Source organism: Chionomys nivalis, chromosome 7, assembly GCF_950005125.1.
Source record: "Chionomys nivalis chromosome 7, mChiNiv1.1, whole genome shotgun sequence".
NCBI lineage: Eukaryota > Metazoa > Chordata > Mammalia > Rodentia > Cricetidae > Chionomys > Chionomys nivalis.
In genome coordinates, this window is record NC_080092.1 from 26477750 (window position 1) to 26621928 (window position 144179).

Consider the following 144179-nt stretch of genomic DNA (forward strand, 5'->3'; position numbering starts at 1 on the left):
TTCTTTTTAAAGACGAACCCTGGCAAGGCATGCTAGCACATAGCTATATGCCCAGCACTTGGGAGGCCGAGGCAGGAGGATGATCCTGGACAGATAACAAGACCTATCTAAAGAAAGAAACAAACCAAACGAACCCCCTGCAAAGAAGTGAACCCCGAGATCTAAGGCTCTGGAGTCTATGAACAACTTGAAGTTCTTTTTTTTTTTTGGTCTGTATATTTAGATTTCCTAAATTTCAAATATCCATGTAGACAACTAAATAAGGAAAACCTCTCCGCACAGCTGCCGTTTGCTGAATGCTCACCGAGTGTCTGGCATGGTGTTTGCTGTTCCGCCCTCACCGTATCCTTCGGTCTCCTCAGGGCTAAAAGTACGCACCATTGTTTATTGTCCATTTCTCATAGTAAATTAAGTTGAGGTTAGATTGGTGACATAAACTGCTGAACATGACAAGCTGCTGAGTGGCAGAGATGGGATTTGATCCTGGCTCTGGAGGGAGATCTGTCAATCCAGCTTGCCAGGTTGCTTGCTTCATTACTCTGATCGGCAGATTTACTCTGACGCACGTCTGAGTGGTGACAAATGGACCTACAGCATTCGGGTGGTCAGAGGGTGTGGAGTGACGTGACTTTGTACTAGGCTGGAGTCCAGGTCACAGACGACCTGTCCATCCCCAGAGCTCTGGTAAACTGCCCTCCCTGGGCCAGCACACAGTAAGGGATGTGGAGAGGCCAGCGTCATGCTGGCTTGGCTCGAGGCTGATCTGGAGCCCAGTACTCTCTAGGGGGTGCTAGCTACTACTTGGCCATGTTCACTCTGGAAGGAGGCAGGCAGCTGCCACCACTCTGCACGCACCCCCCCCCCAACGTCTGGGTGACCTCCAGATACCAGACACTGATGAACTAACTGTATCCAAGCAGCACAGGAAATGCCTTTGGTGCCTGTGGTTTCAGATTTCCAAGATCCAAATTTAAAACCTGAATCTGTCCAGACATTTGCATGTCCGTGTTGATGCCGGGGACCTCAGTGAACCTTGGTACTTCCTGGTGGGCTGTAGGAGCGTGCCTGTTTGTGAGATGGGAAAGGAGGTCAGAGATAGCAAGGCAAAGTGCCTGAGGCCCCGCAGAGCCAGGGCTTGACCCCAGGTCCGGCTGGGCCAAATTGCTTTCATTCTACAAGACCTGCAAGACCTGCGAGGTTCCGGGGTGACCCGGACAGGCCCAGGGAAGGAACTAAGGGAGGAGGAAGCTGAGAAGGCCAGGCTATGTCCTCTCCATGGGTTCTTACTCTCTTCTCTCAGGATCCTGTAGAACAATCACTTGAAGGAAGATTTGTGCTGCTAATAAAATGTGTTTGGAGGACCCAAGTTATTTCTTCTTCCCTGGGAATAATAAGGCTTATCCCCTGCTTCTATGTAGGAACAAGAAGAAGCGGTTGGGAGGATGTCCTCAGTTGCAGCATGATAACACACAGTCCTGGAGACACAAGCAAAATAAATGGGTTCTTGTAACTTTGGTGACACTTTGACAAATTCTTTTAAAAAAATGTTGCTGTTGCATTTTAATGTGTGTGTGTGTGTGTGTGTGTGTGTGTGTGTGTACATGTGCCACACACCACAGTGCCTTAGAGGAGGTCAGAGGATAACTTGGCCAGATTCAGTCCCCTAATTTCACCACGTGGGTCCCAGAGATCCAATTCAGGTTGTCAGGCTTGGCAGTGAACACCCTTACCTGCTCAACCATCTATCTAGGCGACCCTTGCCAAATTCATAACCTCAGTCATCCATCTGTAGAAACAAGGACTTGGCTGAGATAATTCTAGTTCAGCTTAGGACACCTGTGCATTTAGGATTAACTCATGACATCCTAGATGGAGGATTCAAAATTGCTTGATTTTTTTTTTTTTTTTAAATTTTGGTGTGTGTATTTGTGTACATACTTTTTGGGATGGTATTGTCTATAGTTTCTGTGGTATTGACTCCTGCAAGTTGTCCTCGGGCCCCCACACCTGCTGTGGTACCTGTCCACCCTTACAGCGAAATAAAATAATAAATACGATAATGGTAATAGCAACAGTATCACCTATAATGATAACTTAACCCTTTTCCCCCTTTGTCTGCCCCAAAAGAAAGGACCTAGAATTTGATCACACATGAAGGAAGAGGAAATGCAAGGCTCTCCTTGTCTCTCTCCCCACAAATTACTCAAAGTCACACACGAGAAATGATTTTTAATATCTGACTTGGTTTCCAACCCCATTAAAGTGCCAACATTGACCAGAGAACACGGAGGGGCTTGAGAGGTACAAAGTCAAGAGACGAACAATAAAACCTGACTTCGCCAGGGCTCACACACACTCTGCCCCCACGCGCAGGCGGGCAGGCCCCCCACAACGCACCCATGCAGCCCACACGTACACCGCACAGACACACGCACGTGTACCCACAGATAAATACGTATAGAGGGGACTCTTAATATATATATATACAGAGAGAAAAGAGAGAGAGACTTAAGTCCCGGCCGGCCAGCGTCAGGGGGCCCCCAGGCTTTCAGCATGCTCAGCCCAGCTCTCCGCTGTACCTGGCACCCATGCCCCTGCCAGAAAAGCAGCTGCCCCTCTCCCCGCCCCCCTCCCCCTTGTCCCCTTGAGACCCTGTGTCTACCCGGGGCTGACACTTTTCCCCCACGCCCTCCCTCCCCCCACGATGGTGTCCTCCCCAGGGGTGTGTGTGTGGGGGTGGGAAGGAAAGGGACCCTAATAGTGCCCGGGCGCCAGGGGCATGTTGCTCTTGAAGCCCGGCTGCCCATTAACCAGATCGGTCGTGGCGTCGCAGGCCCCGTTGCTGGCGTCGCCTTCGGTGCCGGGGCTCTCTGGCTCGCCCAGGAGCTTGAAGGTGAAAAGGGGCCCGGAGTCGAGGCGGCTGCGACGGCCCTGAGGCTCTGGCAGGCTGAGCAGCGCCCCGGGTTTCCACTCGGGGAAGGCGCACAGCTCCACTGGTGGCTGCGCTCCACGACCCAGGTAGCCCGGACTGGGCGAAGCCGAGGGCAGGGTCCTCTGGCTGCCACTCATGCAGCTGCCGCTGTCGTCCAGAGAGTCCTTCCGCGACTGCGAACGCTCCAGCGATCCGCCGCGTGTCCACGGCCGATAGGTGTAGGCGCAGCCGCCCAGACGGCGGCGCCGGCGACGCCGGCGGCCACCGCGGCACTGGCACCCAAGGATACGCACGAAGGCGCGCTTGAACTCCTTGCTGGAGCACGGGTAGATGATGGGGTTGAGGCAGCTGTTGAAGTAGCCCAGCCAGAATACCACCTTGAACACGGCGTCCGGGGGCTTTAGGGTGGAGAACAGGGAACCTACAGGAGTGCAGACAGAAAGACAGCGGTTGGTCAGTACACTCTCTTCTCCGCCGCTCTCCTAAACTCTGCTTGGTGGCAGTTTCCCCCACATCCATGTTCTATTCCAGGTGATTTTCTATCCCTGCAAGCTAGCTTTTTCCATTTTTAAATAAACGAATTTATTGGGGGTGGGGCAGGTGATCATTGGTTGAGAGGACTTGATGCTTTGTCACAAAGGCCAGCGTTTGAATGCCAGCACCCACACGGAGAACTCTCCAAATTCCGGATGCCCTCTTCTGGCCTCTGGGAACACTACACACATGCTCATATGTACTCACACAGATACACACATAGACACACATTAAAAAAAAAGAGCTTGGTGGTGGTGGCACACACCTTTAATCCCAGCACTCTGGAGGCAGAGGCAGGCAGATCTCTTTGAGTTTGAGGCCAATCTGGTCTACAAGGCGAGTTCCAAGACAACCATGGCAGTTACACAGAGAAACTCTATCTTAGAACAAAACAAAACACGAATAAACAAACGAAAGATAAGTCAGGTGTGGAGGAGTACACTTTTAATTCCAGCACTTGGGAGACAGAGGCAAGTGGAGCTCTGTGAGTTCAAGGCTAGCCTAACTCCCTAGTGAGTTTCAGGTTTACAAAAAAAAAAATAAAAAATAAAAAATAAAAGAAATAAGAAAGAAAGATGAATAAATTCCAGCTAATAACTTCTCTTCTGTCTATGAAACCTCTCCTGATTTAGGTAAACAGATTCTATAGTCCCAGCTGTTAGGTTTCACAGTTCAGTGCTTATTCCTTCTACCCACACGATCTTAGCAATCTCTTGTGATGGCACACCTCATTTGGTCCAGGCTGCCTATGCCAGGGGCTTTACCTATATTATTTAATCTTTCTCAAAAACTTAGGGAATATGTACCGATTTGTTCCCATGGTAAATAGGAGCCATGTTAAAAACCCCAAAACAAAAGCAAAAGAAGACAACATAAAAGACTTTTAGAAAATTTTGGAATGAAGGAAAATGACATAGTATTTCAAAAGGATAATCCACAAGGCAAGAATAGAAGCTATTTATATTCTTTCAAGCAGCTAAAACGTTTATATTAAGAATATAAGAAACTCTCTAACATGGAAAAAGAGCGGAAGAGGTCTTGTGTCCAAGGCCTCAGGTTCAGTTCCAAGGACTGCAAAGAAAATGAGGGAATAGCCTTCCTCATTGTCTGCTAGGGGACTGTCAGCATTCGGGCATCTGTACTGGCCTGACCTTGGAGTAACATCCTCAGCTGTGGTCACTAAGAGCACCTCCTGTGCACATTCACTATGTTCCTTTTAAAAGAACCCTGCTCACCTCCCATCTCTCTCTCTGTCTGTCTCTGTCTCCATCTGTCTGTCCCACCCACATTCTCTCTCCTCTTCTGCTACTCCTGTCCCCAGAGGCTGGTCTCCCCTCTCCCTCCCCCCTTTTCTATGCATTTTCCCCGAATAAAACCTCCGCTACCTGATCTCTGTCGCATGATATCTTTCTCTCTCTCTCTCCCCACTTTTTAAAAATTACAACAGAGACAGCTCAGTGGGTAAATTTGGTTGCCACTAAGCCAGGCAATATGAGTTCGGTTCCTGGAACGAATATGGTGAAAAGAAGCAACTGGTTCCTGCAGTTTGGCCTCTGATGCCCACATCTGCACCATCTCAAATAAATGTTAAAAATAAATAAATAAATAAATAAATAAATCTATATGTTGGGTTATGCCTGTAGTCCCAGTGCTCAGGAGGCTGAGGCAGGAGGATTGCTGGAAATTTGAGGTCATCCCAGAATGCATATTTCTAGGACAGCTTGGGCTTCTGAGTCAGGCTTGTCTGCAGTGCAAAATGAGATTCTGTCTAAAAACAAACAAACAATCATAAAAAACAAAAAAAAATCAGCAACAAAAATACCCACCCACCCAACCAACTAACCAGCCAAAGGTGCAAAACCAAACAGTTCCCCAACACAAAAGCAAGACCAAATAAGAAACCCAGAAGAAGAAAGGGTTCCCAGCAGCAGTGCACTCGAAGGAAAAAAAATAGGTCGAGAAAGCAGATAATTCACACGGATGCAGACAAGATGCTCCAAGTATCAGGCTGAAAGTAGAAGCCACAAAGCGAGAAAACATGTCTTCTTAGATGATAGAAAACATTAGGAAGCTGCCAAGTAAGGCTGTGGGGACATGAGGAGCTCCCGATGTTGACTGCTAACAGGACAGGTTGTGTAGACATCTGGGAGTAGATACTGGCATTATTTGGTTCAACTAAGTGTGAACACACTTCGAGCTGGGACAGGTTACAGCACTCGAAGAATTTCACATCGGACCATAAGGTGGCACATAGGAGGAGGATGCCTTTGATAGTGTTGTTCATGGTGACAGAGAATAGGAGAGAACCCGGGGAAAAGAAGGGAGGCATACGTAAACCTGGATAATGTGTAGCGCTGATGACTCACGGTGGCATACCTTACAGCAATATGGAAACAATCTAAATACACTATTCTTCACGGGAAAAAGTGTAAAACAGGGTGAGATTTATGAATAATTTTGTTCAAGTAATTCACCAAACAACCATATGTCTTGGAGAAACATTTTTAAATTAAGAAACACATCGCAGAACCATACGAAACACGTAGTGTTTGCCTGGGGGTAGAGGCAGAAGGACATGGAATAGGAAATGGGGATAAAAGGAAAAAAATCAATAAAATAAGAGCGCTCGGCATAGACTGATGGTGAAGCAATGCTGCGACCCACAAACACGGCCAGCTTACCCTCCGAATTTGAGACCCTACATCATTTTATGGCAATGCCAAATTAAAAATAGCCTCATTAAATATGAGACAACGGAGACCTGGAGTGGGTAAGTGGTTTGCTCCTGGTTACACAGCACGTCTGTAATTTAGCAGGCACTGAAACTAAGTTCTATCTGAATACAAAATATGTTTTTAAATAAAAAGATGCAATCATTAGCACTCCTTTTAGAGAAAGAGGAGTTATAAAAAGAGCAAAGAGAAGATGAATATTTTAAAAATAAGCAAAAAACCTTATAACGCAGAAAAGTCACATTTAAACAACATTATTTTTGAGACAGGATCCAGGTATGTAGCAGGCTGGATTCAAACGTGGAATCCTCTTTGCGATCCGTTTTCAGGTTCTCCTGTTGTATTTACTCATTTATGTATTTAAAGCAACAGGACTGTAATTTACAGAACGTAAATTACTCTCAACCCGTTACTCCACCATGCAGCCTGTGGCATACAGACTTCCGTGTTTTGTCTTATGTGCCCTGACCTACTGTGAGCCTAACTTTTGGGTAACCGTGAAATCTAACTTGATGGATGGATAGGGTACTTCCAAGTGGTGTGAATACTTTCAGGATCCCTGCCCTTGGGCTGGTGAGTTGCCTCGGTGGGTAAAGGTGTTTGTTGCTAAGTTTAACACCCTGACTTTCTTCTTCAGGTTTCCCATGGGTGAAGGAGGGAACCAACTCCTGAAAGTTGACTGCTGGCTTCCACTTGCATACTATGCATCCCTACCCGAACAAACAAAAGTAAATAAAATGCATTTGAAAAGAATCTCCCTCTTTGTTCTTGGTTTGTGCTTACATTCTTCTCTGGGGACACTTCATCTTCTTTGTCATTTGAGGTCTGTCTTACTGTTCTGGGGAGTTCCACCTTGTCTGTTTCTATTTAGCAGCCCGTGGTAGTGGTTGTTGTGGGATTGGCTGGGCTATTGAAACAGGACTAAGCTAGCCTTGAGTTTATTCCTAGAAAGAGTACTATGCATAACAGATCTTGCCTTTAAACACGGAAACATGGGAGCGGGTTGCTACTTGTGGAGCTGAGACGGATAAGGGATGCTGCTTCATGTTCTGATTCTGACAAATTACACCAAAAGCCTTGTGTCCTATCACTTAATCCAAAGATACTGCTTTGGATTGAGGCACTGTGCAGAAGGTCCCTCCCGAAATGTAGCTTGTAGTGAGTGAACCCACAGTGTCCTGTGATGGGAGTGAGCTGTACATCTTAGGCTATGAGCTTCTTTCCATAGCAGAGTCTGAGGGTCTAGGAAACAGGTCTTAAGAAAAAAGAGGGAAACGAATGAGAGCCTTATGCACTACCATGGGAGGAACGGGCTGATAAGCACAAAGACAGACAGCCTGCTCCTTCACACGGGGACGAATGGGAACCAGCATGGTGGCTATGGACACAATGTGACCAAAGGTGGGACGGATTCCAGAGCAAGACAGCCCATTTGCTGGGCATAAACGTGTAACTTTGCCAGGTGTCAAACCTGTTGAAGATGACGGTGAGTTGAGTAACTACACAAATCACAATAGCTAGTGCGCATCCAGGCTACCATCTGCACTGTGTGTTGTGTTCAAGGCCTGTGCTAAACTTCCTTACAAAATGACCTCCTGTGGCCATGGCCTTGCAAAGTCTAGGTGGAGGGCTGATGACAGTTTTCCTCATGGGAATCTGTAGCGATACGTTGTTCACTCCTGTGAGTAGAAGGTACTCTTGGCTCTCAGACAGTTCGGGCAGAATAAGAGGTGACTGAATGCAGAATTCAAATGACCTGGCCCGGTGTTAGGAGGTGACTGTGGGACTTTGGAAGTGTTAATCAGTTCCCTCAGTTTCTCGTCTACAAAATGGGAACAGTAACTTCTCACAGAATTTTTAGAGTACGTGTGTGAAACTATCTATCTATGTACATGGGGCGTGGTGGCGTATGTCTAAACTTCCAGCACCTGAGTGGAGGTGGGAGGATTAGGAACTCAATGTCACTGTCAACTACATATTCAGTTCCAAGGTCAGCCTGGGCCACAAGAATCTCTGTTTCAAAAAACAAAACCAAAACAGAAATGAAAAAAATAAGGAAGAAGTAAATGAGAAAAGAGAAAGGAAGAAAATACCCAGGTTAAACCCTTCACAAATGATCTGGCACCTTAAAAATAATAACAAAAGGTGAGTTTTTGAAAGATGCATGGGGGGAGGGTGAAAATGAAACACACACACACACACAGACACACACACACATGTTCCTCTGTATCAGCATGAGTGTGGTTCGAGTACCATCTTCCTTTATAAAAATTCACAGCTGCTCAAGATGCTTTCGTAAAATGCTGCAAGATTTGCCTGTGACCCCCTTGCTGTCTCCCTTGCATCATCCTCAGGTGACTGATAAGAAATCCACTGTTTATAATACCCAGTACAATACAAACGACACACAAGTGGCTGTTACACTACAGTGTTTAGGGAATAGCAAGAAAAAAATGTCTGTACATCTTGAGTACAGTTGCAGTTTCTACCCTCAAATATATAGGCAAATTATTTATTTATTTAATTTTGTGTTAGGTGGGCACACATCATGGAGTGGGTAGAGCTCTCATGAGACATCTTCGGGGAGTTATAGTTATTTCCTTCTTCCGTGTGGATCTGGGGTGCTGAACTCAGGTCATCAGACTTGGTGACAAGCTCCTTTACCCACTGAACCAAGATGGTTAACCTCTTGGGTGTAGAGCTAGAGGATACAGAGGACCAACACCTTCTGTCCAGCCTTCAGGCCACCAGGAACTTCGCTCAGATCCTCCCTGGTCAAGTCAGAGTGACATCTTTGTTCTGCACCCCACGGAACACACCAGCGCGGATCTCATTTCACCATTTCATTGCTAGTTTGTTGATATTGCCAAGCCGTGCCCCGGGCTTGGCTGAGTCCTTGTTCACTACCCAGACTGTCAATTCCTTCTGGATAGGAAGCATTAATTTTACTCTCCCTGTAGATTTCTATATTTTACTATAAAATGATAGTGCTGAGTTAAAGATTACCTGTTACAAAAAAAATCTATAAAGGAATAAAAATTCTTTCTGCAGTCAAGTATAGAGAACCAGAGTTAACAGCTGTGCTTTTCTTCTGGGATTTTTTTTTTTAAAACTAGAGGTCACAGTATGTGTACCTTTTCCTAAATTACTTTGCTCAGATCTTTCCCCTTGCCTGGGTCTACACAGCTATGTCACCCCTTCCAATGCCACATCATACTCTGATCTGGATGCATAGTAATTTATTTTATATGCTCCCTAATGCCAGTCAAGCAGGTGATTGATTTCCAATAGCTACCCATTGCCAACCTCAGCGATAAAAAGCCTCAGGCATTCACTTTCCCCGCGCTTTGTTTGTAGGCTAAACTCCCCTGTGAGGCATAGCTGGGGCAACTGTGCTTTAGGCACTGACAGCTAGCCGGATTGGCTATCGCCCTTATGGTCTTTCTGGCCTTATTTGTGTTCTGTTTTATTTTCTCTTCCTTCAGACCTTAGTGTGATACCACCCTGCTCTCTAATAAACACTTCTGAGACAGGGTGGTGTTCACTCTTCGACTCTGGCTGTCTTCCAACTTTCTAGGCAGCATATAGACCAGCTTTAAATTCAAGATCCTCAATCTTCACAGTGGAGACTTAGAAGCATTTGTCAGCATGCGTGAGTCCTTCAGCGATGCCATTTATTGTTTGTTATTTTTTTTTTATTTAAAGATAGACTCCCTGTAGCTCAAGCTCGGTTACATAACTGAGGGTGACCTTGAACTCCGGATCCTCCTCTGCTTACCTTCCCAGTGCTGGGGTCACAGGCATGTGCCACCGCACTCAGCATCCTCGGAGATTTCTGATGGGTTGGGATGGAATTTGTTTGTGGGTAGAACCCTGAATATCCTGCCTGCAGCCATGTGACCAGGCAAGTTTCATATGGTCCTTAAGAACCTCAGGTTCTCATCAGTCACTGGGAGTGAGTAGCAGCAACTACATCCGGTGTTGTTTAGGATTAAGCAATATGCAGTTTGCTGAGTCTGTAGAAGAGCTCTGTGAACCAAGTCTCTGCCCCCAATCAACTCCAAAGTCATAGACATTTACCACATAGTAATTATTCCTGTACCAGTGGGCCAGGGAATGTCATAAAAAAATACTTGGTACCTGTGATTGAAAACTTTACATATTATTTTGGGTTAATTACTTTCCCATCTGGGGCCTCAGTTTCCCTTCTTTGACTTAGCTTGGGCCGAGTACTCTGCATCCTTGAAGTTCAGTGCCTGTGAAGTCACATACAGTTCCTTGTGGGGTTAGGGGATGGGGATGGACTTCCCTTGGCCCGCCACACGGGGGCACTGTGAGTCAGGGACTGTCGGTGCCCCGTACAGATTCCAGGAATAGTTTGGCTTCTTCGCTGAAGCTCTCCACCCCCAAGTCCCACTCCCCACCTCCACCCCAACACATTGGAGGATTAAGGCTCTACTTGCTGGACCAACCCATGCCCTGGTAGGAGCCAGAAAGCCACAGTTAACTGGAGAAGGTGCTAAGCCTCTTTGGCATGAAAGAAGACGGACCATGTCGGTCTTTCCCCCTGGGCACCCAAACAGATCCTTTCTTGGAACAGGCTGCCAGGAGACAGGAGTAAACGCAACAGGAAAAGTGGGTTCCTGGAAGGCCGGTGATCTGTTCTGGGCGGCAGGCTGCAGCGGGCTCTTTGGCAATGTCACTAACTCGATGTGAACATGGCTTGTATCTGAGCCTGGCTCTGTTTCTCCAGCTAGTGAAACAGTACCAGTGCTTCTGCCCCTGCTCCTTAGATTTCCGGGCCTTGGCAAGTCTCCTTCTGTGTGCCTGTTAAGGGACGAGAGTGACTCATTCAAGGTCACTCAGCCTGGTGGAGAGCAAATAGCCGTTAGGACCTAATGTAGACTGGACTCAACACATGTTTATGGAGGGGTGGAGTTGGGGAAAGCCATAGGTAAGCAGATCTTCATTCTTAGGAACTGAGTGTGGGAGAGGCAGGCGCCTTGAGAGTGTCGGGCTCAGATGCTTGGAAAAATGAGAGCTTTTTTTTTTCTTCAGGGATGAAGTGACTTGATCTTTGCTGAAGGCTGGGCATGCTAAAACTCTCCATACATTCTCATGGCTGTTGTGAGCACACTGTCACTCAGCTTCTGCTCTGCTATGGACACCAGTGGGGCTGCCTCCAGGAAGGGGACAGTGGCCGCTGTCCAAAGGCAAGGGCTCTCACTGTAATGCCTTTTCTCATTTGTGCCCAAGGTGAGGTCCACACGGTCTCTGAGCTGCTGGAACTGCATGAAACCTTCTTGTATTTTTTTTTTGCCTCAGAAAACATCTGTTTTGCTGTTGTGGTTGTAAATTGACCAGGAATCCTCCAAAGGCTGAGACTCCTGACCTTAAGACTTGCCTTACTAGTGTCCTTCTGGGCCACCATTTACTTCATACTTTTCTTTAAATTCATGCACATTCGGTAACTAATCTATTGAATCCAAGGTGGAGGGGAAGGAGGTTGGAGAAGAAGGAGAAGGTAGGAAGATGAATTAAAACAAATTGTATAAAATTTCCATAATGAAACCTATTTCTTTGTGGGATAATTAAAAATATATTGTCTAATAGATGCATCCAAAAGCTATGTTTGTAAATCATTACTTTAATGAACATAAATTCATAAACTAGGCTCTTGTGTGTGTCGTATATGGTGTATGTACATCACTGTGAATGTACACTAGGCTATCTGGTGCCCTGCTTGATCACTTTCTACCTCATTCCACCAAGACAGCATTTCTCTCTGAACCCAGGATGAGGCTGGTGACCAGCAAGCCGCAGCAGTCCTCTTGTCTCTGCCAAACCCTTCAAGGGGTGGGATTACAGGTATTTGGGACCATGGTCTGACTTTTTACATGGCTGCTGGGGATTCGAACTTAGGTCTTCATTCTTGCACAGCAAGTGCTCTTACCCACTGAACCATCTCCCAAGCCCAGAACTCGAGGTCCTTCAGAAAGGAATCAAGGGTTTCAAGAGAAGCTTTTATTACTAGTTGAAAACTTGTGTTATTTGCTATGAATGAAAAGCTGTGGTTAAGAAAATAAAACTGAAACACAATACTCTCAGTATCTTTTGGACTGTTCCATACTGACAGGCCTCGGGCCTGCTCTCTCTCCCTCAGAAAAGAGAGGTTAGTACAAATGAAATGACTTGACATTTTGATGCTAAAGTACGAGGGACCTAAAGTATTGAAAGATGTGACCCGAGAATCCCTTTCTCCTTCAGGAGCTCAGTCCCTGGCACACAGTAGATGCTATGTAAATATTTGATCAGCAACTGAATATGGAATTCAGAGGTTCTTGCCCCATTTAGCGCTGTCATTTGAAGCTATCGCATAGGCCACTCATACACGTATCAGATTTGATTTGACCAGCAACTGAGGTAGCCCTGGGAAGCACTGTGCTGGCGGCCCCATGGCACCACACTGGTTTACTTGGAGCCTTGGGATCATACTTCTTAAGCAGATCTAAAGAGACAGCCTCTGTGAAAGGGCTGAGGGGCTGAGACCTCGCCACTTGCCTGAGGCATTTCTATCATTTCTCTCTACCTTCTACCAATGGGGTGATGGGAGGAGGAGGTAAGGCTTGGGTGAGGGGGGATAAAGTGGGGGAACAGATGGTGTTGTAAGCCCACCTACGTCAATTGGTGCCTAAGAGTCTCTGAGTGACGTAGGGCGATTGTGAAGTCTAAGGATCAAAGGCTAGCACCCAACCCGACCTTACGGAGAGAAGAGTGTGTTGTCTGGACAAGTTCCAAAGAGATCATCTTGAAATGTCTATCCCACAACTCTGAAGAGTAAACACTGAGCAATGCTCTCAACCTGTTGTGAGTGAGCACTCATCGCAGCCACCGTGCATGCTTGTAGAATAATAGCTACGATTTAACAAAATGCTTTCTTAGCACTTAGTGCTAGGCTAAATGCAGGGCCACTTTTTGCCATTGTGGCAGTTAGTTTTAGTTGTCAGCTTGGTGCAGTCTGGAAGAGAGCCTCGGTGAAGGGTTGTCTAGAACAGGCGGGGCTATGAGCGCACCTGTGCGGGATTGTTTTAATCACATTAGTTGAGATAGGCCCGCTGTGGGTGTCATAGTTCCCTTGGTAGGGGCTTCTGAACTGTGCAAGAGTTTGATGTGGGAGGGTCTTCTGTTTTGTGTTGATTTCATTGGTTAATAAAGAGACTGCCTTGGCCATTTGATAGGCTAGCCCTTAGGTGGGTGGAGTAGACAGAACAGAATGCTGGGAGGAAGAGGGAAGTGAGGCAATCGCCATGCCTCTCCTCTCTGGGTCAGTCGCCACCATGAAGCTAGCCACCAGGTCAGACATGCTGAATCTTTTCCGGTAAGCCACCACCTCATGGTGCTACACAGATTACTAAATATGGGTTAAAGCAAGATGTGAGAATTAGTAAGAGGCTAGAACTAATGGGCCAGGCAGTGTTTAAATGAATACAATTTGTGTGTTGATATTTCGGGTGTAAAGCTAGCCGTGTGGGAGCCAGGTGGGACAAAAAGCAGACCTGCTCGCCCCATCACTACAAGTGTTCAGCTGAGCATAGGCGTGCAGGTGTTCACTCTCCCTCTGCTCTCTCTGTGGGTGTGGGTAGCTGCTTCACGTTCCTGCTGCTTTGACTTCTTGCAGTGATGCACTGTAGCCCGGAACTGTGAACTGAAACAACCCCCCTTCCCACTAAGATACTTTGGTCAACATATTTTATCACAGCAACAGAATAAAAAGCTAGGATAGATACCCCGTTTTATCATCCCTATTCATAGGAGAGCCCCACTCATCAGGTCATGTGTGTCCTCCAGCCTGCATTTCTGGTCTATAGACTATGATTACTCTGTGCTGATGCAGAGAAGCCCAGATTCGACAAATAAGTTCCCAGAGGTCATGGAGCAGGTGGGAAGTAGAGTTCAGAATTTGAGTCTTTGAATTCAGGCAACCCTGAACAATATCTCTTACCCACCAGAGCAGTAGAGAGGAAACAGAATATATGTGCTGATTGATATACAGACTGGAAGGATGGACAATGAACATCTATCAACACCGCTTACCCCCAGGTGGGAGGAATTATGGGTGAATTTTCCTTTTGGTGCTTTTTGGTGTTTTCCAATCCCCACCTCCACACAAACCAATTATATAATCAGTTAAAACCCAGTTAATGTCACTTAAAGACTAAAAAATCCAAGCAAACCAGAAGATATTATGCTTAATCACATCCTTGTTATGCATTAGCCAATTTTTAAAATTACTTATTTTATGTCATTCCCATGACAGCATGATGAGCAAAGCAGGATTGTCCCTGTATTTGATGAAGCCGCAGTGGCACGGATAGAATGCTCCACCAAGGCCCCTACAGGTAAGGGGCAGAGACCTAGAAAGGAAACCTCTGTTCGTCCCCAGTGTGGACTCTGCCCTGCTGACCTTATGCTCTCACCGTGGGGACAAATGGAGACTCTTTTTATTCCTCACACACTCCTTGCTGCACATACCCAAAGGCCTTCACCTAACACTGGTGTGAGGACCAGGCCAGTGAGCATGCTTGCAGACTGCTAGAGGGAGTTCCCAGAGTTTGCAGCCTTGTTCATCGGGTGTCCAGAGCATCAATATCGAGCCGGGTGGTTCGCGGCATCCCTCAAGGTTTGGCATTCCAAGGCTCTGGATTATAAACTCGGATTTGACTTATTTCCCAGTTATCGCCAGGCAAACCCATGATCTCAGGGGAACCAGTGGGAGGTGAAATCATTTTGATTAACTTGGAAATTGAGTGGGGACTTATTTTTATTTTCCTCCCCATGCTCTTATTAGCAGTATTTGCTTAAACCTTCAGCCAAGCTGCGTCTCCCCAGCTGAAACAGTTTGGCCCAATAAAAAACCAGAAAAAATATAAAACACTTGCTAATTCGTTCAGTGTTGGCTCTGTAAAAGGAAGCCTTCCTGGATTTGGAAACTCCCTTCGAGGTTTTTCATTTGCTGTTTAACCCTGAAACAAGATCACAAACTCGCCTGACAAATAGTACAACGTTGGGGCCAACAGACCCACGTGAAGTTTGAAAACAAACTGGAAATGAGAGTCAGCAGATTAGCTGTTTACAATTACTGGTTCCTAGAGGAATCATCAAATAGCATGTTTACAGATGGCCTCTATGCGTCCTCCAGGTGACTCAGCCTTTCACTGATGAGGAAGACACAGAGGGGTAAGTGATCAGCAAGGTCCCATGTCCAGGAAGGGATGGGCTAGGACTGAAAACCCATCTCTGCTGCCCGAGTTCTTGTCCATTAATAGATAATAAGAGAAGCACACTCCTGTTCATGCCCTTAAACACCGGGTGCCCCACCCCCATCTAAGGTTTCTTATCACCCAGAACATTCCAAGTGCCTTTTCTGTACCTAAAATGTGTCCCCTGTCACTCTTTATCTTGCATTTCAATTATTTGGTCTACGCCTCATCTCCGATTAGACCATGAACTTCTAGGAAAGAGAGTTTAGGTTTGACTCCTCTCTCTGTCCAGAGCCTAGCATTGGGCCTAGCAGGTTATGACAGGCACGTAACTAACATACATTACACAAATAATAGCAGAGGTAAAAATAATAAAATAGGCACACGTGAATAGCCAGTCAAAGTGAAACGTCTGGGTAAATAATATCTAGGCATGTGTAATATTTAATATCTGGGCTGGGGAGATGGTGGACATGTGTTAGCTATGTAATATCTGGGCTGGGGAGATGGTAGGCATGTGTTAGAATGTAATATCTGGGCTGGGGAGGCAGTTAGGCATGTGTTAGATATGTAGTATCTGGGCTTGGGAGACAGCTTAGTAGCTAGAATGCTTGTACAATTGTGAGGATGGGAGTTCTGATCCCTAAACCCACATACATGCTGGGTGGGCCTTGTGATCTGCCTAGGTGAAGGAGAGAGGGTGTATTTAGAGCAAACTGGCTACTGAGACTAGCCAGGAGTGAGCTATGGACTTGATTAAGATACATCATCTCAACAAGTAAGGCAGAAAAGCAATGGAAGATAATTCCCAGCACCAACCATATGTCTCTACATGTCCTTGTACACACACATATGCATGCCTGCCCATACACATGTGTGCCCATGACCATATGAAACACATACATACATACATACAGGCAGGCAGACAAAGAAGGACAGGGACAGACAGACAGACAGGACGAGACAGACAGATGGGCACACACACACACACACACACACACACCTGTGTGCTCGCGCACACACATACACACATTCACGTGCGTGTGTGGGAGTAAAAAGAAACACAGCATCTCTGATCCAGAGCATCAGATCTACTTCTGCACAGGACTCTGAGGTGAGAGGTGTCATCCCACACCACACTGTTGGGCTTACTTATTTGAATCCTGAGCGAGAGTTTACACGTGCACCCCACTGTGGCGACTGAAGATCAGCTCCAGGCGTTACTCACAGGAGTTATCTACTTAGTCTTTTGAGATGAGATCTCTCACTGAAACCTGCTTTTAGGCTAGACTGCCCGGCCAGCAAATTCCAGGGGTCCTTCTCTCTCTGCCTCCCCAGCAGGCACATGCTACCACGCTTGACTTTTTAATGTGGGTGCTAGGAATCAAGCTAAGGTTCTTACACTTGCATGGCAAGCGCTTTACTGACTGAGACATTCCTTTGCGCCCCTTTATTTCATTTTCAGACGGAATCTTGTGTGGCCCAGGCTGGATTTAACTCTATCTGTAAACAACAACAAATTAAAGAAGAACATGAAACTGGGAGAAGATTGGGTGGGAGGTGGCTGGAGGAGGTTGAAGGGAGGTAACAGTGGATAGATATGATCAATATATATTGCATAAATGTATAAAATTGACAGATAATTAAAAAAACCCTGTCTCACCACCAGCAACAACAACACACCCCCTTCAATACGTAGCTGAAGACCACCTTGAACTTTGATCCCTCTTCTTCCACCTCCTGAGTACTGACTAGGATTATAGCTAGGCAGACCACACCTGTTTATGCGTGCTAAGAGAGAACCAGGTTTTTCATGCATACCAGCTAAGTACTCTCCCAACTGGGCTACAGCCCCAGGCACACAAATTTATTTTTAAAATTTGTTTTCTTGCATCTCTTGGTACTCAGGGAAAAGCATGGGATTGGCTCCCTCGTCCTCAGTTCTCTTGTGGCTCCAATAGTTAGTAGGATAAAGTTCAAGCTGCTGGGGCTGGAATTTAAGACCCATTGAACTTGGCTGCAATAAGCTGAGCTGCAGCAACACAGGCTGGTTTTTCTGGCCCCTTTTCTACTAGCGCTCGCTGTCCACCGGCCTGGGGTGGATCTCCCTTCCTCCCCCTCCTTTCCAGACCTGGCTCAGTATCCTCCTTCTTACAACCTCTTTTCTCTGGGGTGTGAAAACAGAAGAAGGAACAAGCACACAGAGAAGCTCTCCTAAGATCTGGGTGGTGCTGGCAGCAGTCAGGCAGGAGGGATGGGCTCTGTCGTCTCAATTTACATTGGTACACATTGAGGCCTTGTGCAGATGGGACTCATCTAATATCACAAACAGCTCCTAAGGGATAGAACTAGGACTCAAACTGGAGTATCTCTGGGCACAAAGTTGGACTAGCTTCCATAACACACAATAATTGTTTCTCTACTTTAGGACATTTCTGAGATAAGGGAAAGCCAGCATTGTTTACTTATGTCTTTTTAATGGTGTGTTCGTTATGTATTTTTCTTTAGCTATGAAAACTTGTGCGTGTATCTAGAAGCCAAGCGTTCTGTGGATTCTTTTCAGCTGGCAGCAGTGGTTAAGCAGATAGCATCACATCATACAGTTTCAGGTACCCACAGGCTCTCCTCTTTGATTACCCAGGAAGCGCTGAGCCCCTGGATTAAGACTATCTGCTGTTTCTGCATGTGGGCGTGTACCCTTGAGTGCAAGTGCTCTTGGAGGCCAGAGGCATCGGATGCCCTGGAACTAGAGTTACAGAGCCTCATGAGCCACTATGTATGCGCTGGGAATTGAACCTGGGTTCTCTGGTAGAGCAACAGATGCTCTTAAACACCAAGACATCTATCTGATGGAGGAGGGTCATTTGTCTATGTGTTACTTTCATTGGTTAATAAAGAAACTTGATGGAAGAGGGTCATCTTTCTATCTGTTGCTTTCATTGGTTAATTAATAAAGAAACTGCTTGGCCTTTGATAGGACAGAAAATTAGGTAGGCAGAGAAAACAAAACAGAATGCTGGGAGAAAGAAAGCTGAGTCACTCAGTCACCATGATTCTCCCACTCCAGACAGACGCAGGTTAAGATCTTTCCTGGTAAGCCAGCTCGTGGTGCTACACAGAATATTAGAAATGGGTTAGATCAATATGTAAGAGCTAGCCAATAAGAGGTTAAAACTAATGGGTCAAGCAGTGCTTAAAAGAATACAGTTTCCGTGTAATTATTTCAGGGCATAAGCTAGCCAGGTGGCCGGGAGCTGGGGCTGCAGGAACACAGCCCACCACTCCCACTACAGAAACTGCCTTGGCCCTTTGATAGGACAGAAAATTAGGTAGGCGGAGTAAACAGAACAGAATGCTGGGTAGAAGGCAGTGAGGCAGACGCCATGGAGCCAGCCACCAGGTCAGACGTGCTGAATCTTTCCCAGTAATCCACCACCCTGTGGTGCTACACAGATTATTAGAAATGGGTTAATCAAGATGTGAGAATTAGCCAATAAGAGGCTGAAACTAATGGATCAGGCAGTGGTTAAATGAATACAATTTGTGTGTTTTTATTTCGGGTGTAAAGCTAGCCATGTGGGAGCTGGGCAGCAGGAAGAGGCTTGCTTGCCTCGTCACTACATCTGTCTAGTCCCGTCTTTCTGATCTTTTGAGACATGATCTTGCTCTATAGCTCCAGGATGTCTTGGCTGTTACTACACAGCCCATGTTGTCCCTGAACTAATGGCAGTTTGCCTGCCTTAGCTTCCTGAGTGCCGGAGTCACAGGCAAGCACCACCACATCTGTCTTCCTTCCTCTTCTTTACTTAACTTTACTCTTTTTTACTTTACCCAGCTCAGTTCTCACCTCTGCCTTGAGACCTTCTGTGACTGCTCCAGGCAACTTCTCATTTCTCACCAAACAGAGCCCATAGTGCACAGGTCAATATAAGAGTCTATTATTTAAAGGTGGTGCCACCGATATCTTTAGACATCACACAAACTCTTTATAGATGGGGTCTAGGTTTCACACTGCTAGCATGGGGTTGGACATACAGTCAACACCTATTAATTAGCTGTCGATTAATCGATGGAACTGAGATCCACCTGATGGCATCAGCCCAAAGAGAGGAGTAGAGAAATCTTCCACACCACTGAAGATTCTATGCTTTGACCTCATGGGAAATAGTGATTTTTCCCTATAGAAGGTTTTCACAAACTGAGCATTAGTGAGATTTGTGGGAAGGCAGCCACAAAACTTTATAAAGGGACATAAAAAGAAGACATGTATAAATGGAGAGACATAGCTTGCTTTTGTACAGAAAGAAGTTACTATCCAACATAAATCTGTTTCTTTCCAGAATCCTATGAAAGTAAAAAAAAAACCTTATTAAAATTCCACAATTTTTTGGGGGGGAGGTAGTGTTTTTTTTTTTAATCCAAAATCAAACATAAGCATAATTATGAAATATAGAAGGATAATTATGAGAAAATGTTCAGGAAATTTGAAAAAAGTGAAGAGGAATTATGGGATGAATATGGGAGAAATGAGTTATCTCATCTCTGTGTATATGATCTCTGTTATAAAGTATTAGGGCAGGAAATACAGGAAAGGGTAGAGAGATTCATAAAGTTATATAGTTTAGATAAAGAACCAAATGCTCATGAAATTTTATGTGTCATTTCAGTGCTTTCAGGAAAAACAAGTTATCTGTAAATGATGTTGAGGAAGTTAAAGGAATGAGGTTGCATCCTTAATTCATCCATTTCTTTTTTTTTTTTTTTCAAGACACGGTTTCTCTGTGTAGCCATGGCTCCCATGAAACTGACTTTGTAGACCAGGCTGGCCTCAAACTCACAGAGATCCTCCTGCCTCTGCTTCCTGAGTGCTGGGATTAAAGGTGTGCGCCACTACTCCTGGCTTTTTAATCTACTTCTTATACAAAAATAGACTTGTAACAATTCAAGATTTTAAATATTCAAAAACTCCATTCAAATATTAGAGGAGAGCTGGGCCTCGTGGCACAGATCTGTAATATTGGGCACGTAGGAGCTTGAGGGAGTAGGAGTAGGGTCACAAGTTGAAGGTGTACCTAAGCGTTTACCTATGGAGCAAGTCCAACTTCCCGTCTAGGCAACTTAGTGAGACCCTGTCTTAAAAAGAAAAACAACAACAAAAGAACAAGTCTTCATAGGACTGGAGATGTAACTCAGAGGCGGAGTGCTTGCCTGCTTGCATAGGGTTCAGTCCTCAGTATTGGGGAAAAAAAGAAGAAGAATATACACAAATATTTTTATGGGTTTGATAAAAGGAATACTTTAAGGTGTGGCAGAATTTTAGGACTGGTAAGGAAGAAATATAGACAAATTTGTTGAGATATGTCTGTAAGGCCACAGATTTTATTTATTTATTTACTCATTTTGGGGGACAAGACATGGCCTTGAACTTTCTACATAGCCAAGGATGGCTTTGAACTTCTGATCTCCCTGCTTCCATCTCTCTGATGCCTAGATTATAGGCATGCATGACCACATAGGGTTTAAGTGGCACTGAACCAGGACTTCATGCTTGCTAGGCAAACACTCGACCACCTGAACTAAGACTCTATACCAAAAACTGCAATCTTTCAAAGCAAAGACGTAAGAAGAATTGAAAGAAATATTAATTTTGTTTTTGTTTTGAGATTCTTTGGTTGAACCCAGAACCTTGGGAATGTGAGGTAAATACTGTGCGACTGAGCTACATCTCCAGTCTAAGAGAATAAAAGGAAGGGCATCTCTGATACAGAAAAGCTTTCTTTGAAATCATCCAGAGAAAAACAATTAAGTAGAAAACCAAGCAAATCAGATGGTTAAAAAAATAAGGTAAGGACAGTGGTCAGCTAAGGACTTGGTGAAAAGTAAAATTCTTCTACAAATAAACAATGCAAAATAAAAACAAGAACATATTTGAGAGCTAATGGTTGAGATGAGAGCTTAAAAGTGCTACGGGGGTTGGAGAGATGACTAGCAGATCAGAGCATTTACCGTTCTTGCAGGGGACCAGAACCACAACGTGACTCACAATCAGCTGAAACTCCATTTCCAGGGAATCTAATATCCTCTTCTGGACTCATTAGGCACATACATATACACATGCATGCATGCATGCGCGTGCGTGCTCACACACACACACACACACAAACACACAATCTTAGATGGAAAAAGTGCTCATGTTCTGTTTGCCAAGAGGAGACATTTTTGTGTGCTTCAGTGGAGGGTGTGAGTGAGGGGTGGAACGTGGTATTACCTAATACGATCAAAATGAACATGGTTTTTTTATTTATGTGTGACATCCAGGAACTTGCCCTTTAGAAGTGTTCTTGAAAGAGAGCAAGATGAAAAGAGTAGGGAACCAAAGCAGTGCTCCCCCAAACTGAGAAATAACCTACATTGCCAACAATAGGGGATCGTAAAATAAACCATGCGGCGTTCATGCCGCGAAAAGCCATATAGTTACTAAAATGGTAAGTTTAGTCTGTGGTGACTTATGTAATAGGATCAGAAAGGAAAAGGTAGCAGGTTTCAGGAGATCATGACTACAGTCTAATTTTGAAAGGATTTATCTGTTTTATTTTATGTGTGTGAAGGTTTTGTCTGCATGTATGTGTGTGCGCCGTATGCATGCCTGCTGCTCACTGAGGCCGGAAACTGGCATTGGAACCCCTGGAACTGGAGTGACAGAGGGTGCAAGCAGTCATGTGGGTGCTAGGAACGGAACTCAGATCCTCTGTGAGAAGAACCCATCCTCTTCATGGCTGAGTTCTCTCTCCGGAGCTGGAGCAATCGGATTTTTATAAAAACTCTTTCTTTCTGGGTAGACTGTTATATTAATAGCAAAAACAGAATGGATAAAGACTGAATTGTTGACAGTGTGTATTTCTGAAGGATGGGATGTATGAAAAAAAATTTCACTTTGCATCTATTTTTTTTTGTAATAAACAAATTCTGCTTGGATGGAGGGTGTATGGGAGAGGTAGGTTGGAAATATAGGGCCAGGGGGACATCTACACAGAAAGATCGGGTGGACACTGTGGCCTGGCCTTTCCAGCCCAAGCATATAGGGTATGAGGCAAGGAACCGATGAACTCTCAGGGTCTCTCCTCCCTCTGACCCTAAGCCTTGTGCTCACAATTTTGAAATGGGCCTGAAGCTAGAGGAAAAAGTACCCGGCTCTCTTTGGCCTGAGTTTCCCTGAGCCCAGAACAAATAGGCCACCCAGTGCTTGATTCTTCCTCCAAGGTGGTAGATGAGCGCGTCGTGGACTGAAAGGCCTAGGTGTCTCAGATGAAAGGCTCTGTGACAGAACAGGGACAATTACTGGCCTTGGGGAGCCAGATGGGAAACCAGGCAGATTGGGCCACTTAGGCCATTAGACGCCACAAGATTCCTTTCATCGTGTCTCCCTGTCGCTGTTGGCTCATTTGAGTTTTCTTTCTGACTCATCCCTTTGTTCCATCCTTTGGTTGGTGGGGATCAAACTCTTCCTAGCTCCAGACCAGTCTTCCATGTTTAGCTTGGCCCTGGACCCCCGGATGGCTCTGCACATCTCCCTTCCACTTGTTTGGTCCCATCTGGGACACAGTGTTCCCTCAGAGGCTATGTCTGGGGATCGTGCTGTCTTTGTCATCCGGAGCCCTCGGTGTTCCTTGACTGCACGATGAGTGACGCCCGTCCCCAGCTCCAGGGTATCCTGCCTTCTTACTGGAACCCCCTTTTGCCTTTCTTGTGTCCTGAGAGCCAAGCACGCTGCCTGGCATTGTGAAATTTTATATGACGAAGTGACTGTTCTTTGCTGTGTGACTGGCAGTTACTCTCCAGATTCTAGAAAACATGGAGTTCATCCTGGCTCTTAGGCTACGTCTGTGAGCATGCCCTAAAATGACCCTGGGTGCTGTGTCAGTCAGACAGGAGCAAGAAACTCCACAGAGGCATGGCTGGGGAATATTAAGAATGCATGGTGCATCTCAAAAAACTAGAAAAATCAGTTTTTGAAAATTTTTTTTTTAATCATAAATGATCAGAATCATACGCGGTGTCTTATGCTGCAATTCCATTAGTCTTGGGTCAGAAGCAAGCAGGTGGACTTCTGAGGTCTAGGTTAGCAGGAGCACTTAGCGAGACTCTGCCTCAAATGTAGGAAGAGATGGAGGGATGGAGAGACGGTTCATCTGGGAAGAGCACTCGCGGCTCTTGCAAAGGACCTAGATTCTGTTTCCAGCACCCACTTGGTGACTCACAACCACTGTAAATTCACTTCCAAGGGACACAGCATATCTGGCATCCATGGGTACCAGGCATGTGTGCAGTGCATGAAATATACTATAGCAAAAATGTTAATATCTATAAAATAAAAATAATAAACCATAAAAATATGTAAGAGAAAGGAGAGAGAAATGACCAATTTAGTGTTTGAGATGCTACCTATGCTCACCCCAATTTAGAGATTATGTAATGTATAACTGTATCAAAATATCACATGGTATTCCATTACTATGTACTTTATGTTTTTATGGATCATTGAAAAAATTCAATAAAAAAACAAAAACCTGGAATTCCTGCCCTTTATCACAGCTAAAACCATCTCAAAGAAGGGGAGTGTTCCGGAGGGAAGGGCCTGGAAAACAATTCCTTCTCGGTTCATAGACACGCTGTAGGATAGATACAGAGATGGGTCGGGGTTGGCTGTGGCCGCGTGGGAAGACTGAGAATTCTGAATGTATTCTATTTGTCCCTGTATCATTTATTCACGTGCCACTGCCACTCAGGCATCACCAGGGGGCGCTCTTCTCGAAAGGTAGGTGAGATGCCGCCTAGTCATTTCTCTACAGTCCTTCCAATTCAAAGCCCTCCCTTGGAATGTCTGGGTTCCTGGGGGATGTCTGACCGCAGCCTGCCTCCTGCCTCCTGTTTTCCAGACCCTTGATGATCCCCCTGCTTTCCTCCCAGGTGGCAATGGTCCCATGACAGAGAACAACCTCTCACACAATGTGTAGTTATGAGTCCTGAACTTCATGGCTGACAATCATAACCTCCACTGTGATGGAATGTAGACCTAGGGCCTTTGGGGATTCAGCCTTGAGGGTGGAATCCACAAAAAGAAAAGAAATATCTAATAAATGGGACTCTAGAGGGCAGGGAAGTACTTGCTTAGCATGTCTAATAGCCTGGCTCCCATTCCCAACACAACGAAAAGTTAGGGTCTCCAGAGTGCTCTTATTCTCTCTCCTCCGTGTGAGGATGCAACAGTCGACCTGAAATCTGGAAGGGGCCATCAAAAGAAACACATTGTGCTGATTAGAAAAAGAAAAAGAGAAAGAAAAGACACAGGCTGGGGGAGATGGCTCAGCAGTTAAGAATGCTTGTTGCTTTTGCACAGGACCCAGGTTCAGTTCCCAGTACCCATATGGTGGCTCCCAATCTTCTGTATCTTTACTTCCAAGAGATCGAATGTCCTCTTCTGACCTCCACAGGCACCAGGCATGCATGCGACATACATACATATATACATACAAGCAGCCAAACACTCATACAATAAAATTAATAACTAAATAGAGAAACAGAAACCCATCTGTACTAAAAATAGAGCAACCTGACGGTTCTAGCCTATGGCTCTTTCTTGGAGCAGCCTGAACTGACTAAGACCCCAAACCTGCAGAGAAGATGCTGGACTCCCTGACCCATTCCTGATGCATCTCTGTTCTTTTGGTGGCTCTGAGAGACCTCAATTATTGTTATTTTTGAGACAGGGTTACATGTAGCCCAGGCTGGCCTCAAACTCCCTGGGTGGCTAAGGATGGCCTTGAACTCCTGATCTTCCTGCCTCTACCCCTAGAAGCCCTGAGATTCTACTCATAAATGGGCTTTTTGAATGCAGGGTTTTAGATTGTCCCCGTCAACAGGAAGTTCTCAGGCTTTGCTCCACTTCGCAGTGAGCCTCAATCGAAGATCTCCTAGTGCCTGAAGCTGGCAGAGCATTTAATCAAGCAGATTAATATTGATCCTGGAATCAAGAAAATTTCACTGATTATTTTGTTCAGCATTCTCAAGCTTAGGAGGTGAGTACAATAATTCTGTGCCGTTTGAATGTTAGCAGCAGCAGCAACAACAACAACAACAGAAAGCAGCAGTTCAGTCATTAAGCAAGTTGTTCAAAACTGCACAGTGGTAAAAATGAGATTCAGTTCTAGGCCTGACCGCGAAACTCCTGGTCTCCCTTCTACCCCTGACTTTTATAACTTAGAGACTTGTATGCTCAATGAGGCATTGGGTATGGGGGTGTCTGGAAGAAAACCAGGGGTTCTGGTTACACATAGGGAAGGAGAGACTTGTAGGGGATTGGTTGGGAAGGAGGCATTGTTGGAAATCATTGCTTTAAGAAAAAGTTCCACCTTTGAGAGGACAGACCAGAATGGAAGAGTACTCCCTTTACTCATGGAGATGCGGGAGCTACGGAGTGAATGCATTTCAGGAAAGCCTATAGTAGGAACGCTATTTAGCTCCTGAGAGGAGTCCAGCTTCCTGATTTCAGAGGTAGGGAGCAGGTGCCGACTCTCACTGTGGTTAGAAATGGACTTGGCCTTTGTGATGGCTCATGTTAACCAACTTGACAGGGCTTAGAATCACTGGGGAAACCGGCCTTTGGCCATTGCTGTGAGGGATTATCTAGTTATATATTAACTGGTGGGAGGACCTGCCCTAACTGGGGGCAACATTACTGTTGGATTCTGGACTGAATAAAATGGAGAAAGCATCGGCATCCGTCACTCTGCTTCCTGACTGCGGATGTGGAGGGACCGGGGGATGTGGAGGGACCGGGGGATGTGGAGGGACCGAGGGATGTGGAGGGACCGGGAGATGTGGAGGGACGGAGGGATGTGGAGGGACCGGGGGATGTGGAGGGACCGGGGGATGTGGAGGGACCGGGGGATGTGGAGGGACCGGGGGATGTGGAGGGACGGAGGGATGTGGAGGGAACCGGAGGGACGGGGGGATGCGGAGGGACGGAGGGATATGGATGAACCGAGGGATGTGGAGGGAACCGGAGGGACGGGGGGATGTGGAGGGACCGGGGGATGTGGAGGGACCGGGGGATGTGGAGGGACCGGGGGATGTGGAGGGACCGGGGGATGTGGAGGGACCGGGGGATGTGGAGGGAACCGGAGGGACGGGGGGATGTGGAGGGACTGGGGGATGTGGAAGGACTGAGGGATGTGGAGGGAAAGAGCTGCCTCAAGGTCCTGGTGTCTTCTGGGTCATCACCAACTGCCCTGGAGCCGAGAGCCCAAACAAATCTCTCCTCCCTTCCCTTGCTCCTGTCACGTGTTTTGCCACAGCAATGAGATGAGTGACTGATATGGTCTTTATGATGTGAAGATGGCGGTCTGATATAAACAACAACAAAACAACAGCAAAATCAGCTACCCTTAACTGATAGCAGGCAGGTGGCAGGGGCTTACTAACACCTACGGCACATTATCCTGTTCAGTACCCAGAGGTTAGATGTAGGAGCTACTGTTAATTGCCTCTCATTTTACAGGTTATTTTCTTTGTCAGTTTGTTTATAGAATGGGGGTTTGAACTTAGGGCTTCATAGTGCTAGGTAGTGGCACCTCCCTCTTAGCTAGATATATATACCCCCAGCCCTATTTTCCCCTCTTATTTTGAGACAAGGTCTCACCAGATTGTCCTGGCTGCTCTCAAATTTGCAACCGTCAAGCCTCAGCTTCCCAGCTAGCAGGGATCACAGTTCCAGGTCACCAGACGCAGCACACTTCACAGATGTTAAAGCTGAGGTTTAGTAGGGAAGCAGTATCTCAGAGCCCACTGTGAGTTCTGTTACTATCTTCTATGGTGTTATTCATATGCAAATACCAAGCTATCAGGTTCCCTAAAGAAGTTCTAAAAAGGAGTGAAAATTGGTGCAAACACCGTGGAAACCAGTGTGGAGCTTCCTCAATAGGAATAGAAATAGGTGAATTATATGACTGAGCTATACCTGTCTGGGGCATAAACCCAAAGGACTCTATTTTCTGACACAGAGATGCATGCTCAGCCGTGTTCATAGCCATTTTCACAATATCTCGGACAGGGAAACAGCCTAGATGCCCATCAGCTGGTAACTGAAATGTGCTCTTTACATACAGTGAAATCATATTCAGCAGTGTAGGAAATTTTTAGGTTAATGGATAGAAGTAGAAAACATTATATGGACTGAGACATTGCATGCTCTCGTTCATGGGAGGATCCTAGTGTGGAATCTTTAGATTTGTGTGTTTACCTTGGAGTATGTGATGAATCAAAGGAAATAATAAAAGGGCCACCGGTAGAGATGAGGAAGAAAGAGCTTAAGGGAGGGGCGTGGTAGAACACTCCTGATATGGAGGGAGAAGGACAATAATGGGGAGGGAGGTTTATGTGGAAAGAGGGATGAGAGGCTAGGGTAGAGGAAGGGACCAGGGGAAGGATAACTCACCCTAAGGATGCCTGAAAAAGCCAAATGGAAACCTCCTATTTTAGAAGCTCACCCTCCCTTCCCCTCTCCACAAATTCATATTTGCATAAAAAAGACAGAGGCTAATACTCCTTCCAGAGACATAGGATGTCAAACAAAAAGCCCAGCGTCAGATGTGGGAGACCTCCCCTTGAGTTCTTGGTCAGGAGTGTCTTGGAGATCCTCCGGACAATACAGTCTGAAACCACTGCTCTTGGTTGTCCCCTGGAACTTTATGGTAAAACTCTATTGTGAACGACACCGCACACTTTGAGCACAGAGAAAACAAAGCATTTGGGAGGTAGAGGCAGGAGGATCAGGAGTTAGAGGCAAGCTTAGGCTACATGACCTTATCTCAAACCAAACAAAATGCAGAGCAGAATTCAAAGGAAATGCATGAAGAGAAGGGGGGGGGGAACCATGTCAGGATATGAGTACATTAACTTTCAGATGACCTTTTCTCTCAGGCAAATTGGGAGAAACTGTTAAGAAATGAAAAATCATCTTTCCCTTTGTCTGGACCTCACAGACCAAAGCTCATAAGAAGGTGGAAGGAGAAGGGATCTTAAGTCAGAGATCTTCCTGAGATTATATACAGATGGGCAGCACCATGGGAGCCAGAGGCTAGCAGAAGGCGTGTCTGGAGAACGGAGGAAGTGAAGAAAGATGAAAACACAGAAATAAGCAAGTGTTAAAAGGAACCCCAAATCCTTATTTCTGTCATCTCATATTTTTGACTATGATGAAAGGATTTTGTGTATGATAATACCCCAATGGTGGCTGTGATTGGGTGGTTGGGCCAGCACAGTTTGGATTCTAGTCTGAGAAATTGCTATATTCTTTTTTTTTTTTTTTTTTTTTTTTTTTTCTTTTATTTATTTTTTATTCTTTTTTAATTAAAATTTCCACCTGCTCCCCGTCTCCCACCTCCCTCCCCTCCTCCCAAACACTGCCCCCTCCCCCCACTCCCCTCCCCCCATCCCCACTCCTCTTCTCCTCCCCCCACACCATTCCCCCTCCCTCTCGACACTGAAGAGCAGTCCAAATTCTCTGCCCTGCGGGAAGATGAAGGTCTTCTATCTACGTCCAGGAAGGTGAGCTTCCAAACAGGCTAAGCTCCCACAAAGCCAGTTCATGTATTAGGATTGAAACCTAGTGCCATTGTCCTTGGCTTCTCATCAGTCCTCATTGACCGCCATGCTCAGAGAGTCCGGAATCAACCCATGCTTATTCAGTCCCAGACCAGCTGGCCTTGGTGGGCTCCCAATAAATCAGTTCCACTGTCACAGTGGGTGGGTGCATCCCTCGTGGTCCTGATTTTTTGCTCTTGTTCTCCCTCCTTCTGCTCCTCATTTGGACCTTAAGAGCTCAGACCGTTGCTCCAAATTAAGAATCTGTCTCTACCTCGATCCATCGCCAGATGAAGGTTCTAAGGTGATATGCAAGACATTCATCAGTATAGGATAGGGTCACTTCAGGCTCCCTCTCCCTAGTTGCCCAAGGTACCCGCTGGGGACATACTCCTGGACACCTGCAAACCCCTCTAGAGTCAAGTCTCTTGCCAACCCTAAGATGGCTCCCTTAGATAGGACATATACTTCGCTGCTCCCGCATCCATCCCTCCTATATCCCAACCATCCCAATCCCCCGAGCTCCTCCCATCCTCCCCTTCTCATATTTCTCATCCCATTTCCCCTTTGCCCCATGCCACCTCACCCGCAAGTTCCCAGTTTTTGCCCTGCAATCTTGTCTACTTCCCCCTCTCCATGCGGATGACTATATGATTTTCTTTGGGTTCACTTTCTTATTTAACTTCTATAGGATCACACATTATATGCTTAATGTCTTTTATTTATGGCTAGAAACCGATTATGAGTGAGTACATCCCATGTTCCTCTTTTTGGGTCTGGGATACCTCACTCAGGATAGTGTTTTCTATTTCCATCCATTTGCACGCAAAATTCGAGAAGTCATTGTTTTTTACTGCTGAGTAGTACTCTAATATGTATATATTCCACACTTTCTTCATCCATTCCTCCATTGAAGGGCATCTAGGTTGTTTCCAGGTTTTGGCTATTACAAACAATGCTGCTATGAACATAGTTGAACAGATACTTTTGTCATTTGATGTGGCATCTCTTGGGTATATTCCCAATAGTGGTATTACTGGATCTTGGGGTAGGTTGATCCCAAATTTCCTGAGAAATCGCCACACTGATTTCCAAAGTGGTTGCACAAGTTTGCATTCCCACCAGCAATGAATGAGTGTGCCTCTTTCTCCACAACCTCTCCAGCAAAGGCTATCATTGGTGTTTTTGATTTTAGCCATTCTGACAGGTGTAAGATGGTATCTCAAAGTTGTTTTAATTTGCATTTCCCTTATCGCTAAGGAGGTTGAGCATGACCTTAGGTGTCTTTTGGCCATTTGAATTTCTTCTGTTGAGAATTCTCTGTTCAGATCAGTGCCCCATTTTTTTATTGGGTTCATTAGCATTTTAAAGTTTAGTTTCTTGAGTTCTTTATATATTTTGGTGATCAGACCTTTGTCTGTTGCAGGGTTGGTGAAGATCTTCTCCCAGTCAGTGGGTTGCCTTTTTGTCTTAGTGACAGTGTCCTTTGCTTTACAGAAGCTACTCAGTTTCAGGAGGTCCCATTTATTCAATGTTGCCCTTAATGTCTGTGCTGCTGGGGATAAACGTAGGAAGTGATCTCCTGTACCCATATGTTGTAGAGTACTTCCAACTTTTTCTTCTATCAGGTTCAGTGTGTTCAGACTAATATTGAGGTCTTTAATCCATTTGGACTTGAGTTTTGTGCATGGTGATAGATATGGATCTATTTTCATTCTTCTACACGTTGACAACCAGTTCTGCCAACACCATTTGTTGAAGATGCTCTCTTTTTTCCATTGAATACTTTTAGCTCCTTTATCAAAAATTAGGTGTTCATAAGTTTGTGGGTTAAACTCAGGGTCTTCTACTCGGTTCCATTGATCGACTTCTCTGTTTTTATGCCAATACCAAGCTGTTTTCAATACTGAGGCTCTGTAATAGAGTTTGAGGTCAGGGATGGTAATGCCTCCAGACGATCCTTTATTATATAAGATTGTTTTGGCTATCCTGGGTTTTTTGTTTCTCCATATAAAGTTGATTATTGTCCTCTCAAGATCTGTGAAGAATTTTGATGGGATTTTAATGGGGATTGCATTGAATCTATAAATTGCCCTTGGTAGAATTGCCATTTTTACTATGTTGATCCTCCCTATCCAAGAGCAAGGGAGATCCTTCCATTTTCTGGTATCCTCCTCAATTTCTTTCTTCATTGACTTAAAGTTCTTGTCAAATAGATCCTTTACTTCCTTGGTTAGGGTTACCCCAAGATATTTTATGCTATTTGTGGCTATCGTGAAGGGTGATGCTTCTCTGATTTCCATCTCTGCTTCCTTGTCCTTTGTGTATAGGAGGGCAACTGATTTTTTGGAATTGATCTTGTATCCTGCAACGCTACTAAAGGTGTTTATCAGCTGAAGGAGTTCTTTGCTGGAGTTTTTGGGGTCGCTTATGTACACTATCATATCGTCTGCAAATAATGAAAGTTTAACTTCTTCCTTTCCGATTTGAATCCCTTTGATCCCCTTATGTTGTCTTATTGCTATTGCTAGAATTTCAAGCACTATATTAAAGAGGTATGGAGAGAGTGGACAACCTTGTCGTGTTCCTGATTTTAGTGGAATAGCTTTGAGTTTCTCTCCATTTAATTTGATGTTAGCTGACGGCTTGCTATAAATAGCTTTTATTATATTTAGGAACGACCCTTGTATTCCTAATCTCTCTAAGACCTTTATCATAAAGGGATGTTGAATTTTGTCAAATGCTTTTTCCGCATCTAATGAAATGATCATATGGTTTTTTTCTTTCAGATTATTTATATGATGGATTACATTGATAGATTTTCGTATGTTGAACCAGCCCTGCATCTCTGGGATGAAGCCTACTTGATCATAATGGATAATTTTTCTAATGTGTTCTTGGATTCGGTTTGCCAGTATTTTATTGAGTATTTTTGCGTCGATGTTCATGAGTGAGATTGGCCTGTAGTTCTCTTTCTTGGTTGTGTCTTTGTGTGGTTTTGGTATTAGAGTAACTTCAGCTTCATAAAAGGAATTTGGCAATGACTTCTCTGTTTCAATATTGTGAAATACATTAAGGAGTATAGGTATTAGGTCTTCTTGGAAGTTCTGGTAGAATTCTGCATTAAAGCCGTCTGGACCTGGGCTTTTTTTGGTGGGAAGGTTTTTTATAACAACTTCTAATTCTTCGCGACTAACAGGTCTATTTAGATTGTTCACCTGGTCCTGGTTTAACTTTGGTATATGGTATTTATCTAAAAAAGTGTCCATTTCTTTTACATTTTCCAATTTTGTGGCATACAGGTTTTTGTAGTAAGATCTAATGATTCTCTGAATTTCGTCTGTGTCTGTGGTTATGTCTCCCTTTTCGTTTCTGATTTTGTTAATTTGCGTATTCTCTCTCCGCCGTTTGATTAGTTTGGATAGGGGTTTATCAATCTTATTGATTTTCTCCAAGAACCAGCTTTTTGTTTCATTGATTCTTTGGATTGTTTTCTGTGTTTCTATTTTGTTGATTTCAGCCCTCAATTTGATTATTTCCAGTCTTCTACTTCTCCTAGGTGAGTCTGCTTCTTTTCTTTCTAAAGCTTTAAGGTGGGCTATTAGGTCTCCAATGTGTGCTTTCTCCGTTTTCTTTATGTGGGCACTTAATGCTATGAACTTTCCTCTTAGCACTGCTTTCATAGTGTCCCATAGGTTTGAGTATGTTGAGTCTTCGTTTTCATTGAATTCAAGAAAGACTTTAATTTCTTTCTTTATTTCTTCCTTGATCCAGGTGTGGTTCAGTAGTTGACTGTCCAATTTCCATGAGTTCATAGGCTTTCTGGGGATAGCATTGTTGTTGAATTCTAACTTTAATCCATGGTGATCTGATAAGACACAGGTGGTTACCGATATTTTTTTGTAACTGTGTAAGTTTGCTTTGTTACCGAGTATGTGGTCTATTTTCGAGAAGGTTCCATGAGCTGCAGAGAAGAAGGTATATTCTTTCTTATTTGAGTGGAATGTTCTATAGATGTCTGTTAAGTCCATTTGATTCATTACCTCCCTTAATCCTCTTATTTCTCTGTTAGGTTTCTGTCTGATTGACCTGTCCATTGGTGAGAGAGGAGTGTTGAAATCTCCTACTATTAGTGTGTGTGGTTTGATGACTGCCTTGAGTTTTAGTAACGTTTCTTTTACATAAGTGGGTGCTTTTATATTAGGGGCATAGATATTCAGGATTGAGACTTCATCCTGGTGAATTGTTCCTGTTATGAGTAAAAAATGTCCATCTCCATCTCTTTTGATTGATTTTAGTTTGAAGTCAACTTTCTTAGAAATTAGTATGGCCACACCTGCTTGTTTCTTAGGTCCGTTTGCTTGATAAACCTTTTCCCAGCCCTTTACTTTGAGTAGATGTCTGTCTTTGTGGTTGAGGTGTGTTTCTTGTAAGCAACAGAATGTTGGATCCTGTTTTCGTATCCAATCTCTTAGCCTGTGCCTCTTTATAGGTGAGTTGAGTCCATTGATATTAAGTGATATTAATGACCAGTGGTTGTTAACTCCGGTCATTTTTCCTTTCTTTCTTTCTTTCTCTTGGTAGTAGAGTTTGTGTGTTTCCCTTCTTCAAGTTGTGTTGGTGAAGGGTCATTAGATGTCTGAGTTATTGTGGGCATTGTTGGACTCCTTGGTTTGTGATTTTCCTTCAATTACTTTCTGAAGGGCTGGATTTGTGGCTACGTATTGTTTAAATTTGTTTTTATCCTGGAAAATTTTGTTTTCTCCATTTATAGTGAACGAAAGCTTGGCTGGGTATAGTAGTCTGGGCTTGCATCCATGGTCTCGTAGTTTCTGCAGTATATCTATCCAGGACCTTCTGGCTTTCATGGTTTCCATAGAGAAATCAGGTGTAAGTCTGATAGGTTTACCTTTATAGGTAACTTGACCTTTTTCCTTTGCAGCTCTTAATATTCTTTCTTTATTCTGTATGTTTTGTGTTTTGATTATTATATGACGAGGAGATGTTTTTTTCTGATCCAGTCGATTTGGTGTTCTGTATGCTTCTTGGACCTTCAAAGGAATATCTTTCTTAAGGTTGGGAAAGTTTTCTTCTATAATTTTATTAAATATATTTTCTGGACCATTGAGCTGTAGATCTTCTCCTTCTTCTATCCCTATTATTCTTAGGTTTGGTCTTTTTATTGTGTCCCAGATTTCCTGAATGTTTTGTGATGAGAATTTGTTGGTAATGCTGTTTTCTTTAATGAGAGTGTTTATTTTCTCTATGGTATCTTCAGTGTCTGAGATTCTTTCTTCTATCTCTTGTAATCTGTTGGTGGCACTTGTCTCTGTAGTTCCTGTTCGTTTATTCAAATTTTCCATCTCCATCCTTCCCTCGGTTTGTGTTTTCTTTATTACTTCCACTTCATTCTTCAAGTCTTGAACCGTTTCCCTTACCTGTTTGATTACTTTTTCTTGTTTCTCTTGGTTTTCTTGGGTATCTTTGAGAGATTTATTCATTTCCTCTACCTTTTTGTTTGTAATCTCTAATTGGTTGTGGCAGTTTTTCACCTCCTGTTTAAGGTCCTCTATTATTTTCATAAAATTCACTTTTGAGTCGAATTCTTCTAATTCTTCTGGATTAGGGTGTACACTTCTCATTTCGGGATTCCTGGATCCTGGTGATGTCACGTTGCCTTTCAAGTTGTTGGGGGAATTCTTGCATTGGCGCCTGCCCATCTTTTCCTTCAAATGGAGCCAGGAGAGGCCTGATGTCTTGGACCAGTCTTTGCTGTGACTAACTCTCTAGGTGTATCTCCTCAGTGTAGGGGCAGGAACCGTTCCCTTCCAGATGAACTCCTCAACACCAAAACATGGATGCGTGGTATTCCAATGACCCGCGTAAAGGAGGCCGAATGCAAGGGGTCGGGCAGGGTCGAGTAGAACACAGGCGACACTGCAGTACAAGCTGGAGGTGCCTGCGCTCCCTTTCGGGGGGTTGCTGAGGCCTGCCCGCTAGGCAGGCACTCACTGCTCTGGTTGGGTAGCCTTAGTGTAGGGGCGTTGTGCTCTCTACCGGGACCGTCCGCCCCAGGATAGTACACACTCACCCGTCCCGATGAAACTTCTCGGCACCTACACAGGAACTCCTGGATGCCCCAATGAGCCAGGGACTAAGGGAAGTAGGGCGCAGGCAGAGCAGGTCCAGGAGATCACAGCAGAGACTGCAGCCCCAGCAGCAGGGGCCCGCTTTCCCTGGCGGGGACCTTGAGGCCTGCCCTCTAGTCAGGCACTCACTGCTCTGGGCTGGTAGCCTTAGTGAAAGGGCAGGAAACTGTTCCACAGCTAAGGACCATGCAGACAAGGCAGGCTTGGGGGTGGGGGTGGGGGCAAGTGTGTAGGAGAGAAAGCCCTGCAGCAGGAGCTGGGGGAGGGGCGTTTGTGCTCTCTGCCAGGACCTTCCGCCCTAGGATAGCACACACTCACCCGTCCAGATGAAACTTCTCTGCACCTACACAGGAACTCCTGGATGCCCCAATGAGCCAGGGACAAAGGGAAGTAGGGCGCAGGCAGAGCAGGTCCAGGAGATCACAGCAGAGACTGCAGCCCCAGCAGCGGGGGCCCGCTTTCCCTGGCGGGGACCCTGAGGCCTGCCCTCTAGTCAGGCCCTCACTGCTCTGGGTTGGTAGCCTTAGTGAAAGGGCAGGAAACTGTTCCACAGTAAAGGACCTTGCAGACAAGGCAGGCTTGGGGGTGGGGGTGGGGGGCGGGTGTGTAGGAAAGAAAGCCTTGCAGCAGGAGCTGGGGGGGGGGCGTTTGTGCTCTCTACCGGGACAGTGCGCCCCAGGATAGCACACACTCACCCATCCAGATGGGACTTCTCAGCACCTATGCAGGGATTCCTGGTGGCCCCAATGAGCCCGGGACCAAGGGAAATAGGGGGCAGGGAGAGCAGGTCCAGGAGATCACCGAGAAATTGCTATATTCTTTCTGTTTCCCAGTGGCCTGGCCTTCCCGTCCCAAATGAACAAACACAATTCTGCTCTGGGCCACCACAAAGGGATCACTCAGGCCTGCCAATTCTTTTGTCTACTTCCTTCCTTGCAGTCTCAACCTGATGTCCAACCCCAAGCCTGACAGTGTCACTGAGCCTCAATGGCTCATTTTGAGAAATGGCACTATTTCTCACAGAGATGTCTTCTTATTGAGGGCATAGAGAAAACCCCACCTGGCTCAGTAGCAGTGAAAAGAGGTGACTGGCTTGGCTTTGGTCTTCATTTTTCCCTTTTGCCTCTCCCCATGCGCTAACCCACTGATTGTCCCAGGAGGGCATCAGGGGAGCTGATGCAGTCTCGGAGGGCAAGACATGGGTGGGAAACGAAGACCGCTGGAGCCCTTATTACATCCTGAGAAGTGAGCTAACCGCTTCACCGTGTTATCTAATCGTCACAGCCCTCTGAGGCTGATCCACCTGACCACTAAGCAAACCATAGCCGTGAGTCCTCAGGGCTTACAAACTAAATACTAAAAGAGTAGGATGCAAAGAGAGGCCATGTGCAAGGCCAGCGTGTGAACAAACACGTTTGGCAAGAGCATCTCAGACTCCTTCTTCCGCAAGAGCATCCCAGACTCCTTCTTCAGAGGTCGCTGACACGCATGATTGGAGGCAGGCTAGCCCATCTGCTCTGAGCTCTTGCTGGCTTAGGAGAGGACAGAATGACCTTAGGAGACAGTCTTGACCAGGCTACCTGCCTCTGTGTGGCTAGTGCTCCCTTTGTCAAGCCGGGTGCGTTATCCTTGTCTCTTTGGAGCTGCATCTTTCCCCTATGGATTTATTAAAATTTTCTTTAATATTTACCAGGATGATCTGGTAAAACCAGCATTTGAAGTCGGGGTTCATTAGCCCCACTTTCTGTTTCACTTCCAATGTTGTTAAGGCATCAAGCCTCCAAAAATGGTGTCTGTGAACTCCTGAGAGGGAAAGAAAGGGCTGTCCGATACTCAGATGTGCGATTTCTTTGTAACTGGTTCCTAGCTTCCATCAGGGTTTCCAAAGAGCCCTGTACTTAAAAAAGGGATAAGGACCATTGATTTAAAGAAAATCACTGTTTCAATCAAGAGCTGGCTTGTCCGAATGCAGGACCAAGCACTAAGAATGGGCTCCATTTTGCTAACGAACAATTCGAGGCTAATAGTGTTGGCGAGGAGAATAGCATGCGCTGATTGTGGGAGTATAAATTGGCTCATGATGTCTGGAAGGGAAATTGAGAGAGATGACTGAAGAGCTTGCAAGAGTTATGTATCCGAGTTCTCTGGAACTGCGGTTCTGAGAATGCATCTTAGCAGTTACTGTCGTTAAGTCTGGAGTTGGAGTGACATCAAAATTTAGAGTCATTGTCTCTATCTCTGTGGGGAAACCAACCTCTCTAAGCTACATATTCCTCACCTATGAAACGGAGATTTTATTTATCCCTAGAGTTCTTTGGAGGGTTAACTGAAAACATACATGTGAAACGTGTAGTATGGCATCCAAAGCAAAAAAAAAACTCAACAAGTATGGGTAAAGACACTTGCTGCCAAGCCTAATGGCCTGAGTTCAATACCTGGGACCTACATGATGGAGGAAGAGAATCAATAAATATGGGTTACAATTTGTATGCAAAAATTTGATTGCCATATGGTGTGGGAGGTCCTTCTGTCTATGTGTTACTTTTATTAGTTAATGAATAAAGAAACTGCTTTGGACCTAATAGCAAGGCAGAACTTAGGTAGGCAGGGAAAGCTAGTCTGAATGCTGGGAAGAAGGGCAGAGTCAGAGAGAAGCCATGGAGCCACTGCCATAGACAGAAGTGCTGAAATTTTGCTGCTGATCCATGACCTCGTGGTGATGCACAGATTAATGGAGATGGATTAAATTAAGATGTAAGAGTTAGCCAATAAGAAGCTAGAGCTAACAGGACAAACAGTGATTTAATTAATACAGTTTCTGTGTGATTATTTCAGGTCTAAGCTAGCTGGGTGGCCAGGAACCAATAAGTGGGCCTTCTCCAATAGCCATATTATTTATAATGACTGAAATTGGAACCAACTTCAAAAATGTGACATAAGTAATTGGCCTAATGATGGCATTTAACCAGTTAAGGTTAATGAAGTAAGTATGATCAGAAAAGAGTGTGTCTATTTCATAAGCTTTCTGTATATATGTATACACACATACATATACACTCATATGCATATGTATATTTATTCATACACAAAGAACAATCCTTCTCCCAGAAGCCATAGGTTGCTAAACAAATGCCCAATGCCAGGTGTGGGATATGTCACCTCAAATTGTTGGTCAGGATATTCTGGAGACCCTCCAAACAATATAGATACTCATCACTGGTCTTAATTGCCAAAAATCGTATCGATAAAATCCTATTGCTGAAAACACCATATACGTCGTTCACTTGACATGGAAAAAATCGAGTTGATTTTAACTAGGAAGCTTCCTATATGCTGGCTAGTAATCATAGCTCTAGAACGTTCTATGTAGGCTACTGGGGAGAAAGTTACCAACAGTCTTATCCATCTATGAACCCTGTGAATTGCAACAATGACCAGTGTGTCAAGATATGCCCATGGGGCAGCAGTGACATGAAAGTTATGAAGGTAACAACTGCTTCCTGAATTAAAGTCCATTCCACAGGGGGAAATCTGTGCCTGGTACTGCAAATCCAGCCAAGAACCTGTGGCCAGGGAGCTCACAGGTGTTGAGGTGAACCTACTATTAATTTACTAAATGTTTATACTATCAAACTACTTCCTATAGTAATATCTCTATACTCACAAATTAGTGCACCTCTCAGATCTAATCAGAGAAGAATCTTTTCTCAATGGGAAGTGATTAATGCAGATACTCCCAGCTGGTTAAAAAGAAGAGACGATGTGTCATGGCGAACTCAACCACAAATGGGACATCCTTCGCCACAAAAGCCTCAGGGAACATTGTGAAAGAGAGAGAAGACAAACAGTGAGAACCAAAGGCCAGAGAGGACTGTAGTTCAACAATGTCTTCTGCACATGACAGGCCTCCTGTATCAATGAACTCAGCAGCTGTGGTTGCTTGCATATGACTTGCATAAGATCAAGCCAGTCAGCATTCTAGTACAGAAGCAGAGAAGCCCATGAGTCCTCAACCCTATCTGAGGAGCTATTGGCAGCAGAGAGCCTCTGGAGGAGGGAGATTCAGCTTTTTTGAAGGGTGTGACTGCTGTTAGGTCAACCACTTACCGGTGGGCCCTACAGTCATGAGTATATGGGCACCACAAACAGGAACGGGTGGGTTATTAAAAAATAGATTTTTAAAAGATGCCATGAAATTGGGAGGGGGTAGGGAGGTGGGGTGGATACAAGAGGAGTTAGGAGAAGGAGTCACAGGTGAATATGATAAAGATACTTTGCACGAAATCCTCAGAGTTAAATACACTAAAACAATATTATAGCGAAATATTTGTAGTGTGGAAAGACACTGGGGAGATTACAAGGCAGCGTGTATGATCTTCCAGAGAAAAATGGCTCAATAAATGTTCTAGACTTTTCGGTGACTTTGCTTAGGGCATGGATTTTTATGATCTTTTTTTTTTTGCTTTCTAAATTCTTTGTAATGATCACATGTAGCTTTTTGCAATAAGACAAAACTGACTTAATGAAGCCATTTTGTGAAAGAAAAAAGCAATGGCTAATCACTGTTGAGAAACGTGCCATGACTTTGACCGCTCTGGGGCAGGTTCCTTTTTTTATACAGAAAATCAGAGTATTTGTTGTTTGTTTGTTTTTAAGAGGCCCTCATTGTATAGTTCTGGATGGCTCAGAACTCACAGAGATGCCTCCCGAACATTGGGATTAAATGTGTGTGACACCATGCCTGGCTGGAAACTGAGAATTTGTAGCCACACAGAGTGACACATGCCTATAATCCCAGTACTCAGGAAGGCAAGACAGGAGGATACAGGAATTCAAGGTCATGCAAATCTTAGATCAGCCTGGGTTCCATGCAACCCTGTCTTAAGAAACCACAGCCATGTTCAATGGGCAGAAGAGCTTGTTCAATTATGAGCACCGACTTTGAATCCCCAGAACCTACATAAAAGCTGAGTCTATAGCATGATGATCTCTAATTCTAGTGCTTCTGTGGAGACATGTGAGTCTGACACAGAAGATCCTCAGAACTCTTGGTGTAGCTAGCCTGGTCACAAAGCAACAGATAACAGGAGACTTTCTCAAACAATAGAAGGGTTTGGTCCATGGCTCAGTGGTTAGAGTGCTTGCCTAGCAGGTCTGTGGCCACGAGTATTTACTTAGCTTTCTATGACAAAAGAAGAAAAGAAAGATACCAAACAAGGATGAAGGTGAGGAGCAGCACCCGAGGTTGTCCTCTGACCTCCACATACATGCCTGTATGTAGTTCTTACATGATTAAAAAGTAACCAAAACCAAGGGGCAGGAGGAGATAGCTCAGTTGGTAATGGTCTTGCCTTGCAAATCCCGAGTTCAATTCTTAGAACTCATGTGAAAAATATGTAGGCATGGGGAGATACACTTGCAGTCCCAGCTTTGGGACGTCTAGAGTCCATGGGCTTACTGGCCAGTCACCTTAGCAAGTTAAGGGCCAAGGAGAAATTCTGTCATAAGGAAAAAAAAAAGGTGGATGGTGCTTGAGGAGCAACACCCGAGGTTCTTTGCTTTCATACTTACACGTGTAATCTCACGTGTGCACTCATGCAGGCACACATACACACACACTCCAAACCACACACACACACACACACACACACACACACACACACACACACACACACGTGAGAGCTGTGCCTCCTTTTCTTGTTGAGAACTTGGGAAATATAAATGAAATTTGTTGTTTTGTTCTTTTTTTTTTTTTTTTTTGACATAGTGTTTTACTGATTGCCTAGGATTGGCAACTGAACCCTCACTTCTCCTGCCTCAGCCTCCAGAGGGCTGGGGTTACAAACATGGAGGGCGAAAATGCTTAATAATGCTTAGTTCAGGTGGTAGGAGGGGGAAGGGAGACTCCTTCACCTTCAGGGCTTTCCCAAAGCCACCTGGGTTGCAAGACCGTGCATTCTAGAGGCCCAGCTGTTTGGATTTTTGAGGAAGCACCTCCAGCTCTGGGCTACAGAGCCACTGTGCTTGACTCCAGGGTATGGACTGAAGAGGTCAGGGACCGCGCCATTCGGCAGTGAGCATTGGTCTGCAGTCAGGATTCCAAGTTTAATCTCTGCGGAACTGATGCAGGAAGGTGGCCACGCTTGCTAATCAGTCAGCAGCAGCGCAGTTGATCGAATCAGTTTCTTTCATGACACAAAGCCAAAGAACTCGGCAAGAGCTCGTGCCAGCTTCCGAGTAACCAAAAAACACCATGACTTCCTCTCCCTGAGAGGCTACTGTGGCCAGTTTAGATTGCCCGGCTATTTGCTGGCTCCCTTCTCAGTGACAAATAATACGGAGTTGTCGCGGTAGCTCCTGGGTCTCTCATGTGGTCTGACTCCAGGCTTGGGCAATTTAAATAGTGCTCATTCATTTCTTTGCTGGATTTACGGCAGGCATTAAACTTCTTCAGCCTTAAAGAGCCATTGATCTCTGAAAGAAAGCGAAGTCGGAGCCAGGGTTCCCCACTGCATTTATGAATGGCTTTCCATTAATTGGAAAGTCCAGGTATGAAAAAGACAGTGAAAGTTGAAATCACTGGAGAAAATGGGGCTTATGGTAGCAGCCGAGTATTGGGACCCGCGTTTCCAGTCTGTTTAGTGCAGATAGAAGAAAGAAGTGCACAAGAAGTGGCTGTGGTTGAGGGACTGGGGTGGGGGGGACCCGCAAAGCGGGTTGGAGGCTTGGCTTTGCTGTGTGTAAGCCCCGAGGACTCACGGCCATGGTTTGCTCAGTGGTCCCTGGATCAGCCTCAGCGGGCGGTGATGATGAGATAAGATAACGCAGAGAAGCGGTTAGCTCACTTCTCAGGATGTAATAAGGGCTCCAGCGGTCTTCGTTTCCCACCCATGTCTTGCCCTCTGAAGAGAGTTCTGAAATCCTGTCTTCATTCTGCGTTGTTGGCTCATGGATCTCAGGCTCCCTGCCCATGCTGTTGGAGTTCCTGGTTATCGGTTATTCTAGACAAGGCTCGCTCCTGGATCTCCAGAATTTTATCACATTTATGTGAGCTCTAATTTTTTTTTTTTATACCTGGTTTCATGAGGTAGATGAGTCTGGCCTTCAACTTCCTAGGATAGCCCAGGCTAGACTTGCACTCACCAGCTCCCTCAGTTTCCTTAGTGTTGGGATTAAGGTATGAACTGCCCCACCAGGTTGTGTTCTGACTTTCAAGACAGAATGGCCAAACAGAATTCTAAAGTAGGAACTTATGCAAAGTTTGAAAGTAGCATGCGCAGCATTATACTTAACCTTTAATATGACAGTCTTTTTTTTTTTTTTTTTTTTTTTTTTGTTTTTTTTCGAGACAGGGTTTCTCTGTAGCTTTGGTGCCCGTCCCGGAACTAGCTCTTGTAGACCAGGCTGGCCTCAAACTCCCAGAGATCCGCCTGCCTCTGCCTCCCGAGTGCTGGGATTGAAGGCATGCGCCACCACCGCCCTGCCAATATGACAGTCTTATTGTATTATGTGTATAATGGAATGTAAAATTAGGTGTGTTTGGAAGGCGGTATAGGAGAATCCCTGATGGAGGAGTAGATCCTGCTGTCATTGTAGAAATGGGGGAACGTGCTAAGCAAGACGGAGTGAACTGGTTTACAGAGGCCCTAACCAGCTATGTACGGATACACTGTGACGCTGGAAGATAACACCCTTTTCTGTCTCATTTTGGGGGTTCCTTACAGGGGTGTGCTCACTTGGTGAAAGGGATAGGGTTGTATGCTACGCTCAGCACACTTTTCTGCAAGTGTTCCCATGTCGACAGAAAGTTAACCTAAGGAAAAACAGAGGTTGAAATCCATCGCAAATCCTGGATCATGCTTTTCCCCAGTGACCTAGGTTTTCCTGTTGAAGATCAGAACTCATCTCATGCTGCCATTTCTTTCACTTGGACCACTTCTGTAGACTCTCTGCATCTGCTCTGGAGCCCCTGCAATCCACCCTCCTTTATCCAATGAGAAAACAAGGTTTGTGGGTTCTCCCTCCCTCCCTCCTTCCCTCCCTCCCTCCCTCCCTCCTTCCATTCTGCTGCCATTTTAGATGACAGCTATCTGAAATACAAATTCACCTTAGGACCTTTGCCCGAGTGGTCCCTGAGATCCCTGCAAGACAGCTCCAGTCACCTGTGTTTCAGTCTACAGAAAGGAGCGCTCCCCCTACATTGTCTTCCTCTGATTTCCAGAACCCTGTCTCCTCTAATTCACCGCTTCACTTTCTTTCCTCACTAAGGCTTATAAGCACCTGGCATTTGTCTGTCTGATGCTTCACTAAATCAAAGTGGGGCAGGGGGGGCTGTGTTTCTTTTCCTCGTTCCCGTATCTGCAGCACCCCTTAACACTTGGTACATAGTGGTGCCTGGAAGGTCTGACTGTGAGCTTCTCACATGCTTTTCACTTTCTGGACGTCAGCTTCCACATCTGGAAACACGAGGCTGATGACAAGCCTCTCCTGTGGCCCCAGGGGTCTTAGGAAGATTAAAGGCGATAGCGTGAATGACTTCCTTGGCACAGAGTGGGGCCGTGTGCCTGCGGTGCTAACTGTGAGCCTTTGGTAGGCTTACATCCACCAGACACCTTTTAATTCAGCTATCACAAGCTCCAAATCATCTGTTATTAAGGGCATTTTGACAAAATGATAACACAACCTGCAGAGAGACTAGATCTCTCAGCATTATTCTGATGTTTTCTTGACTGGGTGTTAGGCACAGTGCGGTACTGTGTGATGTGTAATAAGTGGACAGAGGCCTTCTGCTACTCGGGATCATCGTTCAGAAGATAGGGGATCTGGATGTGGAAGGATAAACAGCCCAGGGTGTTGCCCTGTGATGCATATGACAATAGCCCAACCCTCTGTCCTGGAGATGCAATGGAGGCACGACCCCTGACCCAGGAGATGGCAACCATAAGGAAGTTCAGAGACAATGCTGTAATAAATGGGGCTGTTTATTCCTGGGGCATCTTAAGTAAATTGGTATCTATAGAAATGTTTTATTAGCAAAGCGAAACAAATCAAAGCTTGCTTGAGAGAGTCAGAAGTGGATAGGACCTACCTCCCACACAAATACGGGTTTGCACACTCAGAGACGCTGAAGTAAACTAGTAAGTAAAGAATACACTCGAGGACCTTAGAGTTAGCTCAGTGGTGAGGGAGCTTGCCACCAAGCCTGAAGACCAGAGTTCAATCCTGGAGGAAGAGAACTGACACCTGAAAGTTGTTCTCTGACTCAGGCATGCTGTGGCATGCTTGTGTACACACACACGCACACTCAGACATGCACCACAGACATGGGGAAACCCAGTATTGCACTTCTGACAACATGGAGCCTCCTGTGACTATGTCTTTCTCTCCATAATGGAATGTATCTCCCAAAACTGTAAGCCAAAGTCAGCCCTTCCTCTCGTAAGCTACCTCTTCTTGCCAGATATTTGGTGCCAGCAATAAGAGAAGTAACTCACACCGTGTCTCATATTCGTTAGCATGCTAGTTACTTAGGACATTCCAGGTGCAAACAGCTGTGTTAACCTGATAAAGGTTAGCAAAAAAGAGAGCTATTGACTTGAAAGGAGGAGAGAAGCTGGGGGATAAAAGTAGGAATGGGAATGAAGGAGATGAGGAGTGGAAGGAAGAGGGGAGGCGAGCTCCAGAGGGACTGTGGCTGAGGGTCAGTGTGGTGGTCATTCAGCTACCCACGCTGGAAGAAAGTCACAGTGGGATTTTAGCGTCCACGTGTGATGGAGGTGGGTCATCTTTCTATCTGTTGTTTCATTGGTTAAGTAATAAAGAAACTGCCTTGGCCCCTTTAATAGGACAGAAAATTAGGTAGGCGGAGTAGACAGAACAGGATGCTGGGAGAAAGAAGCCGAGTCAGGGAGTCGCCATGATTCTCCCACTCCAGACAGACGCAGGTTAAGATCCTCCCTGGTAAGCCAGCTCGTGGGGCTACACAGAATATTAGAAATGGGTTAGATCAATATGTAAGAGCTAGCCAATAAGAGGCTGGAACTAATGGGCCAGGCAGTGTTTAAAAGAATACAGTTTCCGTGTAATTATTTCGGGGCATAAGCTAGCCAATGCGGGCGGCTGGGTGCTGGGGACGCAGCCCCACCACAGATATTACAACAGAGTGGCACCCAACGTGCTAATGAACTCCACGTAAAACCTGAGAGGGCTTAAAAAGGACAGAAAGAGAATTTAAGACAGCTTTTTGCTGTTTGTGGGTTGCATGCCGCAAAGAAATTGTCCTGACTCAGCAACAGGAAAAAACTGGCTGTTTTAAAATGCCGGCTTTTTGGGCTGTGCCGCCCTTACGATCTCTGTCTGGCTCCTGCAGGAGACAGAGCTTTTGAATGGAGCATTTGGAGTAAAGTGCTACGATTTGTTTGATGGCAACTAGACTCGCTGTGTGCCTAAAAGGAAGTCATTTTGTGCTGCGGCTCAGAGGCACAAGCAGCTCCACCATGCTACTGGTGCAATGTGCAAGGATCAGAGGCACGAGCGGCTCCGCCATGTTGGCCTGGGCGGGGCAAGCAGGCAGTACCTGTTTTTGACCTAGGAATGTCACAGCTTAGATTCTTAAGCGCTTAGCGATTTAAAAGCACAAAACAAACTGCTCCTGGATAGTAAAGAAATTACAGATTCACAATAGAACTGATTCAGACACTGTTGGATGAGTGCACATAGGCTTGAGAGAAAAAAAATATAGAGAAAAAATAAAGTTAATGCCCTTAAAAAAAGGGGGATAAAGTCCTTAAAGAGACAGAGTACAGATAATTATAGATTAAAAGAAATAAAGAACAATAAGCCACGTAAAAATGGAAAATTCACAGAGAGTCTGGATTCTTTGTATTATTGTGTTTTCTTTAAAATTTTTGACTGTAAAGGAGCTAAGTGCAGAGAGACATTTCATTATATGGGCTGCTAAGCTAAACCAGAATGGATATAAGGGTATTATGATTTCAGAATATGGGTCTAAGGATATGATGCTTTGGAGATGGTCTTCTTTTGTTTTCACAGAGGATGAGACTCTGTGGATTGCGTCTATCCTGATATGGTATGATAGACCACGCCCTCCTGAAAGGTTGCTGTGAACACCTTCAGAAAATTACTTCACTCAACTGCCGACTGAGATGACCCTGATACACAGGTTACACCATGAAAGATCTGAATACAGCGCCCCCATTCAGCAGGAAGCAGTTTAGAGAGAAAAAAAATAACTGCGCCCATATTCCCAAATATTGTTTATGAATATTCTTTTACATTTAAAGGGGGAAATGATATAGATATGAATAATTTGCATTGGTATGGATTATAAGGTCAATTTTGTTATATGTATATGCATATTTCTAATATTGATTAAGATATTGTGATTGTGTAGTTCATTTAAAAATGTAACGTATATAGGTTGTTAATGGATAATCATCAATAATAGTCAAGCTTGTAGTCATGTTAGTTAGATTTTCTAGATGTGTATAGATATATTTCAGTTAGATAGGCATTCTTCATATCTTTCAAAGGCTACAGAATATGGCATTTAAATGTTTCAATAACTTAGGACTGTTCGTGATAGTGAGATACGTCTGCTCCTGGCAGCACCAATCTACTTCAAGAAGAAGATGGGCATCGAAGAGGCTCCTTATGGAGTTTGATAGCCATTTGGGCAAGAAACTGCTCTTGCCTGGACTGTTGCATAAACTGGACACAGAGAACCCGCAGAAAGAGGACTGCTGAACTTGCCTAAAGGTGAGATGGTCTTTCGGGGTTCCTGACTCATAAAAGAGTCTGCGAGACATTCTGCAGGACACAGCAAAAAGTGACTGAACTGTCTTTGGAATTTCCTGCTTGATGAAAATGTCTGCTGGATACTATGGGCCTGTAGGCTGAAGATGGATGCCCCAACGGTACAAAAGAACTTTGGGTGACTGTCCAGGCAGTGAGATGTCTCTGTCATTTCTAGAGTTTTGGATCTCTTGTTTGCTTAGGTAATATTATATCCTTCTGGAGTCTTTGATGGAGTTGAAGAATGGTTAGTTATAGTTATAGTTTTCCTTAGTTATGATAAAAGATAAAATAGATATAAATATTGTAACTTTAATTCTTGCTTGATAACTGTTTTGCTATATGTAATCTTACTATGTTAAAGTGAAAGCCTTTCTTTTTTGTTTAAACAGAAAAAGGGGAAATGATGGAGGTGGGTCATCTTTCTATCTGTTGTTTCATTGGTTAAGTAATAAAGAAACTGCCTTGGCCCCTTTAATAGGACAGAAAATTAGGTAGGCGGAGTAGACAGAACAGGATGCTGGGAGAAAGAAGCCGAGTCAGGGAGTCGCCATGATTCTCCCACTCACAGACGCAGGTTAAGATCCTCCCTGGTAAGCCAGCTCGTGGGGCTACACAGAATATTAGAAATGGGTTAGATCAATATGTAAGAGCTAGCCAATAAGAGGCTGGAACTAATGGGCCAGGCAGTGTTTAAAAGAATACAGTTTCCGTGTAATTATTTCGGGGCATAAGCTAGCCAATGCGGGCGGCTGGGTGCTGGGGACGCAGCCCCACCACAGATATTACAACACACGTGTCCCCTTAAGCATCTTCTTTATTTTTCTTATGGTCGAAGTAAAGATTGGGGGAAGGGGACATCAAGTGACAAGCAAATCTCTTCCTCCTCCCAGTCATGAAAAAGAGAAAGCCTTTCCTAAGTAGGTCAAACATAGATCTTCAATCCTCTCACAGAGTTTAGAAACAAACAAACAGAAATGGGAGGCAGACGCTACAAGGGAATCTGGTTAGGGAAAGGTGACATCAGACATCGTGGGCAGGAAATCAAAGCCTAACTCAACACCTTGAGTGGCTGGAGTTACGGATTGAGAGCTGTTCAGGTCTGAGCTCCTCCAGCAGAGTCTTAACCAGAGAAGTCTCCTGTGGGTGTGTGCTCAGCGCTAGAGAGCTCAGTTTGAAGCCAGGCACAGCATGTGGGATCCCAGCATCTGGGAGTCAGAGGCAGGAGGATTGCCACTTCTGTGCCCACCTGCGCTACATAGGGTGTTCAAGACCATACTGAGCTAATGTTTTTGAGGAAAATCCTCAGCTAACAAACAGGAGTAACTGGTCTTTGTTCTTTGAACTAGGTACTTTGTTCTTTGAAATTTCTTTATTACGTTCCTGCCCCAGAGGTGATCCAATTTCTATTTTTACTCTAATAAGAAAGCTTTGAAATGTTAATTATAACACAATAAATCAATTTTTTAAAAAATGAAGATAGCGCTCCTTAACTTGTATTCTCAACCCCATGGCAGTAGCCCATGTTTTAGATGACCCACTGCCAACTCTTCTGTTTGTAAAACTTGCAGCCACCAGACAGATCATCATGGAGATCCGGGCAGGGCCAGCAATCAGCTTCCCCACGGGAACTTTGCAGTTAAAAAGAAATCTTGCCACAAATGTCACATGGAAGAAACTCAAAGGCTGCCAGGCCACCAACCGGAGCCACACTGCAGTGAAAGTCATGGAACTCCCAGATCCGCAGAGATACGTTTGTCAAAGTTTGCACACTGTGTAGCTCCTGGGAGCTTGCCTGTTTATAAGGGATTTATTATTATTATTATTATTAATTATTTGCATGTGCATGGTGTGTGTGTGGGTATGTGTATGCCACAACATACACGTGCAAGTCAGAGGACAACTTCATGGAGTCAGTTCCCTCCTTCCAGCTTTGAGATGGATTCCAGGGACCAAACTCGGTCACAAGGCTTGCATGGCCTTTACTGGCTGAGCCATCCTGCCAGTCCTAATCCTGCTTAAATAAGTGTTTTTGCTGTTTCCTTTCTTCCTGTACAATCAATGCACGTGGCTGACTGAGAAGCACGAGAGGAGAATAAAACCCACCGTCAATGCTTATAGCCACTGTTATATGTGCTGTGTATTCCATACATGATTTCAAAATTAAAGAAAAAGAATCCAGTGGTACTGTTAAAGCATGATCAAGGAGACTTCGTCCAGGACCATCTTCATCCAGGACCATCCCGATAGGAATGGGAATGGCAGCAATGAGATTTTTGCAGTGGGGAGAGAGATGGTACGACTCCAAATACGGGGGGGCAAGAGAGGATATACGGCCAAGGTGAGTGGGTTGGGGGAGCAGTGGAAGGAAATCATTAGGAGGAAAGGTCAGGTGGAGAGAGTCCGTGCTGTGCTAACCTGTATAGGATTCTTGTTGAAGACAAGCCAGAGTAATGATGTCCGTGGGGGCTGGTGGAGGATGGACGCCTGCCTGCCTGATTAGGCAGAGATGGAGGGTGGGGTGGAGTTTACTTTTACACAGATTAACCAGATTCTTGCTGAAACTGGACCACACAAGGAACTGCTGAGGTCAGTCTAAGAGAAGGCTTAGGAAATTGACTGAAATTTGATCCAATAAGGAGTTTGTCAAAATACTCTCTGTCTATACTGCAGCTGGCTCCAACGCTGGACAGATGTTGGACCCAATCTCACCCCTTCCAAACAGTTTCTTTGATTTCATTTTTCCCCATGTTATGAGTCCTTACTGTGGGCCAGGCCTCTGCGAGGTGAGACCCTGTCTCCTGCGGCAGATGGACATCTGAGCTCATCTGATCCCTGAGTGCCAAAGCCGGGGTGGCACTGAACAGAGAAGGCACAAGGGAGGTAATGGGACATCGCAGCAGGTTTGCAAAGAGGAATTCACGTCCAAGCTAGAAGAACTCACGGCGCAGAGCTGGGTGGTGGAGGTGCATGCTTGTCAGCCCAGCTTGCAGGAGGTGGAGGTAGGAGGATCATGAGTTCCGGGCCAACCATTGGCTGCATAGCATGTTTGAAGTAAGCCTGGAATACCTGGGACCCTGTGCCTTCAAAACTGAAGAGCAAACAAAAGTAGAATGTTTAGTACAAAGGGGGAAGGGTGTATGGGCTCCAGCTGCATAGGTTTAGGCTATAGCCAATCAGGGAAGGTCATTGCTCCTCTGGCTGGAACGGTCTAAGCGTGGGCCACTCATAGGTTGCCCGACTTAAAGTCTTTTAAATTCTCTTACAGACACAGTGTGAGAGTAAAGTGCCACCCTCTTGTAGGCAGCGAGTGGAAGCCGGGAGAGAGTAAGTCATGTGCCCAAAGCTGCACAGTTGGTGAGGGACACAGCCTAAAGTCTGGAGAGAGGAAGTAGGTGTGATGGTTAATTTACCAGTCAACTCTACAGGCTCGAGGAGCACCTAGACGATAAGCCTCTGGGCTGGTGCGTGAGAGATTTTCAAGGTTAGATCAACTGAGGTTGGAAGATGCCCTCTGCATGGGGTGGCCCAGCGACTCGGAGTGCTAGACTGAATGGGGCAAAGCAAGCTGAGCACCAGCGTTCACTGTTTTCTAGCTGTGGGCATCTCAAGCTTCTGCTGCCAGGCCTTCCCCACCATGGTGGGTGCATCCTCAAACTGTGTCAGTGTGTGTGTGTGTGTGTGTGTGTGTGTGTGTGACTCCAAATGTGGAGAGCTAGTTCTGCATGCGCAGGACTTTGGCAGTCACCTGCGGGAGCTCCACGGGGTACCAGCCTGACCAGGGTTCTGTCCTGGGAAAGGTGCTGTGGCAGCAGCGAGTAGAGTGCTTTTAAGCAACTCAGCAACTTAGCTTGTGCTGACCTACTTCACACACAGACAGACACACAGACACAGAAACACACGCAGACACACACAGAGCAACACACACATAGACACAGACACACAGACACACGCACACAGAAGCACACATACAGACACACATACACATATACACAGACACACAGAAACACACACAGACACATGCACACATATAGATACAAACACACACATAGACACACACACACAGACGACACCCTACACTATTTAAAACCACCCACCCACCCAACCACCCAGGGCCTCTGAGAACCTAGCCCTTCTTGCTTCTTTCTCATTCCCAACTGGAAATCCGCATGGGTATCCCGAGCTCTGTCCTAGTTCCAGAAGACAGGGCAGAAGGAGATTCTCATCTCATGCGAGCTCACTTTCCTCGTCTATTAATCAAGCCCTAGCGTTTTCATTTAACTACCCTTTCCTTCTTTACAATTGGTTCTCAGAGTAATGAGGCTATGAAGATTCTCTCTGACCGAGCATCATGATTTTAGGGAAGCTAAGGCTACATGAGGCTTAGATGTCCCAAATAGCATAGTTTCTTTGTGCGTCTTCATTTGCTCATCCATTTTGAAAGAGAGCCTCATGCACCTCAGGTTGGCTTCAACTCCCTGCATAGCTGAGGATGGCTATGAACTTCTGATCTTTCTGCCTTTGCCTCCCGAGGGCTGGGATTATAGGCATGCGCCACCATGCTGGGTTTATGTAGTATTGGGAACAAAACCTAGGACTTCCTGCATGCTAAGCAAGCTCTCTCCAAGCTGAGCCCCATTCCCAGGCAATGTTGGCTTTCTTACTGGGTCTTGCCCAGCCTGAGGCCCAGCTTTCCAAGCATAGTGGAAGACACAACACAGTCATTTTTTTTTTTGTCTTCAGGCGCAGCCAATGGCAGCAAATAACCTAATTAGGACTGCACAAGCAGCATGCCCAGTGAAAGCTAATTTAATTAGAGTCTTATTAGTTGTTATAACTACTTTTTAATGAAGCCTTATTGCATTCAACTCCACAGATCCCAAGCAATTGTATTAAACGTTGGCAAATGACCCATCAGTCTTTGATTTCTATCTGGTGGTGTTCACACCTATCCTGAGATTCAGATGCCTGAGGTTCCGTTCTTTATTCTTTATTTTTTTTTTAAATAGCCACTTGCATCTTTTGAGGCACACTCCCTTTCTTGTCTATTGTTAATTCCTTGGGATTCTCTCATTCTGACACTCGTGACAAGATGGCTAGTGATAAGACGTGGAGAAAGGCTCCCTGTGTGGGGAAGTCTCTCTGCATTGGGCCCCTCCCCTTGATTTCCACCTTTAATCATATCTTAATGGTGAAACCGCAAGGCCCCAGGTTGGGAGGCAAATGGTGTTTTGGAGGCTAACACAGAAAACCACTATCATAAATTCACACCTCCTCAAGGATTAACTCATCACATTAGCTAATTGGTCAATAAACAAGACTTCCAGAGAATCAATCCTGGACGGGGTAGTTTTCATAGCGGAGGAGAGAGAAGACAAGCAGCAGATCATTAGTCTCTACTGCACTCCAGGGACTGGGGTAGAGATGCTTATATCTGGTATCCTGATTAACTCTCATAACAACTCGATATGAACGCATTACTATTATTAGTTTACAGATGAGAGATGGAAACCCATGCAAATCGCAGGACAAGTGATCAAGGAACACTAAAGGATGACAAGGTTCACAGTTTGGCCCCTAGGGAGGGGCCGATTTGTGTTCCCCCTCTCACTCTGTTTGTGTGTGTGTGTGTGCGTGCACATAAGTGTGCCACACACATATGTAGAGGTTCAGAGGGCAACTTGTAAGAATCAGTTCCTTCCTTCTACCATGTGGGCCATGACGATTGAACTCAGGTCCTCCGAATTGATGGTGGGTGTCACTACTCAATGAAATAACTCACTGGCTCACTGGGCTGGCTAGTTCTATAGTACCTGGTTACATGCCAGAGTCCTCAGAAAGGTGCGAGCTTCTAATGGGAAGAGGCCTCCATAAGACTGGGCTGTAGGCAAGTCTGTAAAGAATTTTCTTACTTAGTGATTGATGTGGGAGGGTCCAGTCCCTTGTGGGTGGTGCCACTTCTGGGCTGGTGGTCTTGGGTTCTATAAGAAAGCAGGCTGAGCAACCCATGGGGAGCAAGTCAGTAAGCAGCACTGTCTGTGGTCTCTGCATCTGCTCCTGCCTTTGGTTTCTTTCCTGACCTGACTTCCTTCCATGATGGACTATGATGTGGAAGTGTAAGCCAAATAAATCCTTTCCTCCCCAACTTGGTTTTGGTCATGGTTTTATCATAGCAATCATAACCATAATTAGGGCACTTCTTTTTTTTGTCTTTCTCGATATTACTAGGCAGGGGGTTGGTATTCTCAAGAAGGTAGAACTTAGTATCAGCCTGGTCTAGCTCAGGCCCCACTCATAGACATTTTAAATAGGGATGGCTCTGGGAGCACTGCTTAAACCCTGAACAATGGTTTCCTTACCTCTCGAAGAACTTAATATTCTCACTGTGACAATAAAGGGTATGTGTCAACTGTAACACCAAGAACAGAGTCCCTCATCTTCTGAACTCTGTTAGATTGGTGTGAACAGGAACTGATGCAGGGAGCATGGTCTAACCTCATCCAACTGTTGGTTCTTGAACTTGAGCCTACATCAGCATAGCCCAGAGGGCGGGGTACCTAGAGATCCTTGGCTGTCCCTACTGTCCAGAACACGGTACTGGTGATGCTCTTGAATCTCAGAGAGGTGGCTCAGAGCTGGTACTCCAAGGACAGTCACAGGCAGAATATTCTTGGTCTCCCCTAAGCCTGGGATGAATTAGGGGAGCTGGGCTCGTTCTTTCCTCTTCCCCATTTTCTACCTCACTGCTCGGGCTCCCTGGGCCATTGAAAGTCATGCCATGTGAGCAGGAGCCAAGAAGTTGACTTCATTAAGAGGCCTTATTTATTTACATATCACTATGCCAGACCCTGGGCTCATTCGTTTGGGCTGGAGGAATATTTGTGGTTTCAACAAACCAACTCTGAGGCTGAAAGTGATGACACAATCCCTTTTGCACAGGCGGTAAGAGGCAGACAGGCACTGAGGAAAAGCTTCCAGTTAATCTATTAGCCTGCAGTTCGAGGTTTTCAGGTGAGGCTTATAGTTTGATTTACCAAAGAGAATAAACCTTAGGTATGTGGAAGAAACAGTGCTGGACTTCAGCCATTCCTTGTCGAGCAGGCTCACCTGGCTGATCAACCAATGGGATACAGAGGGTGAATCATCTCAGACAGATTAGGGTCATTTATGGCAGTTTGGGTTTTGTTTTTCTTTTACAGACTAATTAATTAATTGTGGTGCTTGCATGAGTGTGTTTATGTGTGTGTGTGTGTGCGCGCGGGTGTGCACGTGCACATGCACATGTGTGCACCAAAGTGCACACATGGAGATCAGAGGGCAACTTGCAGTAGTAAGTCCTCTTTATCTAGGATATAGGTCCTGGGGATTGAACTTGGTACCTTGACCTGTTGAACCTCTGGTGCTGGGATGACAGGCTTGGGACACTACCATTTTTTGAAAGATGCATTCCTTTCTTAGAATTCATGATGATGGATTTATCATAACGATATGGGCAGGTTGTTATCCTTGTTCCTGGGCTGAGGTTGAATTCGAATCTTTGTCTGTTGACAGTTGATGCCTGCAGACTACTGGCTAGTGTTTGTGGCCTGGCTGAATCCTTCCTGTATATTTCTCACCAATTCCTCACTACACTGTATGAGAGGGAGGATCTTGTTCCCTTTAACATCTGGATTAATCAGGGCTCAGTGAGATGGGTGTAGACAGGGCTAAAGACCCGGACTTGTTTCTCTATTCCTTCTAGTGCTCTGGGCATCCAGGGACCCTGAAGAACACTCGAGGATGTTTCTGAGGAGGGGGTTGTTTGTGATGCCCTCTTCACAAAGATAAAAAGTGGCAGGGCAGCGCTGGTGACAGATGACAGGAAGGGCTTGCCAGTCTGGTTCTGAGACTCCACTGACTGAGGTCTTGCCTCCGCACAGTTCCCTTAAAACCCTTGTCTTGTGGAAGTGTGTCAAAGTTTACCTCTTACCCATCTGTCTAGCGGCTGGTCCCAGCAACCCTAGATTTAGTCCAGTCTGAAAAGAACTCTGCCTCTCCTTCTGGATCAGTGGTCAAGGTCAAGACTGAATTATACCCTGTCCAACCAGAGCCCATCCATGTCTTGAAAAGCTCCCCTTACAGGGTGCAGAGTGGTGTTTGAGTGAGTGCCCAGAGTATGAGCCTGGGCTCTTCAGAGGACAGCTTGAATATCGAAACTAAAATGTTAAGAGCATGTCATCCTCTTGCCTAAATATAGATTGTGGTTGTTTTTTTTTCCTAAACTAACACAGCCCCTTGGTGCTAGGGGCTACAGCTACAACATTTTCTTTTTCTGTGACAAGGTCTCCAGACCAGGCTGACTTCAGACGTCCTATATAGCTGAGGATGATCTTGAACATCTGTTCCCCCTGACTCCACCTCACTGGTGTTGGGATTATAGGTGGGCACCACCACTCTTGGTTCATGGGTACTCGGGACGGAACCCAGGGCTCTGTGTATGCCAGGTGAACACTCTATCAACCGAGGCCCAGCACCAGCCTGGAATCAGCATTTTCTTTCATTTCTTCATGGTTTTAAGTTGGGGCATCACTCCTGGAACCCGGAGGCATTGATGGGAACCATGGTGGGCTTGGCTGCCAAGTGGAAGATTGAATCTGGTTTACACCATAGGCAGCTACTCTTTATTCCCAGTTTTTGGGTGATATGCACACATTCCAGGCTTCTGCTTCCTCTGGCAGATCGCTGCTGCATTCCAAGAGGGCAGCACCAAGCCCTGCTTGAACTCTGGGAAGCTGACCAGACTTAGCTGGGAGGATATGAGGCGCTCACACTTGTCTAGGAGCTTCAGGGAGGAAGTTGACTTGTTACTTTGACGCCTGAAATTTCCTGAGCCCTGAGTAACAAGGGGCTCTCAGTTAAAAGGCAGCTTTGAGATCAGGATGCAGCTATATTGGTAGAGTGCTTGGCCTTCAAGCACAAAGCCCCAGGCTCTGTCCCCAGCACTGCATAAGCCTGTCTGGTGGCACACATTTGTAATTTCAGCGCTCAGGAGGTAGAGGTGGCAGGATCAGAAGTTCAGCTCCTTATCAAGTTCAAGGTCAGCCTGGGTTACTTGAGATCCTGTCTCACCTCTGCCTCTCCCCACCCTTGAATATTTTCATTTCTACTTCAAGGATTTGATCTTATAAGAACTTACCAAGGTAAGAAGGTGGTGAAGCATGCGTGAGAGATAAGCATATGATTTTGTAAAAACAAAGACTTTCTAGACGATAAATGCCGTTCCACAGAATTCTGTTTGGAGAAAAAGGAATGCTATGCAGTTCTTAAAATGAACAACGCTGTTCACTTGTACTGAAGTGGAAAGGTCTTCCTCATACATTGTACAATGAAGAAAGCAAGTGTGACATACTGTTACAGTATGCTACTTCCATGAAAAGGAATATATGAATACACCTGCATATACACATATACCTATGTATACACATACATCTACATCTACATATACACAGATACATATACTAATGCACCTAGGTATACATAAACACCTACATATACAAATATACCTACATATACAAATACACCTATATATACACATACACCTACATATACACATACACCTACATATACACCCACAGATACATAGCACAGACTATTTCTGAAAAGTTATACCAGGAACTGGTGACAGTAGTTGCCTCCAAGGAGGAAAGGGATGACCAGGACCAGGGTATAAGAAGAACATACCTTTAGTGTAAACTTATACCTAGCGAGTGGGTGGCCTCATGAGTGCATTGCCGATTTATTTACATAATGGAGTTGGCTAGGCACATCTTGGTATCTTTTATTATAGAATTCAGCAGCACACGGAAAAAATGGGAAAAACAAAAAGAAAGAAAATGAGAAGATTGAGAATTTATTGGTATGGTGAGGAGTTTGTGCTTGATAAGTGTTGAAAAAAAGCCTGGGTGATCCAACTGCTCTCTCTCTCCTCTCTCTCTCTCTCTCTCTCTCTCTCTCTCTCTCTCTCTCTCTCTCTCCATGAAAAGTCCATAGAAAAAATACTAAGCATGACATTATAGATGGTGCTGTAGTCTGAATGCCTCAGTTCTCCTGTCCTTGGATTTGCATGTTAGAAATCTCTGTCAGTGGCGTTGGGAGAGGGGTGTCTGGGAAGAGAAGGTCACAAGAACAAAGCCTTTATGGCTGACATTAGTGTCCTCATGGAAGAGGCTTGAGAGTGCCCATTGGTACCTTTCCTTATGGAAGGTGCTGTCTATGAGGATGTGAATAGGCCACTGTCATGACCTTCGGCTCTCCAGTCCCCAGAAATGTGAACAATAAATTCCCATCGATTATTAATCACCAAAGTCTGATACATATCATGAGAGAGTCTCGCTTTTCTGTCTTCTTCATTTATGATATTATGTATGAATGAATGGCTTCTTGCTGTTGAGAACAGTAGGAAGAATTTTTATTTTGACAAGAACACGAAAGGAAAAAAACCATCAAACAACCTGCTGTGTTTTTGAATGGAAGAGTGGTCAGGGCAGCAGCAGCATCAGGGAGAACCAGGAGAATTTGAATGTGTTTCTGTGGCCGAGAAGCAGAGAACAGGATATGGATAAAATTACAGGGAAAATTATGAGCTAATTGTTTACTGCCCAAGTGTGAGGACCTGAGTTCAAATCCCCAGAACCTACACAAAGCTGGCAGAGGCAGCTATTATCACAGGAATCCTAGAGCAAGATAGGAGATGGAGAGAGGAGAGTCCTCAGGAACTGGAGGGCCGGATAGCCTGAGTACACTACAGAGAACAGCAGGATCTACCTGGTCTCAAACAAGGTGACGTGTGCACACACGCACGCACATAGATTAAGTGACTAAGGATAGATACCTTCTCTTTCTTCTGAACTCATTAAATAGCATGGAAGTCCAAATAAGTCTGTCAAACTGAATTTTCATTCTGTTAATCTTCTTAATCTGGTATCTTTAATTACAAGTATTTGGTTTTTGCAGTATGTGAACTCAGAAGAGGACAGGAAAAGTTAATAATCTGCTCCTACTCATTAAAGTGGCCCTTGAAAATGAATAAGCTAAAAAGTTTTAATTTTTGTTTCTTATGAGTGCGTGTGCACACACGTGTGTGTGTGTGTGTGTGTGTGTGTGTGTGCAGGTCTAAAAAGCAACTTCAGGGATGGTCTTCCCCCTCCATCTTGTTTGAGTTCGAACCCCTTGTTAAGCACTGTGTGCAACAGGCCAGCTGATCTATAATTCTCCTGCCTCCACTTCCCACCTTGTTATACAAAGCCAGGGTTCCAGGCAGGAGGTACGGAGCCTGGCTTTACGTGGCCCAGGGTTCCAAACTCATACTTCTTCAACAAGCGCTTTGCCCACTGAGCCTTCTCTGCACACTAGTACAGTGCTTTTGAAAGTGGGATTGCTGGTTGGCAAGATGGCTCAGTGGGTACAGAGGCTCAGTGAAGCCAGACTGCTTGAGGTCCATCCCCGTGGCCCACGTGGTGGAAGGAAAGAGCTATGACTTCTGTGGTTGTCCTTTAACCTCTGCCCTCTGGTACATGCATCCCTCTACCACACAAAATAAATAAAATGTAACAAAAAATAAAAAATGAGATTGCATATAAAGGCTTGACTTTCCTTTTCTGTGCAGATATCATGGATATTCTACTTCCTGATAGATTAACAGACCTATATCTAACCAACTCGTTCGTAACATCACATAACATTTTCCTTCACTCAAATTGATTGCTTGATAAAACTGAACATATCAGAAGCTAAGTTCCTGTAGTAATTTACCATTGACTTTACTACCGGGAAGATAGTGTACTCAGGGTATGCAAACTCTGGCCCTGGAAGAAGCAGATTTTTTTTCTCTTTTTCCATTTTTCTTTTTCTTCTGACTTAATCAAGATTAAAAAATAAAGTAGGTCATCAAACCAATTGTAAGAAGTAGTCAAGCAAAAGAGAAAGTGCATTGGCATAGACTGAACATCTTGTGGTCCTAAGACAGTAGTTTAAGAAATATGTTTGTTGTTTTTGCTGTTGTTTTGTTTTTGTAATCCAGAGTCTAGAAATCTCACACCCAGAAGTCTATCTTGGGACCTCCCAAGGAGAGGTTCTCAGCCTAGGCTATGAGGAGTCTGTGAATTTGGACAGGAAGAAAAAACATTTCAACACAACAAACAAAATAAACCAAACCTTTTGGCCGCAAGTTTGCCTTTGTTCGGCGGGAATGCAGGCCAGGGGCCACAGAGGACTCTGCAGGGGTTGTCGCCAACAGAAGTCAGGTCTACACCATCCTGTTCCATCTGTTGCAAAGCTCATGACACATTTCCTCTCGTCCCCACTTTGAAACTATGGTGCTTGCTTCTTTGACTGGCTGCCAGGCCGTGTTTGTTTAATATGCTAAGCACCTTTCCCACTCAACAACCAATTTGCTTTTCAACATAATAATAACTGCATTTTAGTATAATTGGTAAGCTTTGACTTCTTGCCTCTTCTGTGGGCTTACTTCGAGGAGGGGCTTTATTAGACTTTCAAACCGGTCACGGAAGTATAACAACCCTCTTCTCCCCAAGAACACTCATATTCAGGTAAATTCCAAAGAGCTGGGTGCAAACGGATTTTTGGAGAAAGGGCCTTCTGTTTTCTCTTCATGCTAGGGGACCGCATCTGGCCTGACTATAAGAGGAGATGTTAAGCTTTTTGGTTCATACTTCCCTGCCTCTATCTGCGGGCCCTGTGCTGACCCTGTGAACTATGGGGTAGATCCATGCTTGCAGGTGACAGTGAGCCCCACCCCTTGATCTCATTCTGACCTCCTTCTGGGGCTCAGCCTCCAATACACACATGAGCCCTGCAGAGAAGTGTGATGCCAAGCCCCCCATTCATCCCACCAGATCACAGGGAAAGTTTAGGTGAGCAAGACGGTGGGCAGATAGCCCACCCAAAAACTCACTAGAGGCTCTTCGATAAATGGTCTGCTTGGGCTAGACCGCGATGTTTCTGAACGTGTTGGTTTGACTTGCTCACTAGGGCAACGTTTGTAGCACAGTGTATGTGGAGGAGAGCTCAGCTGTCTTGTGGGTGGGTGTGGCTGAGAGGCTGCTCTGGAGTTTGGATTCCGTGGTACCCGGTCTGACCCATGATGCACCTTGCCAGAGGCTAGGTGAGGCTGACAGATGGGCTGAGGACCCGCTCCCCAACAGTCATGCCAACCCTACAAGTTCCTAAACACACAGCTAGATTGCTTTCTCGTTCCAACCCACCCTTTTGTCTGTTTCTTCTATAATCTGTAGGCTTTCACTGTTGAAAGCATTTTCTCTATCCGGTTCTAGGAACGATCCATTTCTTTCAGCCACTCTCTCGGTCATTAAGGATTTAGGGCCAGTGAGCCTACTGGGTATCCCAGTTCTAGCTCAGCCGCTCACTTGTAGAGCCAGAGCAAGTGAATGAAATGAGGGATACTTGCTTTGAAAATTTCCTACCAAGGGTTAAACTAACCTCTGCCTCCCCATGAAACCCACAGATGGCCAGCTGCAGTCTTGCTGCTCATCTGCCTTCCTGGGCTATAGATGAATGCAACCAATTCCAGCTTACTGTCGGTTCTGTGGATCTGAACTCTGGTCCTCATGTATCTGCAGCAAGTGCTTTATCCACAAAGTCATCTGCCCAGCTGACAGGCTCCTTTCTTCATGGGTTTTCTAAAATCCAGGAAGAAACCTCAGGGATCCAAGGTCATTATGTAGTTTTCCAAAGTAAGGCTTATTAGCTGAGATCAACGGGGACCCCTCTCTACTCCCACAATTCTGTTCTTCTGAGGGATCCCTTTCCCTGCTCTCCCTTTCCCCTTGCGGGTGTTGTTTCAGGGGCCATGAGAATCTGGGGAAGTGAGTGGGGTTAAGCCTACATTCTGTTCCATTGAGGTTCTCTGCACTTCGTATATGCAGTTCATAGCCTTCTCTTTCTGCATAGCTAGGTCATCACTAGCCAGTCGCTGCGGAACACAGTGTCTAGAAATATTCTCTTCCACAATGCCAGCTTGCCTGGCCTGTGACATCAAGGGAAGGACATAGGATGACTTGTGATGGAGAACTGTCCTGCGGTGCTGGCATCATTTGTAGGTTGGAGGAGGAGGCGAATCCAGTCTTAAATGTACAGAAGCCAGAAACAGCACTGGGGGAAAGTTTCTAAATATTTCTGTCCTCCAATTTGATAGAAATCTGATCAAATGTGCTTGTCATTAGCAGCAATAAACCATGAAGTTGAAAGGTCTTCCAAAAGCGTCAACAATCAAAGAGAGGTTTTAGTTCATCTTGCCAGTGGAATGACCCAATTATTTTTATGTTCTTTATATCCTTTTGAGGTTATGATCAGTGGCCATCTGCCCTTCCTTGCCTCCTTCTAAGAATAGAGGTTTCCCTCATGTTTCCATAGACTTCCACCCAAGAGCTCTTTAATGACAAGCCCATCTGACGGCTTGGATTTGAACTCATAGCTCTTCGTCAGCCGCTCTGAGGCAAAGCTCCCCAGCTCCCCTGATGTTCACATCCATAACTGTGCAGTAGGAATCATTTCAGTGACTACATCACAAACCAGAGTATAAGACAGGTCAGGGGATGTGGGGTGGCACCAAGTGGCAAGGTCTAAAGTATGGGGGTCGTTAGCGTATCATTATCTGAGGTGTTCGGGAAGTGGGGGTGCTGCAGGAGTGCTGCAGTCAAGTCCTGCTCATGTGGGAGAGAGCTATCCACTGTTCTTACAGCTTCACACATACTCAGGCAAAGCCTTCACAGGGTCCTTGATGACCCTTTGGTACTTATGTGGCCCCTGTGCCCCAGCAGAATTGCCCACCTCTACCATTGGCTCCTGCTCTGTGTACCCGACCTATCTTTTTCGCACAGTCCATCCCTCCCTCCTGGCTGCTCTGTCTCAGCCCACTTGCCTTCACTGGAAGGCTAAGACTGGCTCATTTCTACAGCCTACATTTCCTCCTTTCTTTCTTCCTCCCTTCTTTCCTTCCTTCTCTTTCCCATTAATTTTTATGTATTGTCTACGATTTCAAGACCTTAGGAAACTCAAATTTCAGATTATTTTTAGAGGCGACTGACAGAGTTGCCAGATTTTTGTTTTCTTTTTTTAAAGTTATCAAGAAGGACATTACAGCACACACACACACACACACACACACATTACATACAACTATTACCATTCATTATCATCTTTCCTTCTAAAATGCTATTTTTGGTGTCTTAAAATAGAAAGGATATAGTCTTCAGATTGAAAGGACAGTCATTTAGATTGAATACATCTCATTTTTAAAAGAACAAAATGTTTTCCTCGTTTTGTCATGAGCCAGTGGAAACTCTGGGCATCAGATCTCTGACGAATTTGGGGGAAGCAGTGTACTAACAATAGAGCTAGCACAATGAGTGTCTATTGAGTACCACATGCGTAGTCGGATTCTACCATTTGCTAGGTGTGTGACTTTGGGCAAGTGATTAACCCTCTCTGAACTTGGTGTCCTCATCTTTGGAGACAGGGATGATGTGGCTTGCCTGCAGGGGTCACAACCCTGTCTGGGAAGGATGCTCCACTGTGTTTGTTCGATTTCTGTACTGGGGGGGGGCTTCAGGACAGAGATACCATTATCCCTCCTGCTTCCCACCCCATGGATTGGACCAATACCTGCCTAGGACTGAGGCTACGTCCAGCTGTGCAATAAAAGCTTAGCCACATTTTTTCCCCTTTGGATATCCATAGGGTATCCCATCCACAACTGCCTAGGTGTAAGGAGAACTAAATTGTACCTGATGCACACGAATGCATCCAGGAAAGCTTGGTAAGGGCTCAAGATTCTTGATCTCACAAGAGGTTTTAGTATAGTAAGTTGATGGTGGGGTCCAAGGGCCAGAGCTGTCAAAACAATGCCTGTCAGATGTCTCTTAGCGTAGCTGGGTTTCCCCAAGGGACTTTTGCCTTGGGTCAGATGTTCTTTGCTCAAATCATAATGATACCCAGTAGGTCCTGCCCACTGTGGTGTTTCATGAGTCTTGGAGGATGTCTGGAGAAAACTCTGGGAGACATCTCTTGCCTGTGCTCAGGTGATCCCTGATCCTGTCTATCCCAGCTCAACAAACAGTTGATGGTTCTCTGCCACCATCAGAGTTATTCTGGACACACTTCTCTCACTAAACTTCCTGTGCCCCCTCACACCGAGTCCTCAAATCTGTCTGTCTCTTGCCGTTTCCACCATCACCTGCCTGGTGTAAGTCACTGTTTCCTCTCAGCACATTTGAAAGCCTCCAGTCCCATATCTAGTCTGTTTCTACATGGTGGCTTGAGTGACCTTTTTAAAGATCTTTGTGTGTGTGTGTGTGTGTGTGTGTGTGTGTAACTATGCACATGAGTTCTTGGAGGTCATAAGAGGTGTGTGAGATTACCTGGTTGCAATTCCAGGTGGTTCTGAGTGACTCCATGTGAGTGGGTGCTGGGAACCAAACTGTGGTCCCCTGCAAGCACAGCAGCTGAACCATAGCCCTTTAAGTCCCACAATATGCCCTAAAGACCCAGCATGGCCAGGCTTCTGCCCATGCTTGCAATCTTACCCATGCTTGTTCCCATCCTAAGCTCTGGGAAATTTCCCATCATTTCCTGCTGCAGAAGACCTTCCTGCTGCATGGATCTCTCTTCTACAAATATTCTTGAAGAAGAAGCTCTCTAAACTGTTCAGCTTTCTCCCTCCATGGTACTCCCCTGGACCTCATCATACACTTATCCTTTTAAATAGTTTCCGTCTCTCATCACAGATACATTTGCACTTCTTCTTGTGTTTCTTCAAATACCTGCTTACCTTTCTAGAAGTAAGTCCTATGACACTTACTTATTTTACTTACCATAGTTTTTCTAGGGAAATCCCTGGACATAGTACCTGTTTGGTAAATTCATATTAACTCCGTGAATGAATGCATGATTAAAGATGTGACCCACATTCTTAGGAGGAAGGCAAGTTTTTTTCTGCTTTTTCCTTCAGTTTGGCTGACTGACTGACTAAGGCCTTGTTCTTAAGGTTTGGAGAAAATCTAGCTTTAAGTTTGAACATGGATGGCCTGCCTGATGCTTTATTAGCTGCTACCCCCCAACCCCCGCTTAGGGGTGGGCAGGATTTTACAATGATGGTGTCCTTCCTATCTTCTGACAGGGTGGTTTGCAGTTTCCTGGAGAACTTTTGCTATAACAGCAGGTTGCCATCAGTGGCCAGAGAGGCCGGGTGCAATGGGACAGACAGTGGTCTCTTCTAAGAGTGCTGGACTCAGTCCTTGGCTTTAGTGCTATCACGCTGTGTGACCCTGGGTAAGACTCTAACAGTGGTGAGCTTTGGTGTCTTCATCCATGAGGAGCTAGCAGTTAGCTCACAAGGTGTCTCTGTGAGAGTCAATAGAATAATGCCATAGGAAGTCCAGGAGAATGTCTGTAGAAGGTATGTATTCAATAACCATATGTTGAGTAGACAGGTAGAGACCATATTTAGCTTTGGTTCAACAATCCAGCTTCTAGTACAGAAGCAAAGACATAGTAGATACTTTAGGAAGACTTTGGTTAAATATTTAATAAATGGCCAAATGTATTTTAGCTCAGTAATACTTCCCTCTTCTAGGAAGGATTCCCTGTTTATAAAAAAATTTCCCTCCTCCCCGAGTTCTCAAAGCAACTGTTTTCCTTGAGGGACTCTCCAAGGCTGAGTTGGAGGATCCACACCTGTTTGTGAGGGTGACTGTCCTAGCTGATGTCTGGAGACCCTCATTCTCACTTGTGCTCATAGTTATAAATCCCGCTTCCTTCCTTTGAATGAGAAGAGAGACAAATGGATGGAGGCAGATTGCTGTTTGGTTCCAATACTATATGGAACACAACCGCTTCTTTCAAATTGACCTTCCTTTATTCGGAGGGGAGAGCAGTTAGTTCAAGAATGGCTTCCTGGTGCCTTTCAGCATTTGAAAAGGAGGAAGAAGGATTTGGAGCAAGGCAACTTTCCAGTGTTTTCTAAACAGCCCACTAGACCCATCCGCTTGTTGGCTGACTGACACTTCCTACCACTCATCCTTACACAGAAATATACACTCCCCGGAGAGTCCAGCCACTCCATCAGACCTTGACCAGCCTGTCTCCACTCTGGTGGGAGTTGATCTTCATTGTCCTACCAAGCAGCTGGAGGTTCTTTTGGACATCATGCATGGTCCATGGGACAGAAATACTACTATATTCTGGTCCAGATTCTCTGTCACTCCCTGGCCCAATTCCAGGGGCCAAAGAAAGAGGTTCTTGTTTGATGAAGTGCATCCCTGATCTTGAATAAATGAGCGCTGATCCCTGAGGCAACTGGGTCTGAGGCCACAGGGAAAGGGTGGGGAGAGATGACTGGCGTGGTGTAGGTGGGGAGGGCTCCACGGGAGGCTTCTCTGCAGGTGGCCCAACCCTGCTCCCAAAAGTAAAAATCAGGGAGGAAGAAAAACAAGTGGGGGCCCCAGAGCAGGGTCCTGTAGGGCCATGTCTATTTTCCCTCTGTCAGGAAGGAATCCCAACCCTTCTCTCCTATGGAGAAAACAAACACAGCTATGGAAATCTCATGCCATCCAGGCACCTGCAAGTCTAGCTGGACTAGAAGTCGCTCCTACCTGTACTGTCCTGCGTGTCAAGCGTAGCCTTCCTCATATCTGCTTTTGCCTCTTTTGAGGAAAATACCATTGATGGAAAATTTAGAATTTCGAGCCCCCTTCAGATTCCCAACATGCTCCTAATGCCCAATGTGCTGGGCATCACTGGAGGAAGTAGGAACCTACAACCCCATCTTGTTGTAATGTTCTTAAATTATTCAGAAAACAAGCATTGATGATGTGCCTTCTGTTTCAGCTCTTGACCTTTCCACAGCCATTACAAAGCCACAGCTCATCTACAGGGGTGACCTCACCTACTGGGTTTCCGTGGATGAACAATGCTCATTGTTCCACTCAGTGACAACACACTGGAGGGTTCCCTGATGATCATGGTATGGACTGTCAGTTTCTACTGACAGGAGAGGGGAACAAGCCTGAGGGTACCACAGGCTGGGGAAGTAAGTGACCTTCCACTGCTAATGCATGGACACTAAGGACCCCCAATACTAGATAGAAGGACAGGGTCTCAACAGGCATGAGCAGAAAGCAAAAGAAGACACAGAAGGCAAGCTTGGCAACTTGAAGCATAGGATACAGAGAGAAGCCATGTCATCTCATACTACTGGGTGGCTAGGGAAGGTCCGAGCTTGCACCACTTAAGGATACTAGGCTCCAAAGGGGGTAAGAGATGCTCTGACCAATGATTTTCAAAGTCTCGACTGTGGTCCACCCCTTCAGAATCTCCTGGGGTCTGATTAAACATGTAGACTCTAGATCCATCTGATTGACTGAATCTGAGTGTCTGTAGGTGGCACCCAGGGGGCTGTGTTACTATGGAGTTCCTTGGGCGGTCGATATACTCAATAAATTTTCCCTTGGTCTCATTCAACCATCTTATCCTCCACACATGCGATCTGAAGACCAGAGAGACACAGCAACAAGTCCAGTGTCACAAAGTTAACTGATGAGCAAGACCAAAGCAGAACTCTGTAGCCTGTACCACCTGAGTCTATTCTTTCCATTTCAACTTGTTGAAAGCTTCCATACCCCTTGAAGCTTGGAGCCAAGGATTGCACCAGTGATCATTTCTGAACCCCACTGGACTGCTTTTCTTCTTAAACATGCCCTGGTCATAGTCTCTGTATGTTGGTGGGTATATCCAGGAGGAAGTAACAGGTGCAGGATTGGGAAAGGATACAGGGGAAACCTTCTGCTACCTCCACTAGGGTGAATGGGGCTTGATTTAGAGTATTGACATCTAACTTGGATTAAATACTTGCTGAGGTTCAGATCCTTTCCTGTCTTTTCATTACATCAACACAAACCCCTTGGAGCAAAGACTAATTAGTCCCATTTTGCAGATGAAGAAACTGAGGCTCACAGAGGAGCAGTGATTACCCCAAGGTCAAATGGCTGATGAGAGACCAAATCACACCTACACAAAACCACGATCTTAGAGATGGCCCTATGCAGTTCAAGCTAATCCATTGTTAATCAAACAAGGCTGACAAAGGTCCCAAGACCTTGAGGAGGAGATTCATTCTCCTCTGCATTGGGACATAATCACCCCTGGGGCAGAATTTCAAGCTCTTTCTATTTAATACCATTGAAAAAAAATTTCTGAATAGCATTAGTCTGCCAGACTTCCTTTAAAAAAGATCACAGAGACAGTATGTTACATATATTTTTTTTTCCCAAAAAAAGAGAAACTCTTGGTAACCATTTACTGCCTTTTCATTCACCCGTTTCTCACAGAAGCGGTGTGACTCTGGAGTCACAGCTGCAGCAGGGGTTTGGTCACCTAGAGACCCTGCAGGGATGGCTGGTGTGTGAGGTCTGTGGCATGTATGCAGTTACTGGTACCATGCCCTCAGCACTTCCATTCATCCCCTCGCCCCCGTGGGCCCCCCCCCCCCCGTTCTCATCAGAGGATAGGAGAAGAAATCAAAGCAGATCCATGCACCAGAAAAGGAACAAGGATTTCCCAAGCCATGCGAATAGTATGTCACGGCACCTCCCCTCTGTTTATTTTAGCTAAACCTTGGGTTTGTTTTTGCTCCATCAGGAAACGGGCAGCCTTTTGAACAGTTTACTTACTAGGACCCCCAAGTCAAAACTGATGGGTGCATTTTTGTAGATGGGGCAGGAGGCACTGAATTTCATCTTGCTTAGTTTTGGCTTCTTATAGTCAAAGCTGAGGGTCAGCTATCATTAAATTCTGAGCATTTCTTAAATAACCAGAGTTCGGAGGATTTTGGGGGGTGAAAACTGAGGATGTTTCTCTTTTAAATCCCGAGCTTCAGAAACTTAAAGGCCCTGGAAAAGCTGTGTGGCTGTAAAATGCTGTAATATCTGGTAAGGACGACAGTGCAGAGAGAGGAGAGCCAGCAGAGAGGGAGGAGGGTGGGGGAGGCCGCAGCCACTGCAAGGTTGAGAAACGTGGTCCCTGCAAATATTGAATGACACTGCCTCTCTCTGTAGGAGCCGCCTCCCTGCTTCCCCAATGCCGCGTCTGCAGTAACTACAAACTATTTGGTATGCTGCCTTAGTGACGCTGCCTTCTCAGACACATCGTTACTACCGAAATAACACTGGTGTGATGTTGGAGCCCCGTGTCCTTTTTAATTATTAAACCGAGGCCAGCGAGTGAGTCATTCCACATCCCAGATTCTCCTCCAAAGCTTCTATTTCAAGTGCCTAGTACCTTAGCTTTTTTTTTTCACCAACACCTGAAGTTGGTTCTTAGCCAATTCCCCAATCTGCAAAGCCTTTGCAGAACAAACAGTATTATCCAATCTCCAAACACACATTGATAAAATAAAAATAGTCAAACCAACACAAAAACTTTAGGGTGAGACTATCAGGAAACCCAAGGGAAAAAAAGGTCTATTTCCCCTCTGCCAGTCCCCAACTTACCAAGTGGGAGAGCGATGAAGAAGGGGAGCCAACACAAGATGAACATTCCGACTACAATGCCCAAGGTTTTGGCTGCTTTCTTTTCCCTGGAGAACTTAAAAAGTTTGACAGCTATGGAACTCCTGGGGTTGTGGCCCTTGGCCTTGGTACTGCTGAGGGTGTCCTCATGAAAGTTCTTGGAGTGGATCCTCAGGGTCAGCTCCTTGGAGTTGGACATCTCCTTCATGACGCCCGCCTCCAGGTTCTTGGTGGTCCTCTTGGCCACTATATAGACCCGGCAGTACATGACCAGAATGACCGCGAGTGGGATGTAGAAAGAGCCCAGGGAGGAAAAGAGGGCATAGAAGGGTTCTTCGGTGACCCCGCATTCCTTGTCATCATTGGGCGCAGGTTCTTTCCAGCCAAGGAGAGGCCCGATGGAGATGACCGTGGACAAGACCCACACACTGAGGAGTGCCAAGATGGCCTTCCTGCGGGTTACCAGCGTAGGGTACTGCAGAGAGTAGCGCACCCCAATGTAGCGATCAATGGAGATGGCACATAGGCTCAGGATGGAGGCCGTGCAGCACAGGACATCTACCGCTGCCCAGATGTCACAAAAGATGCGCCCCAACACCCAATAGCCAAGCACTTCCAGGGTAGCGGAGAAGGGCAGGACTGTGAAACTCAACAGCAGGTCAGCAATGGCCAGGTTGACAATGAAGTAGTTGGTGGGCGTCCGCAGGTGCCGATTGCAGGCCACTGACAGGATGACCAGGATGTTGCCCACGATGGCAAAGAGGATGAAGGCACCCAGCACCAGGCCCACAGAGATGGCCCTGGTGATGTCCAGCTGGGGCAGTGTGGAGTTGCTCGAGGTCTGGTTGGGGCCAGTGAAGTTGGCATCTTTCAACTCTCCCCAGTGGGCAGGTGCTGATGTGTTGTGGCCGGTGTCCAGATCGGGATTCATTTTAGAGTCCGCCCTCCATAGCCAGGAAGGAGATTGGGCTCGAAAGGGCTGCGACCAAGGCTCCTCAGCTGCCCTGAAACTTTGCTCCCTCCGTGGTCTTCTTTCCAGAGGCGTCTTCCTGACGAGAAGTCATCTCCTCCGGGCAGCCCAGCCCGGCAGCACGTCGCCTGCCTGCACCCAGCGGCTCTCTCGCCTGTCAGAGGGAGGAGGAAAGAGGGGACGAGGCGGCAGCTCCAAGTTTAATGGTCCACGTCAGGCGCGCCTGGCCGGGCTGGCGCGGGAGCTCAGGGAGGAGCGGGCGCCGGGCCGGGGGTGCCCGGCTGTGCCCGGCCGGCGGCGGTACTGCGGACCGCGGTGCCTTCTCCGCCCAGCGATCGCGAGGAGGGTCTGCTTTCAATGAGCCGCCTCTGGGCTGACTGCACGGCGGTGACATCAGGCGGGGAAGCCCGGGCGCCCTGACTCTGTGCGGCACTAGGGGGCAATGCGGGTCCAGCCAAGGCGCGCAGCCCCGACGCCAACTGGGTCGGCCAGGAGACCAACCGCGCCAGGCACTGTTCCCTCTGTGGGGATGGGGCGGGGAACAGAACGGGGATCCGGGTGTGGGCATCCCGGTTCATACACCTCAGGGGCCCCTCTGGGATTTTTTCCCCTTCTGTTCACACTTCAGTTAAAAGGTGGGCTGGGGATACTTACCTCTAATGGGGTCTCCTGGAGTCAAGCCAATGCAACTTGTCCGGCTTCTACAAAAGGAAGAAAATCCCAGGGTTAGGCAGGTGGTAGGGACTTGAATTACTTCTGAGACCAAACATATACTTTTTTTTCTTCCTTGTAACCTCTTTGGCCTTGATAAAACCTAGAGGTTCAATTATTCATTCATTCCTTCGATCACTTATTTGGGCACACATTCCTTCAGTGGGCTGTTAATGTTCACCTCCAGAAAACGGTTCGGTCTTAGGCACTGTTCTCCAGCAGCTGCAGGTGTAGCCAGATTCCTGAGCTGTGTGTGGGAGCTTACATTCTAGAGAGACTAGACAAAAGACACGAACCAGCGAGACTGAGGTATGACATCTAATGGCGGGAGTGAAGATACATTGAAGACAGGGACATGCAACCAGCAAATAGAGGAACGTGAATTGGAAGTTTGTTTTGTTGTTAAAGACAGTCAGGTTGCCCTCCAGCTCATTGTGGAGCCTAAGAATCACTCTGAACTCTCGGTTTTTCTGTCTCCCGAGGGCTGGAATTACAGGTATGCATTGACCATTGGCAGTTTGTGCTGTACTGGGGATGGAACCCAGGGCCTTATGCATAATAGACAAGCACATACTTTACCAACTGGACAGAATCTACAGTCTGAACTTGACATATAAGTATGTGTTTGGAATGTCACAGAAGAGAGAGTTGAGTAAGGGAAGGAGGGGATGTGGGGAGGGAGCTAACTGGCCCTATGTGAGTAAAGAGTGTGGACAAACAGCCCGCCAAACTCTGCAGAAGGGGCTTGGTTGATCTTGGTTATCTGTTGGATCTTTTCTTGCATTGCCTTGTGTTCATGTTGGTTATTAAGCTACAAGGCCTGTTTGCAGAGTTGGGTGATGGGTGATGGTATGCAAATACAAGAAGAGAAAAAATAAAGGCAAACCAAGAGAGTGTTTTATTGTTAGTTTGATTTTTTTTTTAAACAAGATTTCCTTTTATATTCCAGGTTGATTTGGAACTCAAGATCCTCATGTCTCCATCTTCCAGTGTTGGTTAAGCCAACACATAGGTTCTCGCCTGTGTGCTAAGTTCATTTTGCCTTTTCTCAAGACCTGATGAGAGAAGAACTAGCCTTATTCTGATTTCTGAGGATGGGACTCCAACTCACAGGGAAGGTAAACCCTTCATTCAAGTACATATACTTATGGAGGAGAAGAGCTGAACCCCACTGCTGGTTCTCTCTACTCCAGTGCTGAGTACTCAGCTGCAGATTCACGCAGGCTCTATAGGGCAAAGTAGGGGTCAGAGTGGATAGAGTTTTTTTTTTTAAATGGCTCATTTTAGGGCCCAAGTTACTGCTGCCGGCAAGGGACCCACATTTGTTGAGTGAGCTCCTGCTGGTAGTGAAACATTTACTCGTATCCCTCCCTTTCCCCTCTCCCCTCTTTCTTCTTTTCTATTTTTGAGTGGGTCTTGCTGTGTAGCCCACAATGCCCTTGAACTCACTACCATGATGCCCCCAAATTCCAAAATCTTCTGGCCCCAGCCTCCCCAGTGCTAGGGTGGCAGGCATGAGGCTCCACACCTGGCTTGCTTATTTTCTTTCGTCTTTAACAGGTCTTTGAGAGAAGCATACCTGTTCTCTATGGACTTACAAGAAAACATTGGAGTAGAGAGTTAGTCATATACTAGTGGCACGAAGCAGGGCAGGGTAGTGGCTGTTGAGCGGAAAGGAGACACCTGATACCCCTTTCTTTCAGTCCACAAGCCACATCCCAAATTTCTCATTTCGGCCTTTGGATAACCACTGTATTTTGATTAAGGGGCAAGGAAGCAGGCACGATGCAAGATGATTCACTTGCAAGTTCTTCAACCTAAAGTTGGATTCCTCATCTCTTTCTATTTGTACTTTTTTAAAATTGATTTTTATTGAGCTCTACTTTCTTTCTCTGCTCCCCCCCACCTTTCCCCTCCTATGTGTACTTTTTGAATTGGATTAAGGTTTTTATTTGTTTGCATTTTTAGATTAATTGTATTATTTTGTGTGTATATGTGTTATATCCACATGAACATCTGTGTGCTACATTCAATGTTCATGCCTGGTGCCTGCGAACGTCAAAGGATGGTGTGGGAGTCCCCTGGAACTGGAATTGGGATTGTTTTGAACCACCATGTAGGTGGTGGAAGCTGAACCTGAGTCCTCTGCAAGAGCAGCAAATGCTTTTGACTGACGAACCACCGCTCCAGACCTTGATAGTTAGAGAGATGTCTTATTTGTGGCCCAGGCTGGCCTAGAACCCACTGTTAGCTCAGGATGATCACAAATTCATGGTAATCTTCCTCTTGTCCCAGCTTCTTAAGTGCTGCTGTTACGAGCACATATCACTATACATTTAAAGCCTAATCTTCTCCTGTGAAAATGCACAGGTTCTCCAGTTGCACAAAGTATACAATTCTGAGGAGTTTCTCTGAGGTAAAAATCAATCAACCAATCAATCAATCAGTCCATCAAATGAACCCAATTATGGTGCAGACCTCCTGGAAAACCGACTTCCCCCATTTCAATTATCTGACCTAAATTGCCTTTAGATATTTGAAACTATGCGATGTCTAGGCTCATGGTAATGCGGATCTGTAGGAGCTCCTAAGGCCTTAACTTACCATTTTGGCATCATAGAGATGGTGCAGAGGCAAAGGGCAACTGGCACAGGTAGTCGGGCCATTGACCCCTTTCTCTGACCCGCAGAACAGGGCTTCTCCTGATGCTTAAAAAAGCCACCAATAGCCATTCCTGACTTACACAAAGAGATGTGGACCAGGACAGTGTCTGCAGCCTTCTGCCTGGGATCTTAATGAAGAGGTTTGGTTTTGGACAGCTCTGGTACTATTGTGTACAGAGGCTAGTCCTGATGACCTTTGCAGATACCCTTGTGAGCTAGCTGGATAGACTAGCCCCTAAGTCTGTCCGGCTACCCTCCCTTTATTGCTTCTCCTGTGGGAGGTGGCAGTGGGGCACCATCCCAGCTTCCTACGTATCCTGAGGGCTAGGAAGGCACATATTTCCTGGAGTTGTTTCTTCACAGGGGTGATGCGGGGCATGAAGAAAGCACTGGTGAGCTGGGGCAAAGCTGATTTGTACGACGTCAGGGATGTGGGTACAGGAAAGGAGAAGCAGAACAAAGAACAAGTTCCCAGGCCAAGTTTTGACCGGTGGCCCATTTCTCACTTCCCGGGGCATTACTTTTGGAAGCTACTAAGCAACCAACAGCACACCACAGAATCTGCTGAAGTTGTCTCTATGTGGTCACAGCAAACAGATGCTATGTGAAAACCCAGTGCCTCCAACATTATTTTCTTATGGTGGCAAAAGACCAGGAGGGAAGAAACACACACACACACACAAGCACTCACGCACGCACGCATGAAGGCACTCATGCACGCACGCACATGTGCACATGCACACACATGCACACGCACACACAGGCTCACATGCACATGCGTGTGCACCCACACACACATCATAGAGAGCAAATCTGAGATTCAGGGTTGGCTTATCTATATTACCAAAGAGAATAGTTTACTGTCCAGGTGAGGACTTGTGGTATCAGTCAGGTGTCAGGATGTGAAAGAGATTATTGAGGCTGAGGGGGAAGTTCACACATCCCTGCAGGTTTCTGACATGCTGTCATTTACCAGCGTCTTTCTCACAGGCCAAGCTAACATGTCCCACCACCAAGCAAACAGGTAGCAGCCTTAATAGCAGACACGAGGCAGGGCCCCCACTCATCGAACCCTGCTGATGGTCACCTCTTTACTCTCCTCTGTCCCCTGTCTCACCGGAGATGTTTCTTTGCCCTTCTGGAAGAGTTTTGACCCACGGAATTGTTTAGGTATCATGAGGCTACAGACTATATTTCATTTTCTCAGTGCTCCCTGGGGCAAAGCCAAGCACAGAGCTCTGACTCACTGGAGGCCTGGGGAAGAAGGATCTTTTCATTACCCATCTTATTATATTAGAAACCTCTGATGTTGCAGACTTCCATTTATGTGAGTCCTCTAGGAGAAGCTGTCTCTGAGTCTGAAGAGAGGGGAAACTGAGGCTGGGAGTGTTTTACTTAGGGCACTTATGGGAGGCAATCTCTCTCCTGAAATTCTATAGTTATTTTATTTGTACTTATGGTTTACTATGTCTCGCTCTCTGCAGGTTCAATCCAATCAGATGTTGACAGGTTCATGGGTTTTGTGAGAGGTACCACACTGAGTGCTATGGGCAAATCAAAGATAAATTAACTAAGCAAATGCTAACCTGTCACACACCATCCTCTAAGCATGGGGAATAAACGATATACATGCTTTAGAGAGAACCTCCTATATGCCAGGCACTCCTCATAACAGTCCAAGTGGGGACTCACGCCCGTTTTACAAAGGAGGAAACCGAGGCTCAGCAAGGTTCTGAACATGACCATGGCTATCCAGTGAACAGTCAGCCTCCGTATGCAGAGCAATATTATCTGGCTTCAAAGCTGCAGTACAGCTTTGAAAAATGCAGCTGAAGGCTCTGTGTTAGCCTGAAGGAAATCACAGCAGGAAACATTGAATGTGGCCAGGGCCCTGAGGGAGGGGAAGTCAGGCAGGTGGAATGGCAGGACCGTTTCCCATAGAAGGTTCTGCAGAGTTGCTCCTAGGGCCAGCCTGCCTTACTTACTGGTACTCCGGCTGACAAAGACTTGACGGCTGGTTTGGGTTCATTGTAATTTCCACTCCATTCTTTAAAAGCAACTAATGTGGTTTAGGGGAGGGGAATAAAGTATTGAGTCAGAAGTTTGACATCTAACTGACTGGGTTTATATCCTTATTTTCATAATTGGTGATCTTGGGTAAATCACATAACCATCTTGGACTCCTAGCTTCCCTACTGGTGAGATGACAATCACCATAGTTCCTGCTTCCTAAGGACTTGGTGAAGACTGGGTGTGATATTATGTGAAAAGTGCCAAGTGCAAGATGATAGTAACATCTACCAGCCAGGGATGGCAAGGTGTTTTTGGGACCAAAATGCTTGCCATACTATGTCTTATTTAATTGTGACAATGATATCAGGTAGATGCTGCTATTGTGGACAATGGATGGATGGGGAAACTGTGATTCAGCGATTAAATGAGGCAATTGGACTAGCAGAAAGTATGGGTAGGATACAAAGTACCCCATAAATGAGGCAAAAAAGAAAAAGGCACTGATAGTGTGGGATGCCTACTCCATGAAGTTACCCTGGGACTATGGGATCTGGAGGGAGAATTTTTGTTAGAGGGACAAGAAGGGTCCTGTCCTTTTATCTGGACAGGGGATGCTGGCTGCAGCAGACATACATGCTACTTCTAAAGACAGCATACGTGTCAAAGACTCCCAAGAGTGAGGGATCTCAGCTCCCTGTGTGCAGAATGGCTTTTGTCCGTGGTGAAGTTTGATGAGCTTGGATTCCCCCAATCTTGTAAGCAGGGTTGTGGTAAAGTTTGGGGAGTGCATGCACCCCATCCTGTAAGCAGGGAGGGCTCCGGAACAGCACTCAGCAGAAAGCTGATGAAGATTAATTGCCAAGTCATCCAGAGGTTGAATTCACATCCCACTTTAGGGGAGAGCCTGGGAGCCGAGGGTGCAAGGCTAGGGTGCCTGTTGGACAGTTCAACTTGCTGTGGGTCCTGAAAACGAGGCTTTTATGCCAGCTAGCCAGTGTCCGAAAATGATGCCAGAGTCACCTAACAGCACGGCGACAGCCATCAAAGCTTATGGCAGCAGGCTCCTCACGGTTGCCTCTTCACCCTGAGACTACCACTACACATCAGGACCAGGAACTTCTAGAATGTCAGAACAGCAGCAGCATCAGCTGCCGCCGCCGCCGCCACCGCCGCCGCCACAGTAGCTAGCAGCAAAGGTAGTAGCAGCAGCAACTACTCCAACAACCCACTCCACTCTAAAGATCGTCTAGCCCAGGGTATACAAACGACAGCTCGTGGATTAAACCAACCGGTGCGCCTGTTTATTTGTTTAAATTTTAAATAAAAGTCTCATTGAAATCTAACCACACTCGTTTTGTTTGTGTGTGGGCTATGACCGTTTTCACACTTATATGGGCAAAACTGAGTTTTTGCAACATCTGGGTCATCTGGCCTATACAGCCAGATTTTGCTATATTTGCTCTCTGAAACTTTGTAGAAAGATCTTAATTGAGTCTGGCTTTCTAATTTTACACGTGGGGACACAAAGGCCCTGGAAGAGGATGGGGCTTGTCTTGAGGCTGAGCCAGTGTCAGGAGCCAAGAGCTGTGACTCCACACTCGTAGCTCCGTTGCCACGGGTATCATGTTTCTGCGTCATGCCACAGGCTCCCAGTGTGAATGCAGTTTTAGTAGCTCAGCTGGGGGACCTTCGGACAAGCTATATAGGCTGTTGCAGTTCCTTAACTTCCTTGTGCCCCAGGGATAACGCTTCCAATTCCTTGAGACAAAACACATAGTAGTGTGTGGCTGTGCAAATGAAAGATGCTCAGGTCTTTAAAGCTTAGGCTGTAAGCTGGCTGTCAAAAACCCTCAATAAAAGGTTGCCACTGTTATTACATTAACATGCTCTGTAATTTTATATTTATAATCTAGGTATGCATGGATGTATATTATCATGGTCGCCTGTGCATCTATTTATTTATCACTTATCTGTCAATTACCTATCATTGTTTATGTATCTGTCATGTATGTATGTCTATGTATGTAAGTACATATGTACCTATGTATGTATGTATGTGTGTATGTATGTACCTATCATATATGCCTGTATGTATGTATGCATCTATTGCTCGTGATTTTCTTTAATTCTTTGTTGTGACTTCTTTAGGGTCAAATTCTTGTTTGGACCCTTAACCAATTTATTTCTATCCTGTTACTCACAACTGTTCGTGACTCTTTTGACTCTCTCCTACTCTCTGTCTCCCTCCTTCTCTCTTTTACTTTGGGGCAACCACATGAATCCAGTGTTTTGCTATTTATTATTGATCATAGAACACAACTTCAACTGAATGAAGTGAACTGATGCTGGTCTTCCTTGTGCTCATGAAATTTGCAGTCTGAAATGATGGGGAAGCCGAGGATTGTGTCTGACATTGAACAAGGGCGCGGGTTAAAGGAGGAGAGAAAGGAATACAGGATACAAGGCTTGGATTTCTCTGTCCTTTTCCTTCTTCCTCCTTTGTACTTTCAGATCCAAACCACACAAGCCTTTTGGGGGATTTTCACTTGCGGTGGTCACCATGTTCAAAGCGTTCTAAAGGAAGTGGTGGGAATCTTTTCCTTGGGGGCATCTAAAAATTGTATCTGGACAAAACGCGAAGCTCAGGGGGGCGGGTGACAAACCAGGCCCCAGGGGAACAAGACAGAGGAGTGAACTGAGACTGGCTTCCACTTTCTTATCTTTCTTCTTGGGTAGAGATATCCTGCAATGAATATAAGCAAGCTTGCCAATTGTTTGGGGCATCACTTTGGGCATAGGGACATGGTAAAGGGGGAGAGGGAGAGGGAGAGAGAGAGAGAGAGAGAGAGAGAGAGAGAGATAGTTTCCTTTGCTCATCTCAGTAGAACACTGGGTAATGATGAGACAGGAAATGCCCAGAGATTCTCAGCTGTTTACTGGACACCAAATAAAAGATTTGGAAGCTTGCCTGGAGAGTCCTTAAAAGATGAGGGGAGGAAGAGGAGGCTTCCTGGTCTCTTGTCTTCTTATGGGGACTCTGATGGTCAGTAGAAAATGTTTTGGAAACTTCTAAACAAGAGAAATCTGGGATAATGGACATCAGCTATAAGATGTGCTTCCCAAGAGGCCCTGTCTATCTCTTCTGCTCCCACAGAAGTGTGAAGCACTTTGTGATGGACTTTGCCTGCTTCCTGTGGCCCCGTTTATATTAACAATGATTTTTTTTTGGTGCACATAGGCACCGGCATATGCCAAGGTCACCCACATGAGTCACCTCATCTAACCCCCCACAGTACTTTTTTTTTGGTGACATATTGTTGGCTCTGTTCTATAGGTAAGGAAACTGAGGTTGGGAGAGATTCAGCAACTTGCCTGGAATTATGCAAACGTGGGATTGGAATAGAGGCCATCTGATGAGAAAGCTGATACTTTTAATCTCTTTGGTACCCCACATTTGGCTCTAGTTTGATGTTGCTGCTAAAAAAAAATCAACAGCAAAAACACTTCAGAAAGTTCTGGGAAAGCCTCAGTAGACTATGGAAGCAGAAGTCTTTGGGGTTGTGTAGAGGGAAAGCACAAATGTGGGCCCTTCTCTGTAGGATCCAAGGATTAGATCTCTCCTCCTATAAGGAAAATGTGTCATATGTACAAATGAAATGTTTTTGGCTGTAAAATTTGAAATCTTATGGCAAGTATGGTGATGCATGCCAGTAATTCTGGCACTCAGAAGGAGGAGGCAGGAAGGTCAGGAGTTCAAGGCTTGCCTCTCCTATATTGCAAGTTAGAAGTCAGTCTGACATCTTTAGTCATCAGAGAAATGCAAATCAAAACAACTCTGAGATTCCATCTTACACCTGTAAGAATGGCCAAGATCAAAAACACCGATGACAACGTATGCTGGAGAGGTTGTGGGGAAAAGGGAACACTCCTGCACTGTGGTGAAAATGCAAGCTGGTTCAGCCCCTTTGGATGTCAGTGTGGTGATTTCTCAGAAAACTAGGAAACAACCTTCCTCAAGACCCAGTAATACCACTTTTGGGTATATATCCAAAGAATGCTCAATCATACCACAAGAACATGTGCTCAACTATGTTCATAGCTGCATTGTTTGTCATAGCCAGAACCTGGAACCAACCTAAATGCCCCTTGACTGAAGAATGGATAAGGAAAATGTGGTACATTTACACAATGGAGTACTACACAGCAGAAAAAAAATAACGACATCTTGAATTTCTCAGGCAAATGGATGGAGCTAGAAAACACTATTTTGAGTGAGGTAACCCAGACACAGAAAGACAGTTATCACATGTACTCACTCATAGGTGGTTTTTAAACATAAAGCAAAGAAAGCCAGCCTACAAACCACAATCCCAGAGAACTTAGACAACAATGAGGACATTAAGACAGACTTACATAGATCTATTCTACATGGGAAGTAGAAAGTAGAAAAAGACAAGATCTCCTGAGTAAATTGGGAGCATGAAGACCTTAGGGGAAGGTTGAAGTAGGAAGGGGAGAGGCAGGGAAGGGAAAAAAGAAGTCAGTCTGGAATACAAACAATAGCGAGAACAAAGATAAATGATCAAAAAAATTGAAATCTGAAATTTGGGGTAGAAAAGATGGCTCAGTCCTTAAGAGTACTTGATGATTTGTAGAGGGCCTGGGTTTGGTTCCCAGCACCCATGTGGTAACAAACAGTGGTAACTCTAGTTCCAGGGGGTGTGATGTTCTCTCCGACTCTTTTTGGGTCTTTATGGTAAGTAGGCACACAGTGTACATAAACAAAGGAAAACCCCTCAAATACAGGATTAGTATAAACAATTAAAAAAAAGCAATTATAAAGAAATTTGAAATTCATTTTCTGGGTAACATGGATGGAACCAGATGACGTCACTCATCTGTGGGAGCTATAAATGTCAATTCTTAGGGTGAAGAGAGCAGCAGGTAGTGAGGAGAGACCATGAAGGGCAGAGGGAGTCTGGGTAATGGGAGCTGAAGTAGGAAGAAGTAATTTTAGGGGCACAACAGAGTTTGTATGCTAGCAACAATCTATTATCTAAAAATACCTAGGAGAGCCTGAATCCTTCCAGTGCAGAACAGGGCAGATGCTGCAGGAGGTAGAAATCCTCACTGTTAGGATTCAGTCATCACACAGTGTGTGTATGCACAGCAGATTATTGTACTGTGCCCTACAAATATCATGTGTTTCTTTAAAAATATTCTTCTTTTAATCTTTCTGGGCATCTCAAGTAAGTTTACATCATCGGGCTTCTACCTCAATTTCCCCAAGAAGTGTGAGGGATGGTGGTGTCTAATTTTTGTTGTCAATTTGACAGGAATCTGGAATCAACCCAAAGAGAAGCCACCGTGAACTCCTGGGAGAGATTCCTTTGATTAGATTATTTGAAGGGGAAAGACCCACCCTAAATGTGTGTGGCACCTTCTGGTGGCAGCCTAGATAAAAGGGTATGGAAATAGGGAACATCCTTTGCCTGGTTGCTCTCACTCTTACTGGCAAGTCCATCCATTCTGTTGCTGCTACTGGTACTAGAACTAATTTCTCCTGGTTTCCAACATTGGTTGAAGACCAGCAACTCTCCAAGTATCTTCCAAGCTTTCGGTACCAGATTGGGACTGCTGAGGTATCCAGGCTACTGGACTGACCAACCACCAGATTAGTCTCTGATGTGAGACAGCCATGTTGAAATACCCGGACACTGTTTTGTAAGCCACTCGAACAAATATCTATTCACATTCATTCTATCAGTTCTATTTATCCAAAGAACCATGACTAATATAGAAACCCCACGAAATAATTGTTATTTATTTATTTTTATGTGTGTTGGTGTTTTGCCTACATGTATGTCTGTGTGAGGGTGTCAGAGCCTGGAGTTACAAATGGCTGTGAGCTGCTATGTGGTTGCTGGGAATTGAACCTGGGTCCTCTGGAAGAGCAGGCAGTGCTCTCAACCTCTGAGCCATCTCCCCAGCCCCAAATAATTGTCTTTCTAAGGTCTGTAAAGCTTGCTCACTAACTGTTGCTAAAGCAAGAACGAGAGGATGAGAGGGAGAGAGCGAGAGCCAGGTGGTGGTGTAGCTCCAGACCCCAAGGACAGCATGAGATGCCAGTTAGCCTTAAGGAAGTAGCTGGCTGAACACCAGACCGGTTTCATCTGGGTAGATCGTATTTTCACTCTCGCCTCTTCTGGGCTTCGCGATCTGGAAAAGCTCCTTCATTTGTTTAACCTCCCATCTGTTTGTCTATAAAATGGGGGTTTTAATAATATTTACCACAGCAAGTTGTTGAGAGGATTAAATGGAACTGTGCCTGGAACCTAGAAAGCTTTCAACAAATGTTAGTTGTTGTTGATACTTTTTGTATAATCTGAAAAGTACACAACAGATTTCTCAGTCCTGAATGATTTAAGTACACACTCGCTGAGCCAGCCTTTCATCTGTCCTTCTAACTCTTGATTGACAGTGGACATAACTGTTGTATTCTTTTCCTTTGTTTATTTTTTCGGAGATAAATTTCCATGAAGAAACAAGAACACCCATAATAGAGAACATATGTAGAGAACTTTTTGTATCCCGGGATACAAACGTTGTATGCTTTATAAAGATTACCTCCTCCAAATGTTTGTGTAGGGTGAAGTGCATGTGTGTATACGCACATGTGTAGTGGTGTGTGTGTATGTATGTGTGTGTGTCAAGGACAATCTCTGACATCATTCCTCTTTAGGTACCATCCACCCATTAGGCTGTCTGGTCAGTGAGCCACAGGGATCCGCCCGTATCTAGGTTGCCAGTCCTGGCATTAGAATCGTGTGCCACCACAACCATCTTTTTTATGTGGGTGCAGGGGATTGAACTTAGTCCTAGATTCTGCAAGGCAGATATATTGCCAGCTGAACTCTCTCTTCAGCTCACAAGGACTCTTTCATTTTAACACACAAATACTACCAAGTACACAGCGATAGTCTATCCTCCTTTACTTTCCAAGTGGCCATATTCAGAGAGCCCAGAACTCTCTGGAAATCATTTTGCCTTTCCTGGGTTTGAGGCAAAGCCAGTGTGGGTGTTGGCGATCTCAGGGAGTGGGGTATGGTGGGCAGCTGGCCCAGTGGCGCTTGCTGTGTACAGAGAAAGAGCTGAACTCCACAAGCAGTGCGGCAAGCTCGTGGCTTGTGATTCTTGGACACTGGAACAATTATGTCAATAGGAATTTTCCTTGTGCATCAGGCCAATGAGGCTCATAAATCATAACGCTTTAGTCAGGGAGACTATTCGCTCCCTAGGAGCGCAGGGAAGGAAGGGGTGGGAATATTCATGTGTATCTTCCCTGATCCCAGATCTTGAGAGGGCCAGGGCCCTGAGAAGGAAGGGGACGAAGAGAAGTCAAGGGAACAAAAAGCAGCAGAAAAATGTTGAAGAATATGCATTTTCAGTTAAATTCCAGGACCAAAGTAGAGTTCTTTACTTGAGCTGAGAAAGTAACCTACAATGAGTCCTAAAATTGGATTCCTGGGCACTTGATGCTCTTGCGCTGGTACAGGAGCTTGTGTTTCGCACAGGTAGCCTAAGAGGTTCTTTTACAATAGACTGGTGGACCACGTTTGGAGACATCATTAAGTCCAATGTACTCATTTTACAGATAATCAAATAGGGGCCCCGAAAGTACAAATGATTTAGCAGAAGGTCTTGGACACAGGGTTTTTGAAGGACCAAGGCCTTAAACCCAGGTGATCTGAGTGATAGCCCTGGCCCTCTTGTCTCTGTGGGGCCCATGACCAATGGCTATGTCCTCTACTCATTGAGCTTCACTCCTGCCCGTACCCCACCTTCATCCCCAGATTGCAGGTCATTTATTTTTTCTTGTTTTCTACTTAAAAAAATTTAATTAAAAGCGTTAGCATATAAAATCACCAGATTTCATTATGCCATTGTCATGCATATTTATCACTGTACAATGTTCATATCTACCCATCCATGACCTTAAAATTGTAAAATTAATTTGTGTGTGAGTGTGTGTGCATGTGTGTGTGTTAGGGCAGAAAACAATTTTTAGGAATTGGTTTTCTCAATCTACCACCTGGAGATTGAACTCAGATGTCAGCCTGAGTGGCAACCATCTCTACCTGCTGAGCCGTCTCTCCTGCCCCTCCCTCCTGTTTCCTTTGGGATCCTCTCTCCTGGTTCTTGCCCTCTTTCTACTAGTTCACTTCCTGTTTTATGATGCCCCACCCCTGCCTGTGATCTTCCTATGACTGACTTCCCTTGCTGATTCCAGGCAAGGGAAGGTTACCCTGTTCTCTGTTTCTATCGTGGCTCGTTGCTGGTAGCACTGACTTGCTCTGTGGCCACACATTTCTCTATGTGTTTATTTCAGCACCGTCAGCCCCTCTCCGTATACTCAGGTTCCATGTGTGCTGGAGAAATGTTTCTTTGTGTTTATCTAAGGACCCAGGAAGTGCTGGATGAACAAGGAATTTTATAAGTGGGCAAATACATATGAACGAATGGGACGAGGTTGACAGCAGCCTTAACTTAGAGTTAAAATAATCAAGATGCATGTGAAAACTTTGACTCCATGGCATCCCATTTGTAAATATTTTTATTCATGGTTATTTTTACTTTTTAGGTTCATTTAATTAATCAATTTTTTTTGAGACAAGCTTTCATGTATCTCAGTCTTCTTCTACCTCATGATGATGCTGAGAATGACCTTGAACTTGTGGTCTTCCCGCCACCACCATCCGAATATTGGGATTATAAGTGTTTGCCACTATGCCTGGTTTATACCATGCTGAGGATCAGACTCCAGAGTATCCTGTATCTCAGGCAAACACTCCATCAACTGAGATACCCTTAGCCCACTTTTTGGAGACAGTGTCTCATACCGTAACTGACATAGTCTGTCCTGGATCTCACTATGCAACCAAGACTGGCCACAAATTCATACTGCCTGCATCCTCGGCCTCCTAACTGTTGAGACCATGGGTGTGAGCCACCATGTCTGGCTGTGTGCACATATTTCTAAAGATTTATTTTATGAGCATGAATATGTGTCTGCATGTATGTCTGTGCATCATGCATATGCCTGATTCCCTTGGGTGTCCTGAGTTACAGATGGCTGTGAGTTGCCATTTAATTGCTGGGAACTGAACCCAGGTTGTCTGTAAGAATAGCAAGTACTTACAAGCCCTGAGCAATCTCTCTAGCCCTCATGAAGACATTTTTTTTTGAAGTTGTGGGGCTTTTTTTCTAAACCAGCACTTTTTTTTTGCCACCCCCATATCAATTCCTGAAGCCAGAGTTTGCTATATGCTACATGTCAAGAGAAGGTTTGCTTAACTCGACTCTATATAAACTTTGTATTTCTGTGGGGACATTTTGTGTTGGGCATGAGCTCTGCTCTCCTTGACCTTCCCTTCTATCATTTCCAAGTCCCAGTGACTCCAAAGGTCCCATGCTGCCCTCAGCAACTCCTAAATTGTGACCTTCTAACCTGTTCCCAGCCAAAGTCTGCCAGCCTCATGTCCTGTTGTCTTGAGGCTTGGAGTGTTAGGGGCACTTCTAGGGTCTGATTGCTGCCCTTGAGAAATAGTGTTTTTCTGTGGCTCCTCTTCCTCACTTTTGAACTTGGACTGAAATTATTCTAAGTTAGTCATGCGCACCAATGAGTGCCTCAACTCCTTGAATCTGTGGAGCCCAAGAAACACTGATTACAGAGTTCTGGTGCCCTGAAGAGACGCACTGGGCATCTCAAGAGAATTCAGTCGAGTTTCATGCTGAACAGTGGTGACAGCAAGTGTGAATTAGGCTAGAGTGTGGATAGTACACCTTGTGCCAGGCCTAACACACAGTAGGCCCACTCAGTAATGTTAGTTCTTCCTACCCGTAGGCCTGGGGAGATTTCCTGGATGGAGTGGCTAGTGGGTCTTTACTGGGAAGTAGTCTCTCTGAGTTCTGCAGAACACATTCAGCTTCTGATGGAATCTTTGGGGCTTGCAAATGAGCCCATTTACATTCAGGACTGATTTCTTATCTATATTTTTTTACTTTGCTTCAGTGTATATAGGAAAGAAATGTTCAGAATCACAGCTGGTGGGGACAGGAGAAGTCATGTGGCTCTTCCTTTATGTCACAGGCAAGGAAGCTGAGGCCAAACACCTTGACTGTGGTCACCCAGAGGCAGAGCTAGACTGAGGTTACTGAAGTCCAGACAATAGTCATGAAATTAAGTGTATTCACATTAACCACATATTATTTCATTATTTACATACTAAGTGAGTAGCAGCAGATTTATCAAGGCATATTGTACAGTGAACTGTGGAAGGCATATACAGGGCAGGTGTGAACTATAGGAAGGCATATACAGGGCAGGTGTGAACTGTAGGAAGGCATATACAGGGCAGGTGTGAACTGTAGGAAGGCGTATACAGGGCAGGTGTGAACTATAGGAAGGCATATACAGGGCAGGTGTGAACTATAGGAAGGCATATACAGGGCAGATGTGAACTATAGGAAGGTGTATACAGGGCAGGTGTGAACTATAGGAAGGTGTATACAGGGCAGGTGTGAAGGCATATACAGGGCAGGTGTGAACTATAGGAAGGTGTATACAGGGCAGGTGTGAACTATAGGAAGGTGTATACAGGGCAGGTGTGAACTATAGGAAGGCATATACAGGGCAGATGTGAACTATAGGAAGGTGTATACAGGGCAGGTGTGAACTATAGGAAGGTGTATACAGGGCAGGTGTGAACTATAGGAAGGTGTATACAGGGCAGGTGTGAACTATAGGAAGGCATATACAGGGCAGATGTGAACTATAGGAAGGTGTATACAGGGCAGGTGTGAACTATAGGAAGGTGTATACAGGGCAGGTGTGAACTGTGGAAAGGCAGAGAAAGCCTATAGGAAGCCTTCAGCCTCCATTCAGAGAATACCACTGTTAATGTTTTAGAAGATGCTTATCTAGGCTTTACATACACATACACACACATACACAAAACACACACACATGCAACCACACACTTGTTCACAACTCTCACACATACTTCATACTCACACACATGCTCATACAATATACAAACACACACGTACACACTTCATACACACTCACAAACTCACACACTCTCACACACTTATATACATTCGCACACTCTTTCTCACACACTCATACACACGTTTACCCATACCCACAACACTTATACACATATACACTCACATACGCACACACACACTCACTCATACACACACTAACACACATGCAATCACATACTTGTTCACAACTCTCTCACACATACTCATACTCACACACACTCATACACATATGCATATATACACACTTATATATACACACATTCATGCACACTCACACTCTCACACTTTTTCTCACACAATCATACACACTCACCCACACCTTCATACACTTATACACATACATGCTCACAGACACACACTCACTTATACACTCATACACACACTAGTACATACACACACACTCAAACATATTCATGTACACACTCACTCATGAACTCTCACACACATATACATACTCACCCATAACCACACATACTTGTACACGTACACACACACACACACACACACACTGTTTGGGTGGTCCTCTGGGTCACTGACCTCCCAGATCCAGGCTGACTTTTCCCTTAGACTTAGGGGTGGACACATGAGCCACTCAGAGCTCACCAGTGCTCAAGACTCTTTTAATGATGAATTTGAAAACAAAAAGATGTGTTTGAAACAAGGTCAGGAGGTGTTCCACAAGGAGGGGACCCATTTGGGCGAGTAGAACTGACTGCATCGGGAGACAGTCCCCCCCCCCGCCCCCCATGCATTCCCAGGGAGTTATCAGAGTAACTTCAGTCCTTCAAAGCAGCTAGCTGGTTATTATTTCCAGATCTGATTCTTAGCTGGAGGCCTTTGGGCAAATCACTTAACCTCTCTGAGCCTGGTTTCCTCATCCGTATACAAGATAACACTTGAGAGAGTAGAGTGAGGGCAATATGTGTTTACTGTTACTTTGTCTATGAACAATTACATTTCTATCTGTGTCTATTAACTACTTACTATATGCCAGGACTTATGCCAGGCAATTGATAAATGTTCCACTTAATTTTCACATCCATGAAAGGCGGAAGAGAGAGTGCCTGCCTCTGTGTCCTGATGGAAGATGGACAGGCGGAGCAAGGCCCCAACGGTCCAATTCCTGGTGCCATCGTTTTGCTGATTGCTTTTGCTTCCTTCATATTTTGGAATAGTGACCTTGGCACTTTTCAGGGCTTCTTGGCTGGGATCTTTTTTTAAAGGCCTTCCACAGGGACAGGACTCTGACTTGTGTGGAAGGAGGAAGCATGCCTGTTGGGCTGTCAAGGGAGACGGCTGAGACACTGGCCAGAGCCCTCTGTGTCTGGGAACCTCCCTTTTGGCTGGGTCTGGGTGTTCCCTAGGTAAAGTGGGGGAGGGGGACACACAGCGGAGATTTATGTGCCTGCTGCTCCCAGCAGCTACTTGCCATGCTCTGTCCAAGAGAGACAGTGTCTGGTCTCAGGTGACTCATCAGGATGGAAGCAGACACAAGCTGGTGGTGTGGGAGGAAGGATATCCCCCACATTCTCACTTCCTACGGTCAAAGCAGGGCTGAAGGGACTTCTCCAGCACACAGACTGCTGAAAAGGCTGTTTTAGGCTCCTTATATAGCCGGAGAAACTGAGGCCCCGTTCTAACAGCTCCGTTGTTTTATTATTAGTTTTTCGGTAACATTCGTGGGAGAGCGGCTTGGCGCCAGGTACAGAGTTAGCCTGTGTGGCAGATACAAACACACGCAAAACACAGACTGTACCCTCAACAGTGCCGTTGACTAAGCAGAAAGGGAATAAGATACAACCACAGAGGACTGTCACGAAAGGTGCCGGCACCAAGGGCGGGCCTTTCGGTGCTTTGAGTTTGAATACCTTCGACTTTCCTGCAAACATCGTTCTTTCTTTTCCTTTCCCTTCTCTGTCGTCTCTTCCTCCACCTCCCTCTTCTCCTCTGTGCTCCCACCTTCGCTTCGTCTTCTTCATTGTAGCAAAAGCTCATAGCACAAAATTACCCTCTTAATTTGTAAACTGGCGCAGCATGTATGTTCTAGAACTTTCCATCTCACTTGACACGAACTGTGTCTATTAAGCAATTTTTGGTATGTTCTTCCCCCGATCAGTGGGATTTTCTGTTCTACATTCGTGTGTCTGTGACCTCACCTGCTAGAGCAACAATTAGTAAAAGGGAACCTCCTGAAACTGAGAAGCTTCTGTAAAGCAAAGTACACGGTCAACAAGACAAAATGGCAGCCACAGAATGGGAAAAGATCTTCACCAACTGCACGTGGGACAGAGGGCTGATCTCCAAAATATACAAAGAACTCAAGAAACTGATCATCAAAAGAACAAATGATCTAATAAAGTAAATCATGTGATATATATCATTTTTCCCCCAGTGGCATACTATATTTAACAAAACATCCTCAAGGTCATCCAACGGGATCTCCTTTCGACAGGATTAGTGATATTCTATTGTACGTAAGCACGGATTTGTCTTTATTCATCTATGCATGAATAGACATTTGGGTTGCTCCTGATACTTGGCTCTTGTGACTATGACAGGGCCAATATCTCTCTGAGATCTTGTTACTACCTCTTCTGGGTTGTGCCCAGAGAGAGGAGCGCTGGCGTTTATGATATTTCAGTATTTTTGAGGAATTTCCGCAGTGTGTTCTACAGCAGTGGTGCTGTTGTTACAACCCCGCTGTCAGTTCAGAGGGATTCCCGGCTTTCGACGTCCTTACCAACACTTGTTATTTCCTGTTTCATTCCCTCTGTGGGTTTAAATGTTTATTTTTGTGTGAGCGTGTATGTGTGTGCACACATGCATGTGTATCCTCGTGGAGACCAGAAGTCAACCTTGTTGTTTCTGAGGATACTGTTTATATTGCCACTTGAGACCTGACCTCTCACTGGCATAGAACTCACTGATCTAGGCAGAAGGTCTGGCTGGTGACCCCTGCGATTTGACTTTCTCTACTTTCACAGTGCTGATTTCGTAAGTGTGCATGCCAACACACCCAGATTAAAAAAAGTTATTCATTTTCATGTCATTTTATGTATATAGGTATTTTACCACATGTGTGTTTGTGTACCACGTGTGTGCAGTGTCCATAAAGGCCAGAAGAGGGTGCTGGACCTGTGGAGCTGGGGTTAGAGATAGTTGTGAGCCATCATGGGGGTGTTGGACCTAGGTCCTCGGAAAGAGCAACAAATGCTCTTAACCACTGAGCCGACTCACTAGCCCTGGTACCCAGATTGGTTTGTTTGTTTTTTTTTTTAATCATTCTGGTGACTTCTCTAATGGGTGTGTGGTGATAACTCCATGCTTTGATCCATATTTCCTGCCGATTAATGACAGTGAGCATCTTTCCAACATGGGTCATTTATACAAAGTCTTTGAAGGAAATGCCCATTATTTCATTCACTTTAAATTATGTTATCTTCCACCACATCTCCTTTGAGTATTTATTTCTGATGCCGAGGAGGGCTGAGATGATTTTGAAATCCCCATAAAGCCTTCAGAGGCTTTGGTGGGCAGGGGGAATGGTCTTCATCCGTGTAATGCAGGTGGTTGTTATCATCTAGTATTAAAATTACATCTTAGAAGTTTCCCAGTTTACAGTGGTATTCTGAGAGACTTTGAAAACAGCATTGAACCTGCTGGGGGTCTTGTGGTTTGTCTGGATTTCCAGGGTGAGTGATGGGGGTGGTCCTGCCGATAAGTCCCCCTCACTTTATCCTGTGAGAAATGTGGCCCTGCCACACTTAGGGTGAGAAGGAGGAAGTCAGATTCAATGGGTTCTTCTAGTGATGGAGGTGGGTCATCTTTCTATCTGTTGTTTCATTGGTTAAATAATAAAGAAACTGCCTTGGCCCCTTTAATAGGACAGAAAATTAGGTAGGCGGAGTAGACAAAACAGAATGCTGGGAGAAAGAAGCCAAATCAGGAGTCGCCATGATTCTCCCACTCCAGACTGACGCAGGTTAAGATCTTTCCTGGTAAGCCAGCTCGTGGTACTACACAGAATATTAGAAATGGGTTAGATCAATATGTAAGAGCTAGCCAATAAGAGGCTGGAACTAATGGGCCAGGCAGTGATTAAAAAAATACAGTTTCCGTGTAATTATTTCGGGACATAAGCTAGCCATGCGGGCGGCTGGGTGCCGGGGACGCAGTCCTGCCGCTCTTATTACAACATTCTAGAGTAAGGTGTCTGTGGTCTTCAGTCTTGGGAGACTCTTGGAATGACATGCATTTTACATGGTAAATAATTTTACATTTCGGTTTCTACAGAAAAAAAAATCATAAATATACCCGAGGCAAGTTTCCTGTTGTAGGTGATAAGCTTGCTTTGGTCATTCAGTTCTGCACCTGTTGGTATATTCTCAAATGGCGCACATCCTGGTAGATATTGTGGGGGCGGCAGCACTGGCATTGGGAACAGGCATGATCTTTAGAGGTGTCGGAGTCTTGAAGATGTCACAAGCTGCCCCTTGTGTCTGTCCGAGGTCTTTGACCTCCCTTGCTTATGTGTCTGAGGCTATCTATAACTGTTGATGCCACTTCACCAGCTTCTGGCTGGGTTCTCAGTGGGGGAGCGGTGGCCCAGGGGGCGGGAGATACAGGAAAAGTGAATGTCTCTGTCCTCACCCTCATCTTCTTCTCCTTTCTCCTCTTTCTCCTTTCTACCCTCTTTCTCTCTCTGCCTAGGGCTATTCTGTTCCAGTTTCCATGACCCTTGCTCCACCAAACAGGTATACAGCAGTGTGTTAATGGACTTGCTCTATATCAGCATGAATTCACAATAAAACAGAATATAATAGTATATATATATATTCCAGAAATCATTTTAATAATGGACATAAAGGACCTATATGATAAAACTTTACTGAGAGGCATAAAAGGAGACTTGTGCAAATAAAAGGATACATTGTTTCTGGAAGTATTGAGAAGGTGTCAATGGCCTGCAATTCAATTTATCCAGTTACGGCAGCTCCATAGGAAAGAGCAGAAGGATTTGGAAGGAACTTAGCGAAATGATTCCATAACACTTCAGCAATAAATGCTTAAAGAGAGATCATTAATTTGAAAAAAAAAGGGGGGCTAGAGAGGCAATATCCTTCTGGATTAGAATCTCGATTGTGTGATTGGGGTAAGATAGTAGTGTTGACAGAGGCTAGCCTGGAGTGGACTGTCTATCTAAACGTGGGGCTATTGGTGAGATTGAACATTGTATACAGGTAATATCTGCTTGTTGCAATGATAATGATTTTTTGATGTTTGGAAAGGATAAAATCAAAGCCCTACCCACTTCCTTTCTTGTACAAATTGCAAAGCCCAGGCATGTGTGTGGCTCAGTAATAAAACTTAACTAATATGCACATGATCCTGTCTTCAATCCCCATATACATTTATACACATATACATATAAATTAGATTTAAATATAAACATACAAATCACCAAAGTAGGAAAGTATAGGTAAATATTTTCAAAACTCAGAACATCCTTTTCTATTTTCTTTCTTTCTTTCTTTTTTTAAAAAAAACTATGGTACCAACCAGGAATAACCATTAAAGCAAATGAGAATATAAATTAAAATGTATTGGGTCTGGAGAGATGACTCAGCAGTTAAGAGTATTGGCTGTGCTTGCAAGAGGACCTGGGTTCAGTTCCTAGCACCCACATCATGGTTCAAAATACTGTAAATCCAGTTATAAGGCATCTGCTGCCCTCTTCTGTTCTCCGTGTAGTACTGCATGAAAATAGTGCACAGCCACAATGCACAAATAAACATAAAATAAATCTTAAACATATAAATAAAAATCTAAAACTCATATTTCAAAACCTACATGTCACCAATTTAAAGCACAAAGGATACATTAAAGTATATCTTGAGCATGCATGAGTTATAGACAACGAATATCCTGATATTAGAAAAATTCCTAGAGATCAATCATGAAAAAGTGAATAGACACCCAAGCAAATTGTGAAAAATATCCTTGGTTACATAAAAAGAAGGAAGGTAGTAAAATAGATGCAAACCACATACCAAAGATGCCTGGGCTTTTAGCTCACTGTGCAGAGAGAAAGGAATGAGATGTATCATGAACGGAGTAGAGGAAAGACTCAAAACACCTCCTTTGATACAGAAAGCCAACTTCTTGAACGTGTCCTAAAAAATGCAAACACACTGGAGACTGGAGGGATGGCTCCCTGGTTAAGAATGCATATTGCTTTTGCAGAAAATCTGGGTTGACTCCCAGTATCCACGTCGAGCAGTTTACAACCACAAGTAACTCTAGCTCCAGGGTATCACAGGTGCCTGCACTCATGTACACACACACATACACGTACGCATGCACACACATGCATACGCATACATACACGCACGAGCATGCATACACACACACATGCACACATCCACACAATTTTGTAAAACAAATCTTATAGAGATGGTTTAATGGTTAAGAGCTCTGACTGCTCTTCCAGAGGACCTAAGTTCAATTCCCAGTACCCACATAGCCGCTCCCAACTGTCTGTAACTTAGCTGCCAGTGGGTCCAACAATCTTCATACAGACACACATGCGGGAAAGCATCAATGCACATGAATAAAAACATTTAAAAATGAAAGTGTATATACGGACCTATTTCTCACAGTTTTGATACAAAAGAGTTGCACCTCCCTACACTCCCAGTAGAACTGAGAGCAGCCTGGATGGCAGGCTCACTCGTTAGGAACTACCTGAAACGTCCGGTCCCCTACACTCCCTCTGAGCACTCCACCCATTATCTGTTTAAGTTGATGACCAAAAAAAAAAAAAAAAAAAAACACCACACCAGAGTCCATGTTTAGTGTCTCTGTACAAATAAAATAATGTAAGGTGGAATACAAAGATATCAAGTCACAGGAATAGTTAAAAATCTACCTAAATAAAACATAAATATTTCGTCACTTTAAAGAGACCACAAGTGTGTTTGCATAAACATATCCCTCTGCCTCTTATGTTGTTCAGGCCAACAGCAGAGAAAAGCAATCATTTTCTTTAACTGAAAACTGAAAAATCTCTACTGCCTAGTGTGTTTTTAAAACACTGTCTTCTTCATGTTTAGATACACAAACACTTACCATTCTGTTACAATAAATTATTGTATTCAGGGCAGCCACATGCTGCATAGGCTTAAAGCCCAGGAGCAATACACTACACTAAACAGCCCAAATGAAGTCGTAGGCTAGACCTCTATGATGCTCACACAACAACTAAATCATGCATTTATCAAAACAAATTTTCCCCTCTAAGTGATGCATGGTTGAGTGTATTAACTGAGATCATGTTTGAGCAGGTAAGGTAGGGTTCTACGTGATTTTAAGCTTCCCTGTATTCAGAATTGATTTGAAGTCAACTGAGTATAATGCGCACTTGGAAGGCTGTTATATAACTGGGTGTCCCTAGCAATAGGGACCTGGGATCCCAGGTAAGCCCTTAGCAAACCTCACATACCAGCTTACCTCTGTCTCTTGTTTTCATGGCACAGAACAAAACCTCCTCTGGCTCATGTGTTGAGACTGAAGACCACAAAATGTCCCAACTTGTATGTCTCAGACTGGAAGGAGCCACACAAGCCCACCTTGTTTCCCCAGTTTCCCATGGACGTCTGTGCACAGCCTGAGGTATTTATTGGCTAAGCCTGTTGGACCGAGGGGTGGCCGCACGAGCAGTCAACAGAATAGACCTCTTCTTCCTGCCCATCTGCTGGGGTCTGTGATAGCCCTTCTCACCTGATACGTGCTGGCAAGGGTTGCCTGTAATTTTTGTTCAGAGCCTCCCTGTGAGTGTGTGTGCCCGCTAGTGTGCTCATGTATTAGAGGGCAGGTGATCTCGGCTGTGGATCCTCAGGAGCCTCTCACATGTGCTTTGAGAAGGCTAGCTCTGTGGTCTGGAGTTCAGCAATTAGGTTAGACTGGCTGCCGAGAAAGCCCCAGGGATCCGCCAGTCATTACCTTCCCAGCTCTGGAACTATAAGCATGCATCACCATGCCTGACTTTTGATCCAGAGTCTTATTGGCAGGTTCTGCAGCCTACGTCGGAAGGCCTTCAAAAGAGTGCTGGAAGCATTTGTGATAAGAAAATTTAAATTCATAGCCCCCTTCCCAGTGACTGCTTTGACGGCATTGGGAAATGAAAGCCTTGGTATATAGGAATGGTGTATTTCATTCCCGGCCTCATTACACACCGCGAGATCTGAGATGTGTCCGGGTGGGGCAGAGCAAACAGCTCACAGGCTTTTCCTCTGTGTGGCTCTTGTTGGTGGCAGCAAGGTCACATTCTATCCAGACTAGAAATATGCTCTTTAGATCATACCTGTATACATAGCACCCCAAACTGATGAAGCAAAGGGCTGACTGGGCTCATGTGAGTGACTACCTGGTGCAGGTGAAGATGGGGACAAAGCTCATGTGGCGTGGCCAGGATATGGTTTCTCTATCTGTGGACCACGAATCTTTAGTAAAGGTCCTATTTTCAGACTTTTCCTTCATTGTCATCTGAAGTACTGTCCATACTTCTTGGGGGGCGATGTCCCCCAAGATCTCAAGCCAACCATCTTTTGAGAAAATTCTTGGGCTTGCGTATCACATTGGGCCTGACTGTGCTGCCAGTCTGGCTCAGAGAGTCACTATGGTTAAGGGCGGGTGAGTCACACTGCTTGGTCTAGCTCAGTTACATGGTCACCACCGGAAGGAAGCTTAGGAGTTGAGGGAGGAGAGTTCAGATCCCCAGACATGAGGGTGTATGGTGCCATCGGATTGGGAGGAACTGTACAATAGCAAACCCAAGATCAAAGTTCACTACATACAGACCTGGCAGCAATTCTGAGGGCACCGTCTTTTAAATAACTAATTCCACAGCCTATAAAACCGAGGTCCAGGAAGGGGAAGGAACTTTCTAGAAGACCCAGAACACATTAAACAGGGGCGAGGGTTCTGCAGATTTCATTTGCTACTCTTTGCATTGAATAGATTCCTTTAAGGCAGTGGTTCTCAAGGCTCCTAAAGCTGCAACCCTTTAACACAGTTCCTTATGCTGTGGTGACCCCCAACCATAAAATTATTTTTATTGCTACTTCATAACTGCAAGCTTGCTACTGTTATAAATCATAATGTAGATATGTGTGTTTTCTGATGTTCTTAGGCAACCTCTTATGAAAGGATCGTTCGAACTCCCCCCCTCCCAAGGGGTCTTGACCCACAAGTTCAGAAACATTGCTTTAAGGGCTAATCTCTATAGCCAGTTTATCATGTCCCTAGCACAGGTTTAATTTTCATGAGGTATCATGGCAGCGGGACTGTCATGTGTAGCTGTGTAGACACTCAACTACACAGTCCAGGAATTTCCGCAGCCATCAAGATCTGTATGATAAAGCTGTGAAGGGTGTAGCCTGGGTGGGCACCCTTAGGCATCTGGAAGACGGATCAGTTCTTCCGTTAAGGCGGCAAATGCGTGTTACATGTAGTGATACTTTTGCCCGCAGTACTATGACAGGCACTGCCTATCAATCACACCACTTCTGCCAGTCCAGGCTGGGTCTCAGGATCGTTCTCACTCAGCCCTCCAGTTCCTTGCCAGTTCTCAAGCTATCGCAGGCACTTGAGCCCAAACCTAGTCACCTTATTGCTCTAGGTCTGTAGGCTGAGACAATCCTCAGTCCTCTGAATGATCCCATCTAGGGTCTCTACCCTACTCTCTAGGGTTATATGAACTAATATGAGTAAAGTCCTTGTGAAGGACTAAGGATTAGTATTTTACAATAATAAACATCCAAAAAAACCCAACGTCTTTAAAGTTGTCTTGTTAGAAGTTGCACATGTGACCAGCCCCAAGTGTCCATATTCTCTGTCTCTCTATCCCCTAAGATATAAAAATAATACTGGGGAGTGTTGTTGGTGATGATCAGAGTTTCAATTTCCTCCTTCCCTCCCTCTCTCCCTCCCTCCCTTCCTCCCTCCCTCTCTCCCTCCCTCCCCACTTCACACACGCACTCTTTTTCAGACTAAGGGGTGGGTAGAGACAAACTGCTGGAGCAGGAGTCTCCTTGTCCCTTGGTCTCCCTCCTGCTGTCATAGGACACCAGGTGACTAGTAGGCATGGTCGTGTGGTAGTGCCACTGGAATTTTAGAGGCAGATGATCGATCATATATGGCAGCTGCAGAGACCTCTGCATGATTGGCTTGCTTAAATGAGAGGCAGAGGCAGTGAAGGCCTTGGACCAGCCCTGCCTGGGGCTTCCCTGTCTGGGGTCTACTTAGCAAGCCAGGCTGGTGTGCCGAGAAGATGGGTGGGAAGGAGGCAGTGCGGGTATGGTGTGGTGTTATATGGTGCGGCACATGGCTAGCTTTGTGACATTAGACTCATGCTGATCTATAAGGGTGACAGATGGGCTCCAACCCACTTGCTGGCCTGTGCCAGGAGTTCTCACAGTGTGCCCTGCATAGATATCACCGAGCAGCCCGCGGAAGGAAGGACTAAAAGTTTTACAAGGCTGTGCATTTTAAGTATTTTTGCAAAGATACCATCTTTCTATTTATGATGTTTCTTTTAATAATATTTCCTTTTAAGATAAATACTGTAAGTTTAAAAAAAAGGATTTAATTTAAAAGCGAATTAAATTTCTTAGCTTAACGTAATGGGTTGTGTGACAGTCGTGTAGCTTGGTCTGTCTGTAAGACTCCTAACAGTGAGATCAGGACCTGTCCCTGGAGCTTGGCTAACTTTTGGGAACTTGTTCCCCATGCTGGATTACTTGACGCAGGGGGAGGAGCTTGGTCCTCCCTCAACTTGATGAGCCACACTTTGTGCAAGCCCATGGGAAGCCTGCCCATTCTGAATGGAGACTGAGAAGGAGTGGATGGGGAAGGGGGTAGATGGGAATTGAGGGAGGGAACAAGAGGAGAGGAGGGAGGGGAAATTGGGGTTGGTAAGTAAAATAAAAAAATAAAAGTAATGGGCTTGTCATGTTGCCATCACACACATGTGTCATTGTTTGTTGTTTTTCTCTTCCCCATTGCCCTCCACAGACCCCTCCCCAACTCTGTTTGATTCTCTCTCGCCCCTCCTTACACCTTAAAGGGGAACCCTGGGGGCTATCCACGAGCTGCATATAACTGTGTCTCATTTGATGGTGGCTTAGGGAATGCTGATCTAGAATGAGGTTCTGAGTGGTATCAGCTCTCTGTTTCTGAGTCTACAAGCTGACAGTGACCTTGCTACCTTCTAGGCATCTGGAAGGGTGACATGAGGGGCACACGAGCGTGAAGGGTGCCACACGGTGCTTTGAGTGAATGCTTCTAGTTCCACGTCATCCATGATCGTGTTACCATCTCATTTCTTATATTGCTATCTAAAATGATCTGGCTTATAGCTGCTCTCCGCAGATCTGAGAAATTCCAGACACCTTGAAAGTTAGATGTTAAAAATATAAAATATAACATGAATATAAACGTTCATGTTTGGATGTGTGTAGATGCACATGCATGGGTGTGTGTGTCACAGCGGAGTGTGCATTTGCAGCGTGCATTTGGAAGTCAGAGGACAATCTTGGGTGCTTTTTTTCTCCAGGTTCCTTTCGCTTTTGATTTGAGACAGGGTCTCTCATTGGAACTGGACTTTGTCACATAGTCCAGGCCATCAGGCTCCTGCCCTTCCAGAGATCCTTCTGTTTTTGCTTACCATCTCTGAGCCTCACTTTATTTTATGTGGGCTCTGGGGATTTGAACTCAGATCCTCACACGTGCAAGGCCAGCACTTTACCAACTGAGCTATATCTTCAACCCATCTATTTGCAGTTTTTGCAGCAAAATCTGTACCTTGACAGATGTGAAACTCTCTGCTTCCTTAATTACTTCTTGCAGGGTAAGTATTTACAAGCACAGCTACAGAACTGTTAACATGTCTGGCTCTGCCATGCTGGCTCAGGTACTACACGATAGAACACATGGGATGGTATTGAACATGCCCGACAATGCCTCTCTCTAAGACCAGAAAGAAAATCTTTATCTCCCAAATAAAGGAGGAAAAGACCTTCGGATAAAAGGTTACAAGTTCTTAGTCGTTTGTTTTCCCAGGCCAGTGCTCGAACCTAAGCTAGCAGGGGTCTTGTTTGCCAGTTTAAGGCTGGATCTTGAGTCCTGTATCAGAGCTGACCCAAAGCAGGCACTTTGTGTCTGTGAGTGGAGTAATTCCATAGGCGTGTGTCTATGGAGCATGATGTCTGATGGTGGTAAGGGGAGCACTAATAGCTCAGCAAGGTGCAGCTTTTGGCTGACTGGCCTATTGTGGTCACAGGTGGTTATCTGCTTGTGCTATGTGAAAGGCTGGTATGAGTCCCTTAAAACTGAGTTCAAGAGTGACTGGGTTTACTTGGGACAGTTTGGACTGGTTATTCAGAGAGCCCTCTCTAATCCAGCCCATCTGGCTTCTTAAAGTCCACATTCTTAGTGCAGATTCAGTATCTGCTGTGGTTTTAGAACCACAAGAGCCTACAAGTACCCAGCCTGCCTCTGATCCATCTGCACAGCTTCCAAATCTCTGGACTGGTATTCCCAGAAGCTTCTTTCTGAAATGATGGTTGTGCTGTCACTTTGGCTCTCCTCCTTAGATAGCACTGCCCCTGTCCTCTGTTCAGTAGAATAGGGTATCTTCTATGGAGTAAGGACCTGGGAAGCACTTACTGAGTAGGTGGATGGATGGACGGATGGATGAGTGAAGGGACAAACCATGTCTTTCTTGACCTTTGATGTCGTGTCTTCCTGGCTTTGTATAATTCTTAGTCTTTACCTGTGAGGTGTTGGTCCATGGGCCTTGCTTTCCATTTTATATTGTAATGAACAATACTTCACAGTTTATGGTGGGGTTACATCCTAAGAAACCATTCTAAGCTGCAACCATTGTAATATGAAATGTATCTGATACATGTAATCTATGTACCACCATAACTTAGCAACAAGACATGGGCAGAAGACCAGCGGCTTCTCCTCTTGATACAAGGTGACTGAGCTCTGGCTAGCTCCACAGCAAAGCACTAAGAGAGTATTAGATTGCATATCACCATGCCAAAAAATGATGAAAAATCAGAATCAGCCGGGTGGTGGTGCACGCTTTTAATCATAGCACTCGAGAGGCAGAGGCAGGCAGATCTCTGTGAGTTCAAGGACAGCATGGCCTACAAGAGCTAGTTCTAGGACAGGCTCCAAAGATAAAGAAAGAACCCTGTCTTGAACATCTCTCCAAATCATACTCAAAGAACAGTTTCTGCTGAACTTGTTTCATTCCATGTTACTATAGAGTAAAATATTCTTTAAGTCAGAAGCTGGGATGGCTAGCGTGAACTGTCAGCTTGACTGGACCTAGAAGCATTGGGAAGATGGACTTCTGGGCACGCCTGTGAAGGTTGCCATGATTACATTAATTGACACAGGAAGAGGTCACCACTATGGGTGGAGTCATTCCTGGACAAGGATTAAGAACCATGTATATGGAGAATGGTGATTGCTGGACAGCAACTTTCATTTATTGCTCCCTCCTAGCTGCAGATGTGTGACTGCAGATGTGTGGTTGCAGATGTGTGGCTGCAGATGTGGTGTGACTGCAGATGTGTGACTGCAGATGTGTGACTGCAGATGTGTGGCTGCAGATGTGGTGTGACTGCAGATGTGTGGCTGCAGATGTGTGGCTGCAGATGTGTGGCTGCAGATGTGGTGTGACTGCAGATGTGGTGTGGCTGAGATGTGTGGCTGCAGATGTGTGGCTGCAGATGCGGTGTGACTGCAGATGTGGTGTGACTGCAGATGTGTGTGACTGCAGATGTGATGACTGAAGATGTGTGACTGAAGGTGTAGTGTGACTGCAGATGTCGTGTGACTGCAGATGTGGTGTGACTGCAGATGTGCGACTGCAGATGTGTGTGACTGCAGATGTGATGACTGCAGATGTGTGTGACTGAAGGTGTAGTGTGACTGCAGATGTGTGACTGCAGATGTAGTGTGAGTGCAGATGTGGTGACTGCAGATGTGTGGTTGCAGATGTGTGACTGCAGATGCAGAGTGACTGCAGATGTGGTGACTGCAGATGTGGTGACTGCAGATGTGGGGTGACTGCAGATGTGGGGTGACTGCAGATGTGTGACTGCAGATGTGGTGACTGCAGATGTGGTGACTGCAGATGTGGTGACTGCAGGTGTGGTGACTGCAGATGTGTGGTTGCAGATGTGTGACTGCAGATGCAGTGTGACTGCAGATGTGTGGTTGCAGATGTGTGACTGCAGATGCAGTGTGACTGCAGATGTGGTGACTGCATATGTGGTGACTGCAGATTTAATGTTACTAACTGTTTCACGTTTCTTCCCTTGATTTTCCCATTGGGATGGTACTAAGAGCTAAAAAGAGCCTTTATTCCCTAGCTGCTTCAGTCAGGATGTTTAATTCTAGCACCAGGAAAGGACACAAAAGCAGGTACTGTTTCCTTTTGGTTAGCAACTTTGAATTTTCAGGTTCGGGCATCCCTTGGAGCATCTGTTCCCAACCTCCTCCTCTTCATCCTCACGAAGTATAGAGCAGCCACTACCTGTGGGCCAGAAGCTCAAGTGAACTCGTTATCTTACCATCTTATTCCTTCTTTTCAGAGAAGGCCACACAGCTAGGAAGTAGTAGAGCCAGATAGATGTAAAACCCAGGCCTGATGCTCCTCTGAATAGCCTGAGCCCATTCAAGCTTCTCCACTTTCCTCCTCGAGATAATCCAGTTTACCAAGGCATATGCTAAACTCTAGTTTGGCCTGCTGAAGCTTGCAGTGCAATGTCAACCCTTGGACAGTTGGCACCATCACCTCAAGTCACCAAAGACGTGGGATTCTGTGGCTGTTTCAGGCTCTGGGACCTCACATAGCTGCCTCTCAGTCACATTTGCAGTAGCAACAATAAACACATCAAATAACAGTCCTGGTAGGTATACAAAGACATGTGTTTGCTTAATTAATTCTTCTCAGAATAAATAATGCTTGCTTGGAAAACCTTCATTTCAGTGATGGGCCCACACCAAGTATACTCAAGGAATGCTATTTTCATTAGCCACAGGATCTCTTTCAAATATTTAAGCTCAGCAAATAAGCGAGACCCAACACTGCCCTTTCTCATACAGTGGAGACCTGGTGTGTCTACACTGGGTGAACAGTCTTGAGTTTGGACCCAGTTCTGGCTCCCCTGAACACAGTTTTGTCCTTGCCTCTCAGGGAGGCAGGCCTGGCGAGTGTGTGAGGTTGCAAGAAGGGGTTCCGCAAACCCTAAGCAATGACTCTCAGATGCTTCGCCTGAGGGCTAAAAGAGAAGTCAATTTATTTGGTGCTTTTCCGCTTTTAAATTATCCAGTTCCTGCAGGATTCTCAGCTCAGGAGCGTTGAGTGCAGGATGGCCAACCCCCCTTGTGGTGGTAGAAGCGTCCTTTTTACCCGGTTCTCTCCCCTTCCCAGCAGAGTTATCGGAACTGCTGAGGTGCCAGCCCCTGAGGGATTGGGTCTTAATGGATACAACGCAAGAAGGCAGAAGTTGAGCAGAGGAAGGGTAGTGTGAGCAATTACTGAGCCTCCGTTGTACTTAACGCTGCATGCACCTTTATTTATTTACTTTTTCGTCAGGAAAGTCATCTTGGAGGTTATTGATTGAAGGGGCCTAGGCGAGCTGAAGTGCCGTATGAACATAAGCAGCATATGGCTCGGAGGGTTATTGAAATGAGTATTGCTGAGTTAACGCTTGTAGCAGAGAGCCCTTTGAGATGACATTTGCTTTATGATATTTATTTTTCTTCGGAAGAAGAAGCCAGGAGGCCATCTGAATCTCACTGAGCAGACGCTCCACCCTCCCCCCTTAGAAGATGGGTAGGTATCAGGGACTCTGTATGCAGGTGGTGGGGTGCACAGGCAAGGGTAGGTAAAAGGGAGTTGTCACAGGAGCTAGGGACAGCAGGTCCAAAGGGGTCTCTTTAGCCTGGTGATGACTGAAAGTGACTATGGCAGAAACGTCTACCCAAGGCGGTGACACTGAATGTCTCACCCTCCACAGCTTGTTTTCATCACGTGACATTGCACTCTGTCAGACAGGCGGGCGTCTCCATTCTCTTCTCTTGAATAGGGGCAAATCTTCGTACCTGGTTTGAGTAACTGTAGAAGTGGCCTAACGGGGCTTCTGAGTAGTCTGTAAAAGGCAATGCAGTTTCTATTGGCTCTTGGAAGCCGGTAACCATCTTGTGAAGAGAATCCGGGAGTTCTGTGTGGGTGTTTCAGCGGCTGGCTTCAGCCAGACCTCTGGGTAACAGACCGCATCAACTACTGGACATATAAATGAATGAGCTGTGTGCGAGCACAGCCTCCAGTTCTTGAGTTTTCTTGTTGAGACCTCAAGGTATCGTGTGTAGATTGGAGACAGATTATCTCTATAAGGCCAGAGCTGACTTCCTGATCACTAGACACCATTAGCAAAAATAAAGAATTATTGCTTTAAGTCACTAAATTTTGGGGTGACTTGTTGTACAGCTGTAAAGGACCGATTTAATAGATAATGGTTTAAAACAGGAGAGTGAGGAAGTGATCTTGTTACTCAAACAATCCTTGGTTGATATTGGAAGGAGTTGGGGGTTCAGAGTTTGCAAGGATTAGTCTCTGGCCAGATAGGGTCTGGGAGAGGTGGGAGTACAGTTAAGAACTTTCTAGGTCGGTCAGATCCTTGTGAGCGAGACAGGAAGACAACTCAGAGTGCCATTAGGTTTTGAGTTGACCCTCAAGGTCATAAGCACCCTTCTCCATGGTCATGGCAGGAACAACATGCTCCTAGACCCCTGGATGCTTTAAGAAGCTAGCACATTCCCATATCTCAAAACGTCTGGAACTTCTATTACAGTACCCACTTATCTTCTAGTGCTTACTTCTCTTCGAAGAGTTGGGGATGAACTTCCATAATCCCTTAGGTTATCACAAGTTCAGAGTTCAAGGTGCAAGATCTGTGTCACAAATGAAGATGTCATGCTCATTGAGGTTCTCGGTTATAAGTAACAGACAGTTCTCCATGATTTAGACAGAAGATGAGATTGCTGAAATTCTTCTCACTGGGAAGATTAGAGATCAGAAGCCAGTACACAGACAGAGCCGGTGTGAGATTTTCATAGACCTAGAGCGTGTGTATTGCTAAACTCCAGATGGGGCCACTGGAATGATTACCACTATAGTCCTCACAGCCTGGGTGTGGTTTCTCTGTAAGGCTGGAACTTCCCTGTCTCTGTCTCCTTTGGCAACTAGATTCTGAGTCCAAGTCCAGGATCCGATGTGCCTAATTGGTAGGACATAGGTGATGTGCTATCTCCTGACTTCAAGAAAGCTGGGAAACCAAGACTCTAGAGCAATGACTCTCAACCCGTGGGTAACTACCCTTGGGGGAGGGGTTTCAAACAACTCTTTCACAGGGGTCACATATCAAATATCTGGCATATCAGATATTTACATTATGATTCATAACAGTAGCAAAGTTATAGTTATAGAGTAGCAAAGAAAATAATTTTGTGGTGTGAGGGTCCCCACAGCCTGAGGAACTGTATTAAAGTATCCCAGCATTGGGAAGGTTGAGAACTTCTACTGTAAAATGTAGTCTTTGTGTAATGGGGAATTCTCCTTGGATGTCAAGGAGCTTCAAGTACTGGGCAGACTATGAATGTCATATGCCCACTTCCCGATTGTTCTGGACTTGTGACTATGAGCACGTTTGTGTATTGGTGTGCATTTGTGAGGTGGAAGGGAAATGAGACCTTGAGTTTGAGAACTCCAGGGAAAGTCCTAGGGAGGAAGATTGCTTTTAGAAAATATGGGTGCATTGCCTGACTGCCTACTTTTCCCCAGTGTCTTTCTTCCCTTCCCTGTTTTGTGCTGTACCGAGTCCTGGATTAGTTCAAATCACAAACCCCAGCAGGTGGAAGGTTGGATGGAGAGAGAAGTTCCTCTTTCTGTGTTGTTGTTCCCTGTGTGGGCTCTGGGAGTGACCAAGTCTGATAATTTCAGTGTTAGCCACAAGAACTCGGTGCTGGTCTGAGAAGCCCTTCTTGTTGGACTTTGTCTTGACTTGCTTCTCCATCTCCCTTTCTGACGTCATGAGTTGCGCCTCTGGGCTTGGGTAATGGCACGTTCTTTTGCTTGTTCCAGCCCTGAGGGTTGGCTGCCTTCTGGGCGTCCTAGTCTCTGGTTCTGGCCCCTCTTCCCTTTGTGTTCTCATGTTCAGGACTTTGCAACCAGTTACTTGGAACGAATCTCCTCTACTTGAAATTCCTCATATGGTTCTAGTTTCCTGAGTACACTCTGATATACATCCTAATTTGGCTAAAAACAATACCCATCTGCAGCATAGTTCTCAACAGCGGAAAGTTCTAATGTCTAGAATGCTCCATTCTGTCTTCGCCCTTCTGTCTGATGAACTCACACGCACCAGATAAAACTTCATTTGGGCATCCGTTCTCCCATAAAATGTTCCCCTGATACTACTCTCGCCCCAGAGGGTTAAATGCAGCGTCATATACACACAGTGAGAGGGGACAGCAGTGCTTGTTCACAAAGAGTGTCGTGAAGACGGCAAGTGTCTCTGCTCAAGAAGAAACATTTACTAGCATTTCCTTTTATTTTTTTATATCTGTCTGTCTGTCTGTCTGTCTGTATACATACAGGTGGGCACACATATCATGGCCTCATGTTGAGGCCAGAGAACTGCTTGTGAGAATCAGTGCTTTCTTTCCACTATGTGGACGAGGCATCGAACTCAGGCAGCCAGGCTTGGTGGCAAAGCATCTTTACTCTCTGAGCCACATTGTCAGCCCTTTAGTAGCTTTTCTTAGGCAAGTGCATGGATCTTGAAACCTGAGGTTCTAGCCCAGACTTGGTGAGTGTCAAGCTGTGTAACGTTGGGCAAATCAGCTGTCTCCCCTGGGGTGTAATTTCTTCTCCCAAGAAATTGGTGTGCATCCTTAGGAAAGTGGTTTCTAAACCTTTAAAAGTTGTAAGAGGAATGATTTGAACGTTCATTTTGGAAGACGGAAATAGACGTGCTTGTTACTGTGAAGGATGGAAACGGTAGAGTTACCCCATTGTTATCCCATTGCTCCTAAACTCCCAAACTTGCCGGCACTATGCCAAACCTCAAGGGTTCCCTGGAGGATGCGGATAACTATGCTACATGACTTTTTCTAAACATCCCAGCTAAACACAGTGAGGATCAAAGCCACTCAATATGTCGCTATACATTGCTCAAATGATACTTGGACCATGACCTTCTATTATCAGTAGACTTATAAATCTGCATGCGAACGTCCCTTAAATTCATGTCAAATAATACACACATATTTTGTTACTCCAAGTATCATAAAACTCAGTTACACATATACATGAAGTCCTAGGGGATATCTGCAAGAAGATGGGCCAAATCCTTTCACCAAGAACTTGAGAGGAACATCAGAATATCATTGAACACTTTGGTCCAAAAAGTCTTTGAACACTGGGCCTGGTTTTCCTGTTGGCACCAGGGCCTCTTGAAATGAGCATGTCTGCGTTGGTTCATCAGCTGACTGATGGGCACCATTGAGCGTTGGTGGTGCTCACCATTGCCTCAGCTTGGTACAGTGGGGAATTATCTTTGCAGGCAGCCACAGGGGAAACATTTGATTTTTTTGGGGGGGGGTGGTAAACATTTGTACTGAATTGTGTTTTCATTAAGGAGAGAAGAAGCATGGGCCAAGGGACAAAAAAGAGACAGAATCTGTTCTAATGAGGCCGGAACTTGCTCTGAGTTGCTACTAAGGAGAAACTTTGACAGTGAGAACTATTACAAGATTTTCCATCCATTAAATTTACCACCACCACCACCACCACCACCACCACCACCACCACCACCACCACCACCACCAGGACCAGCACCAGCAGGACCAGGACCACTAGGACCATCACCACCACCATCAATCACCATTGCTATCACTCCTCCCCTTTTCCTTCCCCTCACTATTACTGTTTCTGAAGACCCTGCACACCACTGTGTTAAGCAGCATGCTTATCGTCACCACCATTCCCCATCTCACTACGCTTACCGTTGTTCTGCCTTTCCTTTTGAGACAGGGCCTCATCCAGCCCAGGCTGGCCTCAAGCTATCTCTACAGCTGAGGGCAACCTTGAATTTCTGATCCTTCCGCTTTCACTTTCTTAATGCAGAGCTTACAGACACCCACCACTACCCTCGTTTATGCAAACGGGCTTCCTGCATTCTAGGAGAGTCATCTGGAAAAGTCAACTGAGCTATGTCCCCAGTCCCCTCCTCACAGAGAAAGAAGTTTAGAGAAGTCTCTCTCTCTCTGTGTGTACATGTGTGGGTCAGAGGACACCTTTAGGTGTCATTTTTAGGAATGCCATCCACATCCTTTGAGACAGGGTCTCTCACTGGTCTGACGCTCACCACTTAGGAGACACTTCTGGCCCTAGACCTCTAGACCTGTTTGTCCCAGCTTCCCCAGCACTGAGATTACAAGCCATGCCCTACTCTGCTGGTATTTTTACACTGGTTCTGGGGGTAGAACTCAGGTCTTTACACGTTCATAATGGAGCCATCTCTCTGATCTTGTTACTCACCGTTTTGCATTTATCATCTAGCAAATAGCTGGTCTGGAAGCAGAAATGACATTTAAGCCATGTCTCAATTATAAGCCTTTATAACTTTCCTCCTGTCTCATGAACCCCACAACTCAAGGCTATCGCCACATGCTCTTTGTAACATGGTGTTAGTACCAACATCAAGTCTGTCCCCTCACTCAGAAACCACCCAAGGCCTAAGAGGTTTGAGACAGTTGGACTGTCTGCTGGCCAGCTCATGAGACCTGCTGAATCAAGACCAAAGCCAATTAGCACGGGAAATGTGCCAGCTTCTCTTGCAGGCCCCAAGAGACAGTCTGGCTTTCTCGCTGGTGAGAACTTCCCACAGGCAGAGTGCTCAACCCTGCAGGGGACTCTCCAGAAAGAGTGACCTGTCTGTCTACTAGTATCACAAAGTCAATGAATGAGCAGATGAGGAAGAAATGGAAGAGACAGGTGAAGGGTGAGGAGCACAGAGAACAAGGGGTCAGGGCAGTGACCAAAGAATGGGCTAAACCAGGCAAGACTGGCTCAGGGTTTCACGAGAAGAGAGGCTTAGGCTATGGTGGCGGGGGTGACAAGCTATCATTGTTACAAAAACATCAAAGGAACACTGCATCATTTCCACTTTCAGATGACATTGACTTACAGCATTTTTTTGGAACAAGCTTTCCCCTTTTGGGCAGAGGGTTATATAGCATGGAGGCTAAGGGGACAGGCTCTAGATCATTCTGCTTTAGTTTGCAACCTCAGTTCCACCATTCACCGGTGGATTCAGAGCACATTATTTAATCTCTTCAAGCTTTGTGTGTCTCCCCACCCCCTAAAAGTATAGAAAAGATGGGGCGTGTTCAGAGCAGTATGGTTATAGATTTGCCCTGTATAGAATGGGGTTCATATGTTACCAGTCTCACATAGTTCTCACAGGGTTAAGGAAGGATGTCTGTAGAGTACCAAGTGTAATGGCTAGCACATAGTCATTTAAGATGCTTTCGTCTTCTGCCCAATCATCTACTCAAAACAACTTTAGAGACAGCATCTCCTTCAATCTCGGCTCACACAAGATCACTGTATTTGCATTTTAAAGTTGGTTAGGGGGCTGGAGAGATGGCTCAGAGGTTAAGAGCATTGCCTGCTCTTCCAAAGGTTCTGAGTTCAATTCCCAGCAACCATATGGTGGCTCACAACCATCTGTAATGGGGTCTGGTGCCCTCTTCTGGCCTGCAGGCATATACACAGACAGAATATTGTATACATAATAAATAAATATTAAAAATAATAAAGTTGGTTAGGTTAGTGTATCAGTGATGTTTTTAAGAACCTGGGAGAGATAGCTTAGGGATAAGTACTTGAGAGGACTTGAGTTCAAGTCCCCAGAACTCAAGTAAATCTTGGTGCACTGGGGTCATTACAGCTGCAAGACAGAAGACATCTGGATGTCAGCTAACCTGGTACACACAGTGACAAACAACACAGAGACCCATTTCAATAAGGTGGAACATGAACACAAACACTTGAGGCTGGCCTCTGAACACCATATGTGGCACATGCATACACACATACACACAAATATGTACATAAACCACACTCACATATATACACATCACACTTACAAACTCAGAGGGAGCCTGTCAACCTCCCCCACCCCCCATTTCTATTTTGCAGTCCTGAGTTTCAGCCGCCCACCCTTAGCTGGAAACAGGATGTTCACATGAGTCTTGGGCGTGGCTTTTAGATATGGTTCTATGAAGTGGCATAGGCGGGATGTCTCCTTTAGTACTCTATTTCATAGGGAATAGGATCCTAACCACAAATATCTTCCTGTGTCTCATCGACTAGAGCTGGGTCACGTGCTTATTCTAACCTATCACCGGCAAGAGACCTTTGAGCAATGGTGCTCACCCTGGAATTAGCTGTGGCCATCACTTCACCAGAGGTTGTGTGGAGGGAGGCTGGAGGCCTAAACAAAACTGATGTGCTCTTAGGAAATTGATTAGGATATGACTCCTGTCTAGAGACATGATAGAAGTCTCTGCAATCAATAAATAAAATCGATAAAGCAATAAGTGATAGCTTGTAAGGTGCCTTTGAAGACAGTATTTTATATTTATAGAGACTTTCATTGAGGCTGTCAGACTAACTCAGGGGCTGGAGTGTTGGTGATACTTCTACCTGGATAAATAGGATGGTGGAAATGACAGTGGCTTCATCTCAGTGTTTTCATAAGCCATCCCCTGGATCTTGTCACATTTTCCCACAGAGTTGGAAAAAAGAGCGCATTTAATTTTATCTGCACCACATTTAATAATTTAAAGTAGGAGAGAACGGATTTCTTTAAAATTGAGTCTTTCTATATCACCTCAAGAACATGGTTTATATTTAATCCGGGACTAGTGTTGCACAACTGTAGCCCTAGCTACTCAGGAGACCAGCACAGGAGGACAGCTCGAGTTTGAGGTCAGCTTGGCAGCGCCGGGACCTCTTCGCCCCTTGTCGACAGCAGAGGCGGCCTCTTTGAAAGCAAGCACCAAATCAGTATCCGCCCTGGGTGGTGACCATCTTGAAAAATGCATCAAATGTACCCTCTGCAGAGGTTTTGTCCATGGCTTCTTTCAAATTCAGTTGTTGCTTTTTCTTTCAGGGTCCTATTCTACTTTATTGTACACAACTTGTGCAGAAGACTTCTAAGAAATAGTAATGACATGCTTTTGGCAAGCAATTGCCTGGAATGCACAGCACTCCTGCGTTCAGTCTGTCGAGTGCTCCCAGGCTGTATTTTACCTATTGTATTCTTATTCAGATTTTATTTTGAAAATGGAAAAGACTTTCATATGTAGATAGCATAATTAATGTACACAGATTTTTTAATGATATTCCAGAGAATAGCAAGGTTTCCTACTAATTAAATCTTCCTGTCTGCCAGTTTTGTTATCGTCTGTGGAATAGTTTCATCCTTTTTTGAACTAGAGACTCAGATTTTAGGCCCTAAGAAGGTGGTCTGAACACGGTGGCACTGTTTTGAGGGGATCCTCAGGTTGCTGATTTTGTTGACATCACTGGTTTCTGTCTGGGGCAGGATTGTGAGTCTCTGTGATTTGTAGTGATATATTTTAATAAATAAAGCTTGCCTGAAGTTCAGAAAGTAAAACAGCCTCAAGACAATACTTTCAGAGGTCATTTCTATATTTCGTAAAACAGCCACACTGATCAACCTTACAGACCAGACAGTGGTGACACACGCCTTTAATCCCAGTAGCCACATTAGTTTACCACAGAAATCAGACAGTAGTGGTGCACACCTTTAATCCCAGCACTAGAGAGGAATATAAGATGAGAGGAGACTCTTGGGTATAGTCTCATTCTGAGATTCCTGGAGGCAGGATCACCATTTCAGACTGAGAGAGAGGTAAGAGCCAGTGGCTGGCTGTTTTGCTTTTCTGAACTTCAGGCTGAACTTTGTTTATTAAAATACAAATGAAATATCGCTACAGTGATTTGCCTTTTCTCTAATACTACAACTTTAGACATTGATGCCGTTGCATCTATGAGTATGCAGGGAAGTGTTGCCCTTGCATTGATAAGGAGAGCCATGGTGACGTTGTTTTGTACAATGGGTGATGCCATCATTATTTTATTGCTATCACAAAGGCTCTTTCAGGTTAGAGCAAAATTGTACAAAAAGATATTTCAGTTTGCTACACAATGCACTGATTTTCACTTAAGTTTAAGCTAAGTATATAAAGTAGTTTATTTTAAACATTAGTTGTCTAGTTCTAGACTACAAGCCACACGGTTCACCAGCTAACTACTCTCTGTATTTCTTGACCTGTTTTAATAATTGTTAATAGTAAAAACAATTGTTGAGGGTTTTTTTTTTTTATTTTTTTCGAGACAGGGTTTCTCTGTAGCTTTGGAGCCTGTCCTGGAACTAGCTCTATAGACCAGGCTGGTCTCGAACTCAGAGAGATCTGCCTGCCTCTGTCTTCCAAGTGCTGAACTGCTGAGTTTTTTTTTTTAAAGATTTATTTATTTGTTATATACAGCATGTTTTCCTGCACACCAGAAGAGGGCATCAAATCTCATTACAGATGGTTGTAAGCCATCATGTGGTTGCCGGGAATTGAACTCAGGACCTCTGGAAAAGCAGTCAGTGCTCTTAACCTCTGAGCCATTTCTCCAGCTCCCAGATTGTTGAGTTTTTAAAGTGTGTATGCCTGTCTGTCTCTCTGTATGTGGGTATGTGCATGTCAGGTGAGAAAGGCAGATCCCCTGGGACTGGAGTTACAGGAGAGCCATCAGCACTAAAGCCAGAGGTATTTTACGATTATACAAGAATCTCTTTCTTTGAAAGTCTGTGTGGTTTACCAGCACATGATTTAATAAGAGCTAGTGAGATGACTCAGTTGAAAAGGGTGTTTTCCATTCACGTCTGGCAATCCTAGTTGGGAACCTAAGTTGGCTGGAACCCAAGTTAAAGGTGGAAGCAGAGAACAGGGAACTTGATGGATTTGAAACTATTTCAGAAATCTGTAGTACAATCCATGTCTCTTTTCTCATTGAATTATTATTATTGCGTTTCAGCTAGCTTCTGAGGTATGATCAGTGTTCTTGTTATAACACCCATTTATTGTACATGCAGTAGAGTTCCTTTCCTAATGATGAAGTGAAATTGATGCATCTCAGTTAATCTCTTATGCTAACATTTTATGAGTTCAGATTGATCTTGGTTCTGATCAGACACGGTGACAGCGCACGAAGCAGAAGATAACACAAGTTGTCAGATTGTATTGGGAATTAGAAAACTTCGTCTAAGGCCCCAGACTTACAGAACATTGCGATGAGGACTCTGGTCTTGCAGTGCAACAGCACCTACGGCTAATTCTTAAACTGTACCCTAGTAATTACAACACATAGGTATTGGTCAGATTTGGACTCCAGCATACAGTTTGCCAGCCCCAGCCTACTGCACAGGTCCAGTTTCATCCAGAGGATCTTTGGTAGATTTAGAATTACACAAAGAACACCTTTCATTGTACCCATTTTCTGAATCCTCTACACGATCAAATACGCAGTTACATTTGCTAGTGACAGAAATATTTAAGCGTTTTGATACTTGGCCCTTAAAGCGTTGCATTTTAAGCTACTTTTACAGTTAAATGTAAAGTTATATGTTACATGCTAGATGTTTTAGTACATTGAAATATGACCATCAACAGTGCTTAAAGTATCCTGTTAGTCATTCATTCTTAATTTTCCACGCCCATTCCACAGTATTGATGAGTTAACCACTCATGGAACATATAAGTAGTCAGCAGCTTTCTTATGTTTATATAAATGTATGTGGAAGTTTTAGGTTTTTGATCCTTGTATTAATGCTTTTTTTTGGGGGGGGGGTTTGAGTCTGTATCCCAGTTGAAAACATGTTACGTAGTTGAGGATGACCTTGAACATCTGCTACTCCTGCTCCCCCTGCCTGCTTTATACAGTGCTGGGGATCAAACCCAGGGCCTCCTGCATGCTAGGCAGCACTCTTTCCTCTGAGTCAAATCCTCAGACCCCGTATTTATGCTTCCCAGCTTTCTATTGAATATATCATAGAGGTCTTTCCAAACTAGTAAATATAAGTTACAGATTTCCTATAGGATATATATTATGCATGATATTGGATTGAGTTATCTTTTGATTTTGAACAATGCAGTTTAAGCTTATACAAATGTTCTTTGCTCCTACATGTGATGCTGTTGTGGACAATTATAAACCTACAATAATATATTTGTTTTCCTACTTATATAATAGTTCTCTAGGTAAGGTAATATTAGTCTATCATCCACAGATGCCTTTGGTTTCTGTCAATATTGTGAAATTGCCCTTTAATATTTCCCCGGGCTAACTCAGAGCAGGGGTGGAATGACAGTGCTAATTTCAATAAACTGGTGTTGGCTAGTTTTCAGCAGCCTTTTAAACACTAGTTAACCTAGTAGGTGAAATACCATTTTCAAAACTTAAGCCTAATTTAAACGTTACATGACCATGATTTTATAGAATTCAATAGTTCTTTGGGTTATTCATGATAAGTGGAGCTTGCATTCTTTCTTCAAGAACTATCTTGATTTTTAGAAATGAAAACCACTGAGTGTTTCCAAATTTAGTCCTTCTTCATGAACCCCTCAAACATACATTATGATGATGAGTTTCTCTTTCATCTTTGATATCATTTTAGAGCCATACAGATAATCTCATATGCTCTTTATCCAGGTTGACTTGCTCTCTGTGCTCCTCTCTCCTCTCTTCCTTACCTCCTTGCCTCCTCTTTCCTTTCCTCTTCTTTCTCTTTATACACATCACTTTGTTTTCTGATCTCTATATTAGCTGAAGATACAATGTTCATATTGGCCATTGTCTTACTGTATGTTCTTTTCTAAAAGCTTGTGTATGCCCTTTAAACCTGGTTGAAAATGTAAGACCATCAATAATTGAAAAGTATGCCCTCCACAGTGTCTACATTGACACTTCACTATTTGTTTTTAGTCTTTTCTTTCTTAATTCATTCTTCCCTTACATGGGATCAAGCAGCTTCTGCAGAGGCCATGTCTTTTTCATATTCATCAGAATCAACTCTGCAGACGGTCTTTGTCTTAGATGGCTTTGGTGCTTTGAGAAGTAACACCTCTCAGGTTTTGAGATGCCTCAGTTCCTGATTATTTTTCCTTGTGAAAGAATTGAAAAAATGTTTTTGTGGTAGAAATAGTTCAGATCAAATGTGTGCCATCTTCAGTAAAAATTGCTTTATTTACTTATTTATTATTATGATTTATTTATATATATATGTACACACATATATATATATATATATATATATATATATATATTTATACAAGAATTGCCCAAACTGGTATAATACTTGCTATGTAGCCCAAGCTGGCCTCAAACTCACATAATCCCTTCCTCCTTAGTCTCCCCAAGTGCTGGAATACAGATATTGGGAATTACATTCCTGGCTACTATTTTATTATTAGTGTTATTATGTTTCTGCCTTGGACTATGTCTTAGTTTCGTTTCCTGTTGCTTTGGTTAAATACTCTGAGGAATATCAGCTTAGTGAGGACAATTAGGTTTGGCTTACACTATGATAGTCCATCATAGCAGGGAAAGTCACACCAGCAGGGTATTGATGGAACTGGTCACATGGCCTCCATTATCAGAACAGAACAGAATGGTATTAAACTTGCTTTCTCTACTTGTACACAGTCCATGATCCCGCCTAAGGAATGGCGCCACACACAACGGGTGTGCCTTTCTACCTTGGTTAGGGCAATCATGATAATCCCTCCTAAATACGCTTATAAGCTCATCACCCAGGTGATCTAGGTTTTTATCAAATTGATAGCTAACACTATCACAGATGGCTTGCTCTTCAGTCTCTTTTCACTTTCAAAAGTCCGTGATTCGGATCTTACTCAGAGTTCTCAGTGTGGGTTGGGCTAATTTTGGTCCCTGCCTCTTCTGATGAGAAAAGACTGAAAATGTACCATTTTTTGCTTCCAAGTTTCTTATCCCCTTAGAAATACCTCATGTGGAATAGCCAAGTACTCAAGAAACAGCCAAAGGGAATTAATTTTAAGATTCCCACATCTGCCACTCACACCAGTGTCTTGTGTAACTGAGCTGGTGATACCGTGGGCTACACGAAAAAGCATCTTTTCCCCACCTTCGCGTGCAAATCTACCCCAAAGATGTCAAGCTGACCCCTAAGTAGTTCTGGTTGCAAAAGTATGTATTTGAACATTTGTAGCTCACTGAGCTAGCTCCTCCATTTCCTATGAACACAGATTGTATGGTTAACACATTTCTTTCTTTTTTTGAAATTACTTTTTGTATTTTGAAGAAGAATCAATGCTGGATGGCTTGATGAAAAACCATTCCCATTTTTGGATAGAAACCCTGAACATGATAGCATGTCACTTGAGGGTTGGCTAAGTACTTCTCAGTTATATGGGACAACTGATTTGTTTTTGGTATCCCACCCTGAGATATAACTTAGATCCACACTGATAATTGAATTGATTTTTTTTCTTTTTAATTTATCATTGGCATTTGGCCATGGGGAAGACTGTCTGGTGAGCAGATGGCTCAGACCACGTCTGTCTGCTGCTGCCAGCTCAGTCAAACACGGAGAACCTCATCATCTACTGTGCAACAGGCCAGAGGCACCCAGAAAGGGATGTTTGGCTTTGAGGGGAGATGTGAGCCTATTGCCTCATCGCTGAGATAACATTTTTCTCTTAGGGTCAGGTCAAGCCCCTGATCTCTGATGTCATAAACTTCCAGGCAAGTGGCAGAAGGTCAACATAATGGGAGTGCTCTCCAGAATCAACTAGGAAGTCTCTGGAATCTGGTGGAGCAAATTATAAGTCATCGAGTAAGGCATTCATTGCACTCTTCTGAGAAATAAATTCCACTCACTTCATCAAAGAACCATGGGCTTTAAAACAAGGAGTGACTTTGGAGGTTATGTGTTTAAATGATTTTGTAGCCAAGTCCACTGAGTGTGCCTGATTCGTGTCCCACAGCACAGGCTCTAAGGCAGAGGTTCTGTTTGTATTATATTCCCATGGGCCTTCCAGGAGACCTGGTAAGGGAATATATTGGAGCTGAATGCTGGCTCTAGCTAAAAGTCTTCAACCACGAGGGAGGTAAGGATTGCTTTAATTGCGCCCCGTTCTTGAATGACATATCAGAGAAACGATACTTTTGTAAGCTACACTTTCTGAGTCTTGCTTCCTAGTCCAACCCCAAAGACATCCCTCCAAAGTTCTGAGAAAAAGAGGTTATGGTAAGAAATTGCATGTGTGTGTCAAATATAAGAATCCTAACACTAGTTGGCAAGACCCTGATAATACAAAGAAACTCTGCTTGGGGGACTGATAGAAGGAGGATCTTGTGAGGTTGGAAGTGGAGGTCAGAGAAGATGCAGGAGGGACTGGGAGAGAAGCCACTCATCAGACAAGGCTTTTGTAGTCACGGCATCCAAGACTTGGGTCAAGAGGAACAAATAGCGAGGTGGTGGTGGACACTTGCCTTTAATTCCAGCACTCTGGAGGCAGAGGCAGGTGGATCTTGGTGATTTTGAGGCTAGCCTGGTCTACAAAGTAAGTTTCAGGATAGCTATGGCTGTTATACAGAGAAACCCTGTCTCAAAAAACCCGAGAGAGAGAGAGAGAGAGAGAGAGAGAGAGAGAGAGAGAGAGAGAGAGTAAAATCAACAGTGGCTGAAGAGAATATTATTAGTATTCACTAAGGAAGTGGCCATGGGAATGAGATCAACTAGTCTATTTTTCTGCAATGTTGATTTGTCATTACTCATTTCAGCTCTGGGACCTTGACACTGTCAGCTTGTAGAGCTACCCAACATTCCTCTTTGTCAGCTTGTCTGCGGTTTGGTCTCTCCCTCTTTCTCCTGATTAGAGTTAAGATCTGTTCATTGCAATGAAATCATCCTGTTATCCCTTTTACCAGCTAGCTAGTAATTGCAAGATAAACATATCCTCAAGGAGCAAGCTTGGCAGCGTAAGGAGATGGAGACATGCAGCCGCCAATTCCTCGCTGTTCAGTGGCTTGGACACTGCCAAGCATACAGCTGTATGCTCAGACTACTGAGCCATGGAAACATCAGTAGTAAATGCCTGGTGCCTCGCTGCAGGTGGAAGGCACAGATGGTTAGCTGTCATGACACTTGTCCTTGTCAAAAATCACTGTTCTCTTTCTTGTCTCAGTATGACCTGTGCTAGCATAAAGAGGGCTCAGGGAACTGGCACAGCTGGGAAGCGATGCCACCCAGGGCCTAGCTGGCTGTGTGATGATGCTTAGGTTCTTTCTTTCATTTCTCCCAAGCCAGTTTCCTTGCATATAAAATAGCAAAACCACACATAGCAACCAAAGATGTCGAAATAACAATGGGACAGCCAGAAAGATGCTCCAGGGTCAAAACCTGCATGCCCACTGATTTCCATTTTCTTCACTTTCGGTCCTGCAGGTACTTCTGTGAGATTCCAAAAGCTTGAGGAAGCTTTTGGCGTTTTGGTGGCAGTGTGGCTAGCAATGTCCAAGGCACCGTCCAGTCTATAATTCTATTAATTTCTTTGATGCACACTATAATGCACCCCGTCATGAGAGCAACCACATAGTTTATAAATCTAGGAAGGTAGGCTGGGTTTTGTGTTCAGTGTTTGCTGATTGGATCTTCTGTTTCTGGGGAACACTAGGATCTATGACAAGATGCTAAAGGGCTATAACAAGTCCAGAAGAATATGGTCCCAGAAGAGGGGATCTCCAGGTTGCCTGTGGCCATCAGTAAAGTTTTCCAGGGCTCTGTAGCTCCTGAGTCTAAATATGAGAAACACAAGAAGTCTGGACAGTTCTCAGTCTCCACAGTTTATGGCTGGATTTGTTAAAGGCAAGTGCTCCTTTGACCTCCTTCTAAGATCCAGTTACAATAATCCCCTGAACCATTTACAATACTAGAACTAAAAAGTACATATAAATAAAACTCAAACATAGGGTATGACACCTGAAATCACTGCAATCAAGAGGCTCAGACAGGAGGTTCTTGGGTTAGGAGTCAACCTGGATGATGTCGTGAGACTGTCTTAAAGCAGTTTCTGTAAGAAAGATCTCTTCTGCCATACAGCTCCCCCCAGACCTCCCTTCTCCTGTAACACCACCATCCTTGCTCTCCAGGTGCAGTCTTGTGTCTTTTCTGGGTCGTTCTTCCTCACCGCACTGGTCTAGGCATAGTCTGGCCAGAAAATTAGTTCCTCTTGCCTGGAACGAGGAGCCTCTGTTATTGAGATCTGGGTGAACACGCAGCAGTGTGCGGATATGGCTTTTGGACAGCTGCCATGTTGGATAATGAGCAGTAGAGGAAGGCAGCATTCCAAGAGAGGGACACACAGAGTTAGAGAACGGGACAGGGCTAGGAATGGGGAAGAGGGAGGGGAAGGGTTGAGGAAGAGGGGGTAGTTTCTTACACTTATCTCATTCTACAAAACCCCGTAATCAATCTACCTCCACAGAACTTTCTTTTCAGTTTGAGGCATCCTTCCTTCAAAGCTAAACATTTTCCCGAACAAATCAGGACAGGTTTTTTTTTTGTTTTGTTTTGTTTTGTTTTTTGTTTTTGTTTTTTTCTTCTGGCAACCAGCCAACCCTTAATTAAGACAAAAGACTTCAAGTAGTAAGTCATGGTACCAGCGCCTCTGAAAGAGCTCACTCTTCTCTTCATCCCTCCAATTGGCATTTGTCTAACCCAAACTGGCTGACACTGTGGGTACCAGCCCAGAGGATACAGTGATGAACAAATACATTCAGGGATTGGAAGTTTTGTCAAGTGTGAAATGGGTGAAAGTCTGCTTGAGCGAGGAGACAGCGCAGTGGCTGCCACTGGCTATTTGAAAGGCCATGATAAGAAGACAGAATTAGGGTTGGCCTCTCTCTTGTCAGAGGGCACGAGAAGGCTTATGGGTAGAGATGAAAAGGGTGGAGATCGAAAGTCAGCGCTCCCGGGAGTTTTGGCAGTAAGATGGAGGAGCAGTACCGTCTGGGTGTTGTTGGACTATTCTCTATATATTCCTGAATGGAAAGCTTGCATTTTCCTAGTGTGGTAGATATGGTACCTTTAAGAGGTGGTGTGTGGAGGAAGGTGCTCTAATCAAGAGTGAGAATACTCTTTCTGGGAGCACTTATGGCATTCAATGACATTTTAGGAGAACAAGTTACAAAACCTGGCAGTGGAGCCCCCCATCCTTTTTATTCTTGCTTCTGTGTGTGTGTGAACTCTATTGCCGTCCACTATAGATAAGGTGACATACCACTAGCCAGAGTTGAGCCACCCCTGGTGTCTTGCTCTCTGAACCTGTGAGGGAAATCAACCCTTATGTGTCACAGGCAGGGAGCTGGCTAATGCCAACAGCTTGCCTTGGGCTCTGTGTTTTCTTCTACCCAGGACCGGAAGAACCATTGTTCATTGAGTCTGAGGGGTACAGGAAGGCTTTGATGAACATTGAGGTGAGAAGGTTGCGATGACTCTGCCCCACATTCCTGGATGGAGCTCACTGCAAGCCCTCACAGCCTGAGTGATTTCAGGCAGGTTGTGTAGCTTCTCTGGGGGCAGGTTGCCACCTACGGAGGCTGGGATATGACACAGACTGGAGTTGTACAGTGTTCAGTGAAATCCTGGCTGAAAGAAGGCCTCAGGAACCAAGGCCTTCCTTGTTCTTCCCTTTTGGGAGAGACTCTGCTCTTCATGAAGTGTTGCTTCTTCAACCTCTGCTGCACCTCAGGGATTTTATTTGCTTTAAGCAACAGTATTCCCCAGAGATGCGAGAGAATGTGTCACCTTACTCAGCACAAAGCAGTCCTGCAGAAAAGGTATTACGAGGTAATAGGGAGTCTTAACTAATGGCTGCCATCCTGGATCTGTGTAAGAGATGCTTCCTTAAAACGAAACAACCTGTCCCAGGAGGCAGAGGTGTGCACACAGACACACACATGAGTTCATGAGGGCCACACCTAAGTGGATGCTTATGGCCTGCAGTGAGAATGAACACCTCTGACCTCCAGACCTGCCTAGACCCACTCTCCCCTGGTAATCAGGGAGATGGATGCAGAACTGGCTTGTGGGATGAGTCACAGAGGCCGCCAGGATGAAGGGCACGATTCAGCCTCTCCGGGGAGCTTTATTTATAGCTCTGACTGCTCAAGAGGGAGGCTGAAATCATTCCCAAGGAGTACCACCGATGAAGAGTGATCAGATAACCAAAAGATGTCACTCCCACTGCTGCGTTCTCTTCCAGGCAGGCGCCTGTTGCTCTCGGAGCTGTGGCCCGGAGAAGTGCTGCGTCACTCCAGTGCTGCAGAGCTACAGGAGTAGCAGAGCTGACTGCTCCAGCTGCTCTTTCAGCAGCTGCCGAGTCTCTGTCCCCAGTGTCCAGGAAATCCCGATGCTAATCTGAGCAAATCTTTCCAACACCAAACAAACAGAAGCTTTCTAGGCTGACAGAGGCCACTGATCATGAAGGATGCTGCTTTGATTCAAAATGACACAGTCTAATCCTACATCCAGATGCCCCTACCTCTGTCATACTTCTGTAATAAACAGGACACCTGACATGGCAAATATGCATCCACGGACCTGTCCTTCTTTCCTGAGGGGGTGATGGCTCTTTGCTATGTTGTATGTGCATGCATGGATGCGTGCATCCATGTGTGTGTGGGGGGGTAGGTATGTATATGTGTGTATATGTAGGCAGAGGCCAGAGAACAACCATGTCTCTCACTCACAGGCACCACTCACTTTATTTTCCAAGACAGGGATTCTCATTGGTTTGAGACCTTCCAAGCAGGGTAGGCTAGTTGGCCAGAGGGTGCTGCTCTGTATCCCCGGTGCTGGCATCACAAATATGTGCCACTATGCCCAACTTTTCTTTTATGTGGATTCTGGGGATTGAATTCAGATTTTTGTGCTTTTTAAGGCAAGCACTTTGCTGGCTAAGCTAATTCCCTAGCCCTTTGTCTGATGTTGAAGGATGCTAGAAAGTCAGGGAGGGAGGAGAAGAGGGCTGTTGAGCACCAAGCTCCTTGAGCAGGTTCTGGGCCTCATGCATGATGACCCACAAGTTCCTAGGACTCTTCTTGACACAAAGGTGGTGCTCAAGAGGTTAGCTGAGCGAGGGACTTCTTAGTTACAAAGACCTCATAGCTCCTGCTCTTAGGTAGGGTACATATTACAGAGAAGAGAATATTCTCCCAGGAGCCAGACAGTTCAGGGCTCTGACCCTGTCACTTCTGCCAGAAGGCCTTTGATATGCCACCTAATCTCTCAAGCCTCATTTTATATGTGTATAAAATGGAGACTCATGGGTCTTTACTGCTTTTTGAGGACATTGGTAAAGATTAGAGATGGTACCAGCATGGTAGCTTATGGTGACATCTGCCACCTAAGAGGAGTGAGATGTCACCATCATCTAGTTAACACTTTGGTTGAGTTGATTGACCTTGCTTGGCAGAACTTCAGGACTGCTGTGAGGTCTGTTTGGAATTTTGCTCCCTACACATTATGACAATATTTAATGTCAGCTGTATAGGATATGCAATCACCAGGGGGACAAACTTCTGGGCAGTATTATGAGGCAGTTTCTAGACTAGGTTAACTGAGGCGAGAAGACTCACTCTGACTGGAATCGGGTCCTGGAATGAAGAAAAAAGGGGAAAGAGAGCTGAGCACCAGGGTTCACCTCTCTCTGTTTCTCCACTGTGGTTGTATTGTGACTAGGTACTTGAGGCTCCTGCTGCTATGCCTTCCCCACTGTGATAGACTACACTCTCACACTGTGGACCCTAGTGAACTTTTCCTTGATCAAGCGGCTTCCTTAAGTTCTCCTGTTTGTTGTCATAGCAGTGAGAAAAGACTGCTCAGAATGTGAGTGCTCCTCCTAACTTGTTGGCTCAAGCATATTGTGAACTGTCTTCTGAGTTGAGACAGCTGGGCTGGACACCAGTTGCTCGATGCAAACCTCAGGCTGTGACCCTGGACCATGATCTTGGCTGCTGGTCATGAACATGGCTTAGGCAACACTCAACTACTTACTCTGGACTCTTGATCCCAGTGGATCACTCTGAGCTTGATGGCCCTGGCCTAGAGGTCACTCTGGCATTTGGTCCTCCTTTGATTCTGGGACCTAATGAAGTCACAGGATCCTGGTCACATCAGCTGAAGATACGTAAGTCCACTTATCTGTATTGCAAGACACACAATTTACCCCATGGGCCTTAAGGCTGTGCCCAAGGGAGATAGGAGAACAAAGAGGGCTAGTTAGTGAAGCTCAGGGAAAGAAGAGAATCAGGAGGCAAAACATAACCACCTTTCCAGAAAAATTAGAATTTGTTTTATCTTAGATTTTTGGTTTTTTTTTGAGATAGGATCTGAGGCATCATAGGCCGGCCACAGGCTTGCTATGCAGCTGAAACTGAAGCTATGTAGTTGAGCGTGATCTAGAACTTCCAATCCTCGGTCTCTATCTTTCTAGGGCTGGGATGACACCCATGTCTCACTATGTCTAGTTTATGTAGCTCCAGAGCCTTACTCAGGACTTTGTCTATGCTGGGTGAAGAGTCTACCTACAGAGCCACATGCCCAGCTAGAGAGCAGTCGCTGTAATGACACAATGCTAGTTATTTGTCAGCACGATTTCCAGAAGCCTTTATTTGGGCTCTTCCTAGACTGTGAAGAATGCGGTAGTTACTGAAAGCTCAGATTTGTGCTGACTTGGCCACTCGCTATCTTGGGCATCCTTGGGTGAGCTGCATCGTCTTTGGGTCCCTGCTGACAAAGAGGTGTTAGTATGGGACCTGCCTTAGAGAGTCTATGAGAATGTTAAACAAGATCAGGAATATAAGTGTCTGGGCACAGTGGGAAGTAAAGAGTTACGATTGGATGTCATTTGTGGCCCTCATGGCAGAGCCATCAGGAAAATTTGATGAGATGAAGGACTGGAATCCTGGAAGTTCAAGAGCATGGTGCTGACACAGGGCTTGGAAGCAGTTACTTTTTTTTTTTTTATTATTCAGTTTTTGGAATTTGATGGATGTGCTGTTGACTTGGGTACATAGCAACCAGAGAGCCTGGAGGGCTCCCTAAGGACAGCCCCCTGGGGTCACATTTCAGTCTTGTGCAGTGTGAAGGAAGTGGTTCAGACTGAGGCTTCATGGTCCTAGGGCCTTGCATGGCCAGCAGCTGTGCTGGATCCTTCCGTGTTAGCAGGGTGACTTGATAAGGAGATACGTGACATGTTAGGTGCCGCAGCTTTAGACGGCACCTGTTTCCCAGGGTGCACAATACAGGGCCAGGGATGCAGTCCGGTGAGTGACTCAATCCCTTGAACTGTCATTTCTGCAGCCTTTTCAGGCAAGCATTTTAAGCAGACAAGCTAACCTTCTGACCACAGCACTGAGTTCCAGGCCTATTCCTAAGGGCAATGTCTTCCATCCCTTAGGGGAAGAAAACATGGAAAGTTCTAGAACTGGGTCAGAAGGGAGAGAGAATTGCTTCCTACTGGCTGCTAAATGTGTGAAGGAAGAATCAGGCCCCACGAATTAAAGGGAGAATGGTCAAGTTCATTAAAATACGATTATATGACTAGAAGTTCATATAGAAAGTCATAAAAAAAAGGACAATCCACACCTCTAATGCTGTCGGCTTTCCCAACCATCACAGTCATGACACCCTATATGCCCACACCTTTCACAGAGGGTAGGTGTCACAAACACCTGCCCTCTTCCACATGCTCCTTTTCACTAAGATTGTATGTGTAGCCATGAGCTAAGGTAGAACAATCTGTTAGATCCAAGGAGGGACATTGTGTGCTTTCAATCAGACATGGCAATCCGATTCTTATTTGCTAACCATTGGTTTAGGGATAGCCATGTGGTTCAATTCTGGCCAATGGGACCTGATTCAGTCAAAGTCTCCTAGAATCTTCTAGAAAATGTTTGCTTCCAGATCAGAGAAAAGCACGGCGGGAGGAATTCCCTTCTTTTCTTTTGTATGCCACCATATACAGATACAGGGTTTGGAGCCATGGCAGTTTTTTTTCCCCTCCTCCCCCTTTTTTTGCCAGCAGAGAAAAAAAAAAAAAACAGAAACATTATAGAGAACTAGATTCAGAGCAAGAATGTTGTCGAGTCCTGTTCTAACCTTACAATCGCCAATATGTCAACTTTTGTTAAATAAAGCATTGAAAATACATATTCACATCTACCCCAAAGCAGTTGAATTCATATGTGAGGAAACCTTTCTGTACTTGGCATTCCTTCTTTTCTTTCTTAATTCCAAGGACTCAAACTCATATATCCATATGGCCAGGACAATACCTGAAAATACATTAATACTAATTGGAGACTGTGCATCTCTTGTACAAGGGCTTGTGCTTCTACTTGACTTTAGCCGGTGGTGTCAATTCTGACTCTAGAATGCTATCCTACTGAGACCAGATGTTTTTAGTTTTTGGAAGAAGCTGGAAGATATATTTTTTGTGTGGTATCTCTCAATTTTGAGGTGCATATTTAAGTGATGAAGAAAGAGGGACTATGGACACCAAACCACCACTTCCATGCACTGTTTGCCCAAGGCTTACACATTTGTATTTGGCTTCAACTGCATAATTCCAGACCTGTAGACAGCCATCCTTTGCCATGCCCTAATGTCATGGTGACCTTAGCCTCCACAAACCAGAGTAGCTGGACTAGCGACAGTGGCGGGTCTAGCAACAGTGGACTGAAGCTCGTGGAACCAGGAGCCCCACACAAAGCTTCTCTCTGTGCGAGTGGCCTGTGTCAAGCGTTTGCCACAGTGTTGCAAAGTGACTAACTTGAGTAGGTTGGAGGGGACTTAATTTCATCCCACCAGTCCTGTTACCAAATAACTGACAAGAAGATTACTTGTGGAAGGAAGGGATCCCTTTGGCTCCCAGTTGGAGAATCGAGCCTGTCATGGAAGGGGAGACAGGGCAGCAGAAACTTTAGACAGCTGGTGCCATTGCCTCGATGGTCAGGAAGCAGGAAGAGATGAACGCTGCTGCTCAGCCGTTTCTCCTTTGTATCCAGTCTGAGATCCCACTCTACGACATGGTGCCACCCCCCCTTTCAGGAGAGGTCTTTCCACCTCCATCATCAAGCGTCTCAGGAAAAGCCCTCTTACAAACATCCAGAGGTCTGTTTACAGGGTGACCCCAAACCGAGTCAAGCTGGCAGTGATGATGAGCCACAGCCCCTGCGAAGCTAGGACTTTGGTGTTTCATGCAGTTTTATCAGTGCCAGAAAGAATCACAATGTTTTTCTCAGAGCATCCTTCTGAGTTTCGATCCGTCCTAGTGAATGATCAGTTCTGTTCAAGAAAAGTGAAAATATCCCTAGGGAATGCAAGGACCCTACACAAAAGAGGCCTGCATTGAAGGACCATGTGTGTCTATAGCAAGTTGGTGGGAAAGTTCAGCCATGACCCTCTAAAGAAGGCCTGGAGGCTATGGACATGTTAGTCCTTACTGAAATGAATGTCCTGAGACCAAGGAACCTGGCTCCCTCCGGAGAAGAGCCAAGCAGGCTGACTAATTTTACCCTGTCAGTTATAAAGCTGGAGACCTTCAGGTTTGCCTCTGGGTCACCGAATTAAGTCTTCAGAGCACTCCGACAGAAGGTGTCAGAGAACAGTTAACATGAACTTCATCGGGAGAATCGTGTACAGCGGAGAGATGATCGCTGAGACATGAGTCACCACCAGCTTCAGGGAAAATGCCAATGATGCTGCGAATAATGGGTGCAGTTCTGACACCAAAGGAGGAAGAGGGCAGGTATTAGTCGATGGGGGTAGGGATGCGGGGGTAGAGGAGGCCAGGCACACGCCTACAGAGCTTGTGGCCATATGATGGGATCTGAATAGTGAAGAAAGGAAGAGGATGTGGAGCAGGTGGTGGTGATGACTCCTTCCTGAAGGAAATAATGTCAGTTTGGACAGCTTCTAGAAGCTCTGCTGGGCTCCGGGTTTTTAATCATGGTTGTAGGAGCTGGCAGGCGTCAGTGAATTTGAGCACTTCTGAAAGCATTCTGGGATCTTCAGATGGAACACTTTACAGAAGATCAGGGACAACCTCAGCTACCTCTAGAGGACAAGAAGGAGTTGCTAAGGAACATGAGAATGTGTCTGTATCCGCCACTTGTCCTTGTGGCAAGATAACTTAGAAAAGAGTGTACAAAAGGAAAGATTTATTATGACTCAGTTTCAGAGGCTTCAATCCATAGCCATTCGCTTCCGTTGCTTGTGGGTCTTGCATGGTGAGGTGGGGCATTGTGTTAAGGGGCCTGTGTTAAAGCAAACTGGCTCCCTCAGTGGTGTACAGGAGGGATGGGAGGAGGAAAAGAGGGAAGGAAAGAGAGGGAGACAGGGAAAGAGGCAAGGCACAAGCTCCCCTTTGGACTGGTGGTTCTCAACCTGTGGGTTGCAACCCCTTTTGGGGGGATGAACAACCGTTTGGAGTGGTCACGTATCAGATACTCTGCATGCCAGATATTTACATTACAATTCATAGTAATAGCAAAATTATAGTTATAAAGTAGCAATTGCAAAATTAATTTGATTATTGGGGTCTCCACAACATAAGTAACTATCAAAACATCTTAACACTAGAATGGTTGATAGCCATGACTCTAGACCTCACCTCCTGTAGTCCATTCAGGTACGAGTTCATCAACGGACATGTGAGAAGCCAGCAACGTCATGACGTAATCACTACTCAGTACTGCCACCTGCTTACATCTAAATCATTTTACATCTAAATCACAGTGTTTTCAATCCCAGTGGGGAAATGCCACCAGGGCAGTAAGCTGTTCTGGAGATACATTTTCTCACTCCAGAAGACAAAAGGTAAGGTCACACAAGCTGATGGCTGCGTTTTCAGATCTGCCAATGAGTACTTCGTGGCGATTTATTGTGGGGAGGGGGCAGCAAAGAATAACTGTCAAGAATATAAGTTTTGGCATCTGATGGTGTCTTCATTTGTTAGAGTGAATCAACCTGAAAAATCAGCCTAGTGATGAAAGCTGATGAAATCACCTCCACCATGGTTGCTACCATAGTGGGCACTGTTTGTAACCATATGTAACTAGGGGCAGGGTGCGTTGTGCTAAGATGGGAGCCATGCCAATACAAAAGCCCTGTGTGAGCAGGGTTTGGCCTTAGGGACAGATGCTTAGAGGAAGGAGAGAAGCAAGACTGGACAGAGGAAGAAGTTGAGACACCATCCTCATTAGAGCTGCCTTGCAGTGGACCCCGGTAGCAAAGGCGTTATCAGTTGTTGACCAGAGCCTGTATGAAATGGCCCTAAGTCCCTGTCTGTAGGTGATAAGGTCAAATTCAAACTGACCTAAGTGTTTGCTGTTAGCAATGCCAGCTGTGCATTCCTTTCTGAAAGGAGTTATTGGGGCGGGGGTCACTACATCCTGTACAGAATCTGTATCCACAACTCAGGGAGGACCTTTCTGTGAATTCTTTGTGAGGCTGTCTCTTAGCGCCTCGTGCTAATTCTTGACCACAGCTGTTGGGTGATGCTGGTGAAATTCTCATGATGGTTGACAACTGAAATAACTATCTCAGCTGAGTATTGACCTGGACTCTGAAGCCCAGTTTATCCGCACCTGAGATCTCTAGTATTGTCACACTCTGCTCGCTCAAACATCATAGACAATGGTCCCCAAGTGTTTTTTACAGATCGTCTCCTTTCATCTCCACAACAACACTGTGAAGCCCCAACTGCTATTACTCCCTTTTGTAGATAAGAGGGACATTTAGTGGACCAACTTCCTGGGGCAGAATGAAAATATCTGCTATAGTTATTCCAGGTTAGTTTTTGTCTCCCCGTCCGTCCGTCCGTCCGTCCGTCCATCCATCCATCCATCCATCCATTCATCCCCCACCCATCATTACCTACCCATCCATCTGTCTGTCCTTCTGTCTATGTATGTATGTATGTATGTATGTATGTATGTATGTATGTATGTGTGTATGTGTGTATGTGTGTATGTGTGCATGTATGTATGTATGTATGTTTGTATGTATGTATGTTTGTATGTATGTATTCGTGTTTGGGTGTAAATGTGTGCACACAGAGGTCAACCTCAGCTGTTATTTCCCAGGAACTGTCCACCTTGGTTTCTTTTTGAAACAGGATCTTTCATTGGTCTAGAGATCACCAGTTTGTCTAGGCTGGTTGGCCAGTGACCCTCAGGGATCCTCTTTTCTGCCTCTCAGCTCTGGGATTACAAACATGCCCCAGCACTGTGGCTTTCTTTATGTGGGTTCTACATATCAACCTCACTCTCGTCCTCATACCTATGCGGCAGACATTGTCATTTAGCTATCTTTCTAGGGCATGTTTTTCATTTTGCTGAAGAAATACTGCGGATAGATGGTAAGTAGTGCTTGGCGCTTTTGATCTCAGTATCAAACGGGAAGAAAAGAGGAAACTTTATATAGTCTTAGTAACTGATCAGAAAAGACTTTCTGGGGAGACCCACCTTGATGTGGGGACAAGCTCTTGACAAGTCCACCTGCCACAGTAGCTGAGACTCCGGGTCTGGAGTCTAGCAGTGTCTTAACAGGGACGAAATGTGTCCCTTGCAGTCGGAGTGAGGGAAATGCAGGAGGGAGGACCTGTAGAGTCACAGGGAGTGAACAAATCAGCTGTGCTAGGTTGTTCTCTGTGTAACCACCCCAGACCATCACCAGATACTTGTCAGTGAATTCTTGAAAACTTAGAAAACTTCAGCACAAATAGATTTTCTTTGAATTAGCATCTATGAGTCCAGGCTGGCCTTGAGCTTACTATGCAGCCAAGAGTGTCCTTGAATTCCGATCCTCCAGCCTCCATTTCTCAAATATTGAGTTTACAGGCTTGCATCCATCATGCCTAGTTTATGTGGTGCTGGGAATCGAAACCAGGGCTTTGTGCATACTAGGTAAGCATCCAATCAGTCGAGCCATACTTCTAACCCACAAACAGATTTATTACGGAAAATAGAAAAAGGACTGGTATTTTTGGTGACCTGGAGTGAAGTGTGTAGATAATAAGAGTCACCTCATGCTACCAGGAAAAGGCAAGGATCTTGAGGACCATTTGAGACTTTGCTGCACCACACAACTTGCCTCCAAAGCATTATCACTGGAAGTGCAAGAGTTTGGCAGAGAGTGAATGTCTATCCTTGGTAGCATCTCTGAGAGTCTGTAACTTCTCAGTCCAAGAGAAGCAGAGTAAGAAGACAGTTCATAAGGGCCAGCCTTATACAAGGCATCCCTGGTCAGACATCCTTTAGGGCTGTCAGGGATAGCTTCCCTTTTTATGATTTATTTTTATTGTAGTTTTATGATTTATTATATTGGTGTTTCGCCTGCATGTACGTCTGTGTGAAGGTTTTGGACACCTTGGTACCAGTGTTACGGAAAGTTGTGAACTGCTATGTGGGTACTGGGAACTGAACCTGCGCCCTCTGGAAGAGAAGCCAGTGCTTTTGATCACTGAGCCGTCTCTTCAGCCATGACAGTGAGAACTTCAAAGCTGATCTCTAGGACTGCTTTTCTCATGCATGGGCTCTTCCCGGAAACCTCTCTCTCTTCTGCCAGCAGTCCCCCAGTTCCCGCAGGAATCAACTCAGCCCACTCCTTCAACAACAGAACCCCAGCATGAAGAATTTCTTTTCTTTGCGTGGTCAAAACTCAATTACAAAAGCTATAGGATGTCTTTAAAAGACATCTGAACCCAGACTCGGGAAGAAATCTCTGTTCTGGAACTTTCTTGCTGTTGGACTTAGGACAAAGCACTTCCGTTACTTCTCTGAAACAGTTTATATGTGTCCGTCACTATATTTACGACCAGATACAAGGGTAAGTAAAGTTATTATCTGTACGTATCTTTAGCAGCCCTGTATGGTGCTTGGAAGGCTATAGCTTTTGAATGAACACAAAACTGCCCATGCTATTCCTGGGAAACTCACTGTGTCATAAATATGTCATTGAAAAAGCTTTAAAAAAAGATAATTTGCCAGCTTATTAGAAACCCCTTCATACCTAGCTACCACCTTGGAAATAATTTAGTAAAATCAATTTCATTAAGGACTTCCTTTTTGAGAGTTCGCTTTGCGGCTAGCTGCCACTGGGGCTATTTGTGTTTTCATGTGTGGGCTTTAGGAAAGGAGTATTTATGCTTTATAAAGCAAGTTTAATTAACACGCAGGAGTCGGAGGCAGCACAGACGAGCTTATTGAAAGAGGAAATTTTTGGCCAAAGAGGAAGCTTTCTGAATTTCTTTAAGCAGGAAACAAAAGCCGTCACCTTCAACTGTCCCCGGAATCACCAACTCTTTGGTGTGTTCCTAAGACTTCTGAGAAGTCACAGTGCAGTGGCAAAGGGTGTAGCTCTCTCCAGTGAGCCGAACACGAGACCCCCAAGAGCAAGCCATAGAATCAGACCATGACCGTGGGGATCTGTGACCATCATGGCTACAAGCCACACGTAAATGCACATTTCATTTACATTTCATGTAAAATCTTCTCCCCTTCCATCTTAAGTTTGCCTGTTTACTCAGTGACTTCTTTTTCATAGTGCTACAAATGAGCTAGGTAGGGCTTTATGATGCCACATCCCAGAAGATTGCATAAGGAAGAGAGAAAGACAAGAGATGGAGCCAAACTTACCAAGGAAACAAACAGACCAAAGAAAACGCGAACAATTTTAAAAAGCAGATTCATCCTGGCTACAGCCAGCTGACAGTGTTGGACTCACCGAAGACGGACATTTCAAGGTGAAGGCTGTTTCTGTGAGGATCCCTTAGATTTCCTGTTGTCACCAAGCTAAGGCCAACAAAGGTTATGTCCCCAGAGATGACCAACAATGCCCACTATTCCCCAAATACTTCTCTTTGCCCCCAAAGTGAACTTTGCTGTTTAGGTTGCAGAAACAGTTCGTCCTCCTGGTTAATGTTTGGACAAAAGCATCGATGGGAGTAAGCTTGATCAGGATGATGGTTTCTTTTCTTACCTTTTCTCTCTCTCTCTCTCTCTCTCTCTCTCTCTCTCTCTTTCTTTTTTTGTTTTTTTGAGACAAGGTTTCTCTGTGTATTTCTGGTTGTCCTTGAATTCACTTTGTAGACCAGACTGGCCTCAAATTCATAGAGATCCACCTGCCTCTGCTTTCCTGAGTGCTGGGACTAAAGGCGTGCACCACCACCACCCAGCTGGATGATTGTTTCTTTAGTAGGTCCTGAGAAAATAGGACTTCATTGTTTCAGGGCCAGGGGTGATCTGGTTCTACTCATGATTTGATGGGTAAAGAAGCCAATGACCAGAGAGCTGAAATGACTTGCCTAAAGTCACACAGTTAGATAATGACCAGCTAGATGGCCATATGTCAATCACAGAGCAACATGTCCTGGGCATCTTGTCAATGAGCGTGCATCTCCTTGTTTAAGTAGAAGAAGTAACATTGTGTATTTCCTTTCCTTTCCTCTTTGTTCCTTTTAATTTACCTCTCGCCTCTGCTCATTTTCTCTCTTCTCTTTTCCTCTCCTTCCCCCTTTTCTATCTCTCTCTTGAGACAGGTCTTGTGCAAACCAGACCGAAGGTGAGAATGACCTTTAACTCCTAATCTTCCTGTCTCTGCCCCCATGAGTTGGGATTACAAGAGGACAACTATCACAACTGACCAGTATTTCATTTTTCGACTTAAGGGGTTTTGGAGCTTATTGGATGTGAATTCTATTACTGCCCTCTTTATTCAATCAGAGCTACCCCAGGGGTTCAGGGCAGGCTGGCAAACCCCTGCAAAGCAAGGATTGTACTGAAGATTAGAGAACTGGCTGCCAACAGTTACAGAGAGGTGGCATCTCAGTTCTTGGCAGAAGTGTCTAAATAACAGGGACAAGAGTTTGTTTAAGAATGAACTCACAGAAACTGTGGCAACACACACAAGATCTGCACGGTTTAATTCAGATGGGATCACAGCACTGAGAGGGGAAGTGGACATGGGATCCTATCCCTAATTGAGAAACTGTTTGCAATTGTTATTCACAGACAGAGGGAAATTCAGTTTTCTCCAGTGGAGGGTCATAGTACCATGTGTCCAACACACTTCAGGGCAGGCTCCATTCCCAGGAGTAGATGGCCAACACAAAACACACTCCATGGTATTTTGTTTTATTTTATTGTGGACTTTTTGTTCTGTTTTGGCATTTTCCTGTCTTATTGGTCTTTTGCTTGTTTGTTTTGTGTGTGTGTGTGTGTTGTGGAATAATCTTTTTGTGTACTGTGAAGATGCATCTTTGCCCAGGTATCTTTTAATTGGTTTAGTAAAGAGCTGAATGACCAATAGTTAGCCAGGAAGAGGGTAGGTAGGACTTACAGGGAGAGAGAGAGAGAGAAAGAGAAAAAGAGAGAGAGAGAGAGAGAGAGAGAGAGAGAGAGAGAGAGAGAGAGAGAGAGAGGAGATGAAAGAGTGAGAGAGATACCAAAGGACATGGAGAGGAAACATGAGGTGCAAGAGGGTAGAGAGCTAAAAAACTATGAGACAAAATGTAGATTAATATAAATGGTTAATTTAAGTTATAAGAGCTAGTGGGAAAACCTAAGCTATAGAGTGAGCTTTCATAATTGATAGTAAGTCTTGGTGTTGTTTTTTTATGAACTAGCAGCCCAAAGAAAAATTTGATTACATGTGTATTATGAAACATGTGTTTGGGTATATGTTTGCATGTGGAGGTGTAAGGTGTGAGGCAATGTGTGCATGTATGTGCATGTGTATGTGTAGGTTCAAAGACAAACCTCAGGAATTCTCAAGGGCTTCCCCTCTCCCCACATAAGACAAAGCATCTAATTGGTTGGAACTTAGCAAGACTGGGTCGTCAACAAGTCCCAGGGTTGCCTGAATTGGCCTCCCCAGCATTACAGAGACGCAGCATCCTGGTTTTGTTCCTCACATGGGGTCTAGGGATTGCATTCAGATCCCTGTGCTGGCCTCCAACTTTACTGACTAGGTTGTCAGCCTGGTTCACTTGGCTCTCATCCATCAGCCATGCAATTCCAGGCAAGTCACTCAGCCCTCTCTTGCCTTGGGTTTCTCAACAATACAATAAAACCTACTCTACTGATTCGCTGTAAAGGTCTGAGACTCAGAGCACAGTGCCTGGCACCAAGAAAGGGGATAAAGGAGGGAGCTGATACAGCACCGTGTAGAGCCTGCTGGATGCAGAAGAGCCTGAGAGCTCTACTTTACAACCTGGCATGGCTACACTGGCAATTCACTTCATCAACCCTTTTTATTTCTTAGTTTATAGTATTTAATCTTCATTCTTTCATGTATGTCTTCATGATGGTTTTCACCTTTGTTTGTGTATTTCTTAGTAAGGTTTTAAAACGGTTGATTATGTTTCTCAGTTTATTATTGAGATAATCCAGGACTAATGCAGTCTATTACTGTGTTCCTAAGCCACATTTTATTTTCCTCTTATCTTGTTCTGAAGTCTTTTCTGTTTTCTTTTGTCTTTATCATCTATCCTTTTAATTATTGCTTATAATATTCCATAGCTTTAACAATCTCTAAAATCCACAGACCCTAATAGTATCTTTTTTCTTTTTCTTTTCATTTTCCCCCTCCCCTCTGTTTCCACTCCCCAATCCATTCCATTTAGGAAAGGGCAGGTCTCCCTGAGTATCAACAAAACATGGCATATCAAGTTGTAGTAAGACTAAGTACCTCCCCATGTATTAAGGCAGTACAAGGTGACCCAGTATGAAAAGTAGGGTCCCAAAAGTTAGTAAAAGATTCTGAGACCGCCCCTGTTCTCATTGCATTAGCAATATCTTAACCTTTCTTTTTTGGCAACTCTCCCGACTGTAATCTTTTCTTTTTTTGCTCTTCAAGTTTGATCTCATAATTATTATCCTTAACAGCTAAGTTCTCTCACTCCTAATCTTATTAACTAAAATCCAAGTACACTCCATGTGATCCTGGTTGCTTATACTTCAACAGTTATCAAAATCAAAGTGGTCTACTGTTATAGTTGATAAGTAAGATATTTTCACAGTGGTCATAACAACTAACTGTGGCATAGAACACATTTTGAAAAGGATTTAGAGTTTAATCCCAGCACTTGGGAGGCAGAGGCAGGCAGATCTCTATGAGATTAAAGTGAGCCTAGGCCACATGTTGAATACCGTAATGTCTAGAACTATATAGAGAGACACTGTCTCACCCTAAACCAGAATGATAACAGAAAAATTCCCAGAATTAGGAAAAGTGATGACAACCCAGATGTGGGAGATATTCAGGACACCAAAGAGTCATAAGAGGGAAGTTTATGGCTCCAAGTGGCCACATTAAGAAATCATAGGTACCTAAAATCAATAACTTAAGGATGCACATTAGGATGCCAGAAAAAGGACAAGCCAAACCTCAAATCAACAGACAGAAATAAAGTTGTAAGGTTAGAACAGAAATTAATGAAATGGAAAAAGTATAAAGAATCAATAAAAAAACCTTCAAAAAGATAAACAGGGTTGACAATCTTTTAGTTAAACTCAATGAAAGAAAGAAAAAGCCCAGATTAATAAAATCATAAATGAAAAAGAGTCATTACAACAAATCCAATTTACAAGGGTATGAATAGATGATTAAGATATGGAAAATGTTTTGCATTTCTTTCGTCTTCTGTGGTGTAGTTCTTATAAGCTGGTAGAGCAATGATTATTTATTGTTTGGGTCACAAGCTCAAGATTTTAGATTTATTCTGGTTGTCATCTAGGTATAGACTTTTTATCAGGTCAAAGACATTTCTGTCCAAGCCATACCTGGCTCTTTGGACAGAGAAAAAAATGTACCCAAATCTGTAGTTTTTGCTAGGACTCAAAGGTATGAGTCTATTCCTTCTCTTTTACAGATACCTACTATCTGCTTTTTCTATGATATGGATTGCAGTATGGGCCTGAAAGTTTCAAACGTAATATTTTCCTTTAAGTTTATAAATTTTAACTTCTGTTTCTAGTTTGAACTTGTCTCAACCGGTTTACTCTTGACTGGCAGACACATTCAACCATCAGTTGCTGGCAACAACCTGCTCCAAATGACTGCGAGACTTGCTGAAAGCTGATGTGGACCAGTCCAGTCTATGTGAATGTTTCCTGTCGCATCAGCAGAGTCAGAAAACCAGATGCTTCTGATGAGTGCCCCATTGCCTGAATTTCCTCCTTACCTTCGATTAGCCATTCAGACTTCTTGGGTCCTAATAACAATGCTTCAAGGTCAACATGAAGTAGTTACAGAAAAGAACACATCATCCTGTGCTCCCTGCCCAAAATAGCTTAAAATGCTGAGTTAAGGGGAAAATCCTTGATATGGGGGCAAAAATGGCTACCTATAATGCCCATTACCAGGAAAATGGGTTCAGAGTTGTCAATTGATGGATTTATTAGCTAATATAATTCTTCAATAAGAGAAAACATTTGATCTTCCTTATGCAGAACCAAAGAGGTATTATATCTCCTTAAAATTATTATTTCTATATAAGTCATTTGGGATTATAATCCGGCTATACTCAAAGATCAGAACTACAGGGCTTTATAATAGCAATGGATGCCATTATAAAATGGCATCCCTTCACCCCAACCCCCACTAGGATAAAAACCCTATCCCAACTGGGCTTGGGGCTCTCTGCTCTCAACTGCTGCATTGGACAGAAGGAGACTCCAAGCTTGAGCTTGAAGAAAGGCTCTTTGTTTTTACATAAAAACAAACAAAAAACACCCAACAAATCCAAGAAATTAAACCCCAACAAAGCCAATGAAATTTAGAAAATTGTTGGATCTTACCTTGAAGACATAATATTCTACTAAGTTGTAAAATCTAAAAGAAAAGAATGAATTACTAGATGTATATGATTTACCAAAATCAAATGGAAGTAAACAGTTTAAGCATCAATAACAAATTGAGATAGAAGCATAGTTAAAAATCTCCTACCTAAAAGAAGCCCAAACCTGATGGATTCATTGGTGAATTTAACCACATCTTCATAGAAGCACAAACATCAATTCAAACTATTTCAAAAATGAGAAAAGGAACATTATCAAGCTAGTAACAGGAGACTAATATTACCCTGATATCTATAGTGGATAAAGACATAAAAGCAACCACAGGGAAATGCAGACTAACTTCCTTGATGTCCTCCAACAAGGACATACCTCCTAATTCTTCTCAAATAGTTCCACTAACTGTGGACCAAACATAAAAATATATGCTCCTGTGGGGGTCATTCTCATTCAGACTGTCCCACCTTCCATTCAACAAACACTTGATGAGAATCTACAGGCTAGACACAGAGTTAAAAAGGAAAACAGAAATAGGAAAGAAAGAAAGAAAGAAAGAAAGAAAGGGACAAAGGAAAGAAGAAAGGAAGAAAAAGTAGACAAAGGAGAGCTAAAACAAGAGAGAATAGGCCTTGTTTTGTTTGTTATAGATAAAGGTTCACATTGTACGGAATCTCAAAGAACTAATAATACATATATGCAAAGGAAAAGAAAAACTTGCCTGACTGGAACTGAAAAGCTGGTATTTTATCCGTGGACGCTTCATTCTATTCCTTCATGATCTTAGCCAAACAACAGTACCCCCATCTTAGCTACTTTTCTATTTCTCTGACAAACATCACGACAAGGTAACTTGTAAAAACACTGTTTGATTTGGGACTCACAGTTCCAGAGGTTTAGAGTCTATGACCATTGTGGCGGGGGACGTGGCAGCAGGCAGGCAGAATTGGCGCTGGAGCAAAAGCAGAGAGCTCATATCTCTATCCACATGCACAAAAGAGAGAAGGGCTTGGGGGAGAGAGAGAATGAGAGTGAGTCTAAATGGAATGGATGGAATGGAGTGACTTTTGCAACCTCAAAGCCCGCCCTGGTAACAGACCTCCTCAACAAGACCACACCTCTTAATCCTCCCCAAACAATTCCAGCAACTGGGGAACAAGCTTTCAAATATATGAGCCTAGGGGACCCGTTCATATTCAGACCTCCACATCTTCCTTTAAGCTTCTGAATTTCATCTGTTAAGGCAGAAGTTGAGAACTAAAGAGGGAGCTCAGTGGCTAACGTGTTTGATCTGTGAACTCGAAGACCTGAGGGTTCGAATCCACAGTACTTATAGAAAACTCAGATGCAGTGGTATGTACCTGTAACGCCAGCACTGGAGGTGTGGACCTAGGTGAATCCTGAGGACTCAGTGGCTGGCCAGACTAGCAAAATAATGTGGTCCAGGTTCAATGGCAGACTGCCTCACAACAGGGAGAAGAGCAATAGAGGAGGAGAATGACAAACTCACGCCTCCATGTGAGTGTACCTGCGAACACATACACACGCATGCATGCACCGTGTACACATATTCAGACAAAACAAAACAAATAAAATGTGAGGGTCGGGAAAGATGTTCTGTTTGGGATGAGCCATCAGTGTTCCCTTTAGAGACTGGAGCAGTACACAGAGCTAATTCCCACTGGAATGACCCCTAGTCATTCTTTGTTAATTTTCTCTAGAAAGAAAAATTGCTTTTTGATTGAGACATAACCTTTGTCTACTATTGGAGCGCACATTATAGTAATTTCATACACCTTCCAGGTCAGCAGAGGGAACACCCAGGCCTCGCATAAAGACAAGGAAAGATTATTTCTCCTCTACCCGTGAATCCGTAAAACCAGTAGGTCACTTTGCTGCCTCACACCCATTTTGGTCTGTTGTTAGGCCTGGAAGGAAAGCAGCTGGCCTGGAAATTTCAGTTTTGGCAGCGAGAAGTCTGGCTTCAGGGACTAGAGGTGGGTGGGCACCAAGTCCTTGATCCAGATGTTGCCATAGGAAACCTAACAGCTCCTGGAAGGCAAGGAGGAAGCATTTTCTTCCATGTTGTTCTCCTTCCTTGTCCAGAAAAACAGACAGTTCATTCCTGCTTCCTGACCTCAAACTTGGCTTCCCAGAACGAACACATGGACTCAAAGCTCCTAGGGAGCTCGCTCTTGGCCACTGTCCGGGTGCAGCACTCAGCACACCTTCGGAGGGTGCGAGAAGACCTGGTTCTACACGGGTGGATGGAGTCCTCTCGGCCGTGGTGACAGTCCCCTGCACCTGTGGAAAGAGATGCTGCACTGCTGACAGCGGCCATGCTGACTTGTCCCTTGGCTGTTAGCATGTGGCCTCGGACCGTGGGCATGAATGAAAATGGAAATGACGGAGGGTTGGAACCTTTGGCTTGGATAGGGACAGCTCCGTGCTCAGACAGGGTTCTCGGGCACTTTCCGTTAAGACTCCTGCGCTATCTGAGTTCAGGTGTGGTGTTCATCCTCATTGCCCCACAGTCTTGGCTAACTGCAAACTACCAGCGCAAACTCATGGCGTCACCAGAGACATGGCTATCTGGGTCCTATTTGTGAAACGAGGAGGATGAATTAGCTCATGACTTAACTCTGCTCTGAGACACCCTTCCATGCATCTCTCATATGCTTGTGGTGATGAGGGAGGGTGATGGGACTTTCAGCTATAACTCAGGGAACTCCTAAAAGAAGATTGAATTTTTATTGATGCATATGTATATGTGTCTGTGTGAGCGTGTGATGTGTGTGTCTGGGTACTCTTGAAGGCTAGAAAAGGAAGCCAGAACCACTGGAGCTGAAATTATAGACAGTTGTGAGTTGCCCAGTGGGGGCTGAATTCTGGTCCTCTGCAAGAGTAGCAATCACTCTTAACCACTAGAGCATCTCCAGAGCCCCAGGGACCTCCTCTTTAATCTCCATTATATTTTGACCTTTGCTTACAAGATCTCCCTTGAAAGAAGCAGCTTCCTTTTTTTTTATGAGAAAAGTTTATAAACCAATGGAATAAATGTGTTCATGCATCTTTTTTTTTTAAACATGCACTGCACACCAGGCAGTGTTATGTTGACTCTAGAGAGTTCCGATGCATTAGCTATGATTGTGCAGCTTCTCTGCCACTCTTCATCTCTAAGACGTTTTATTCATCGGCTTCTTATTGCAGGCACCCAGGACTCTGTCCCTCAAGTTCCCTTTGCAGCAGGAACACCCTCTGTCTATGTGTAGGGCTCTCTGTAAGTGCTGGAGACTGACTCGTGTAGGAGTAGCCTTTACTGGACTGGTGGGAGTGGCTAGAACAGCCCTTAGTGCGGGCACCCAGAGGGCCTATACTTTGTTGTGTTCTGGAAATCCCATGGGGAGTATCACTCAGTTGCACATTAACACATGGTGTTTTAGCTACTTCTTTAAAATCCCCCCTGGTGCTTTTGAGGGTCCCCTCTGAGACAAAGGGTTTACACTTAAACACTTAGTTAAATGGCAGCTCTGAGAAGGGACAAGGGATCCTAATTTATTCTGTGGAGCTTATGATGTCATGGATCGTATATTTATTAGGTCATGGTTGAGGTTCCCTCCATCTCTGCCTAACCAAGGGAGCAGGGCCAAGGACCGGAGAATGCCTTTGAGTCTAGTCAGATTTTAATCAAGCTCCTGATTAGGCTGCTAAATATTTACTGAGTGCCAAGTGTGAGCTAGTTCTGGATGGGGATCTGGGACAGAAAGACAAGCAGGAGGGTGGCAGGCATATAATCTAGAAACTGAAGGAGAGACAAACCTATTGTGATGGCTATCTTCATTATCAAGAAAATGAAGTCATTGACTGGACCTGACACCCAGGAAGAACATCTATGGGCTCTTTAGGGCACTTCCAGGGATGTTTAACTGAGGAGGGACGATCCACCCTGAATGTAGGGAGCATCATCTCTTGAGCTGAGGACTCAGATCAAATACAAAGGAGAAAACAAACTGAGCTCATATCCCCTCAAACCATGGGTTGTCACAAAGCCCTTCTTTTCTGAAGTAGCATTTGTCATGATTTTGTCTCAGTAAAAAAATCCACCTACAAGATAAGAGTACTAATAATAAGTAATAATAAAGCAATGGGAGATGAAAGTTCTTGAGTTGCATTATCCCTCACAGGCATAGGATATGATATATACTTGTATCTCTCTATATAAATGTGTCACTAATATATGTATGTGTGTCAATAGCAGATGCTTGACTCACCCTTTAGAAGCGTTGGAGTACCTTGGCTCTTCAGTCCCGGATAAGCAGATTCGCCATCTGTGACTCTAGTTAGGGGCATGAGGACCCTCTCCAGTGCAGAGGCCTTAAGTATCAGGGCACATCATACCCCAAAGTGAGCTCTAAGGAACAGAATGACTAGCACTGGAAGTGTCTCTAGGGCAGTGGATCGCAACCCATGGGTTGCCATCCCTTTGGGGATTGAACAACCTTTTTCACAGGGGTCACGTAAGACCATCGGAAAGCACAGATATTTACATTGAGATTTACCGCAGTAGCAAAAATACAGTTATATGAAGTAGCAGTGAAATAATTGTACCAGTTGAGGAACTTTATCTAAGGGTCACATTAGGAAGCATTAGGAAGGTTGAGACTCACTGTTCTAGAGCCCACCAATCTTGGTGAGTGCAGTTCCATCAGGGAAGGATCTGACTACTGTGATTGGGTCCAGCTCCAATGAACTGTCTTCCATTGAGTTCCAAGGGCCTTGGACCTTCATTACACAGAGACTGTTCGACTTTGTCATGACATTGGCTCAGTGCCTATGTGTTTAAGTTGTACATTCCATCAGCTGGGCAGGCGTGCAAGGCTGTCATGTGAGAATTTTGTTAAGTTGCAGTGGGATACTAAAGGCTATGCTGCTGGCATGGCAACAATTGTTCTGTTTGTTCGAATGAAAGAGGTCAATCCGTTTCAAGAGCACAAGTTGATGTGGACGGTTGTTTGGCATGGTCCAGACCAAAATGCTAGCTCTGTGTTTCACCTGAAGCCTTTTAATGCACACCCTTAGCTACTCTCTGGCTCCCTTTGGTCATCCCTCCATTTTCCTTTTATTTGTAATAAACTAAGCTGGGTTAAGTTGGCTGGAAAGGATTTCTGCCCTTCTCTTGGCTCCTGCCGCTGCTTTTATGCCATGGAGACATGGGTCACCATGTAGTCAACTGCTGGGGTTAAGGAGGAGGGTGGATGTAGCAAGATTAATAAAAACCCAGAGACGGATATTGGGGTTCACCCTAGAGGTCAGAAAAGCAAAACAGTCACTGGCTGGTCACTGCTGGCTCTTACTTCTACCTCAGTCTGAAATGGTGATTCTGCCTCCAGGAATACCAGAATGGGACTGTGTCTGAGAGCTGTAGTGAGAGGCTGCTTATTCGTCCCATCTGCCCAGAACCAAAATAACCACACAGAAACTGTATTATTTAAAAACACTGCTTGGCCCATTGGCTCTAACTTCTTATTGGCTAACTCTTACATCTTAATTTAACCCATTTCCATTAATTTGTGTATTGCCACGTGGCTGTGGCTTACCAGCTAAAGTTCTGTCTCTTTCCAACAGGGCTACATGGCTTCTCTCTGACTCCACCTCCTTTCTCGCAGCATTCAGTCCAGTCCTCCCCACCTACAACAAATTGGTGCCTCTCATCTTCTATTCCTCGCAAGGGCTGGAATTAAAGGTACATACCATTACTGCCCAGTTTCTACGGCAAACTAGTGTGGCTACTGGGATTGAAGTTGTGGGTCATCACTGCCTGGTCTGTAAGGCCAACCAGTGGGGCTGTTTTACTCTCTGATCTTCAGGCAACCTTTATTTATTAAAATACAAATGAAATATCACTATAGTCTATTTGTTTGGAGAGGGCTATAGCTTGTCCTCCCCCTCCCCATCAACGGTCCTCCTTTGGTCAGGAGACAGAAGGCACAGTTTTGGGAGGGGACTTCTAAGGTAAAAATCTAAGAAGAATGGATGGGTTCAAACTTCCTCTCAGCATTCCTCAGAAGGGCTAGCTGGCTCTTGGAGACAGATGGTAACAAAACATGTCTACTTTTCTCCCAATATTAGACTGTATTGTTGCTACTTGGAGCCTCAAGTGATATAGTTGGCTTACATGTAAATGAAGTGAAAAGGTGTGCCTTTAAGTTCTAGGGCCACAGTCCCCATGCAGAGTGGTTGGGACAAACTACTGGATCACTCATTTCTCACACTTATCTTGGTACTGTGGTCATTGGATAGAGGGGCAGGGAAGCTGTGGCCTGCTCACTTTCCCTCCTCTGCCTCTTTTGTTTTGCTTGCTTGAGCGTAGTCACTTGATCTGCATGAGTTGCATGGGTCTGTAGAGTGAGTCCAATGAATGTTTTTTGTCATACTTTGGAGCTTTAGAAGTTTTATTTATAATTATCGTATGTGGGTCACAGTGTGTGTATGTGTTGGAGTCATATGTTCCTTGACATGTATGTGGAAGTTGGAGGACAAGTTTGTGGGGTTGATTTTCTCTTTCCACCTTTATATGGTTTCTGAAGTAATGTCACACATTACCAGATCTGTGCAACAATCACATATACCTCATGAGCCATCATCTCATTGGCACCATCTTAAAGGCCTGGTCTGCAGCTTGGTCCTATTGAGAGGTGGTAGAAACTTTAAGACGTGGGGCTTGACAAAACATTTCTGTACAATAAAGAAACTTCTGGAGGCATCACAATCCCTGACATCAAACTCTACTACGGACTTATTGTACTGAAAATAGCCGGGTATTGGCATAAGAACAGATAGGAAGATCAATGGAACCTAATCAAAGACCCAGATATTAATCCACACACCTTCAATCACCTATTTTTTGACAAAGAAGCAAAAACTATAAAATAGAAAAAAGAAAGCATATTCAATGAATGGTGCTGGCATAACTGGATATCAACATGTAGAAGAATGAAAACAGACCCATATCTATCACCACGCACAAAATTCAAGTTCAAATGGATCAAAGACCTCAACATAAAGCCAACCACACTAAACCTCATGGAAGAGAAAGTGGGAATTATACTTAAATGCATTGGCACAGGAGACCACTTCCTAAGTATAACCCCAGTAGCACAGACACTGAGGGAAAAAATTAATTAATGGGACTTACTGAAACTGAAAAGCTTCTGTAAAGCAAAGGACACAGTCAACAAGACAAAACAGCAGCCTACAGAATGGGAAAAGATCTTCACCAATCCCACATTAGACAGAGGGCTGATCTCCAAAACATACAAAGAACTCAAGAAAATGGTCATTAAAAGAACAAATAATCCAACAAAAACGGGGTACAGACCTAAACGAAGAACTCTCAACAGAGAAATCTAAAATGGCTGAAAGGCACTTAAGGAAATATACAACATCCTTAGTCATCAGAGAAATGCAAATCAAAACTACTCTAAGATTTCATCTTACACCTGTAAGAATGGCCAAGATCAAAAACACTGAGGACAACTTATGCTGGAGAGATTGTGGGGTAAAGAGAACACTCCTGCATTGCTGGTGGGAGTACAAACTGGTATAGCTACTTTGGATATCAGTATGGTAATTTCTCAGAAAATTAAGAAACAACCTTCCTCAAGACCCAGAAATACCACTTTCAGGTATATTCCCAAAGGATGCTCAATTTTATCACAAGGACATGTGCTCAACTATGTTCATAGCAGCACTGTTTGTCATAGCCAGAATGTGTAAACAAACTAAATGCCCCCTGATCAAAAAATGGATAAGGAAAATGTGGTACATTTATACAGTGAAGTACTACACAGCAGAGAAAAATAATGACGTCTTGAAATTTGCAGGCAAATGGATGGATCTAGAAAACATCATATTGATTGAGGTAACCCAAACCCAGAAAGACAATTATCGTATGTACTCCCTCACAAGTGGCTTTTAGAGATAAAGCAAACAAAACCAGCGTATAACCCACACTTCCAGAGAACTTACATAACAATGAGGACCCTAAGAGAGACATACATGGATCTAATATACATGGGAAGTAGAAAAAGACACATATGTGGGAATATCACATTGAAATTTAATGACTTTCTTGGGAGTAAATACTGTATGTACACAGAACCCTTCTGTTCAGGAGTTCATGGATTCTCCCCAACCTTTATTTTTTCCCTCTTTCATTTGCCGTGATTTGCATTTGTGTGAACTAATTTGAGCATCAATAAAAACTGTAGGATGAAGTCTCTTGGTTTCTATTATTGATCCCAGGCAGGCTGTAAGTGCCGAGTGGGGAGAGAGTCTTCACCTCCCTCTGGATGGGACAATTCCTTTTCCACCTGTGTGTCACAGGATAAGGAATGGATTGCATCAACTGCAGCTTTGGCCTAAGGACAGAAGAGATGCACCAGAGATAGTAATTTCCCAATAATTAATACTTTAGACTAATTATGATTTATGCTTAGCAAGCATTAGGAGATAGGAATCCAGACGTCTGTCTCCTGACAGTCCCAATGTGTCCTTGAACCAGATACTGCTTTGTGGGTATTGGGTATTGGTTTCTACATTTTTTACAATGAAGAGGTTGAGTTTTTTTTTTTTTTAAATGAAAAACCTTTTATCAAGCAAAGATCCATAACTTTCTGTAAGAGAACACACAAGAGCAGCAACACAAACCAAACCAAAACATACCCTAGTGCAGCTATTTTGCATGCCTTGTAACTTTTCCCAGAAAGTTCTTTGTCTTCTCAAAGAACTTAGGACAGGCCTTCAAGATCGTGTGGGGTATCAAAGGAAATAAACCTTCTCTGTGTGTTTATACGTGTGTGCATTCGTGTTTGTTAGGTTGTATATGTCTGTGCGGGAATCGGAGATTGGACTTAAGGTGTTTTCCTAAGTC

The 144179-nt window shown here is 44.8% G+C and overlaps 1 protein-coding gene across 1 annotated transcript; it reads right to left on the reverse strand.

The window, feature by feature from the left end:
- Positions 1-2706: 2706 nt before the first annotated feature.
- Adra1b (adrenoceptor alpha 1B) lies at positions 2707-69953 on the reverse strand. Its single transcript, XM_057775048.1, has 2 exons — positions 68626-69953; positions 2707-3353 (listed from the first exon to the last, which is right to left on the reverse strand). Exons 1-2 carry the CDS (start codon positions 69572-69574, stop codon positions 2755-2757), a joined length of 1548 nt encoding a protein of 515 aa, XP_057631031.1. The 5' UTR covers positions 69575-69953; the 3' UTR covers positions 2707-2754.
- Between the last annotated feature and the right edge of the window lie 74226 nt (positions 69954-144179).

Coding starts and splice junctions, on each gene's coding strand:
- Adra1b (XM_057775048.1), bottom strand. CDS start 69,574: ATGAATCCCGATCTGGACACCGGCCACAACACATCAGCACCTGCCCAC. Junction 3,354..68,625: donor CTTCATCGCTCTCCCACTTG/GTAAGTTGGGGA, acceptor GCACTCCTGTAG/GTTCCCTGTTCTCCACCCTA.